Source organism: Physella acuta, unplaced genomic scaffold (genome assembly GCF_028476545.2).
Source record: "Physella acuta isolate Inbredline_101_S28 unplaced genomic scaffold, ASM2847654v3 ptg000180l, whole genome shotgun sequence".
Classification (NCBI taxonomy): Eukaryota; Metazoa; Mollusca; class Gastropoda; family Physidae; genus Physella; species Physella acuta.
The window spans coordinates 174401-318579 of NW_026731699.1; the positions used below are offsets into that span (position 1 = coordinate 174401).

At 38.7% G+C, this 144179-nt stretch overlaps 2 protein-coding genes across 4 annotated transcripts; one reads left to right on the plus strand and one right to left on the minus strand.

Annotated features, from left to right (window-relative positions):
* Positions 1 to 32958: 32958 nt before the first annotated feature.
* Positions 32959 to 112314, plus strand: LOC131936563 (BTB/POZ domain-containing protein KCTD12). Of its 3 annotated transcripts, none has more exons than XM_059293602.1 (4): positions 32959 to 33030; positions 47272 to 47915; positions 106718 to 106941; positions 109742 to 112314. In XM_059293602.1, the coding sequence occupies exons 3-4, from the start codon at positions 106733 to 106735 to the stop codon at positions 110445 to 110447; spliced, it is 915 nt and encodes a 304-aa protein (XP_059149585.1). In that variant the 5' UTR covers positions 32959 to 33030; positions 47272 to 47915; positions 106718 to 106732; the 3' UTR covers positions 110448 to 112314. The 3 variants fall into 3 exon arrangements, with proteins under 3 accessions (XP_059149585.1, XP_059149586.1, XP_059149587.1); XM_059293603.1 differs by having other exon boundaries at positions 106721 to 106941; XM_059293604.1 differs by lacking the exons at positions 32959 to 33030; positions 47272 to 47915 and adding an exon at positions 62506 to 62581.
* On the minus strand, positions 80983 to 81585 carry LOC131936548 (ficolin-1). Its single transcript, XM_059293580.1, has one exon. The coding sequence runs from the start codon at positions 81583 to 81585 to the stop codon at positions 80983 to 80985; it is 603 nt and encodes a 200-aa protein (XP_059149563.1).
* Positions 112315 to 144179: the final 31865 nt, after the last annotated feature.

Genomic DNA, 144179 nt, shown 5'->3' on the forward strand with positions numbered 1-144179 from the left:
CCCACCTCCCCACCCCCCTTAGAAAATTTTAATTGTTTCCCCTTCCCCCCCCCCCCTCCCGGGAGAATAAGTCTGGAGAAAAACCACTGAAAAAAAATCTTGTAGTGTTGGGCTCTCTGCATTCCTCCAAAAGGTGAGTTCCCAAACAGAACTTACCTGTCTTAAGCTTGACTGTCTTTAGTTATAATTGTTAAATATCTATATTGTGTGATTAGTTAACGATTTCTTTTTTTTGGTTTTTGAAAAATAAAAGGTTATAAATGGTATAGATTCCAACCTAGAATTGTTATATATGAATCCTTTAAGAGAGGGTGAAAAATATGCAAACACAATTAATTAGATGTTTAATTTACGACTAAGACTGTATCTATCTATCTATCTATATACTACTATGTATCTATCTCTCATATACTACTAAAACTCAAGTTTGTTTACATGTTTGTATATTTATTTGTTTTTTTTTTTTGTATTTTTGTTTGTCTGTTTGGTTACCAGAGAGAATCTGCACTCTGTGTAGAGCTGTACAAAACGTAATTAGGTAGAGAACAATGTTCTTTTTGACCAAACTTTTAATCACAAATTTATTTAAAGACGTTAATTAATTTATTGATATATTCATTGGTAGATTAACAACATTAATTATAAAATTTCAGAACAATGACTTATAGCGACGTCACGTGATTTATTTACTTTTTTAAACGATAAATAAATTGTTGTCTGAGAATTGGCGGGACACTGGGCAGGTGAAGTAGAGTTGGGTAGGTGTAGAGTTCACCTGTGACGTCAGCATATGAAGAGATAGTGTGGTCAGACCCATGCTCAGCGGAAATCGGTGTTTTTAAAAGACAAAAATGTCTGAGTTTTTTATGACCCCCGAAAGCCACAGTTATCCAAAGGATGACGGGTGGTCTAGTGTCTACTAACATTAAGTATTGCAATCTACAACGGCTACTGATGTATTTGTTTTTGCAACTTGATAAATGCTAAAAAAAAACCTACCAAACTATTTTCTTTAGAACTTAAGCTCTATATAATTTTTACAGTAGAAAATAACTTAAAGTTATATTTATACTAGAATACCCGTCATCCCTTGGATAACTGTGGGTTTCGGGGGTCATCCATCAAAAAACATCACGTCTGTCACTCAGAGGCATAGCGAGCCTTCCCGGCGCCCGGGGACAAACTTTTCGATTTTAACCCCCCCCCAAGATTTTGATTTTCAACCCCCCCCCCTCAAACTTTTGATGTGCACCCCCTCCCCCCCCCCCCCACTCAAACTTTCGATTTGAACCCCCCTCAACCTTTCAATTTATTTTTCCAAACCATTTTGGCGCCCCAACATACGTCCCCCCGCCCCCCCCCCCCCTTCACTCCCCCCCGCCTCCCCTCCCCCCCCGCCTCCCCTTTCCCCCCCCCCCCGCCTCCCCTTCCCCCCCCCCCCCCGCCTCCCCTTCCCCCCCCCCCCCCGCCTCCCCACCCGCCCCCCGCCCCCTCCTCGCTACGCTACTGCAGTGTCACTTATCGTCACAAAAACAGAGCACACATTCAAAAATATGTTTCTTATCTTTTAAAAACACCGAAAACACCGATTTCGGACTATCCCTTCATATACTGACGTCACATGTGACCTACTCAACTCTACTTCACCTGCCCAGTGTCCCGCCAAGTCTCAGACAACATGTTTTTATCGTTTAAAAAACGATTCCAGCCGAGCATGTCTCTGACCACACTATCCTTTCATATGGTTAGGACAAAGAAACAGATGAACTCTACTTCACCTGCCCTGTATCCTGCCAAGTTCAGATAGGCAACTTTATCATTAACATCTAAAAAAAAAAATTGAAAAAAAAAATCATTTTTTATCATTAACATCTAAAAAAAAAAAAATTGAAAAAAAATATCATTGACATATTGGTCTAGAACCTGTACCACTCGCATGAGAGCGGACAACGCTACAAACTTAGCTATTTACTCCTGACGTCACAAATGAATTTTTATACTATACTTTGATGCAACTTGATTTCGAGCGTCTAGTCTAGAAGTAGTAACTTTCAAATTAAATTTTATCTTAAATTAGCCAAACAAAGATTTATATAAAATAATTAAGGCCTGAAATAGATTCTAGATGTATTAAGGCCTGAAATAGATTCTAGATGTAGAATTTACATTAAGTCTAGATTTAGAATTTACATTGAGTTTAGTGATCTAGATCTAGGCTAGATTCATAAATTTCCTTCGACAGCTGATCTTTAGATCTAGAGAAATTTATTGTAAAACTAAATAAAAAAAGACAGTTGAAAATTGATATAAGTGTTGGAACGTAATAAATACAGCAAACGGACGTATTGTTTAAGTTATGACCGACAGAAAATTAGATTTAGAACGCGTTAAACTTTGGAATGGGAACACAATTTTCTTCGATAGACGCCGCCATTTTATTGTACTAAAGAGTCAACAAAAAACTCTGACGTCACTATCAAGGGACGTCACTATCCCCACAAAGTTTATTCAAAGTATTAACATTTTTTAAAAAATACGGTTAATTTAACGATGAATAAATCAATAAATTAATTAACGTCTTTAAATAAATTTGTGATTAACAGTCTGTCTGCATTAAAAAATTATTCTCTACCTACATACTATTTTACAGCTCTCCAGATAGAGCCGAACATATCAGGATACTTGATCAGGCAAACAAACAAACAAACAAAAAAACAAAAAAATAAATATTCAAACATGTAAACAAACTTGACTTTTAGTAGTATATAGATGTAATTTGTCAACCTAAGCCAGGGGTCGGCAACCTTTTGAGACGAAAGAGCCAAAAGTTACAATTTTGACCAGTGGCGGAACTAGAAAAAAAGGGCCACCCCGCAAAAAAATATTTTAGGCCCCCCTATATATATATATATATATATATATATATATATATATATATATATATATATATATATATATATATATATATCTAATATATAAAGCTCAGTTCTGTATGTAATGCATATGTTTGTCGTTGAAATTGTATGAATTTAAGTGTTAGAAAATTATCGTGCGCATTTGTCTAAATTTATGAGCTAAAAAATTACTACTGAAAGTGTTGGGAAATCATTTTCATTTTTCAAATTATAGTAATAATTGTCGGCATGTTCATTAAACACAAGTTTTAAAAAAATATCATCTTTTACAAAAATTCTAATTATGTCTTTATTTAGTCCTATAGCACTTACTTCCCTTTGATAAATTAGGAAAACACAATTACTTCCCTTTATAAAACCATTGCATTTTGTGGAAAAGTATTTACTTTTTAATTACTTTGTTTTGGTGTTGGGAAAAAAAAATAATTACATAATTAGCGGGGATTGATCAAGTGCAAATGTTGTAGGTATTTTACGGATAAGCTTGGAGTATTATAATTGTTCATCAAATTGAAACAGGCGCGTTCGTTTAAGTGAGTGCAAAAGACTATGAATAAGTTGGGGTACTATCGTCGTTCATTAAGCTAAAACAGGTGATTCCGCCCCGGGCGTTTATGTTCGCGTTAGTGTTTTCTTTGTGTTTAGGTGGGTTTGCGTTAGTGGTTGCGTTTTGATTTGGTTCGTTTTTGTTCTTTCTTTTTTCGTTTTTGTTTGTGTTTTTTTCTTTGGGTTTGTATTTGTGTTTTTGGTTGGTTTTGCGTTTGGATTTTAGTTTGTTTTCGTTTGCTTTTTCGTTTTTTTTGTTGGTATTGGTGTTTGTGGTTGGGTTTGTTGTTAGGTTTTTGTTTTCGTTTGCTTTTTTGTTTGTTTTTTCTTTGTGTTTGTATTGGTGTTTGTGGTTGTGGTTGGGTTTGTTGTTAGGTTTTTGTTTTCGTTTGTATTTGCAATTGTGTTAGCGTTATGTTTGCGTTTTGTTGTTTTGGTTGGTTGTGGTTTGGGTGGGCAATGCCGGGTTTATGATGATTACTAAACACACAGGTGATGGTCTTTAACAGAAAGGTTTTTCACAGAAGCCAGAGCAGGGCCTGGCCGGGACGGCTAGTATATATATATATATATATATATATATATATATATACATATATTAGATATATATATATATATATATATATATATATATATATATATATATATATATATATATATATATATATATATATATATATACATATATTATATATATATATATATATATATATATATATATATATATATATATATATATATATATATATATATATATATATATATATATATATATATATACAAACACAAAATTCGAACGTAGGATACTCATCACCGGCCTGTTCGGGCTTTGAAAAAAATAATGTTTTTTTTCAATTAAAACAAATTACTACATCATATCATGTCATGTGTGTAAGTCAGTGCATTTTTTTACTTTCTCGTATATACGAAGTATAGAGAAAGTCTTGTAATCGTGCAAAAAAAAATCGAGATTTTTACAAATCTCGACGTTTCACACCTCACTGATACGGAAAAACATAATTTTGCAATCTTGTCCGTATGTCTGTGTGTCTGTGTGTGTGTGTCTGTCTGTCTGTCCGTGTGTAAACACGATAACTTGAGTACCGTTACTGCTAGGTTGATGAAATTTCATATATAAGTATTTTATCAAAATCGTAGATCCGTATCAACTTTTGAGCGATTTCCGATAACCGGAAGTGGTACTTTTCCTACTTTGAATTTTTCAAAAGCCTATAACTTGAGTACTATTTCAGATAGATAAATGAAATTTCATACGTAAGTAAAAGATCTAATTCTCTACCTTCTATTGAATTTTGAGTAATTTCCGTTGACTGGAAGTAGTACTTTACGCTACTTCCGATTTCTCAAAAAACTAATGTAAATTTTAAAAGTACTAATAATATTGCGCACTATTATGCGCTTTTTTATTTGGCGTTCACTTGGTGTGCAATTAATTTGTCTACGAGATTTTATTCTATTTTTAAAACTTTAAGTATTTAAAATGGATTAAAAATCATGTCTATAGCCCGAGTTCCCATTCCCTGTTATTTTATATAAGAATATTCGAGAAAGTTTGGGGGAGATCACTCCCGGTTTATTTTAGTTAGTGCATTAGTGCGTTTTTTGAAAATTAATGTTATAACTGCTTTATCACCTATGAAAATCTAGTCGGCGAAAAGAATATAAAACATGAAAGCTTTGTAGAAGTAATTGTGTCTCGTGTTATGAATATTTTTTTTGTATTTATATTATTAATTTTAAATACATTTACTTTTTATACAATGTCATTCTTTAGTAATTATTTTATTTAAAAAAAATAATAATTAAGAGAAGTAATTGCTTTTTTATTTGTTTAGTACAAATCTATTAAAAGGAGCTTATGATGAGCACCCATACTTGACTATTTTAAAAAGGGAAATAAGTCATGGAAGCGGTTTGAACGTTTGCTTACCTTTTTAAGTTTAATTGTAGGAGAAAGAGAATTCGGCTTTCACAGTGGTTTAAAAACAAAGGGAATAGAATATACAAGAGGGAGGGGTGGTGTCTATAAAATAAAGATAATCCAACCGCAGCTACGCTAATCTTTTTACAAAACAACCATCAAGTCAAATATGCAAGATAATTATTTTTTTTATGGTCGGCTGTGGGCCCCTAAATGGCGTGGGCCACCCCGCATTGCGGGGTCTGGCGGCACTGTAGTTCCGCCCCTGATTTTGACAATTTCCCAGTTTTTAAAGAGCCACTGACATTTTAATTTCAATATTTTATTATTTGGTTAGGATTGGATAAACAAATTTGATTTGTTATTTAAAATAAATAGCTTTAAATATGAAATAATATTTATTCATATAAAAACATATACTTGTTTTGCCAGAATAATGAAATTAGTAATAAAAAAATAGAAATATAGGACTATCCCAATCCACTTTAGAAGCTGTTAATTTTTTTTTATAAACTTTTTTTTTTACGTTGTCTCCCATAGCCAGACAGGCCCAACACGGCAAACTCCGACTAACTGGCTTGGGTATCGGATTAATTACCGTGTATCAGTCACTTTTGTCATTCAGTTCACACCAGGCTTATCTTCCACCCCACTGAACACTGGGTAAACTCGTACCCCACCGTCCTGTACCCGGCTCAACAGTAGGAAGCTAATAATAACTACGTCACTCTCGTCAAATTAATGATTACTGACGGATAAGGAAATGCATTCTAAATTAACATTCTCCAATTAACGATATTCGAAAAAGTCAGCACTTGGGCAGTGGCAAGCATGGAATAGTTGTAAGGGCTGAGTGTTTTTATCCTGTTTAAACGTCTGTATCCTTACAGTATAATTTTTGTTAGGAGCTTTGAAAATGAAATTATATAACTATTAATATTTGTGCAAGGAGCTGGAGAGACGCATCGTGACACCAAAAGAGCCGCATGCGGCTCGCGAGCCGCAGGTTGCCGACCCCTGACCTAAGGTGCAGGAATTTGAAATGAATGTAACGTTAAGCAACGAATTATCTCCCATTTGAAAATTCAAATAACAAAATTTTATTCAAGGGAAATAACTTTCACAAAAATAGCTAAATTAACTAAGTTACTAAGACATGTTTGAAAAACACAATAAAACGCTCTAAATTTCATTATGTAATAATTATAAGAAATTTAATTTTTTTATATTAGCTATGTAACCTTATCAAAACAATATATTTTACTAATCGAATACGTAACTGTAGGTTTTGTTTGAAAGTCTATAAACGGTAGCTTTATTATAACACACTTCTATTCAATTTTGATGACATTCAGTTATCTGAAGTAACGAAATAATGACTTTTAAATGTTTTTCAAAAAATCAAACACGGGTAACTGCAAAAAAGGTAACTGTTAGAATTATTGATTAAACATAACAAAATTATGATATGAAAAAAAAAGTTTACGGTTAGTTATAAATTCCATCCTATTAAATATATATATTAATACTTTAATAGTGGCAATATAGATTCCTAAAAAAAAACTAAAGATTTTTAAACTAGAGAACGCCTATCTTTTTCTTTGTAGTGTTTTCCGTCCTGAATTGAGATCATCTAACTTACGATAAACTCGACTACTCAATGTACTCTACTACATTCACAATACATATCAAACTTCGATACCTAAACATAACTAGACTCGATGCTCCAGAACTACGACACTAACTGGCTTAACTTCACCAAGCTCTGCAAATGATACTCCCAACCAACAACGATTTCACTGGACCTACTATTACACTTTAACAGTGAATATAATTCTATACCTTAATAAAAAAATAATCAATTCTCCCGAACTCCAGAACTACGATTCTTCATCATCTGCATTCTTATTTCTCTACTACCAATCAGATTCCACTAGACCTTCGACTACAAAACAGCTGAATAAAAATTAAGACACTTTAACACTTCGATACTTTATACCCACGAAACCATACCAGCAACAGCCTTCCACCGTTACTCCCAAATGTAAACGATCCATCAAAACTTACCAAACAAGTACAATACGTTGAACACCCCATCATTACAAAACTCTGTACACAAGGACAGATTTCTAATTCAAAGTAAGAGAAAACGAGACTTACAAGCCCTATTAAGATTAGATAACCGTTTGAAATGTTCGAAATTTAAATTACGAACTTATTTAATCGTTTTCTACATCAATTATGTGAAACCAAATTAAAAAGGCAAAGTGACTGGTAAAAAGCGCCCCGACCTTTCCAAATTAGGGAGGTGGGATTGCATTTTCACCATCGCGAATAAATATAGGCCTAATTTTGGGGTCGGGGCGCAAAATTGATAGCTCTTCCTGGGTCCCGAAATAGATTGCTACTCCTTTAAGAAAGTTACTAATTTTATTAGGTACCTTTTGATAATAGCGATTAAAACTTTTGCGCCCCCCTAGGGATGGCGCCTTAGGCGACCGCCTAGTTCGCCTAATAGGTCGCGCCGGCCTTGGGTGTACTCTCCTTCACCTGCACCAAAGACCGTCAATTTTGAAAAGGTAGTTGACTGCTACTTAGAGTAATAGTTCTGGCTAGTTATGTAAAATGGAACTTAATTAGAAACAGCAGCCAATTACATAAGCGCAGTTTATCGTGCATCCGAGAAGAGTTTCTTTCAGGCACATCTTCGTTTATCTCCCCTCGGAATTACGCCCTCTCCCTACCACCTCTCCCGTCCAACCCCCGAATTTCAAAAAAATATATAATGTATATATAAAATAAATACTTTTACCAGTATCAGGCACCCTGATATGTAAGCACCCCCCCCCCCCCCCAAAAAAAAGTTTCAAATGCCCCACCCCCAACCCGGAGGGTGTCTGAAAGAAACACTGCATCCGCGACTAACTGCATTAACAATCATTTCTTCTCTGGAGATCAAATAAATTCTCAAGCATCAAACAGCCTCGCGGCGCATGCGCGGAGACGAGGGACAGATAAGCTTTTGTTTACTCGGTGCCCGTGAGGCGCGGGAGATTTATTTAAACATCGTCACAGTTTATGACGTCACGTGTCTATTTATAGACCGAATAACAAAGTAGCGAATGATTTTCTTTCTGCCGTCGATTACAATCATGCTTTGCACAGATTTAACAAAATAACATTAACAAAGATATCTTTTAAGATATTTCAGGGTTTCTGTAGATTGTATACGATTTGATTTGTAGAATGCCGACACTTGTTTCCTTAACCTTCCCCCGGTACTCAAAATTAAGACCGAAACAGTTGCATGATCAGGACAATTTTTCAACTTGATTGTATATGCGTGTTTAGTGCATCAAAAATTTTAAGTAAAGACTTATTTTTTTTAATCAGTAGCATTGTAGGTAAAAACGTGTTGACCAACGTATGTACTATTGCACGCACTGCGTCTGGGGATCAGTGTGGGTCTTGGGATTGGTGCGGGTCCTATGATTGGTGCGGGTCCTATATTGGTGCGGGTCCTAGGATTGGTGCGGGTCCTATGATTGGTGTGGTTCCTATATTGGTGCGGGTCCTATGATTGGTGCGGGTCCTTTATTGGTGCGGGTCCTATGATTGGTGCGGGTCCTATGATTGGTGCGGGTCCTATGATTGGTGCGGGCCCTATGATTGGTGCGGGTCCTATATTGGTGCGGGTCCTAGGATTGGTGCGGGTCCTATGATTGGTGTGGTTCCTATACTGGTGCGGGTCCTATGATTGGTGCGGGTCCTTTATTGGTGCGGGTCCTATGATTGGTGCGGGTCCTATATTGGTGCGAGTCCTAGGATTGGTGCGGGTCCTATGATTGGTGTGGTTCCTATACTGGTGCGGGTCCTATATTGGTGCGGGTCCTATATTGATGCGGGTCCTATATTGGAGTGGGTCCTATATTGATGCGGGTCTTGGGATTGGTGCGGATCCTGCGATTGGTGCGGGTCCTATATTGATGCGGGTCTTGGGATTGGTGCGGGTCCTATATTGGTGCGGGTCCTTGGATTGGTGTGGGTCCTTGGATTGGTGTGGGTCCTGGGATTGGTGCGGGTCCTATATTGGGGCGGGTCCTATATTAATGCGGGTCCTATATTAATGCGGGTCCTATATTGGTGCGGGTCCTATATTGGTGCGGGTCCTATGATTGGTGCGGGTCCTATATTGGTGCGTGTCCTATATTGGTGCGGGTCCTATATTTGTGCGGGTCCTATATTAATGCGGGTCCTATATTGGTGCGGGTCCTATGATTGGTGCGGGTCCTGGATTTGGTGCGGGTCCTGGATTTGGTGCGGGTCCTGGATTCGGTGCGGGTCCTGGATTTGGTGCGGGTCCTATATTGGTGCGGGTCTTGGGATTGGTGCGTGTCCTGGATTGATGCAGTTCTAAGCATTAATGTGAATCCTAGGTGACAATCATAGACAACAACCTAAACAAATGTTTGCTACCTACAATACCTGCACAGATCCCCCGTATCACATTAAAACACAAAACTCCAGGATATATTGACTGACATTTTCTGAATTATATTCCAACTATTTTCAAAGTTATTTACGTTTTATTTATTCAAACAGCGCAGTTCAGAAGAAAAACAAGCAGCTTTGTACGGTTTGTTTAAAATTACCACCACCCCCCCCCCCCTTCCCCCACACCAAGAAATAATGATGTGGATAAGAAGACCCTGGATAGTTCTAGAGCTTTAATGCATGCTGGGTAGATCCTGCTAGCACGTGCATCAGGGGAACGTGAGCGCACCTTGAGATAGCAGAGATATCAGGTGAACCCCCGCGGTAAACCCCATGTAAACCCCATGTAAACCCCGCCATCGTAATAAGCCAATCAGCGCGGTAATGATTGGATCATACCGCTGTAGGACGTTACATCTCTGGTGTATGACGTCTGCTTGCCATACCGCTGTAGGACGTTACATCTCTGCTGCCTGTCGTCTGCTTGCCGCTGGGAGCACCCTGGCCCTGGCGCGGGAAGAAAGCGGGGGACGCCGGGTAACAGGAAGTAGATGAACATGGAGATAAACAACAAACATGGCGGAGACTGAGACGCTAAAAATAGAAGAAAAAAAAAACACGACGAAATAACTGAAACACGTAGCACTGCATGACGTGGTCCCGGTGTAAAAAGGCAAATGCATGATAAAATCTGGTAATTATAGCAATCATGTTAATTTAGTGTAATTATGTTAATTAGTCTAACACATGCAGTCACGCGTGATGAAAAATGATAATGCGAGATCAAATTAACAGGAATTGTTTATAACTTGGGGAAAAATCTACGAATCAAATTTGGGAAAAAATTACAACAGAGCAGAGGGGAGGCTGAAATACTCCAAGGGAAAGTTGTTGATGTGTGTGTATGTTTATCGATCTGAATGTCGTAATCCCTCCCCCCCCCACACTCTACTCCACGCAAAAAACACACACACACACAACCACATACTTTTTCAATCTAGTCTCCCATCTTTACATATTTAAAGGGCTTGTCTTTCCACCAGCATTGGCTTTGAATGGACTAAAAAAAAAAGTTAAGGCTGTTACATACAAGTTAAAAAATAAGCATTCACGTGCATAATCACACACGCTCATACACAAGAAGAGATGAAAATGAGCGCGCATATAAATGCACATACACACGCACAAACACGCACCTGCCTGCGATCACAAACACCCAGACACAGACGCACACACATACACGCACACTCCCCCACACACATACACTTGCACCCTGTCACACACCCAAGCCCACCCACACGCCCTCACACAACACACACACACACAAGCTACGAGCGGATATGTTATGAAAAGCTCTCAAACTTCTTAGAGAACAAACACCACATTTTTGTAAGCATCCAGTGCACGGCTTTGAAGTTGGAAATCTCTGGTGTAAAATGGCAAAATGGCGTGCCATAGAAATCCAATACATCAGCATCGTGATATTCTAAAGAAGCTGAAACTCACTAACGATATAGCTTACAACTTGTTTTTTTTTCCAGCCAGCGAATCAAATACAAAAAATTGTAAGCAAGAAAAGCAAAATGAAAAAAAAAAAGGAATAAAAGAATAAATTTGAAAACAAATATTGAAGCGATGCAATAAATACGTTTCATATTTCTTTTGTACAACTACAAAGACGCGTTGATATTTTTGTCTTTTCTGATGGAACTTTCGCGAAAACCGATGCTTGAGATCGTTAAAAAGCAATATCTAGGCCGTCAGGAGATTGGCTTATCATGGGATCATGAAAATTCAGATAACACGAAAAATGCTTTTTTTTTTGTATTTTCTGAAATGAACTTCGTAGCACACGTAGAGCGCGCTAGACTTTGGGCTTGGAGAGTACGTCTACATATAAAAGTAATGCGTTTTTAATGAGCTACTCAAATTTATGAGAGTACTTATATCGTAGAGTCTAGTACGTTTTCTCCCAGTTGAGTTAGGCTGTCTGCTCTATTATGATGGATTTATATCTTTTTTTAAAATATTTGTATTTTTTTTCGTTTCGAGAAGTAAGGTACGGCGAACTAATTAATAATAAGTGAACGTTGATTAGTTTTATACAGGTAGGTCTCGAGAGGTCATATTGGAGTTAGTTTGGAGTTCTTTATTTAGGCGCTGGCCTGTAACTACATACAAATTAGACGTGACGAGCATTATAAAGTAAGTAACAACATACATAATTGATGTGATATTAATCATGACGTCAGCAACCACATGCATAATTGGTGTAATAATAACTACGTCTTTAGGAACCACGCAGAAAATAGATGTGATAATAACAATGACGTCAGTAAGCACACACGTAATGTATGTGCTATTTAAGACAACTCCAATGAAGACATAGAGAAGTTTATGATAGATCAGATGACGTCATTTATCCCTAATCGGCAGACGCGATAATTCAAATGACGTCACTCAGCGCCAACTCAGCAGACGCGATAGTTCAGATAACCCCAAACAACAACAGATATAACCACACTATCAGGGGCTGAGTGAACCATTCTCTTCCAGACCTCGCTGACACCTGGTGATAGTACTATCAACACGGGCCCCAGAGGTTCTCAAAATACTCGTCAAAAGAGCTTAACATTCAGTGAGGTTTTAAAGTCTTAATAATCTTTAAGTTTTGTAGGCTACAGTAATCAGTGAGGTTTGAAAGTCTTAATACTCTAAAGCAGGGGTTCCCAACCTTTTTTTTACTCTAGAGCACATTCTAAAATATCGGTAAGGTGGCGGGCACCACCTATTTTAAATCGAGAAACTCCTTCCATAACTTGTCATTTTCCCATAATTTATTTTCTTATTTTCTTATAGTCATAATGTATTAATAAATAATAAACAAAAAATGTTTCAAAATAATAAAATTATTTGGCATTTTTTATCAAATTGCATACACACAGAGAAATGTAGTTACAAAACGTAAAGAAAGGTTTTCTGCGTGTACAAGGTGTGATGTGCAAATGGCACTAGCCGTTCCAGGCTAGCGTAAAAAGTGCAGTCTGGTTCGCCGTTAGACAAGTTGGGACAAGTATCGAACATATTTAATAAACCTAGGCAGTCAAAAAAAAAAACTGTAACAAATAATTAAAAATAAATCATATTTTAAAATAATGTTTATGAAAAAAAAATCTGTCTCTGTCGAATAGTGAGAGGCGGGCACATACGAATCGTTCAGCGGGCGCCATGGCGCCCGCGGGCACAGGATTGGGAACCCCTGCTCTAAAGTTTTGTAGGCTACAGTTAAGAATCAAGATGAACCAACTTAATTTCAGTTTACTTTTTTATGATTAGAAGGCGTAGTATTTAATTATACCGTCTTTCGTTACGTTTGATATGGACGTTCACGATATCAACTGAAGTTAACTGTTTCGAAGAATAGACTGTCCGAAACAATCATAATCCTCTTCACGTTAAATCACGTTTATTGTATCAAGTTTTTTTTTAACCGAACAATTTGGATATCTTTTTTTTTCCTACTGAATTGTTTCGATGCATTGTTATTGCCTGCAATCAACAAAAAAGGGGGAGGGGGGAGCGGAATTCGCTTTTGTTTTGTATCAACGTCTGGTTTGAAAAGACAGAGAAACCTAGATTAGACATGCGGCTATTGACACAATAGAGAAATCTAGACACGCGGCTATTGAAAGAATAGAGAAGTCTCGATTAGACGTACGGCTATTGACACAATAGAGAAGTCTAGATTAGACCAGCGGCTATTGACACAATATGCGTTTGTTTAGTTTAAGCCAAGTTAAAAACTGTGTTAAGACACATTTAACAAAGCGACCCAGTCATTTGATTAAACTTTGTAGGAAATGGAATACACAAAACAACTTGGTGAGATTAGAAGAGTGGGTGGGGGTAAAGTTTTGATAAAGTTGAGGGATGGGGGCGATCAGGTAACTATGGTAGGGGGGGGGGGATGAAGTTGTAATGGAGGGAGGGGGGAGAGGGCGATAATGAGAAAAAGAGATAAAGAGGTAATAAGGAGGGAATAGATTGGGTGGAGAACGATGTAGATGTGTTGAGGTGAGGGTGTGGCGAAAAGATAGCAGCAATGCCAGAAAAAAAAAACAGTTTGAAAAACAAGATAAAAGTCTGGCACTGTCCTATCGCATTGTTAATAGGTGAGGTACAGGTAAACGGCTGTAAAGTCTGTGCACCTGCTCGATAAAAGGGAAGCCGCATTCAAACAGTTTTAACCACCCAGGTGTAACACGACTGTAGTTTTACTGTCTGACAACAACCTCGGTATTTTGATGCCAGTGTGTGCTTCTTTTCATTCTGGTTTGTTTTGTTTTAAAAATTGTGTTACTAGCTGTCACGGCCTTTTTGTACTGCCAACTTCATGGCACAAACTCAAGACAAATACCAACCGCATCACTGTTGTGTTATTGCATATTAAGGCCTGATGGATAACACCAAACAACTCTTGTCCTGGTAATTTACACAATTTTATTGATTCAAAGATACAACAGCTTCATTACCAAACAACGCCATCTTTTCTTCCCGCTTCCTCTCTACTTCCACTTTCTTTTGCGCATGCGCCCACCCACAATATACTTTAGATTTATATCGCCTTTTTACACCTCCACTCGAAACATACATTCACCCTACATTTGACAGTTACACTAGCCCCAAGCTCAATCATCATACTTTATCCTGACTTACGACAGGTAGATAATTGACCCCAACAGTGATCCCCCTTTCCTATCCTAAGTAGAATGTTCATCTGAAGAGGGCTTCAATAAATAACTTCTCGTTTTAAAAAAGATTTTTTAAAAATAAACTATCAATACGTCTGCTACACAAACCAAAACCTAATACACGTCATTGACCCACTAGCCTTGGTACAATTCAACTGCAACAGTTAAAACAGTTAAAAACATCGGTAGAATATTTATTGTTTGTTGTTTGTCTGTAGAATATTTATTTACTTTTGTTTGTCGGTAGAATATTTACTCCACGGGTAAAATATCCCAACGTGCATCTATCCATCTATCCCAACTTGAACCTAACTAGATATCCCAACATGTACTTAAATGAATATCCTGATAGGCACCTAACAAGACATCATCACAAAGGGCATCTACCTAGATATTTCAACATGCACATATCTAAATATCCCATGCACCTATTTAGAAATCTCAACATGCACTTATCAAGATATACCATGCACCTATATAGATATCCCAACATTTATCGATCTAAATATTCTAACATGCACATATCTAGATAACCCATGCACCTATGTAGATATTCAAACATGAAGTTATCTAGATATCCCTTACAACTATTTAGATATCCCAATATACACCTATCTAGATATCCCAACATGAAGTTATATAGATATCCCATGCACCTATCTAAATGTCCCATGCACCTAACTAGATATCCCAACATGCACCTAACTAGATATCCCAACATGCACCTAACTAGATATCCCAACATGCACATATCTAGAAATGAAACGGCCAAAATATCCCGACATGCCCCGACTGAATATGACCTTGACCCAACAGTTCCCACAAGTCCCCGGTGAACAAATATCAACTCCAGCAGACGTGACGTATGAATTTCAATACATCATTCAAACGGTTAAAGCCAACAGACAGAACTGGGAGACAGACTGAATTTCAATACATCATTCAAACGGTTAAAGCTAACAGACAGAACTGAGGGACAGACTGAATTTCAATACATCATTCAAACGGTTAAAGCCAACAGACAGAACTGAGGGACAGACTGAAAAAAAAGCTCATCAAAACACGCGCCGTGCCCGAGGTTACGAGATTCGATACCATTTATCAGAAGAGTATCGATTCGGTGTGTGAACAGCTGGTCTTATCCATTCATCAATTCACGCGTTAATCCACGTATACACTCATCCATCTATCCATTCAACCACCCGTCTTTTTCGTCAGTTGTATCCATTAGTTGATCGCGCGAATACCCCGTAAGTCAATCCATCTTTGGTTTTCATCCATCGATCTATCGTTTTGACTTTGGTGATAGTGTTAGCTCACGCAGTCAAATATTTGCTCCGGTAATGGGTCTTAGGCAAAGTTGATAAACTAAGACATATTATAGTAGCAGAGAGTAGATAGAGGGTCATAGATTAGGGTACGAATCGTGCGGTTAAAATTTTAAGAACGGTTTGCAAAGTTACGTCCCCTTTCCCCTTCCCACTGAAACATTGCAATATAAACCTATCAAAACGGAGTAACTTCCCTTGATGCATGACTTTATGAGTGGGGAAAAGTTTACTATATCTCTGCTTGCTTGCCTGACTCGGGTCGTAAGGTCCGTTGCTTAAGTTGAGGGCTAAAACTGGTTGGGCTGTTCATCAATGGTGAACATTTATACGTGGTAGCCCTAAATACCTACTGCCTTCTATGGTTCTAATTACACTCTGCCCATCTTAGCCCAAATTATTATTTGCCCATGTTAGCCTAAAATGCCATCTGCCCATGTTAGCCCAAAGTGCCATCTGCCCATGTTAGCCTAAAATGCCATCTGCCCATGTTAGCCCAAAGTGCCATCTGCCCATGTTAGCCCAAAGTGCCATCTGCCCATGTTAGCCTAAAATGCCATCTGCCCATGTTAGCCCAAAGTGCCATCTGCCCATGTTAGCCTAAAATGCCATCTGCCCATGTTAGCCCAAAGTGCCATCTGCCCATGTTAGCCTAAAATGCCATCTGCCCATGTTAGCCCAAAGTGCCATCTGCCCATGTTAGCCTAAAATGCCATCTGCCCATGTTAGCCCAAAGTGCCATCTTCCCATGTCAGCCCAAAGTGCCATCTTCCAATGTTAGCACAAAGTGCCGTCTGCCTATATTAGCCCAAAAATGCCGTCTGCCCATGTTAGCCCAAAGTGCCGTCTGCCCATGTTAGCCCAAAAATGCCGTCTGCCCATATTAGCCCAAAAATGCCGTCTGCCCATGTTAGCCCAAAGTGCCGTCTGCCCATGTTAGCCCAAAATGCCATCTGCCTATGTTAGCCCAAAATGCCATCTGCCTATGTTAGCTCAAATTACTACTAGCCCATGTTAGCCCAATGTGCCGTCTGCCCATATTAGCCCAAAGTACCTAATGCCCTGACCACAACATTTCCCCCCCCCCCTCGTCTACCGGCACTCAACTCCAGTAGTCTCCCCTTTCATGCTAGAACACACGCCCTTGTGAGCACTAGTCACAGACGTGCATGATCTCCATCTCTACATAATGCACTCACGCACCAGCTGTCGCGGTTATTTTTAAACATGCAGGAAACCTTTCAGAACTGCATAATCCGATTAGAAGTTACCTAAGATTTTAAACCCGCACCGGTAACGGGTAATTACTCGCGTTTATGAGAGGGTTTAGTTTAAGGGCTTGTTGGGTTGCCATGTTATATAGTTTCAAATCTCATCTTTCCGCATGATTAAATGGTTGTATATAACTAAATAAATTCTTAGAGAACTACAGCTGTATTGAGTAGTGTGTGTATCGTTAACGCTTGATGATTTTAAAAAGTTAATTTGAAGTTTAATTAAAATGTGGAACATGTATCTGTTTTAGAGTTCGGCTAGAGATAGTTTAGATTCCCTGGTAGAGTTAATGTATATGTAGTGGCAAGTCCCGAGTTCTTGTATAATTATCAATTACCAGCTGTCTGGTAATTGGTCGATCTCAAAGACATACACCATAGCACATACAGGCACATAGCAAAGTCACATATTTATCATCACACATACATACACACATAAACATATATTCTTACTCATACTCACCTACTTGTGCTACACTTTCACACATATTTACAATTTTCACACATATTTACAATTATACATAAATATATACTTATATAACGCCTCACATATATACACATATACACGCACATACAAAACAAACTTCGATTTAAAAAAATCAAGTGACACCTAGACCTACCGATAGGCCTGTCACTCACGCTCAAACTCACGTGCGTTTCGACTGCTCACGCTGTACAGAAGAGCGTGAGACAGGTGCCAGCTAACCCCGCCTGTCTACCTTATCTTGTCACCCTGAGTGCCGACAGTGTCAGGGTAGGTGATCAGGTGAAATACACACCAACAGGTGAGCTCATCAGACCAACATTCCAGTTGCATCTATACATACATACATATATATATATATATATATATATATATATATATATATATATATATATATATATATATATATATATATATATATATATATATATATATATATATATATATATATATGTGTGTATATATATATATATATATATATATATATATATATATATATGTATATATATATATATATATATATATATATATATGTATATATATATATATATATATGTATATATATATATATATATATATATATATGTATATATATATATATATATATGTATATATATATATATATATATATATATATATATATATATATATATATATATATATATATATATATATATATATATATATATATGTGTGTATATATATATATATATATATATATATATATATATATATATACATATATATATATATATATATACATATATATATATATATATATATATATATATACATATATATATATATATATATATATATATATCTAATATATAAAGCTCAGTTCTGTGTGTAATGCATTTGTATGTCGTTGGAATTGTACGAATTTAAGTGTTAGAAAATTATCGTGCGCATTTGTCTAAATTTATGAGCTAAAAAATTACCATTGAAAGTGTTGGGAAATCATTTTCATTTTTCAAATTACAGTAATAATTGTCGGCATGTTCATTAAACACAAGTTTAAAAAAATATCATCTTTTACAAAAATTCTAATTATGTCTTTATTTAGTCCTATAGCACTTACTTCCCTTTGATAAATTAGGAAAACAAAATTACTTCCCTTTATAAAACCATTGCATTAGTCGAAAATAATTTACTTTTTAATTACTTTGTTTTGGTGTTGGGAAAAAAAAATAATTACATAATTAGCGGGGATTGATCAAGTGCAAATGTTGTAGGTATTTTACGGATAAGCTTGGAGTATTAAAATTGTTCATCAAATTGAAACAGGCGCGTTCGTTTAAGTGAGTGCAAAAGACTATGAATAAGTTGGGGTACTATAGTCGTTCATTAAGCTAAAACAGGTGATTCCGCCCCGGGCGTTTATGTTCGCGTTAGTGTTTTCTTTGTGTTTAGGTGGGTTTGCGTTAGTGGTTGCGTTTTGATTTGGTTCGTTTTTGTTCTTTCTTTTTTCGTTTTTGTTTGTGTTTCTTTGTTTGGGTTTGTATTTGTGTTTTTGGTTGGTTTTGCGTTTGGATTTGGTTTGTTTTCGTTTGCTTTTTCGTTGTTTTTTTTTTTTTTTTTGTTGGTATTGGTGTTTGTGGTTGGGTTTGTTGTTAGGTTTTTGTTTTCGTTTGCTTTTTTGTTTGTTTTTTCTTTGTGTTTGTATTGGTGTTTGTGGTTGTGGTTGGGTTTGTTGTTAGGTTTTTTTTTTCGTTTGTATTTGTAATTGTGTTAGCGTTATGTTTGCGTTTTGTTGTTTTGGTTGGTTGTGGTTTGGGTGGGCAATGCCGGGTTTATGATGATTACTAAACACACAGGTAATGGTCTTTAATAGAAAGGTTTTTCACAGAAGCCAGAGCAGGGCCTGGCCGGGACGGCTAGTATATATATATATATATATATATATATATATATATATATATATATATATATATATATATATATATATGTAACGAGTCCCCGAGTCTATCCTGCCGACAACGCCAAATGTAACGAGTCTCTGGCTACCCTGCCGACAACGCCAAATGTGACCTTCCCGAGTCTAACCACTCATTCCACACAACATTGACCACAGCATACATACTCGAAGATGCAGGTTCATTATTGATCCTTTTATTACATGAATCAAAGAATGCTTCACAATAATATAATGAATCAAGAGAGATGTTTCACAATAATAGTCTGAATCAACGGACCCCCAACAGTCCTCACTAGGCTTCATCTAACTGAATACACATGTCTAACGTCCTTCTTAACACAATATAACCAACTTGCTACTGCCACACAGACTGACTGACTGATAGACCTTCTGAGACCTTCTGAGACCGACTTTCTGAGAGACTTTCTGAGAGACCTCGAGCTCAGCCGTCGCCTTCCTTATATCCCCTTCATAATCGTACTCATATTCGGTCCTATCATAATCGTAATTGTAATCGATTCTAATCGTTACATCAGACTGTTAATTACGCCGCTTCTGTCGTACAGTCCGATTTTAATAAGCCACCTGCATCCTGTCACATCAAAGTTGACAGACCGTCTTTCGTATCGCTTCCCGAGATATTACGCCTTGGCATCAGCCAACACCTGCACTGTGACGTCAGACTGTAACACGTTATGTCTCTTGGTAACTTCCCCTAGTTACATCCACCCCTGCCTTTTTTTGTGTGTTATCAACCACAAACAACGCTTGGCAGGTGCAGTCCTTCAAAGTCCATCGCACCACCGTAAAAAAAAATCCATTGTTCCACTCACTGTCAATGTCGTCACATTCGTATAAGATTGACAGTTATCCCTATTTCACATATCCAATGTGTCTACATCATCTTCCTCAGACACAAAACAGTTCTAGAATTCACATCCACCTTTTTTCGTTTGGTGCCTTCACCAGTTCACTTTTATGACTTTTTGAACAGTCTGTTTTCATACCAGCGCGACCATGAAAGAATTGATGGTTGCTGACAAAAAATTTCGTATTCTTTCTGTTTCTCAAACTTCTCCGCGGACCACTTATGTGATGGTCTACTGTCTCTCTGCTTTTGGAGGGACCGGGATCCTCCTTGTTGCCGGTATCCTCCCCTTGTGTGTCGCTGTTGTTCTGTTGATGGTGACATGGTTCCGGGATGGGTATGAGAATTTCCGTTATAGTTTCCGGTTCCCTAATTGTCTTGGGTTTCCTTGTGTGTAACTGCTCTCCTTGACTATGACAATATTTCTTTAATTGAGCAATATTCGCCCACCGATCCGGTTTGGTGTGATCGATGGGTCTTATCTTAAAGGGGCCACCTGCTACTTTAGGCATCTCCACGACTTGCCATATCTCCTGTCCCCAGAGATCGTGGATTTTGTTTCTGCCTAATGGGTGGCTACGCAGTAATACCCTGTCGTTCAGTTTGAGTGGCGGGTCCTTTGTCTGTACCGGCGGTTCCCTTCGCCGTGCTTCATGTTCTAGTCTTTCCTGTACTACCCTGTACATTTCTCTAATTCGTCTCATATGTTCATTCACATATTCCAGTGCAGTGTATGAGCCAGTCATACTCTCCTTTTTTCCTAGGAACAAGTCAAGGGGGAGTCGAGCCTCCCGTCCGAACAGCAACATGTATGGCGAAAAGCCGGTTGTGGCATGGGGTGTGCAGTTGTATAGATATACCAACTCTGGGAGAAAATCAGGCCAACGTTTTTTCTGTTCAGGTTCTAGAGTACGCAGCAAATCATGCATGCTGCGGTTGAACCGCTCGCACTGTCCGTTTCCTTTCGGATTAAATGTGGTTGTTCTAGATTTGTTGATCCCGTAGTGGCTGCACAGTTGGTTAATTACTTCTGACTCAAAGGCCCTTCCTTGGTCAGAGTGTAATTGTCTTGGTATGCCATATTTGATGAACCAATGTTCTATTAAGACCTTTGCCACTGTTTTGGCAGTCTGATCTCGTGTGGGCACCGCCACAGTCCATTTGGTGAAAACATCAGTCATTACCAACACATGTTCCGTCCCATCCGATGATTGCTCCAACGACGTAAAGTCCATAGCCACAATCTCTAGTGGTTTTGTCGCTACTAAGTGTCCCGATGGCTGTCTCATTTTGACAACTGGCATTTTCGCATGCTGACACCTCACACAAGCCTCACAATGGCGTTTGACCTCCATTTCCATATTGGGCCAGTAACACCTCCGTCGTAATATTTTGTGCGTCCTGTCCTGACCCTGGTGTCCTGCCCTGTCATGTGCCAACCTTAGCACTTCTTCTCGTAATTGTCCAGGCACCACCACCTGGTGTATTGTCCCATCAATTTGGTCATGAATTCTCCGCATGAGAACACCATCCTGTATACTGAGACGGTCCCACTGACTCAGTATTTTCTTTGTTTCTCGACCAAATTGTTCTCTTTCCCTTCTTCCTGGGAATTTTTGTTCCTGGACGTGTTTCAACAGCGGCTGTAAGCCACTATCCGTTCTCTGGGCATTTCTTATCTCTTTGTGATTAAGGCAACTAAAATCACCAATGTCCCTATGTCCGGGCTCTGTGGAAATGTGCTCCACCCCGGTCTGTCCGTTCTGCCTCACTTGCACCCCGTGAGGGATATCTGTTGACGCTCTGACCTCACATATTCCTGTCAGTGTTTCTTCCTCATCGCCCGGTCTCTCGTAGGGATTCCTTGATAAGGCGTCCGCATTGCCATTGGACCGCCCCGGGCGATATTTTATCTCTAGGTCAAAGAGTGCCAATTCTGCTGCCCATCGCTGTTCGATGGATCCCAACTTTGCTGTCTTTAGGTGACTCAAGGGGTTATTGTCAGTGTATACCACACATTTAGCACCTAATAGATAGTCCCTGAATTTTTCCGTCACAGCCCATTTTAATGTCAAAAGTTCTAGTTTCATGGCGCTGTAATTTGTCATGTTCTTCTCTGATTCCCTCAGAGCTCGACTGGCATAAGCAATAACCCTGAAGCCTTGCTTTTGTTGTTGTGATAGCACAGCTCCCAGACCTTTAGAGCTGGCGTCAATTTCTAGCCGAAATGGTTCGTCAAAGTCTGCGTATCCTAATATCGGCGCCTCTGTCAAAGCCTTTTTCAATAGCTTAAACGAGTTCAGGCATTCCTCAGTCCATAATTCACCTATCAGTTGTGTTTTACCCTTCTTTTTCTCCTTACTGTGTTTCTTTGTCATTTTGTTTACCAAGTCATGCAATGGTGCGGCAATTTTTGCAAAACCAGGCACAAATTTTCTATAATAGGAAGCAAAGCCCAAGAATGATCTGACCTCTACTGTAGTTGTTGGCTGTTTCCATTCTTTAACAGCTGCAATTTTATCTGGGTCAGTGGCGATGCCATCCGACGAAATCACGTAACCCAAAAAATGTACCGATTTCAGACCGAAGCAGCATTTGTCTGGGTTCAGGTTTACTCCTATCTCCCTAAGACGGAGAAACACTTGTTCTAATCTTTCTAGATGGTCCTCCCAAGTTTTTGAATAAACTAGTATATCATCCAAGTACACCAACATTATTTGAAATAGAAAGTCACTCATAGCACTCTGCATTACTCGCTGGAATGTAGCAGGTGCATTAGTTAGACCAAACGGCATACGGGTCCACTCGTACAGTCCCAGTGGAGAAATAAATGCAGTTTTATGTTGATCGTTGGGGTGCATGGCCACTTGGTGGTAGCCACTAGCCAAATCCAAGGTAGAAAAAAATCTTGCTCCCCCCAACGCATCAAGACATTCATCAATACGAGGCAAGGGGAATGCATCCCTTCTTGTGATATTGTTCAATTTCCGGTAATCACAACACAGTCTTATCTCCCCTGACTTCTTTTTTACCACTACTATCGGTGCCGCATACGGGCTAGTGCTGGTTGTAATAATTCCCTTTTTTAGTAGATCGTTCAGGTGTGCCTTCACCGCAGAGTAGTGACTTGGTGGTAATCTTCGATAAGGTTGCGCCACCGGCTTGTCTTGTAGTAAGGGTATCTGGTGTTTTATTACTTCCGTGTAACCCAAATCACCCTCGTACGAGGCAAATATATCCCTGTACTTATTCAACAATTCATTTAGTTTTGGGTCCTCAGTTTCCGGGAATGTATGTGATCGGCCATCCTCTTTCTTCACCTCGGCCGTCACATTGACCGACCTAACTGTTACTTCATTACTGCTGGTATTGCTCAGTTCGATGCACTGTGCCGACTTTTGTACCTCGACGTTCTGTGGTACTCCTACCAGAGTGTTAGGCGGTATAAAAATTTCCTCATCCAAAACATTTGCCACTAATCCTTGAACTAGTCCATTTTCCGCTGATGTGTATGTCCGCAATAACACGACGCCTGCCCTCAGTGCGGCGCCACATGGTTCTATCATCACATCACCATTCACACTTCTATCCCCAATTTGTAATGTGATTGCCTTGACCGTGTTTGCCGGGACTGATATCCTTCCTCTGGTCTTGGCAAACCTGGCCAACTTGGATCCCCGACCTGGTGTGGTCGATCCGACAATATTTGTAAGAAATTCTGGCAACTGGCCAAGAATATTCATGCCCAACAGGCAAGGTATATTTGACACATTTGTCTCTAGGTTGTGTTTCGTAACGAACACCCCAACCTGCTTCAACCTATGTCCCGCCACCACGACATCCGCCAGAAAATAACCACAGTAAGGAATGGTTAGTCCATTAGCTGCCGTCAGGCGCATGCATGTGTCAGACCTCAACCTATGGTCTTTTCCTTTCATCCATTTGGTGTAAAAATTTTCCGTGATTGTCGTCACCTGGGAGCCTGTATCCACAATTGCCTTCACCGCGATGTCCCCAATCGTAATCACCATTTCGGGACAGACTCCCATCATTTTGCTTCTTGGGCCATAACCTCGCCCCTCTGTAGCCTGGCCCTGCCTTACAGAGGACGACCGTTTCCCTGGCAGTACCGTGCCATATGTCCGGGTTGTGAACAGGACAAACAAATTGGTCGACCGTCAGCCGTCCACCGGAGTGATGGACCGGCGGGTCGCGGCCGTCCAACCTGTCTCTGTTTTGTCCCGTTCTTTTCCTGATTCTCAGCTGTTGACCTGCTTTCTAACCTCTCCAATCTTTGGTCAACCTTATCCAGGTGGGCCAACAGTTGAGCCATCATGGTTTCCACCGTGCCGGTCCCCGTGGGTGGGGATTGTTTCTGTTCCGGCACAGAGACTTTGTCCACCGAACAGTTCGATTGGTCCTCATCCTCGGACCTGCGGATCGCTGAGTTCCTGACCTGAAGGAAGGTCAACTGCGGGTCTTTGTGGACCTCCTCTTTCAACTCTCTCCTTAAGATCGGGGTTGCTAGCCCCTCGATGAACTGGTCCCTCAGTAGGCGTACATCAATGTCAGGTGTTTTGCCCTTTACCGAATCAAAGGCCCTGTTTATTCGGTGTGAATACTCCATCACACTCTCCGCCATTCTCTGCTTTAAGCCTACGAACCCCGATAGCAGTTGCGATCCCGACCGTCTCTCCCCAAAGGTCTCCATAATTAGATCCAACACCTTATCTGGATCTGATTGGACGGTTTTATCGTGGCATTTGACCTCTGCCCTAACCGTCTCTCCTATACTGCCCATCAGCAGTCTTAATCTTTCCTCTGGTGACATGTTTCTCGAGGCCCAGGCCGCTTTGACCTCCTCACTGAACCTGTTGGTTAAAGTTGGATCACCGTCCCCGTAAAATTTGTTAATGTGGGACTCTCTGGGCAGGACCACAATATGGGTCTGCTTCTCGTCCAGAGTAGACATTTTATTCCTTTAGTAAAAAAAAAGAGTTCTTTCTTACCGTGTGTGTATGAAAAAATTTTTCCTCGTTCCTCAATTTTCACTGTTCCTGAATGTCCGAATTCACACACACACTAAACACAGTTATGAACTAGGTTGACTATGGGTGCCTAGAGCGGCAAGTCTCGTTGAATTCATCCTGATCGCAGCGCCAAATGTAACGAGTCCCCGAGTCTATCCTGCCGACAACGCCAAATGTAACGAGTCTCTGGCTACCCTGCCGACAACGCCAAATGTGACCTTCCCGAGTCTAACCACTCATTCCACACAACATTGACCACAGCATAGATACTCGAAGATGCAGGTTCATTATTGATCCTTTTATTACATGAATCAAAGAATGCTTCACAATAATATAATGAATCAAGAGAGATGTTTCACAATAATAGTCTGAATCAACGGACCCCCAACAGTCCTCACTAGGCTTCATCTAACTGAATACACATGTCTAACGTCCTTCTTAACACAATATAACCAACTTGCTACTGCCACAGAGACTGACTGACTGATAGACCTTCTGAGACCTTCTGAGACCGACTTTCTGAGAGACTTTCTGAGAGACCTCGAGCTCAGCCGTCGCCTTCCTTATATCCCCTTCATAATCGTACTCATATTCGGTCCTATCATAATCGTAATTGTAATCGATTCTAATCGTTACATCAGACTGTTAATTACGCCGCTTCTGTCGTACAGTCCGATTTTAATAAGCCACCTGCATCCTGTCACATCAAAGTTGACAGACCGTCTTTCGTATCGCTTCCCGAGATATTACGCCTTGGCATCAGCCAACACCTGCACTGTGACGTCAGACTGTAACACGTTATGTCTCTTGGTAACTTCCCCTAGTTACATATATATATATAATATGTATACATATATATGTATACATATATATATATATATGTATATATATACACACACACACACATATATATATATGTTCTGATGATAACATAAAACACGTGAATCATACAAAAATTCAGCATAGGTTGAGATTTACTTTATAAAAACACGGCTAAAAATATTGCATTATAAAAAAAGTTGAAAGTAATACAGAATCTTAAAAGAATCACAATGAAAATAAAAATATAAACCTGTAGGCCAACTTTAAAATACTAAAGGATCTAAGTCAACGTTATCAGTAATTTATTTATAAATTAAAACATGAAAGAAGAGACCAAAGCAATGGTGTTGATTTGCTGCCTTTATACGTTGCCGTAAACATTGGCGTCTATCTACATAGGATATTCCAGACTCCGCAGGAATCCCCGTATAAACTACACAAATGCGTATTTTACTACAAGATTAGTGTTTAATCACTTTATGGGCACGCTATAAAACGATTATCTGTCAACAATATTTGTTACAAGCAAATGATACGGGCCCATAGAGCTCTCAAAAGGAAGATTAATTATCTTGAAGGTCATGTGCAGTGTTAATGAAATATGTGCACATTTTATAAGAAACTGGGTTTGGAATTTTTTTTTCAACAGAATATGCGTATTTGTTACTTGCGTAATTAAACAATTACTTGTCCAAAAAATATTTTCTTTCCTCATTGCCACAAGGTAATGTAAAGAAACTTGGCGTAACTTAATTAACTAGTTTATGGTAATGTTCCGTAGCAGAGATTACAGGCAGTTACGAATATATGCGTACATAATTGAGTATTGATTTTTGTTTTCAAACTATATAACAAAAATGTAGAGCGAGAATAGTTAAAGATTTCAATCGCTACTTAACACAATATTGTAATATCTTACAAAAGAGATACTTCATGTTGAAAAATCGATTTGGTTTAAATAAATAGAATTGCAGCTTATTTTATGATCGACGTATACAATTGTAATATAGAAATTTAGCTTATTTTAAGAGCGCCGTTAACCTCAGCTAACCCCCAGGTAACCACAGGTAACCAGAGAAAACCACAGGTAATTACAGGTAACCCCAGGTAACCCAAGATAACCACAGGTAACAACAGATAACTACAGGTAACAACAGATAGCCACAGGTAACCCCAGGTAAACGTAGGTAACCGCAGTCAACCCTAGGTAACCACTGGTAATTACAGGTAACCACAGGTAACCACAGTTAACCACAGGTAACTAAAGGTAACCACAGATAACCACAGGTAACCACAGTTAAGGTAAGTTACATGGCGGGGCTAGATTCTAGAACTCTGCTGTTCTGGAACATTCATGTGTACCCGCGTGTCTGTGGCATCGTGTGAAAGTGAGTACCTGCCAGGTGTGTTGGGAGCTCTACACGCGACAGGTGGGTGGTTTGTTGGTGGGGAACAGCGTGGGGAACAGCGTGGATACAAAACACGAACTGCGCGGTGTTATCAACATCTTCGGGAACATTCTCTCAACTTTTCAAATCGGTGGTTATAAACTGGTTCATTGAGTGGTTGGGTTCACAGTGTCAGCTGGTTTACTCGCTGAAGATCACAGTTCGGAGCTGAAAGTTCTTGAGATTTGGATTTTTCACAGGTAATTCTGTTTTGCCGTATATATCGAGGTCAAAAGTGATTTGTCAAGCGATCAGGCTAAATCTATTTTTCATTTTAATAATTAAGAAAAAGAAGATTCTATTTATCAAAATAATGGTTAAGGTTAGGGTTAAGCTCGGTCTGAGTCTATGTAACATTAAAATGGCTTTAAGTGTATTTTAAATTTTTCTAAAGATTTAAAATAATGAATGTAATTACATTATAATCAGCTGCACAGTATGGCAAACTAAACGATTAACCCTCCCCCCTCCCCCCCCCCCCCCAATCAGAAAAAAGAAGACACCAAAAAAAAAAATTATAAATATTATTCTAATTATTTAAAAAAATTTTTTTTTCCATTTTCTATTGAAAACAGTTTATCACGTGATGCATTTGTCTTTTATTTTCAAACATGTTCCTCAGATATTTGTCATTATGAACACAAGAGGGGTTGCAAGGGGGACGGGGCGCCTAAACTATAAGTATTGATCTATTAATTAAAGAATGTGTTGGTTGGGCCGTATAAGTAGCATCAAACATCATATGGACAGCCCTGTACTAATCATCACTAAAACAGCCCTGTTTGTAGTAGAGGCGTAGCTAGGGGAGGGTAGGTGTAGTAGTGAACATGACCAAGACAGCCCTGTTTGTAGTAGTGAACATGACCAAGACAGCCCTGTTTGTAGTAGTGAACATGACTAAAGTTTGTTATCAGACAAAAACCGAAGGTACCCCGCTAACACATCAGAGAGTCATCATTTGTGTCTCAGTAGGGAGTAGATGATGTTTTGTTCGGGCATAGAGCGGGAGTAAGACTAGCGTTCTTTCAGGTGATCAGAGGGTAATAGGGGTGGGGGGGAGGGGGAGGGAGGGTTTGGGGATCTAGCTGCCTCTATCACAATGTAACTAAGGTTCAGTGTGTGTGTGTGTATGTGGGAGTGGGTGTGTGAGTGCGTGTGTGAGTGAGAATGGGTGTGTGAGTGTGTGTGTGAGTGTGTGTGTGAGTGTGTGTGCGTGAGTGGGTGTTTGGTTGTCTGACTGCTTCTATTGAAATGTAGCTGATATTTTCATCGGGTTTTTTGAGATGAGTTTGGTCCAACTTTTGCCATCTTGAAACTTGGATTGAGTTGATGAATATTGTTAGAAACATATTGAGTGACACGTAACAACGTGTCAAGCGATATATATATATATATATATATATATATATATATATATATATATATATATATATATATATATATGTATATATATATATATACCACAGCTTGTGACGTCTCATAAAGACACGTTTTCCAATTTTAACAAAACCGGCATGTCTGCATCGTTGAATTTTTTTTTGTTGGACTCCCTCGTCCTACACGTGCGTACATCGACCAGATCTTACAACAACAATGTGTGAGCTGATTAAAGGAGAAGTTTGAGGGGACGAACGTGCAGGGCATGCCGGTGCTGGACTCTGGACGTGAGTACGTCATGCGTGTGTGCTCATGACGAGCATGCCAGGTTCCACGCACATAGCAGCTCTCAAAGATGGTAGAACCGGTCATTAGGTTTTAACTCTTCTTACATTTTGTCATGCTTTTATTTTATTACTTGTTTTACAAAATTTAAACAAAAATTGTAATTTTTTTTTTTTTTTTTTAATTTTTTTTTTTTTTTTAATTTTTTTTTTGTATCTTTGTTAAATGCTTAGGGCCTAAATTTATACAGTGGAGTAATTTAAAAAAATATATTTTTTTTTTTTTTTTTTTTTTTTTTTTTTTTTTTTGCCTCAGACATGTAATTTACAGCGTCAGTTGTGTGTGTTCGCTTTAGTATTACAATTTTCATCACCGGCTTGTGAGGACTGACACAGATTTACAATAGTAATATTTCTTTCTTACTGGTAGCCTACTTTCATTCATTTAAGATGGTTTACTTCAGAGTTTCTTCCAGGCATCTCTTCGGGGGGGGCAAAGCCCCCCCGAAAAATTTTTACCGCCCCCCCGAACGAAATGAAATTTATATAATTTATATGGAAAATATATACTTTTAACAGTGTCCGCCCCCCCGAAGAAAGTTTACCGCCCCCCCGAAGATTTCAAGTGCCCCCCCGGAGAAAAAAGTCTGGAAGAAACACTGGTTTACTTATACATAGATCTAATACAAAACGTCTAAATATAAAGAAAAAATAATAATTAAAAACCAACCTGAAACTGAAAATGCAAATGTGTAATTAAATGATGATTCAAGGGATTTTTTTTCCATCAGCGTGGTGGGCTGAGGGGACGAGAAGGGGGGGAGAGGGTTGAATTTGTTTTTTTTTTTTAAAGTAGAGCTGAAATGAATTTGGGATTACAGAGAATTAAAATGATACAAATTTTAAGCAATCGGAAAAGTTATGTTATTACAATAAGACACGTAAAAGCAAACACTCTTCCCTTTCAAACATCTATATCTATACAGTCCTCAATTAGTTTTTTTTTTTTCTTTTTTTTTCTTTATTATTATTAATTCAATTGTTTTAAACCTTTAAATCAGTAATAATAATTTATTTGATAGATTTTACACAGCATCAAAGACATGAACATCAATTGCATATATAATAATCAAATGGAGAAAGTACTTAACGCAAATTCCTACCATTTCGTATTGTTCTGTTGGAGCAGTTTTTCAAAACTTATATATGTAAGGTAATAAAGTCTTTTGTAAAGTTTTGATAATCCGTTTTAAATACGCAATAAAATATTTTTTTATGGTTTAAGATTTTAAAGCGACAGGTAAAGCATAAAGAAAATAAAACTATGTTTGTACATACAAAACTTTTTTTGTATTTTTTAAAGAGTTACCGGTCTTGAAATATTGACAACTGTGACAGTTATGGCCCCTGGTGTCCCGAAACGTCGCCACTTAGTGCGAAGTTGAAACCAACTTGACGTATGTTTGGTACAGATCCTAGCGTCCTTTAGCACCGCTGACACTAACAGCTCTGTGTCTGATTTACACCTCGTCACCCCTGCACACACAACGTTTGAAAAAACGTTTAAAAAAACACCTCAATAGACATTGTTTAGGTTCACAGACAAAACAACAACAAAATTTTTTTAAAAATGTTAACCTCCCCCTCCCCCACCGCCGTCCTACCCCGTGAATTCTTCTCGTGGTGAATAAATGCCAGAGTGCCAGACCCCTGTATGTGACGGTGTAACCGAGTGCCAGAGTTCCATTAACTTAGTCCAACGCTGCTCGAGTGGCCCCTAACTGCTGGCCCGGACAGCGCGTCCAACTTGGCCAACAAAGTGACACGTTGGCCCAGAGGCCGTCCCATCACGCTGGCCACCTAAATGACACCGTGGCCACTTCTATTCTGGCCGCAATGACACGATGGCCAGACGAGCTGTCACGTGATTTCACGGCAACTCTTCCAAGTCTGAAAGCATTTTCTCCACTGGTCTAATCACTCAATTTTCAACAAATAGAGGTGTTCGAAAAATAAAATACCGACTACCCCCCATTAATCTAGTTCTTTATATTTAAAATACTCCAGTTATACTGCATTTCCTGGTAGGGGCACCCAATGTCCAAATACCCCGAATATGAAAAAAGCAGGAAAAGAAACAAAAAAAAAAAAACAACCAAAGGTGATATATTTTTATAAAAATATTCGTGGATAGTTCATGCCAAAGCAATTGTATGGGTTCACTGCCTTTTTAAGTTGCCGTAAACATTGGCGTCTATCTACATAGGATATTCCAGACTCCGCAGGAATCCCCGTATAAACTACACAAACGCGTATTTTACTACAAGATTAGTGTTTAATCACTTTATGGGCACGCTATAAAACGATTATCTGTCAACAATATTTGTTACAAGCAAATGATACCGCCCCATAGAGCTCTCAAAAGGAAGATTAATTATCTTGAAGGTCCTGTGCAGTGTTAATGAAATATGTGCACATTTTATAAGAAACTGTGTTTGGAATGTTTTTTTTTTAAATTTATTTTCAACAGAATATGCGTATTTGTTACTTGTGTAATTAAACAATTACTTGTCCAAAAATATTTTCTTTCCTCATTGCCACAAGGTAATGTAAACAAACTTGGCGTAACTTAATTAACTAGGTTATGCTAGTGTTCCTTAGCAGAGATTATAGGGAGTTGCGAATATATGCGTACATAATTGAGTATTGATTTTTGTTTTTAAACTATACAACAAAAATGTAGAGCGAGAATAATTATAGATTTCAATCGCTACTGAACACAATATTTACAGGAGAATGGACCTACTACACAAAGATGATATTGACCTTTCTTAAATAATAGCCAATCAAAGCTTGTCTTAATAAAGAGATACTTCATGTTGAAAAATCGATTTGGTTTAAATAAATAGAATTGCAGCTTATTTTATGATCTACGTATACAATTGTAATATAGAAATTTAGCTTATTTTAAGAGCGCCCTTAACCTCAGCTAACCCCCAGGTAACCCCAGGTAACCAAAGGTAACCACAGGTAATTACAGGTAACCCTAGGTAACCCAAGATAACCACAGGTAACAACAGATAACTACAGGTAACAACAGATAGCCACAGGTAACCCCAGGTAAACGTAGGTAACCGCAGTCAACCCTAGGTAACCACTGGTAATTACAGGTAACCACAGTTAACCACAGGTAACCACAGGTAACCACAGTTAAGGTAAGTTACATGGCGGGGTTAGATTCTAGAACTCTGCTGTTCTGGAACATTCATGTGTACCCGCGTGTCTGTGGCATCGTGTGAAAGTGAGAACCTGTCAGGTGTGTTGGGAGCTCTACACGCGACAGGTGGGTGGTTTGTTGGTGGGGAACAGCGTGGATACAAAACACGAACTGCGCGGTGTTATCAACATCTTCGGGAACATTCTCTCAACTTTTCAAATCGGTGGTTATAAACTGGTTCATTGAGTGGTTGGGGTTAAAGTGTCAACTGGTTCAATCGCTGGAAATCACAGTTTGGAGCTGAAAGTTCTTGAGATTTGGATTTTTCACAGGTAATTCTGTTTTGCCGTATATATCGAGGTCAAAAGTGATTTGTCAAGCGATCAGGCTAATTCTATTTTTCTTTATAGTAATTAAGAAAAAGATTATTCTATTTATCAAAATAATGGTTAAGGTTAGGGTTATACTCGATCTGAGTCTATGTAACATTAAAACGGATTTAAGTGTATTTTAAATTTTTCTAAAGATTTAAAATAATGAATGTAATTAAATTATAATCAGCTGCGCAGTATGGCAAACTAAACGATTAACCCCCCCCCCCCCTCCCCCCCCCCCCCCAACCAGAAAAAAGAAGACACCAAAAAAAAAATAATTATAAATATTATAATTATTTAAAAAAAATATTTTCCATTTTCTATTGAAAACCGTTTATCACGTGATGCATTTGTCTTTTATTTTCAAACATGTTCCTTAGATATTTGTCATTATAAACACAAGAGGGGTTGCAAGGGGGAGTGTATTGATCTATTAATTAAAGAATGTGTTGGTTGGGCCGTATAAGTAGCACCAAACATCATATGGACAGCCCTGTACTAATCATCATTAAGACAGCCCTGTTTGTAGCAGCGGCGTAGCTAGGAGAGGGTAGGTGTAGTAGTGAACATGACCAAGACAGCCCAGTTTGTAGTAGTGAACATGACCAAGACAGCCCTGTTTGTAGTATTGAACATGACCAAGACAGCCCTGTTTGTAGTAGTGAACATGACCAAGACAGCCCTGTTTGTAGCAGAGGTATAGCTAGGGGAGGGTAGGTGTAGTAGTGAACATGACCAAGACAGCCCTGTTTGTAGTAGTGAACATGACCAAGACAGCCCTGTTTGTAGTAGTGAACATGACTAAAGTTTGTTATCAGACAAAAACCGAAGGTACCCCCGCTTACACATCAGAGAGTCATCATTTGTGTCTCAGTAGGGAGTAGATGATGTTTTGTTCGGGCATAGGGCGGGAGTAAGACTAGCGTTCTTTCAGATGATCAGATGGGGAGGGGGAGGGAGGGTTTGGTGGTCTGACTGCCTCTATCACAATGTAACTAAGGTTCAGAGTGTGTGTGTGTGTGAGTAGGTGAGTGAGTGGGTGAGTGAGTGGGTGTGTGAGTGTGTGTGTGTGTGTGTGAGTGTGTGTGTGTGAGTGTGTGTGAGAATGGGTGTGTGAGTGTGTGGGTGTGTGAGTGGGTGTGTGTGTTTGCGTGCTGTCGTGAGTGAGTGGGTATTTGGTTGTCTGACTACTTCTATTGAAATGTAGCCGTTATTTTCATCGGGTTTTATGAGATGAGTTTTGTCCAACTTTTGCCATCTTGAAACCGGATTAAGTTGATGAATATTGTTAGAAACATATTAAGTGACATCATACAGTGTTACGTAACAACGTGTCAAGCGATATATATATATATATATATATATATATATATATATATATATATATATATATATATATATATATATATATATATATATATATATATATATATATATATATATATATATACCAAAGCTTGTGACGTCCCATAAAGACAGGTTTTCCAATTTCAACAAAACCGGCATGTCTGCATCGTTGAATTTTTTTTTTGTTGGACTCCCTCGTCCTACACGTGCGTACATCGACCTTTTTTTGTTGGACTCCCTCGTCCTACACGTGCGTACATCGACCTTTTTTTGTTGGACTCCCTCGTCCTACACGTGCGTACATCGACCTTTTTTTGTTGGACTCCCTCGTCCTACACGTGCGTACATCGACCTTTTTTTGTTGGACTCCCTCATCCTACACGTGCGTACATCGACCTTTTTTTTGTTGGACTCCCTCGTCCTACACGTGCGTACATCGACCTTTTTTTGTTGGACTCCCTCATCCTACACGTGCGTACATCGACCTTTTTTTTGTTGGACTCCCTCGTCCTACACGTGCGTACATCGACCTTTTTTGTTGGACTCCCTCGTCCTACACGTGCGTACATCGACCTTTTTTGTTGGACTCCCTCGTCCTACACGTGCGTACATCGACCAGATCTTACAACAACAATGTGTGAGCTGATTAAAGGAGAAGTTTGAGGGGACGAACGTGCAGGGCATGCCGGGACTGGATTCTGGACGTGAGTACGTCATGCGTGTGTGCTCATGACGAGCGTGCCAGGCTCCACGCACATAGCAGCTCTCAAAGATGGTAGAACCGGTCATTAGGTTTTAACTCTTCTAAAATTAGGTAGTCCAAACTGGCGAAAAAGTGCGTTTTAGGGTCAGTTTTTGCGGTTTTCAAAAAATAAATTTCACTACTTCGAGTTGTCCTATAAGAATAAAAATTATATGTCAATAAAGTTTAAGTCTTTATCTGTCGTAATCTGGTATTTTTATATCTGTAACACATGTTTGAATGTGTTTTATATTTGTTTGAAAAGTATCAGTTACGTCAACAAATTTCACCGTTTTGCGAGTACCGATCGACCCCACACTGTTTCATTTAGTTGCGGCTTCGCGATGAAGCATCGTAGAAGCATAATCTTAATGTCATTTTAAAGAGCGAATTCTAGTCTATCGTTGGACGTATAAATTGAAAAAAATAACTTGCTTATTTCCTTTTTAAAAATCAGTTTTTAAAATTTAAATGACGATATATACACGAAAACAAACTAATTCTGTTTCAATTTTTACACCGATGTAAAGTTCGCTTTTATAACTACTTTGTGTTGTAAATTCAAGTATTTCTGATTTACTGTCGCAAAGCCGTGCCCTCATCAAACATATAACCCTTGAGTCAACTTTCAGCCCCGAATTAGTAGCTCGCCGAACGGTTTTAAAGGTTGACGACCGATGATGCCAAACGGATTTTAACCTTGCTAGAGCCTTCAAACAAGTTGTAAGTATAATTTTAAAGTTTCATTTCCATTTTAATAAATGAATTTTAAGTTTGAATGTCAGTTTGGTTTAATTAGTACACGTTATTAATGTAAATTTGAACTCTACTAGTCCACGGTTTCTAGCGTGTGAACTACGCTTGTACACAGGGTGTGTTTAGACGTGAAGCTATTTAAATCAGGACATTCTAGGGACTTAAAATATGGATGCACTTAACTATTAGATGCTAGTGTTTACTAATTCTTTAAAATCTATCTAATGGGATTAATGATAGGGTCGTATTACTACAGTTTATCTGGACTATCACGTCAAAATTATGAATCGACAAATTCAAAATGGCCACCAGACAATCCTGGTTACTATGTGGAATAACTCAATTATTTACAGGGAACGAAGGTTAAATACTTATAAAATATTAATGAAACACAAAAGAAATTTATAATTATAATAACTCTACATTTTTATTAATTTATTTAAAAACAAAAGACACTAATTTTTAAGGACTAATGTGATTAATTTTTTATTTTCTGTTGTGCACTCTGATTCTGATTCCCCTGCTGAATAATGTGAAATGGTCTGCGCCAGTCTCCTTAATAAAATGTACCAGATCAATTTTTAGATGGTAATTTATTAAGATTGTACATGTTGTGACTAAGTTTTAAATGTTATATTAGTTGTAAGTGTAAGTAGTAATAGTAGTATTTCTCATAATTTATTTATTTTATATGCATATAGTAACAATGAAGTACAGTTAAGTTGTCCTATAGGATGTTGAGAACCACAGTATGGCACCTTCATCATTGGATATCTCAATCATTGTGGCACAAACAACGAATATTTCATTCAATAGAATGAATATTAAAAATATACTATCAAGTATACATTACTTTTAACAAAAAGGTGTTTTCAGGCGTTTTCATATGTTTCCAGTTATAGTCATAGGACAAATAGTAGGCCTACACAATAGGCTAGAGGTAAATTTAAATATATTTTATTAATCCCTAAATAAATTATTTATTCCATAGCTGGAGACATTTATGGTGGCCTACCCAGAACTTTCCTTTAAAGGGAAGGGAAGAAGGCCAAGCCCCCCCCCTACAGTTCCCAAAACATATCACTTACTCTTGATGCTCCACAAGATCAAGGTTGAGGGAAACAAGACATACAAAGATGTGGAGTTGTGGTTTTAAAAACTGTTCCCCCAAAGCAGTTATCAACCCGATAGGTTTGAATGTAGCATCAACTGCTGCATCACTTGTAGGCATCACGTCTTTATTAGATTACATTATATTACTCCACTAAATTTTGATTCTGTTTCTCCTGCACTAGATAACTGTGGCATTTTTTTTTAAAAATATATTTTAACTCATGTGATTTTTTAAAATAATGAACACATTCTTCCTGTTAATGTTACCAACACAATAGTTTTAGAGTTATTCTATGTCCAAAGCAAAAAAAAAAAAAATTGAATTTTTTTTATGAAAATAAAAGTGACCAAAACGCATGTTTGTCACTTTCAATTATTTTTTTTACCTTAGAAAGACTCATTTTAGATGACTGAAAAAAATTGGGCATATATATTACAAACTTTGCAGTAACTTTACCAATTTCTACACTTCTATGTTATTTAGTTTAGAAAATATGGGTTCTCAAAAATGGCACTTTTTGAAAATCAGTTTTTTACCAAATTTTGCTTTTTTTAAAGTCGCATAACTTTTTTATTTATTGAGATATTTTTGTAAAATTTGCGGCATAGAGCTTACAATTAAAAGTTCTTTCATGACATACTCACTTCAGAAGTCTGCAATCAATAGTTAATTTCAGTTTAGACTACCGACTAAAATTATGCCAGGCTTTTATTTTATTGCTTGTTTTTCAATATTCCAAAAAAAACTGTATTTACTTTAATCACCAAAGACCTATTGAAGTAATGTACAAGACAGTACTTAACGCAAATTCCTACCATTTTGTATTGTTCTGTTGGAGCAGTTTTTTAAAACTTATATATGTAAGATAATAAAGTCTTTTGTAAAGTTTTGATTATAATTTTTAAATATGCAATAAACTAATTTTTCATGGTTAATGATTTTAAAGCGAAAGGTAAAGCAAGAAGAAAATAAAACTATGTTTGTACATACAAAACTATTTTTGTATTTTTTCAAAGAGTTACCGGTCTTGAAATATTGACAACTGTGACAGTTATGGCCCCTGGTGTCCCGAACAGTCGCCACTTTAGCGAAGTTGAAACCAACTTGACGTATGTTTGGTACAGATACTAGCGGCCTTTAGCACCGCTGACACTAACAGCCCTGTGTCTGATTTACACCTCGCCACCCCTGCACACACAACGTTTAAAAAACACCTCAATAGACATTGTTTAGGTTCACAGACAAAAACAAATATTTAAAAATTAGAATTTTTTTAACCTTCTCCTACCCCTACCCCGTGAATTCTTCTCGTGGCGAATAAATGCCAGAGTGCCAGACCCCTGTATGTGACGGTATAACCGAGTGCCAGAGTTCCATTAACTTAGTCCAACGCTGCTCGAGTGGCCCCTAACTGCTGGCCCTGACAGCACATCCAAATTGGCCCAGAAAGTGACACGTTGGGTTTTTAAGTAGAGCTGAAATGAACTTAGGATTACAGAGAATTAAAATGATACAAATTTTAAGCAATCGGAAAAGTTATGTTGTTACAATGAGACACGTAAAAGCAAACACTCTTCCCTTTCAAACAGTTTTTTTTAAATTAATTCAATTGTTTTAAACATTTTAATCAGTAATAATAATTTATTTGATAGATTTTACACTGCATCAAAGACATGAACATCAATTGCATATATAATAATCAAAGGGAGAAAATAAAATGGCATAAGAACTAGACTAAAATAAGGTGTGCAAACTAGGTTTCTCTTGACTGCTTAGTTTACTGTGCTCAGTCCTTAGCTGCGGTGTCAAAAGTACAATTGTAACCACCCATGGACAGGAATAGATACGAAAAGTTTTGTTGTTTATGTTTAGTCTGATTTTTTATAATAATTTTTTAATTTTTCGTTAAAAGAGTAAATCCAACTCAATAAGTAAAAAAGTACTTAACATAAACTATTAGCATTTCGTATTGTTTAGTTGGAGTACTTTTAAAAAAATTATATGTGTAAGATAATAAAGTTTGTTGTAAAGTTTAGACAAAAAATTTTAAATATACACTAAACTTACTTTTTATGGTTAAAGATTATAAAGCGAAAGATAAATCAAGAAAAAATTAAACTATGTTTGTACATACAAAACCATTTTTGTATTTTTTCAAAGAGTTACCGGTCTTGAAATATTGACAACTGTGACAGTTATGGCCCCTGGTGTCCCGAACAGTCGACACTTAGTGCGAAGTTGAAACCAACTTGACGCATGTTTGGTACAGATACTAGCGGCCTTTAGCACCGCTGACACTAACAGTACTGTGTCTGATTTACACCTCGCCACCCCTGCACACACAACGTTTAAAAAAAAAAAACACTTCAATAGACATTGTTTAGGTTCACAGAAAAAAAATATTTAAAAAATTGAATTTTTTTAACCTTCCCCTACCCTACCCCATGAATTTTTCTCATGGCGAATAAATGCCAGAGTGCCAGACCCCTCGTATGTGACGGTGTAACCGAGTGCCAGACCCCTCGTATGTGACGGTGTAACCGAGTGCCAGAGTTCCATTAACTTAGTCCAACGCTGCTCGAGTGGCCCCTAACTGCTGGCCCGGACAGCGCGTCCAACTTGGCCAACAAAGTGACACGTTGGCCCAGAGTCCGTCCCATCACGCTGGCCACCTAAATGACACCGTGGCCGCCTAAATGACACCGTGGCCACTTCTATCCTGGCCGCATTGACACGATGGCCAGACGAGCTGTCACGTGGTTTCACGGCAACTCTTCCAAGTCTAAAAGCATTTTCTCCCCTGGTCTAATCACTCAATTTTCAACAAATAGAGGTGTTCAAAAAATAAAACACCGACTGCCCCGCATTAATCTAGTTCTTTATATTTAAACTACTCCAGTTTTACTGCATTTCCTGGTAGGGGCACCCAATGTCCAAATACCACGAATATGACAAAAAGCAGGAAAAAAAAAATAACCAAATGTGATTTAAAAAAAAAAACAAATTCGACGATAGTTCATGCCCGAGACATTTTTAAAAAGAGCATCACACGCTAAACCTTACTCTTAACCTAAGCCTAACTAATCTCCAGGCCTGACCTCAAACCCATAACTTTGAATTAAAGTTTGATTTCTTCATTAACACTAGTCCTAACTATGACTAGAACGGCGATACCGGTAGAGTAAAAACAACACGAATACGATACTTTATTAAACCGTTTTAAAATATTGACAAATTTAACGATTTCGGTTAGTTGCAGACTCCACTAACCGGAGTGTACGGTGTGAAATATAACCCTAATGCAGAGAAAGTACATAGAGTTTCAGGATTCAAGTACTGGGATGGGTTGTCAAGGGGGACAATTATATTAAAAATATAAAAAATGCAAAACCTGTTATCTTTAGTTAGATTAGGTCTTTTACATCTAGTTGCCGTATATTCTCAAGCCAGTACAGCTGTCAACATAACCTCTTGACCTGTGGCCTTCAGCCCACCATTTGTTTGACTGTGGCCATCACCCCACCATTTGTTTGACTGTGGCCATCAGCCCACCATTTGTTGGACTGTGGCCATCAGCCCACCATTTGTTGGACTGTGGCCATCAGCCCACCATTTGTTGGACTGTGATCAGCCCACCATTTGTTGGACTGTGGCCATCAGCCCACCATTTGTTGGACTGTGGCCATCAGCCCACCATTTGTTGGACTGTGATCAGCCCACCATTTGTTGGACTGTGATCAGCCCACCATTTGTTGGACTGTGGCCATCAGCCCACCATTTGTTGGACTGTGGCCATCAGCCCACCATTTGTTGGACTGTGGCCATCAGCCCACCATTTGTTGGACTGTGATCAGCCCACCATTTGTTGGACTGTGGCCATCAGCCCACCATTTGTTGGACTGTGATCAGCCCACCATTTGTTGGACTGTGATCAGCCCACCATTTGTTGGACTGTGGCCATCAGCCCACCGTTTGTTGGACTGTGGCCATCAGCCCACCATTTGTTGGACTGTGGCCATCAGCCCACCATTTGTTGGACTGTGGCCATCAGCCCACCATTTGTTGGACTGTGGCCATCAGCCCACCATTTGTTGGACTGTGACCATCAGCCCACCATTTGTTGGACTGTGGCCTTCAGCCCACCATTTGTTGGACTTTGGCCATCAGCCCACCATTTGTTGGACTGTGGCCATCAGCCCACCATTTGTTGGACTGTGGCCATCAGCCCACCATTTGTTGGACTGTGGCCATCAGCCCACCATTTGTTGGACTGTGATCAGCCCACCGTTTGTTGGACTGTGGCCATCAGCCCACCAATTGTTGGACTGTGGCCATCAGCCCACCGTTTGTTGGACTGTGGCCATCAGCCCACCATTTGTTGGACTGTGGCCTTCAGCCCACCATTTGTTGGACTTTGGCCATCAGCCCACCATTTGTTGGACTGTGGCCATCAGCCCACCAATTGTTGGACTGTGGCCATCAGCCCACCAATTGTTGGACTGTGGCCATCAGCCCACCATTTGTTGGACTGTGGCCATCAGCCCACCAATTGTTGGACTGTGGCCATCAGCCCACCATTTGTTGGACTGTGGCCATCAGCCCACCATTTGTTGGACTGTGGCCATCAGCCCACCATTTGTTGGACTGTGGCCATCAGCCCACCATTTGTTGGACTGTGGCCATCAGCCCACCATTTGATGGACTGTGACCATCAGCCCACCATTTGTTGGACTGTGGCCATCAGCCCACCATTTGTTGGACTGTGGCCATCAGCCCACCATTTGTTGGACTGTGGCCATCAGCCCACCATTTGTTGGACTGTGATCAGCCCACCATTTGTTGGACTGTGGCCATCAGCCCACCATTTGTTGGACTGTGATCAGCCCACCATTTGTTGGACTGTGATCAGCCCACCATTTGTTGGACTGTGGCCATCAGCCCACCATTTGTTGGACTGTGATCAGCCCACCATTTGTTGGACTGTGGCCATCAGCCCACCATTTGTTGGACTGTGATCAGCCCACCATTTGTTGGACTGTGGCCATCAGCCCACCATTTGTTGGACTGTGGCCATCAGCCCACCATTTGTTGGACTGTGGCCATCAGCCCACCATTTGTTGGACTGTGGCCATCAGCCCACCATTTGTTGGACTGTGGCCATCAGCCCACCATTTGTTGGACTGTGGCCATCAGCCCACCATTTGTTGGACTGTGACCATCAGCCCACCATTTGTTGGACTGTGGCCATCAGCCCAAAATTTGTTGGACTGTGGCCATCAGCCCACCATTTGTTGGACTGTGGCCATCAGCCCACCATTTGTTGGACTGTGGCCATCAGCCCACCATTTGTTGGACTGTGACCATCAGCCCACCATTTGTTGGACTGTGACCATCAGCCCACCAATTGTTGGACTGTGGCCATCAGCCCACCATTTGTTGGACTGTGGCCATCAGCCCACCATTTGTTGGACTGTGGCCATCAGCCCACCATTTGTTGGACTGTGGCCATCAGCCCACCATTTGTTGGACTGTGGCCATCAGCCCACCATTTGTTGGACTGTGGCCATCAGCCCACCATTTGTTGACTGTGGCCATCAGCCCACCATTTGTTGTGACGCTAGTGGTAAGGGGTTTACAGTCGTCAAGGAAAATAAAGTACTGCATCTAATTTCTAAGCCCCCCCCCCCCCTTCATCCCCAAATACGTTAGGTTATTGTCATTCCTAAAGTCTTGTCCCCATATGTTTTACTGTTAATATCCCTAAAGTCTTGTCCCCATATGTTTTACTGTAAATATCCCTTAAGTCTTATCCCCGTATGTTTTACTGTAATTATCCCTAAAGCCTTGTCCCCGTATGTTTTACAATGGACAACTCTAAACAAAAAAATTCCCCCATATGTTTTTTATGTAGATAAAATGATCTTGAATGTGAACCATCTGTCCCCCATAATGAGTTATGTGCCCGGTACAGTGCAGAAAACGTTTTTGAATAGCTTTTTAATACATTTGTTGGCTCTAAACTGCCTATTTGGCGCGCGTTAGACCTGTGTGACCTTGGATTACGTCACATCCAGGCCAAAAATAAACACTGGCTACCTGTGCGTGGTGCTAAAGTTGCAGGCTGAAACAAAAAATTCCTCGCAAAAACTTTAAAAAACATAAACCAGACAGTTAATATCAGCAGCAAGACCAATTTTTTAAACGAAAAACAAAATCATCTATATGACACGTAACACACTTCTATAGACCATGATATAGACGTATATGTTTTTATTTTAAAACCTTTCAGCACTGAGATCGTCAACAATAAATAGCATAAATAGGCGGACCTGCCTATATGTTGCATAAAAAACAGCGCTTTGCCAGAAAATAACCTGATTATTTTAATAATATAGATAGGAAAGACAGCTTGTAATAGTTTAAACTAGAATAATATTTACAAAAGCAAACTAAAACTCGTACTGAAAAAGCAAACACTATCCGATTACTCAACTTTAAAAATAAGATAACAGAGGACTATATTTTTAAGTCAAGCTGCAATTCCCCCCCCCCTCCCCCCCCCCCCCCCCCCCCAACGCCCCAGCCTCGAGAAGCTCCATCCATCTCCACCCTACGTCATTAAGCTCATCACTACCCATGTCTGTCATTAGCCATCAAGCTGGAGCTTCATATAAGCTCCGGGCCAGAGGAGGATGTGCGCCCTCGTGCGCCCTCGTGAAATTATTATCATCCGTCCCGGTCCCCCCCCCCCCCACCCTCACCCCCCCCCCCCCACCCTCCCACCCTCACCCCTCCCCCGACGGGAGAAATATTGACGGGATATTTCTGGTCCATTGATCGGCAATAAGAAAAATCACGGACGATAACTGGTGGTGTGGTGTAGGGTGTGGGGGTGTGTTGTAGGTTGTGGGGGTGTAGTGTAGGTTGTGGGGGTGTAGTGTAGGTTGTGGTGGTGTGGTGTAGGTTGTGGTGGTGTGGTGTAGGTTGTGGGGGTGTAGTGTAGGTTGTGGGGGTGTAGTGTAGGTTGTGGGGGTGTGGTGTAGGTTGTGGTGGTGTGGTGTAGGTTGTGGGGGTGTGGTGTGGTGTAGGGTGTGTGGGTGTGTTGTGTGGGAGATGGGGCAGGTGTTGATGTTGTTGTGTGAGAGTTGTGTGATAAAGGAGTGGGGGTAGAATGGGTTTATACGGATCGTGATGCTAAACGACTGTTTGGTGTTTGTATATTAAGGTTGTGTAATCAAGCCGTGTTTAGTGTGTGGTGTGGGGGATGTGTGAGCAGCTACTGCTGTGGGGTAGGGGGGTGACAGGTGCAAGAATGCGCGCGCAGCTAGCTGCTAAGATTTCGCCAGACAGTAATGTACGGTTGAATGAAACATTGATTTTTACTAAAACATTTTTAAAAAGACATACACCTTAATATCGATTTTCTAAAGTGTTTTTTCTATACACCTTTGGTCTTTTAACAGTGCTTGTCTAATTATACTAATTGCATGGTTCTCATTAGCACTTTAAGGGATCGATCCTCAGCCCTACATATTTTATTGAATATAGAAGGCTTGCAGGAAAAAATAATATCGATACACCTATTCTTTATAAAAGTGCTGTCTTTACCTTACAAAAATCTTCCTCTGTTTTAATGACATTCAGCAAATTACCTGATAACAAAAGAAAATATATCTGGTAAAAATATCTACCGCTGTTTTGTTTTTTTAAGTAGTTAAAAAAAATCTAAGTCTTACCATAGAAAAAAATATTTATAGAGCATAGGAAGTTTTTCAGTGCATTAAAAAGTACTGCTCTATAAACGCCACCATTCTTTTTAATAGTGTCTATAAAAATGTCTACAAAATGTCTATAAACCGAATTTAATACCAGCGATAATTGAAATATTACTTGAACTGTATAGCTACTTGACTGTAACGTAAACCATCAATTGCAGACGTCACAATCTAAATAGTTTACCAGAGGCGTGCGCAGCAAGGGAGCAGAGGGAGCGACCCCTCCCCCAGAGAACTTTATTTGGTAAAGCTGCGCTCTTTTCATGTATTTATTAGCTACAAATGAAAACCACGTTGCAATTAAAAGAAACATTGGTCTACAGTTTATTATAAGTAACTGAAATGTTAACGCCGTTTTTAACACTCCTGTCTTCCCTATCCTCTAAAACCTGGCTACATTCTTGAGTTTATCAATATATGAAACCTTGTTTTACCGACTATTTTCTTATTTAAAGCTTACTTATATTGATGCATCCTATTATTAACACAAACATTTCAAATACAAAAGCTGACCTGCATCTTATGCATTTATATATTAACATTCTGTCTGTAAATTGTGCACACGAATCGCCCATATCCTTATGTTAACATTCAATCAGAAAAATAATTTTTTACTTCATTGTCCAGAGTCTGAAAACTTTTTTACCTGACGTCATAGCTTAAATTTTCAATCAAAAGTAAAAAAAAAAATCTCAGAGGCGGTAAAAATAGCTGATGAATATTTATAATTGTAGCCAACGTGAGAGCGGCTGTTGCAAGCGGAGGCAGATTTCGTCCGCTGTTGGGGTGATTTAACCCCTGCTATTGATTTAAGGAACCCTATTATTTTTATGATGACCCCCGCTATTGTAATGACGACCCTTGTTTTTTGATGATGACCCCCTGCTATTTTTATTTTGACCCCTGCTATTGTAATGATGACCCTTGTTTTTTTTATGATGACCCCTGCTATTGTAATTTTGACCCCTGCTATTGTAATGATGGCCCCTGCTATTGTAATGATAACCCCTGTTATTGTAATGATAACCCCTGCTATTGTAATGATGGCCCCTGCTATTGTAATGATGACCCCTGTTTTAATGATGACCCCTGTCTGTTTTTAATTATGACTCCCTGCTTTTGTAATGATGACCCCTGCTATTGTAATGATGACCCCTGCTACTGTTATAACGACCTCTAAGACTGTTACCTTTGGGGGTAACTTCCTTCTCTATTTTAACCTTTTAAACAAATGTAATTAGATTAACTTACATAATGTATTAATAAACATATAATTATCCTTGGATTTAAAAATAAATACATTTAATTAGCCGACTTTAATTTTATTCTTTCGTGAAAGCTAACTCCCTGTACATTCGAGAAACATGCAATCGCTCTATACATCACTGGTAACTGGTGGATATGAAATCTCAAACATCGATTGTTTCATACTGCCCGCCCTTCGTGTCAGGCTACCCACAAACAGACTCATAAATACTTTTGAAATCAGTCGGGCGTTTGTGAATTATTAAACGCAGTGCGGTTTGGGAATGCCCGTTAATTACGCACCTTTTGTGGCGTGGTCCCGAGAGCCAAGCCGCACAATCCGCACCGGGAGGGGCGCTGGGGACTGCTGCGAAAATGTTATCAGATGGCCTTGGTGGGGCCAACATAACAGCTGATGGCCGTGTAAGGGCCAACAAGGTATCAGGTGGCCATGTAAGGGCCAACACAATATCAGGTGGCTATGGTGTGGTCAGTGAGACGGCGTGGTCAAGTGCTAACCTGAAAGTCTTGACTTCAAATCCCGAGTACCCAGCTCTGATGGGTACCGGACTCACGTTAGGGAAAGTATAGACAACTGGGCATAGTGCATACTACACTGTTCGTTCATATACCGCGGTCACTGTAACTGGCGCACCATGGTTTGATCAGATGGCTGATACACACCTTAGAACCATTATTCAACAGGCACATATAAATACAAACAGTAAACTGAACTCCACACACAAAACACACGAGCCTAAATAGATTACGCAGTCACAAACCCACACAACCAGACAAACCCACACAAACTGACCCTGCCCACACAAACTGACCCTGCCCACACAACCTGACCCTGCCCACACAACCTGACAAACCCACACAATCTGACAAACCCACACAAACTGACCCTGCCCACACAACTTGACCCTGCCCACACAACCTGACCCGGCCCACACAACCTGAAAAACCCACACAACCTGACAAACCCACACAAACTGACCCTGCCCACACAACCTGACAAACCCCACACAACCTGACAAACCCACACAACCTGACAAACCCACACAACCTGACAATCCCACACAACCTGACCCTGCCCACACAACCTGACCCTGCCCTCACAAAAAACAACCGAGTCCAAAGTTGCTATTGTTTTCTTATTTTTCTCACGTTTTCCCGTCCGCATTTTTAATTCACCCATTTCTTATCTCCCTCACCAGAAGCAGCAGGCGCGGGCTAGCAGACGGCGCGGACTCGCGAGCTTGTCGTCCTGCCGTGCCGCCTTCATCGATACCCTGCCCCCCACCCCCGGGCCGGGGATGATCAAAGCCGTACGCCGCACGCATTGAGCCACATTCGTACGGATGAGGAGGGAGATGTGAGCACCTAGCACTGGAGTGAGTGTAAGCACTTAGCACCGAGTGAGAGGGAGCCACGGAGAGGGACCTCTCCAGCGATCTTGTGGGTTCTGGTTTAATTAACAGACCGCTCCGTTCTGTGACGGCACCAATGCTCGGTTGGCATCGCGATACGGATACACTTCTGCGGAGTCCGGTGCCACCTGCGTGGGACGGTGGAGTCTTCTGAGTCACTCAAGCGTCAGCAGACACGTGAGAAATTACGTCATTCAATTGTCTTAGGATCAGACAAGAAAAAAAAAGTGTGACACCGTGAAAACAAAAGGAGGAGTTATCGGTCTTGTAAGGGAGACAACTTGTGTAAACATTGCTGTCAAATTCATGCTGGGATACTTACGTGTTGCTAAACGGGTTATCGGCCTTAGTTTGTCGTAAAAAAAAACAGTTGAAATAAGAGTGAGCATTTCCAAACACGTGCTGACAGCGAGCTTGGTTAAATTCTCAAGGTGAGTACTTCAAACGTGTGTTATCGTGTTCTTTAAGGGTTTTTTAACAGCTCACAATGAATATTTTCCGATGTACATTTTTCTTATTTTCGTTTTAAACGGTATGGCTTTTATAAACGATGTTTCACTCTTTTCTCGTATCTAATGGATTTGTTTAACTAATTGTTTAACGAACTGCTTAACAAATAGTTAAACAACTAAAACTATGTTTTGAGTCGTTTTTCAACAAGCCCATATTTAAATACGATTGATTATTGCAACAAGCCCACTAGAACACATGATTGGGTATTGCAACAAGCCCACAGATACATGATGGAGTATTACAACAAGCCCACCAGAAAACATAATTGAATAATTCTTCTTTGAGCCGCCTCATCCATCACAAACCACTTATTCAGCTACACACATACCCGATAGAAATAAACCCCAAACACTGAAAAGCTAGCGTTGGGTTTACCGTTAGGTTTTGTATTAGCGGAGTTTTAGATTTAAGGCTAGGGTAAGTGAGTGCACAGCTAGGGTTATGTTTGGGTTAGGTATAATTATCAGAATGGACTGGCCAAATCCCGATGGTGTATTTAGCCTGAAGATACCAAGCCTGATACATCATTAAACAGTTTCAAACGCTTTTAGCATTATTACCTTCCATTTGCTACTTCGATCTATACCAAAACGGAAAAATTACTTATCTATTTTTAAATTCTTACTACTCGTGAGTAAAGTAGGTCACGACGCTTTTAAACTAACTGAACTTTTTCTTAACAACTTGTGCAATATGCGCTCAACACAGTCCGAATCACGTGCGTCTGGTGCGTCGATGCACGATGATGTAGTTAAGGGGTAGTTCACGTATCGTGTAACACGAAAGGGGATAGAGCTAGATTACCATGTTTTTTTTTACTATGTGTTAAATGAGGTGGGTGGTTGGTGTAATGAACTAATGTCGCTACAGCAGCTTTTGATAGCCTTGGTTGTCACAGCTGATGAAAAATAAATGTAAACACAAAATAAGGATTAACATTTTTTTTAGTAATATGACAATGGAAGAGGTTTGCCTAATTGTGTTGTTTAAAATTATGTCATGTGTTTATTCGGGAGTAGGGGGTGCTAGAAATGTTGTATTGTATGAGGGGTGGGGTTTATTAAAACATTATAAGACTGTATTTGAGGGAGGGAGTGAATGCTAATTGTAACTTTTGTTTTGTTGAATTATATTATCACAATCTCATAAAATATTGTAACAATTATGTTGCAAACAATTATTTGCCATTACTGACAACATTTTCTCATTTTTTAAAACATCGAGCGCTTTATAGAAGTTAACGAAATAAACCATCCAATCCAATATAAAGTGTATACAGGGGTTCGAATGAAATATTTTGAAATATTTTTCCGTTAAAAAACAACACCGCTGAATGATAGCTCGAGCTGATTCAATTATTCCGCCTGCTCGACTCCCGTCTGCTCAGGAGTCTGTTCACAGCAGGGGCACACAATCATCACAAACCGTAACTTCAGATAATACAACACATAAAAAAGTTGACTTTTAGATCATTTTTTCTCTTCAACCTCACAACGCGATGTCTAGTTATACGACTTAGAAATCCACACACAGCGAATAAATTAAATAGTTGTATACACTGTGATGGATAGGCTAGAGAGTGTTTTTGGTATTGGAAAAAGCTAGCTTATGTACATATATATATATATATACATATATATATATATATATATATATATATATATATATATATATATATATATATATATATATATATATATATATATATATATATATATATATATATATATATACAATATAAATATATATGTATATAGTGTATGTCTGTGTTTGTGTGTGTTTAGGATGGGGGGAGGGCCGCCTTTTGCCTCAAATAGACTATGGACGTACGCCCAGAGATTAAGATGTTGTCATTTTGTTTGTTGGCACAGGCTCTGTTGTGGCTGATCCTGCCAATTCTGGAGTGGCAATCTGCGTCACTGCCCATCATTGCTGTTGCTACCATTAGTGCAGGTTTTATCATCCTCTCTAATTACTACACATCATTGCTGTTGCTACAATTAGTGCAGGTTTTATCCTGCTCTCTAACTACTGCACATCATTGCTGTTACTACCATTAGTGCAAGATTTATCCTCTCTAATTACTACACATCATTGCTGTTGCTACAATTTTAGTACACGTTTTATCCTCTCTAATTACTGCACATCATTGCTGTTGCTACAATTTTAGTACACGTTTTATCCTCTCTAATTACTGCACATCATTGCTGTTGCTACAATTTTAGTACACGTTTTATCCTCTCTAATTACTGCACATCATTGCTGTTGCTACAATTAGTGCAGGTTTTTACCTTCCTCTACAGTCTAATTACACCCCGAGCAGCTGCTCTTATAAAAACCCTGTGTTTTGAAGTTTGACTAACTTTTTGAACTAACTAGCCGTATCGCACAATTTTTTACAACGAATGATCCGGTCTTAACTGCTGAGTTCTTGAAACGTAAAGCACACCTAGCCATCAAACACGCTTTGATCAGACAATAATAAAAAAAACACCAGCTATCATCTATCTTTACCTTTGTTCCAGCCGGGTAGCTACCATGGATTTTTCTTTAGATAACGATAGTAAAAAGTAGCTGATAATTTTTATTTTGCTTTTTGTCTTTTTAACAAAGGAAACCACAGTAGATAATGCTGTAATGGTGCATATATTTCTTTTTTTTAATTGTATGTAGTGCCTTAGTATAATCTATATGCTGATTTGTAATACGAATATGTAAGTTAACTAGTTGCGATTACATACTTAACTTTTCTTAACAGCTCTAATTTAGTCGTCAGAAATATTTTGAGTTTAAACTAAATTACAAAATTTTAACGTACCGTAATGATAATTATTTAATAGAAACGGTTAATACTTTCGTAAAGGATTTATATCTACTTTCATTACAAACTTATCAATTCAGTTCTCAAATCTTCTATAATTTTACTGCGGATTTTTCCCATATATTCAAAGAACGAAAAAATACGAATACATAATCATTGTTCTTATATATTCGATTTACAAATATGTACGAAAACAGTATTCAAAACAAATACTTTGTTGACGATTACTCTTGTTCATGCGATTAACCATCTGAAGAAATCAATGTGACATTTTTATCACATTGATCTGTTATTGCAAATCAAAATTCTAGACTATCTCTCGTCTTTGTATGCATCAGCTTTGTTCCTTTAAGGGTGGATTAGCTGGAAGGATGTTTGCAAACTCGGAGCTACGGTGAGCACGTGATTGTGTGTGTGAGGGGGGGGGGAAGGGGGGAGCTGGGATAAACTGATGACTACTGACCGTTAATTTATGGTCAGCATTGACACGCTAGTCATGATAAGTCATGTCCGGCCAGCCATAATAAGTCATGTCCGGCCAGCAATAAGTCATGTCCGGCCAGCCATAAGTCATGTCCGGCCAGTCATTATAAGTCATGTCCGGCCAGCCATAAGTCATGTCCGGCCAGTCATTATAAGTCATGTCCGGCCATAAATGATAAGTCATGTCCGGCCAGCCATAAGTCTGTTCGGCCAATCATAATAAGTCATGTCCGGCCAGAAATGACAAATCATGTACGGCCAGCCATAAGTCATGTCCGGCCTGCCATTATAAGTCATGTCCGGCCAGCCATCATAAGTCATGTCCGGAAAATTTAGCCCAAAGAGCCATGTCGGGCCGGAACCTGGGGTCAAATTAAACCCCCCGGTCTCAGCTTAATGAAAACGCCGGAAAGGGGTCAGGGGCGGGGGTCGTCAAGGAGAATGAGGGCTTAACATGACCCTTATTTGCATTTCTTTCCACACTTTCATTATGGCTTTCCACTTCCGCTTCCGGCTTCTCCCTACTTATTGCGAGCCGGTCTTTGATCCGTATGTTCACCTCGAGGTACTAAAGTAATCAATGGTGCCCCACCCCCACCTCATCCCCCACCCCCTCCAATCACTCACCCTAGCCGCTAAGTTCTATGAATAAATAATGTGTTGAAATCACAGCTATATTAGGTTGGCCGCGAGGTCAATAGCGTCATAAAAAAAGCCCCCAAATGACGTCAACACCACATAAAGGTCAAGGGTAAATTAACACTCTCTAAATAAATATTAACTTTCGCTAAACGCTGTCTAAATTACAGTAAAACTAAAGCATTTATTTTTTTAAAAATTGATTTTACTTTCCCTAACATGAGTCAGGTATCCATTAGAGCTGGGTAGACTCAGCGACGTTTACAAACTTGAACTCGGTTTCGAACTCGAGGCTTTCGGGTTAGCAGTCGTATGCTCTACCAAAGAAATAAGATAATTATTTCTCAGAAAGCTGAAGACAGTACTAACTACACCATCCCTTCATATTCCGAGGTCACAGAAACAGGTAAACTCTACTTCACTTGGCCCATAGACCGCCAGGTTCAATACGGAGCTATACTTAAAAAAAAAAAAAAAAAAAAAAAAAAAAAAAAAACAAGCTACTTACGTATTCTGTCAGAGACTTGTACAAATGTAAACGTTCCACGTCGCTATTTCAATCGTCAATAATACATGTAAGTCTTTCGGGATCATAGCCACCCTAGCGTGACCCGCTGAATTCGTCTTTCCTTTCCATATTTTATAGTGCCGTCCATCTTGGGTAGGATTCGATTGAATGTTTTAGCCGGTGCTGCACATTGGTGCGTCTGGTAGTGCGTCGGTGAGTGCGTGCGTTATTGTCTTCATTGTGGACGATTATTCGTGCGTCTGTAATTAAGTTAGTCGGTGCTGTCGTTGTTTACTTTCAGATGTTCTGTTCACTTTATGCTTGTAGATGGACACTCACGTTAAGAGGGGTGGGTGTGGTGTGTGTGTGGGGGGGGGGGGGGAAATAGAATAGTGTTCCATAGCCGAAGTGGTCATGTATTTATAAAAACCTTACTCTAGTTGATTTTTGAAGACAGTTCATCGTTACGCTATACACGAATGTACTGTGGTGAACATTTATTATTGATACCGCACTACGATGAACTTCTTACTTGATACTACACAACATGACAACCCGCTTAATTCATCCTACATTCTATATCATTAACTTATAATTTCATGCTACACACTATGACCAACTATCTTTCTACTTCATGCTACACACACATGATAGCCCTTCTACTTCATACTACACACTATTACAACCATCCTTGTACACATACAGTGACGAGCTCACAACAACAAAAAACAGCCAGCGAACCTCTAGACAAAAGTGTCAGGCATTACACCATACATAGGTTTAGCACATAATAAGCTTACCACCACCATACATAGATTTAGCATACATTAAGCTTAGTAGAACGCCCTCTATCATATTTAAAATGACTATATATTTACAACCATAACCTACCCTAATACAAACTCTAATCCTAACCCTTAATCAAATCTTTAACCAAACTAAAATAGTTTAAAATATTCCAAGATCTGGTGTGTTATTTAAAAATCCATCAATGTTTCCTTTTTAAAATCCTGTTTATAAAGGCTTAAAAGAAAACGTATCCAGATTCATAAATCATGCATTAGTTTTTCAAGGGAGAAAACTAGCACAGACTTTCACCTTTAAAAAAAAAAACGCTGCCAAAGTTTTTTTAAGCAGAGCACATGACGTATTTAAACATAAGCGTTTCTGGAGAAAGATCGTTTTACAGTAATATTTTTACGAAGTAGCTTACAACGTGTTGGGGGAATGGACGGAGAGACAGAGAGGCGAGGGGGTGGGGTGGGGGAGCAGATGGAGAGATCACTAGCAAGAGAATCCTGGTATTGATTAGATTGTGAATTTGATAGCGTTACGCTTTCCTCACATTGATACAAGTTGTGTCCCCTGGTTGTTGGGAAGGCAATAGACAAATGTGTTGTGTTGATGGCGTCTGTGTGTTGGTTTTAAAGCGTGTACACGCAGAGTGAAGGGTGTGGGTGTGTACGGTGGAAGTGTGTACATGTCTGGTGAATCTGTAACGTTATGGTCGGTTGATGTGTACTAACATTATAAGGGCTTGGTAGTGTGTACTCAAATTACATGTACACATAACATTAGTTTCCATGTACGTGTATTCTTCTGTAATGTAGGTTCTATAATATAAATGCCAGGGTCTAGGCACATATAATTAACAAATGGTATATATGTTAGGAGCTAAGGACATATAACTAAAATATTGTATGTATATTTGGAACTAAAGACGTATAAATAACATATGATACAGATGTTAGGTGCTAGGGATATAATTTATGTCTTAATAGATATTATGAGATAAAGACAAATAACTAACATATTGTACACATATTTGTAAGTAACATATGATATAAATATTTGAAACTAAGGACATATAAGTAACATACTGTATATATGTTACGAGCTGGGGAGGATATATAAGTAAAATATGGAACAGATGTTAGGGACATATAATTGATTACATGAACTTAATGGGCTCACTAAATTTTAAAATTGTGTTTATGTTTCTGTATTACTGGTCGCGTAAAGACATCTACGTTTCAAATATTCACTTCCTGTTTTTTGTCCAGAGGCGTAGCGAACCTTCCCGGCGCCCGGGGACAAACTTTTCGATTTGCACCCCCCCCCCCCTCAAGATTTCGATTTGCACCCCCCTTCAAACTTTCAATTTGCACCCCCCCCCCCCCTCGAGATTTCCATTTGCACCCCCCCTCAAACTTTCGATTTCCACCCCCTCAACCTTTCAATTTATTTTTCCAACCCATTTTTGCGCCCCCTAAGGTCGGCGCCAGGGGACATATGTCCCCCCGCCCCCCCCCCCCCTCCCTCGCTACGCTACTGTTTTTGTCAAAATGGCTACATTGGCAGGCACCTCTGCGACTGGCTACATTCCTGACTAGCTACCTGTTTGTATTGCTAACTCTTTAAATGGCTGCCTATTATACCTGCTACCTCGTTACTGTTCTTCTGTTTCGTTACTTCTTTAATTGGCTGCTTACTTAAGCGGCTACCTCTATTTAAAAACCTTTGTTTACATTACTTTTTACCTCAGCCAAGAGAGTTATCTCAAGTCACGTGTTCAACTACTTCCGGCTTCAGTCTCGACATTCATCCTAAGACCACATACAATTTGGATAAAGTTTACATAAAGTTTACACGAGGTGCGCATAATGATTATATGAAGACGCCATTTTGAAAACCTAACGAGAAATAGCCCAAGGCGTGACGTCATCGAAACAAGGAGATAATCTATTGATAGAAGGCAACATATTTGCATGATTTCAAGATTTCCTAGATAATGAGGCTTTTATAAATACACACCCCGGGCTTGTGGGGGTGGGGCTGGGCTTGTCGGGGAAGGTAATCCATGGTAATAATTACAAGAAACCTTTGGGAGCCCATCTGTTTTGTACAAACTCCATCTGTTTAGAATGGAAGAAACAAACACGATTGTATAGGGGGAAGGGTGGTGCATTTTAAAATAAACACACCTTAAGCACTGTTCTATATTTGTGGGATACGTGTAAGATGGTGTTCGCTCGAGAGGCATGTTGGTAGCGAGGTATGGTGTTCGCTATAGAGGCATGGTGTTCGCTATAGAGGCGTGCCGTAGTGAGGTATAGTGTTCGCTTTAGAGGCATGTCGGTAATTAGTGACGTATGATGTTCGCTATAGAGCAGGGGTCTCCAAACTACGGCCCTCGGGCCTCATGCGGCCCGCGATGTCCTCTCATCCGGCCCTCGGAAATCTTTTCGTCCACGGAAAAGAACATTTGTTGGTGATGAGAAACTTTGCCCAGAAACATCACGACATGCCTGAAAGAACCTGACCCCCGAACTAAAATTTGATAGTTAATGCGGCCCATACCTGCTATAGAGGTATGGTGATCGCTATAGAGGCGTGTTGATTTTTAGTCGGGCTATAGAGGTATGGTGTTCGGTATAGAGGCATGTTCGTAGTTAGTGAGGTATAGTGTTCGCTATAGAGGTATAGTGTTCACTTTATGGGCATGTCATAGTGAGGTATGGTTTTCGCTATAGGCATTCTGGTTTGTTATGATACATTGATTGCAGGATTTTTAAAAATGTCCATGTCTGATTAAACAAAAAAATTCCAGAACAAATAAATAAATAATGTCTTCAATGACGCGACTCTAGGGATTTGTCTAGATAATGTCGTGTTTTGTATGCATTTATTTTCAAAATAGATCATTCTATTGCAAGCAGATGATTTATTTAATATGAGAGATAACCTTGAGATAAGTTAACATTTTCGGTCAAGCTGTTTTTGTTTTTGCTATAAGTGATATAATATGGGAGATAAATATGCATTACATATTTCAATGCGAGTAGTTTAACTAAGAGGTCTGAGGCAAGGTCAAAGGTTGTTTGTTCTTTTATAAAAGTTCTTCAGTACTTTTAAACATTTCAATTGGTCTCCCGGCATTCACTGCTCCCTAAAGAAAATAGTTTGTGTACTATGGGACGCAACTCATTAAAACAGGAAGAAAGGAAATAACCCACGGAGAAACCACAAGACATCACATTACAAATTGTTCTTAAGCTCCCAGCTGAGTCCAAGCCATCAGTTTTACCAGACTAAATTTAGCTTTCTTGTCTAATGTCTTTCTGTTTTTAGACCAAAGCAAATCCAGTAAAAGACGATAGTTTTACAGTACGTAAACCACCGTAAGCCGTAGTATATACTAGGGGTCTCCAAACTTTTCAGCCCGAGGACCGCATTAACTATCAAATAGAAGTTCGGGGGCCAGAGTTTCTTCCAGGCATCTCATTGGGGTGGCATTTTTCCGCAGCCACCTACAACGAACATTTTTTTCCGTGGACAAAAAGATCTCCGAGGGCCGGATGAGAGGACCTCGCGGGTCGCATCCGGCCCGCGGGCCGTAGTTTGGAGACCCCTGGTATATACGATAGACTACGTAAGGAAAAAAGTGTGTTAAGAATTACAAAATTTGGTTTCTACTCTGTAAACTAGGTGATGGAGGTGATAGTGTCTTCATCGCCTAAAATCTCAAATATCACTTACATATTATTATAAACTATGTTGATATATTGTTGTTTAAACTATATATTAGAGAGCGTCATTTATTTATCGAACGACGCCCTCACACCTCACGACTTTGTCTAAATCGACGCCCTACACCTCACGACTTTATCTAGAACGACGTTCCCCCCCCCCCCCCCCCCCACACACACACCTCACGAATTTGTCTAGAACGACGCCTCCCCCCCCCCCCCACATTTAACGACTTTGTCTAGGGTGACGCCCCTCACCTGACCACCTTAAAACAGATCGAGAACGGATGTTGCTTTCCCACTTTGAAGAGCTCTACTCTTATTCTCGCGTTCGGACCCATGCAATCCAAAAAACAACCGAAAAACTTCCTTGAATCTTGGAAACTGTTCGAAACCAGGAACAAGTGCCGGTAATTTTTCTCCAAGTTTTGTGTAGCACTCGCATGAGCACTTTGATTGGTGGAGGGTGTGGGGGGGGGGGGGGGGGGAAGGGGAGGGGTGATTGCCCCACACCCCAGGGCGCGTGAGGTGTAGCAACTTGACGGAGATCTCACAAAAGTTTCGAGGGTTCTAGAAAGCTGATTGGTTGATCGACCACGTGACAGGCACGTGACTCGATTAAAAATTTCTTTAAAATTTTAATTCCAAGAAATCGTGATCAGGTATTTTTGTGTGTGCTTTAAACCCGTCACCCCAGTCACGTGCCTCCCGTATGGAACCTATTCTGGTCTCCGTTGAAGAATTGCGTCACAGACCCCCCTCCCTCACCACCCCATACCCCCGAGTTAGCTACAGATTAATTCAAACTTCTTGTCTGATCAATCAAATCAAATTTTCCTTTAATCAATCACCCTCTCTGTTGCCTGTTCGCCATAGTGGATACAAGAAATTACAATCTTCTTCAGTACCAGGTGCGGCTCCAGAGACACCTCCCACCACGCTCCCAACCCACCCGCTTGTTCGAGAGCCTGTGCTTTGTTTTATACACGATACAAAGCTTAAAAACTAAACTTATTTTCTAACGTTAACAGCTATTTATTCTTCTACCATCCAGCTTTATACCATCTCAACTTTCTACCATCCAGCTTTATCCAATCTCACTTTATACCATCTCACTTTATACCATCTCACTTTATACCATCGCCTTTAGTACTGTCTCCAACCATTCTCCATTGTATGTGTCAGTAGCCCATAACCTTCAACATAATAAAATAAAATTTATTTTTTATTAAGATTTTATTCTTAATCTACAACCTTTGTCTTAAGACCATACAAACTAATTCCCGACAACCTAATACATACCAACTTTAAACCCTACATTCAAAAAAATCACCCACCAACCTAAAACTCACCAATCTATAGCCAACCAACTTAAAACCCTCTATCTAAAGCCCACCAATCCTAAACTTATCAAACTAAAAACCCACCAAATAAAAACCATCTTTCAAAAAAAAAAACCACTTAACAAAAACCATCCTATCGTAAACTTACCAAACTATAACCGACCAACCCAATAACAGTAATCCCACTAACATAAAAAAAAACAAAAAAAAAAAAAACAAACTAAAACCACACATCTGAAACAGTTTAAAACTACCAAACGACCGCTGTTAATCCCCTCCCTCCACCTTCCCCTCCCCACATACACCAGCCCAAGCACAACCGAATACCCCTCATTGTTCAGAGCTAAGCGATACCTCATTAATTAAGCAACGACCGGATAGATTTAATCAGTTCTGGTAATTCTTCCATTCTCATTTCAGCCGTGGAGCCGAGTGATTGTTGCGGGAACTGAATTGACAATCTCAAATGGAGCAAGCTTATGTTCGTGTGCATGCGTGTGTATGTTGTTTATATTACGTCACTAGTAAATACCACATACAAGTCGTACGTATAGGTTCTGAATGATAGTAATAAAACATCATCGTGTTTAGTTTTCAAATGACAAGCAGGTTTGTTCAACGATAGAACTCCTTCTAACGGCGCTCCCTGTACAATTGTGTTAGCTTGTGTTTTTTTTAATAACAATATATTACAAAACTTGAGTTTAGGTGTGTCTTTCTACTCACTCAAGTCACGTGACTTGTGTTAACTGGAGTTTCCTTCTCGCATGAACTCCCATGACTCTGTTAGCTGGAGTTTGCTACTAACATTAAGTCACATGACTTTGTTAGCTGGAGTTTTCTACAAACATTAAGTCATATGGCTTTGTTAGATGTAGTTTTCTACTAACATTTAGTCATATGACTTCAATCTAAAAAACAAGGTCTACACTACCCTCTTCACAGCTCTCTGGATCGTTTATTTAAAAAAATGTCTCCATTATTTGCGCTACGAATGCTTTGGATATAAATTGTTTAACCAAAATTCCCTTGAAAAATCATGTCATCTCATGTTGCTAAACTAAAAATCCTCTTGAAAAATCATGGGATGTTATATTGTTAAACTAAAATCCCCCTGAAAAATCATGGGATGTTATATTGTTAAACTAAAATCCACCTGAAAAAATCATCCATCTCCAGTTGATTCCAACCCTTCCACTGGCAATCCACCGGGTTTAATCCACAGATCCGTTATTTAATCCACATATCCGTTATTCTAGGGCTGACCAGTGTGTCGATTAAAGCCTGTGGCTCGGGGAGTAATCTCCCATTGTAGCACATTACTGGAGAAACTACTCCATGTTTTCATGGCTGTCAGATTCAACAACGGTAACAATCACGGCCGGAAAATGCCGGCAAAAATACGGCATTGAAAACAAGCGAGTGTAACAGATTTAAAATACAACATCATCGGCTTTAAAATCGATCCCATAAATACTCGGAAAAAAAAATACCTGACTATTCAGTTTAGGAAAAATAACGGTATTAAACAAACGGAATAAAAAACCGTTCTAAACTGAGCTTCTTTCATGCAAATATTGGGTGGGGAGGGGGGGTGGGGGGGGGCGCTGTGCCCCACACCATAACGCACACCTTTCACCACACTTCCCCGAATGAAATCTAAAAAAAATATATAATTTCTATAGGAAATATATAATTTTACTAAAGTCTATCCCCCCCCCCCCCCCCCCGAAAGTTGACCCCCCCCCCCCCCTGCCCCCCACTCCCTACCCCAACCTGAAAGAAAAACATCTGGAAATAAAAAATGATTCCAAATCCCCCATATACCACATTAAAAATAACGTTTTAAATACCACATTAAAAATAACGTTCTAAATACCAAATTAAAAATAACGTTCTAAATACTACAATAAAAATAACGGTCTAAATACCACATTAAAAAATAACAGTTCTAAATACCGGAAAGACATTGTCTACCTGAAGTAACCAGAAGAGAATCGCAGTACATTCCCTTTAACTCCATGCCTAAGGTACCGAACATCACAAACAGCTTTCAAAAACCGGAAGTACATTAGCCTGATAAAACCACTGTAAGAAAACCGGACTAAAAATGCCGGCCTGTAAATACCGGAAAAGTCTAGAAGAGTGCGAGCTTATTATCCTTTTAAAATTACGCCAGTCGGGGATGGAAGCTTCTAGAATAAAATGCTATGACAATCCAATGTTGGGTAGGGGAGGGAGCGATCCCTAGGGGAGGGAGCGGTCCCCGTGGGAGGTAGACACAGTAAAAGGTTTTGGGGTCGGGTGAAGTAGTTGGACAATTTCTGACACGTCGTAATGCGACTCATCAACGCTGGTTGAAATTACGACAAGTTAGTATAATAGACATTTTTGTCAACGCGACAAACTGACTATGTAGGGGGTGACCTGTATTTTTCTCAATGACACACGTATGAATTGTGCTAGAGAATTGTTAAACAAACGAATTCAAAATAAACTCTCAACATTCTTCTATCTTAATTGAATTTATGTTACAGGATTTAAACAACAAGTCCAACTTTGTGGACGAACTGGACTCTGTTCTCCAGATCTACGAGAGTTTCATATATTTTTTCCTTAAGTAGGGTGTATAGGGGCCAGTGTTTGGATCGCGCCTGATTGTACATGGGATAGTTCTCATGGACATGCTCTGTATTCTCCGGGGCAATGCCACATGTTTCACCAAGACCAACCTTTAATATTTAAAAAACAATTGTGTTGTTTCAGTCTGTTGCGGCCTGCTCTGAGTCTTAAAATAATTTCTTCTTTTCGTGTTAATGTGTCCTGACCGTCTCAATATTATAAAACTAACAAACACAAAACCAGCGCAGTTGAGCTGATCTTACGAAGCTAACAAGCACACTCTGACCTGCGTGGCAGTCCTGTTGATACCCTGGGGAGCTAACGTGAGGGACGGGCTGCTCACCCCGCACCCACAGCCCTTACTTGATTTAACATCCTTCTCGATGAATGTCTAGCCCTGTCCTCCTGTGATTTTCATATCAACACTTGCTTAGTTATGTTTCCATTAAGAGCAAATAACAAAAATATTCTTACAAAAAAAAAAAACCAGATCAACGAACTTAAACAACAGCAGCTAAAAATAGATATTTGCTGTTACTTCTAACTCGACTAAAATCTACACGAAGGAAGATTTGCGGACCGCACCGGGTGACACCATTTAGGGGGGTGACACCCAGGCAAAAAATAGCAAAATATAAAGAGAAAAATCTGAGGGGGGGGGGGGTGCAAATCGAAAGTTTGAGGGGGGGGGTGCAAATCGAAAACTTGAAAGTTTGTCCCCGGGAAGGGTCGCTACGCCTCTGCGGGGTGACACCATTAAGTACCGCACCGGGTGACACCCGACCTCGCTACGCCACTGAATATTATCTACCATTCTAATTAGCGTAATTGCACAGCATAATAATGTTGATTATCTTTTTCTTATTTTACAATTAGCATTTATAATTTCTTTTAATGAGAACCCGTTTGGAAGATTTGGTTCATTTTTAAAACTAGATTGTCCGACTTTTGTGACGAATGAGTGATCGTTTCTACTTCCTCAATGTCAAGGTCAGGTCAGACATGAAGCATGGTCTCATGTTAATAATGAATCGCTTTTATTTTAATGCTGTTGCTTTTTATTTTATTTTATACGTGTAGCTAAAGTATTAAAAAACATCTCTATCAATGGATGTGTGATATATTTTTACATTTACAAATAGAATGAAAACAAAATCAGTTAGCAACGGTAAGGGAATTCCCGATTCTTTTTTTTTCCCACTGCAAAGTAAATATAGCAATAGGCGGGTTCAAACCAAGCTTCCGTCCACGTGATCGTGACGCAATAAGCTGATTACGACGCGCGAGCTTGTGCAAAGATCTCGACTTCCGGCAGATCGTGGATGCTCCGTTTCGAATTATTTTTACAGTTTAACGATTTTATTTCATCCCGGATCTGACGTAGTTCCGGTTGTTTATAGACATGCGCAGCGCACTACCGTGACCGTTTATGTTTCTCGCGTGACCGTCACGTGAACTCGCGGAAACAAAAAAAAGGGCAGATAACCGAACGATCGCGAACTTCAGAAGTGTTTTCTACTTCATCGGCAGATAATCGATTCGCGGTGGCCGCTGAGCCAATGGGATATGTTTCAGTTTTTTATCAAACATTTTCAAAAGTTACAGTCTAATTATTCAAGGATCAGTTGTTGCTTTTAAGGTAGGAGTTTTGAAATATAAACATAAATCATTAAATAGTATTTAAAAAATCAATGAAACAAAACCATTTTTTTTGTATAAATAAATAAAACAATATATATAATAATATGCTAATTAGCTGATACTGATACCTTTATAAATGTATACAACTTTGTATTTAATAATTCTATTTACAAATCATATATAAAAATAAAGCCTAGTAATCATATAATTTACAAATCATAAATAATCATAAAGTCGAGTACTCAATCATATGATTTATAAATCATTTTCAACATAAAAGTTTTGTGTTTAAATTGGCATGTTCTCATTCTTTAATTCACATAACCTATCACAAAAATTATAGTATCAGATGTTACGATTGTCATTTGGTTCTTAATAAAGTAAAGCATGCATCGTATCAGCAGTAGATTTCAAACAAACAGTGCATGAAGCAAAGTGTAGTTCCCTATTTTCAAGTGTGGCTCCTGTGTTTCAACGCTGATTTGTGTTTAGCAATCGACAGGGATTAGCTGTATTAATGAGCGCTGTTATATTAAAGAAGTGGCTCTCAACCTGGGTTCGAACCTGAGGGGTCCGGCGGAGGCCAAAACACGCACCCGACTCATAAGATTCACGGTCGGATTTAGTCCGTGTTTACGATAGAACTATTGAGAAAGGATCGACTGATGCGCATACGAAACTGGCGGGGTTCGGTACCTTCAAAAAGGTTAAGAACCCCTGTATTAGAGGGTTTAAGGTTATATTAGAGGGTTCACTTGCTTTAGAAGCTTTGGACACAGAGGGTTTATCGATGAAAGAGAATTTAAGTCTAGTAAAAATAGTGGGAGATTATGGCTACATTGAATATTTTTGATGATTTTATTTGATATGTGTATATATATATATATATATATATATATATATATATATATATATATATATATATATATATATTGTAATATGAATTGGTTCCGGGTTCATCTATGGTACGTCTAGTCTAGGATTCAGTTTATGTTACTGTTATACTTGAGTTAGTTTTATGTGATACAGTTGAGATAAAATAAAATTGGGATACAGACCAATATCACACCAAACAATGGCTTCTTCTCTTCTAGCTTGAAGTGAACGAATTGGTTAAGTGTTTCTAGGATAAAAGATGAATATAACCGGAAGTAAGACGGGCTGAACTCCGCTGATAATACCAGGAAATAGAATCCGTCATTTGTGTGTTGCTCTCAGAAGTGACATTGACTTGTGATTGTCATGTTTAGCTTGTGTCATCTTTTTAACTTACTGCTTTGGCTGAGTTTGACTTCCGCTTTAAGTACAAACTCTTAAAAAACTTCAAGTACAAACTAACCGATAAAGGTCACAGTGCAGGGCTTCAAACTTGAAGTACTAACTAACCGAAAATTGACGGGCCTCACCACTTCATGTATAAACTAACCGATATGGCTTTGAAATAGGTGTCATTAAATATTTGAACTGGCATAAAAGCTAGTCGAGAAATTCTAGTGATGCAATGCCAGTCAAGAAATGTCAGTCGAGAATCCCAGTTAAGAAATTCCAGTCAAGAAATGCCGTAGATATACCTGTGGAGAAATACCAGTCAGGAAATGCCAGTCAGGAAATGCCAGTCAGAAATGCCAGTCAAGAAATGCCAGTGAAGAAATGCCGTTGAAGAAATGCCAGTCAGGAAATGCCAGACATCGATTGAGGAAGAAATGATGTGTGCATGTCCTGAGTTGAGATGACGTAATCACGAGAAACTGTCAAACTGGTGGTAGTCGATCATCGGGCTCAGGCGAGGGGAGGGTGGGTCAGAGAGTGCGTATGGTTAAATCCATTGGTGTGGTTCGATGTGTGGGTGTATGGGGGGGGGGGGATACTTGCATTGGTGGTTATTTATGTGGGATATGTTTTGGTTGGTTTGGATTTTTCAATGGGGAATTCGTTTTCTATTATTTATTTTTTTGGATTATTAGAATATAACAATCGGTAACTTAAGATAATGGGGGATGGGGGATTGTAATGATTTTGTTTTAACTTTGTTTTAAAATAATGCAAGTATTATTGTACTGTGAGTCATCAGAGAACAGATAACTAGAGGTTATTCATTATCATAAATAAGAAAATTAGAGCTAGTATTAAGCCCAGAGGCGTAGCGAGGGGGGGGGGGGGGGCGGAGGGTGCGGCAAAAAAATAGCAAAATATATAGAGAAAAACTTGAGAGGGGGGTGCAAATCGAAAGTTTGAAGGGGGGTGCAAATCGAAAATTTGATAGTTTGTCCCCGGGAAGGGTCGCCACGCCTCTGGGGGTGACACCATTAAGTTCCGCACCGGGTGACACCCGACCTCGCTATACCACTGATTAAACTTAGTAGGTTCATACAAGTCCTCGTTACTTTAACAAAAATGTTATTTTATATCAGTAATCTGTCAATTGGATTATTCACATACTTAAGTATATTCTCATGCCTAAAAACATTTAGATGGTTACGTAACACTGACAAGCATAAAGAGCATTCTGTCGTAGTTAATGACCGATGCTTTTATTACGTCATCCATTTTTTTTTTCAAATAAAAATCTCCAAGCCCCATTGGCTGTTTTATAACTTAGGCTTGTGGGACAGGAAATGACGTGGTATATTGGCAGCAACGGAGGAATGAGCCGCGTCCGTTACGGCCAATTAGATACGTCCGGGATAATCTTTGCTAAGATACCCGTCTAGTATCTTAATCCCTCAAAATTTTATCTAGCTTTTTTTAAGTGTCAGAAAAAAAATTTTAAAAAATGTGAAATTTTTTTTTAATGTGTATCCTACAATTAACTAAACAAAATATATGCTTATATAATAACCTTCATTTTCTAATTTATTTTTAACATGATAGCAGTAACGAAATAAAACACAATTTCAACGCATTCTTTTTGTTTCATTTTGACATAAGCCACTTTACAATATGATCCTAATAGCCTTGTTTTGTTTTTTAAACTCATCTTGTTAAATGTATTAAAAAACATGAGTGTCTGAAATAAATATAGAAATGGTCAAATAAGTCTTCGTTCGTCTCCAAACCCGAATGTCTAGAGTTCGAATCACCCCCCCCCCCCTCCCCCCACCGCCCACCAGCTGTGAGGTACCTGGATCAAGTTGAGGAAAGTAAAGACGGTTGGGCATAGAAGTACCACACTACCCCTTCGTGTATATCCTAACGCTGTAACTTTTCTGCCCTGATAAAAGCTTCTGTCTGTGTCAAATTTTCAAGACACAGCGAACACCACTTGGAGCTTTTAAATTTTTAACCAGTTGACTTAATGGACGTCCGCGTCGTTCGCTCCTTGCACGCCATTCAAACCTTCATCCTTTTCTCACTTCTCCTGATCAGAAATCCATTTGGCGTTTTCCCCACCCTAAAGTTATGGTCCAACGTTTCTGTTTGCTAAAGATGGCCACGGTTATGTCCCCTGATTTAAACGGAAATGAGCTAAGAAAATAATGGAAGAGGAGGGGAGGGAACTAGTTTTCATCTTATTTCGTCTTTCTTTAACGTACAAGCAATCCTATTTCCGTTCCATTTACACGGCCAGGGGAGTTAGAAGGGGAGCAGGGGGTGGGGGGGGGGGGGGAGTCAGACGATTGGGGGCACTAACTCTGAAGTTATGATCGGTTTGGGCCTGTGTTAGAAATGTAGGCGGATTATAACTCAGTGTCTTACACTGGCCCCACTGTTGATGCTAAGCTAACCTTTACCCGTGTGTTTGTTAGGACTGTAGGTTTCAATCTACGACTCCGGCCGGCAGAGGTTTAACAGCTTGGTTTTATTAACATCGTAAGCCAATCTCCACTACCCTCCGACTAAGTACGGGACGTCATGTATGGGACGTCATGCACGGGACGTCATGTACGTGACGTCATGTGCGGGACGTCATGTACGGGACGTCATGTACGGGACGTCATGTACGGGACGTCATGTATGGGACGTCATGTACGGGACGTCATGTACGGGACGTCATGTACGGGACGTCATGTATGGGACGTCATGTACGGGACGTCATGTACGGGACGTCATGTACGGGACGTCATGTACGGGACGTCATGTACGGGACGTCATGTACGGGACGTCATGTATGGGACGTCATGTACGGGACGTCATGTACGGGACGTCATGTACGGGACGTCATGTATGGGACGTCATGTACGGGAGACATGTACGGGACGTTGTACGAGACGTCGTGTGCGGGACGTCATGTGCGGGACGTCATGTACGGGACGTCATGTACGGGAATTCATGTACGGGACGTCATGTGCGGGACTTTGTACGGGACGTCATGTACGGGACGTCATGTACGGGACGTTATGTACGTCATGTACGGGACGTTATGTACGTCATGTACGGGACGTCATGTACCGGACGTTGTACGTGACGTCACGTACGGGACGTTGTACGGGACGTTATGTACGTCATGTACGGGACGTCATGCACTGGACGTCATGCGTGGGACGTCATGTACGGAACGTCATGTACCGGACGTTGTACGTGACGTCACGTACGGGACGTCATGTACGGGTATACGGAATCACATCAAGCACGTGTCTATAATGTGACGCAACAATCTATCTTTGAATTTAACGAACTAGACGAGACTTCCCGACGCCAGACAAAGACACAATATCACCTATGGACTCCTATTTCAGACTGCTTTTATTTTTTAATTATTTCCATAGCCTTTGTCCAATCAAGAACAAACTACAAGTCACCAGTTGTTATTCTTATTCTTCTTCGTTCTTAATTTAAGTGTTGGAAAGGATCCCCCTCCAACACAATTAAGAGGCCATTGACTCCGATTTCAGCCTGCTTTTCTTTTTGGAAAAAAAGCTTTGTCCAACCAAGAACAAAATACAAGACAGAATTTGTTCGAACTCGAGACTTTTCGGTTTAGCAGCCATGAGCTTTACCGACTCGACCACGCCGACCCCTACCAGTTGTTTGATTTTGGAGTTTCCGAGATGAGTTGCTGTCCCAACCATCAAGCCGTATCTGCCCGGGGGTTAGAGCTCGGGGAAAGTCTCGGTTTAGCAACAATGAGTTTTACCGACCTGACCACGCCGAACTATTATTTATTTATTTACTTAAATTATACTTCAACACAAATGTGCTACAATCACGCCCTAACCCGGGGCACACCCCCCATCTCAGATGTCGGACGCCCTTCCCCCAAAGTATTTCACTCTCCCACCCCACTATTGAAGGCCCTCCAGCCATATTGTTTGACGCCCTTGTATTTATAAAGCATCGCATCCTCACACACAAACAGCCAACCAGCCCACCATAACCTAACCCCCCCCCCCCCCCCCATCTCCCAACCAGACACATTCACGATGTTTTGCGTGCATCTCTCCCTCTTTGTAAATCCTAAACGAAATGAACATTTCTAAAACAAATTACCAAATTAATTAAAGCAACGCGTTAATTACCGCATGTGGCATAACACAATTAACATAACGAGCTCCATATTTGCCAGAGAAAATAAAACATTTTTTTTACCACCCATCAATTGTTCTCTGAAGTTTAAATACTTTTTTTTCTTATCTCCCATCAGTTATCATTCCCTTTGTTTCTTACGTCCCTTGAATTGTTGTTCTGTATTATACAACAAGCGCATAATGAACACAAATAAAAATATACATGGCTCAGCTAGCATTCTAATTGTTCCTGTTTGCTTTAGTTTCATTTTTAAGTTTATAAATTAATGCAGCAAGTTGGTGTTTTTTTCTTAATGTAATCCCTGGACAAAAGGCTAGGATTGTTTTTTTAGTGTTGGAATAGAGTTATGATGTGTTCCATATCGAAAGCTTTTCTGTGATGAGTCAGGGCCGGTTACTCTAAGAGGTTATGTCTCATATAGAGTCGTGATATGGAACAGCATACTTCAGTCCAAATGTACAACTGTACAACTGTACTTCTCCCCCCCCCCCACAGCCACACACACCAATGTACCATCCACAAACAAGACTGTAATCCCTCACACCACCCCCCCCTGCGCCCCACACACCCACACCAATGTACCATCCTACACATCACTATGTCTTTCTCCCACACCAACGTACAACCCCTCACAAGACAGTTACATCCACCTCACATGATAATACCATCCCCCACACGACGGCACTGCTTCCCCACACCAGTGCACCATTCCCTTACATGATAGTACCACCCCCTCAGGACAGTACTCCCATCCCCCACAAGACAGTATCCCCTCCCCCACAAGACAGTATCCCTTCCCCCACAAGACAGTACGCCCACCCTCACAAGACAGTACCCCCCTCCCCCACAAGACAGTACTCCCTCCCCCACAAGACAGTACCCCCTCCCCCACAAGACAGTACTCCCTCCCCCACAAGACAGTACCCCCTCCCCCACAAGACAGTATCCCATCCCCCACAAGACAGTATCCCCTCCCCCACAAGACAGTATCCCCTCCCCCACGAGACAGTATCCCCTCCCCCACAAGACAGTATCCCCTCCCCCACAAGACAGTACCGGTCACCCACAGCGCAGTACCAGTCTTCACATCTTTATAAAAATTCTATAACCACATCCACATCAACCTCCCCCCTCCCCACCCACCGACTTCCGTAACCCACCCCACCCCCTCCTACCACAATTCACCAGACTTCAATAAACAAACCACAATAATTCGACTAGATTTCTCTCCCCCTTGCTGATACAGAACGCAATTACCTCACCCTTAGACGCGACTCATTTATTATGTACACATCTTTAATTCCCGATACTCACTCCCGACAGCGTGCCCGGCCGTGCACTCAACTTGCCGGGAATGTCCAACAACCCCTCTCAACATCCACAGGTGTTTGTGAAGGAGAGGGGGGGGGGGGGGTGTGGGGGTGGAGTGGGGTGAGGATGGAGCGATTATCTTCCTCCAACGGCACGACACCGGTTTTAATTACCCACAACCCATCTGATACCGAGTTCCCGGCTAATCAGTTTTCTCGGCTTACTGCAGGTCACGTGCTTTTCCCGATACCCGCCTACGTCATCAACAGCTGTGCGTGTATGTGTGTATGTATGTATGTATGGTGGGTTGTGTAAGCCCGCACTGTGCAGAGCGTGGAGACCAACTCATTCATAATGAATCGAATAAGAACCCCGGGTACAAGAATAGAATCATTGCGCTTGAATTAAGGTTTAGATTGGTCGAAAAAAAAACCCACCGGAATCGATTTCCGACCCAACAATGTGCGGAGGTTGGTCGAGAAAGAACAATTTTCTCGGCGTTTCCTACCACTGGCATTGATCTGTTCTACACTGCTGTGGGCTGTTACGTCTTCCAATAGCTCGATTTATTATTGTCGCGACTGGTTATTGTTAGAGTGCAAATCGAATTAAGGCCACGAGGGTTTTAGCGATGCAGTGCCAGGATATTAAAGACAGGTATAGCCGTGTCAGGATAGAAAACATAGCCGGTGTATCAATACATGTGTAGGGGGCGGCGTGGTCGGGTGGGTTGGAGAGCGAATGATTGCCAACTCCAAAAGCCGGAGTTCAGAACCATGGGCAGATGAGGCTCGTTAGCTGGGGACGGTAACCAAACTAGAAGGGACACCTCCAAAATAAAACAACTGCTGTTTTGTAGCTTGTTCTTGAATAGACAATGGCTATAGAAGCATAATCAGAAAGCAATGCAAGCTTTTAAAGTCGGAAGAAACTACCTATATGGCGCTTAACATATTGAACCGTAATACTTTATTGTTTTGGAAGCAATTCTTTTAAATATAACATGAAAACAATATATATATATATATATATATATATATATATATATATATATATATATATATATATATATATATAGATATATATAGACATAACCCTAGAGGGCACAATTTTTGTGTGATCACAAATCCCATAACAATCACAATTAAATATTTATCGAGGCTTTCGTAATTTTCAAAATTTTCATGAAAATATAATTTTGAACGTATCAGCTATGCTGGCTTTGATATTTTTAAAAGGTCCCTTTTTTTTGTAGGGTTTACATAAAATTCAAATCGCCCTCGAATGGTGCCCAGGCAGGAATTTGACTCACGGTGATTCGAAGATGGGTGAACGTTCTTCGTTGGACGTGCGTATTTGATTGAAGCTGTACACGTTTTGTTTTCTAAATAAATATTAAAAAATCAAGACAATCAATTTTCGATGTGGTACAAGAGTTATTTTACCATACATAATATTCATATTGATTTGTCAATACTTTTTTATAATAATTAGCCAGCGATTGTGTTAACTTAAAAAACCGATAACTTCCAAAATGTGAAGACTTTTTCGTATAATTAGCACGTTTTATTTTTTACAGAAAATAATTACAGTTTTACAGTTAAAATAGGAGATTCGATTTATTTTAACGAGGTAGGCACACCTTTTGTTCTTGGGGCTTGCAGAACAAACTTTTGCCCCTGTGAGTTTCGATGAAAAAATTTTGCTCGTGAATTTAGGTGAATTATTATACCGCTCGATAAAAGATACATTTACTGCATGTAATTGTGAAAAAAAAAATTCTGCCCTGTGCGTGTAACAGGCACAACATCTGCCCTGTGAGTGGCATTTAATAGCTCTGCCCTCCCTGGCATGTAGTCTATCACAATTATCGAACTCCCCCCCCCCCCCACATTTTTAAGACAATACTTGAACCCTATTGCATTTCCGGAGATTTCCGATAAGATGTAATTTCCAATGACGTAAGCATCGTTAAAAAAAACTTGATTATTATTGCAAAAAATGTAAAAAGAAAAAAAATCGAAACATAATATGTTTTAGCGTCATAGGACTGTTTTTCCCAATAACTCGTTCTTGTTTTTATAACCGTCTTGACATATTTTGGGAGAAAGAAAAATAAAACATGTCCAATTGCTGAATAATGGCTATTTATTTTAAAAGCTTTTATTTTTACCAGTCAGGAATTGTGTTTCCTGTCCTAACAAAGTATGCACCGGATTCACCTCCAAAGTTTGGACGTAATAAAAAAATCCTAATTGTATTAAAGTATTACGCTACGATAAGGTGATTTGACGCAAAGGACAAGTTACATTAATTTCTTTAATTTCTGCTTAATTATGTTTCATGTCTTTAAAATTACGATATAATTAGAAATGTCAAGTTGAGAGAAATTTATTTTTTAGTGAAATTTCCTAATTTTAGTGAATTTTTATATTTGCTAAAGCATCAACTGGAAGTAATTAATTACTTTTTAATTTGCTTTTCGTTGATAAAATTATCAAATATCCATGACCAGACTTGCCGAGGCCCAGGTGTCGAGAAATTAATTCCCCCATATCTTAGACGCGGGTGCTAAATTTTTAATTCCCTACACCCCGCCAAACTTGACTGTAGACTTTAATGTATTCATCCCTCTATGTCTAGCCAGACTAGCGGTACATAATTAATTTGATGTCGCGTCTCAAACACAGGTGTGTAATTAACTCGCCCTTAACTTAATTAATCAACACGAGAAAAAGATTACCTAACCTTTTTTATGCTTACACAATTCCAATTAATTCCCGACTTGCTTCCAATATTCGGCCTCCTCCTGTCCTTAAAGCGTGGTCACGTGATGGGGCAATATCTTGAACAACACCCCCTACCCCAACACCACCCTACCTCAAAATACCCACATAACCCCCAACACCCCCCTACCTCATAAAACCCACATAACCCCCAACACCTTTCTACCTCAAAATACCCACATAACCCCCCCCCCCCCCAACACCCCCTACCTCAAAAAACCCACATAACCCCCAAAACCCCTTTACCTCATATAACCACATAACCTCCAAAACCCCTTTACTTCATAAAACCACACAACCCACATAACCCCCACCACCTCACGCCCCTAACCTGCTGACATGACCTTGACCTTGGCGCCGAAACGTCTCCGCTTAACTCGTCCTCACGGCAGACTTAAGAAAACACCAACTCTATATCTGTCTCCCGTACAACCCCCACGGCGCATGCGTCAATGTTAATTGTATTTATATTTAAGTTATTGAGCCGTCTTATGATGTAGGGTGCGGGAATAATCTCTGGGAATATCCGATAGTGCGCAGCGCTTGGGTATTTATCAAGCCATCTCTAGGCAAGAAATAGATTTGTCCATGTTTCGAACTGCACTCGCGTGTATGAGAGATAGCGCTTTGGATGCTGGAGGGTTGTTTAGAGAATTATGTTGGCGCAAGCAGGGATGGCTTCGTTTAGATTAGGTTTATTTCTTCCACATAATTGGGCAGTTGGGAGTCGTACATTATGATACACTGACCTTTGAGGTCAAGATCAAGTTTAGGATTCGGAATAACTTATATTACTATAGAAATTATATTAGCGCGTGTATACATACATATATATATATATATATATATATATATATATATATATATATATATATATATATATATAATATACGTGTGTATATATATATATAATATACTTATATATTATAATATATATATATATAATATACGTGTATATATATATATATATATATATATATATATATATATATATATATATATATATATATATATATATATATATATATATATATATATATATATATACGTATATATTCGTAGTTTTATAAATGTGGAAAAGAATGTTTTTACTACGAATAGCTTAAGACTAGTGGTAGAAGAAGTCAAGTAAACCTGGGCGTCTAGGTCTACATCTGAGAGTTGGGGTGGGGTGGTACTATCATGTAGGGAAATGGTGCACTGGTGTGGAGAAGCAGTAATTACTTCAAAAAACGGAAGTGCTGTAACGAAGTGTGGTTCTCATGACATTACGTGCTCTACATATTTAAAATTCACCACATGTGATATCTCAAATGAAGAGTTCTCTTTTCGACTTTTGTGACACGTGTTAAGCGATGTGTTACTCGGATGAGGTTTAGAAAAATTACATCAAAGAAACAAGAACAATGTACAGGTAATTCTATAAGCACTTGCTTTCAAATAATCGTTATTTTTTTCTCGCGACAGATGGCAGGGTTTTTGTTTTGATAGAGTACATGCAATTTGCTGGTTTAATTGAAATTAGATGAGTATATAATATTTGGAGGATTGCATAAATTCCTATGTGCATGTGTGATTTAAAAATCAGCGCCAAACATCACGTAGTTGTAAAAAGAACTTTCAATCCGTCAACGTACACATTAATTTAGTTTAGCTTACACCAACGTTATGGTATTACTTTCTAAGTAAGAAATCACTTACATATTGAACATAATAATATATTATTAAACAGATAATTAATATCTAGTTTCTGCTTTTTAATAAATTACATTTTTACTGTCACAAGTACATACAGAAACTTCTAGATACTAAAAAGAAAATGTTTACATTCAATATTTGAAACAACATTGTGAAAAAAAATTGTAGAGAAACGAAAATAATCGGAAAAAATTAAAGGGAGATAAATATTGTCCACTAGCTTGTCAACATCGATTAAGGCCCTTATTCATCCTAAAGTCATCTTTGTCCTTAATTTTTCCATGTATTACCGTTCACGCAAGAATTTAGAAAAATATTTACAGGTAATTTGTTGCTGAAATGTCGAAACTCAATTGGGAGGATTAGGTAATTAATCTTTTATGATAATGTTATTAGTTTTTTAAAATAATGTGTTTAATTTTATGATAATGTTATTAGTTTTTAAAAATAATGTGTTTAGCAAACCTTGTTGACCGTAAATGTGTGTAACATGTTATGTTAAAAGTCAATTTGTTTAACATGTTATGTTGGCAGTCAATTTGTTTAACATGTTATGTTGGCAGTCAATTTGTTTCACATGTAATGTTGGCAGTCAATTTGTTTCACATGTTATGTTGCTGTAAATTTGAGTAACATGTTATGGTGACTAAATTTCTGTAACATGTTCTGTTGTTGGTATGCGCAGCAAAGGGGGGAGGGGGGGGGGGGAGTCGCAAAGTGGCGGGTGATGTTCTATATCTGTAAAGGTTTTCTATAGGTAATATTGGAGATCTACGTGCAATTTTTAGTTTATTCATTTTAGTTTCATTTTATCTGGTATGTTTGTAGTTATTTATGTGAGGGAGGTGGGTGAGTCTACTTTGATAAATGTAAACTTGGGAATTATTCTTAAACCATGGGACGCATATCACATTAGCGATTTATTCCCACGTATTGAACGAAATGCTTGACCATCAGAATCCACAAAACTAAAATTTCTCGCCAATCTGGTATCCAATACCTGAGGACTTGGTGAACTCTGATCCGGACTGGCGAAAACATGATCTCACAAACAACAACACTGGAAGAATCATTTGCAGGTAAAGCTAGTCAAAACAAAACACAAACACGAATTATCTCCCTGTAACAGATATGATAGTGATGAAGCCAAGCAACATAACTCTGTTTTCACACTAACTCTTCTTCCACTTAGCCTCGAACTAGCGGTGTAAAAAGAGTTCACGTTCGATGCTACGAATTGAGGGCTATATTCAGAAACGTTTAGCAACGTTTAAATCAAGGTACACTTAGACCTGAATTTCACCTGATTTTTTTTTGGCTAAGTTAAGACGAGGTAGTCTGGTCAGCATCATGTCCACCCATCCCATACTCCGCTAGACGCCGGGGGGGGGGGCAGCTTGTCCCAAGGGCCCACTCAAGCACTGGAACTCAAGGCTTTACGGTCATAACTCGTGTGCTCCCTCGCTCAACCACGTCGTTCCCCTGTTTCTTTTAACAGCTGGATTAAACAACAGAATTAAAATTTTAAATTCATTTTTTTTAAAATACACGAATGAACAAAAATGTCAGTGGTATGCTGTCATGTGGAAGATTTTGATGCCAACTTGGGTTGGTTTAAATTTAAATTAGCCAGACATGATAGAAATATTTATTAATGAACGAATCCAAAACAAATCAATAACCAAGCCGTATCGTTTAATTAATTCCTTCATTATACAAACTCAAAGCTATTTTCGTAATATTAATTGGACAGAGCTTTTTGACCGAAGTTAATTAATCACATTCATTCGCTACATGTTGATGCAGGTAAACACATTAAGGCGGAGGTGGGCGAGGGTTCTGTTGGTATAAAATTTTACGTCTTAATTTAATTTCAATCAGATGGTGAGAAATAGCCGGGGCTTGTCCAATTAACTAATTGCAGCACAGTAAAATACAATTATTTTAACCATGGCGCATTAGTTCCCGTGCTAATGTTAACACTTTAGACCAACTAGCGAGCCTTTTACCAGCATGTGTTTTACTTCAGATGCGCGGGGAGAATTTAATTAATTAAGAAAAAAAAATATTTTAAATCTCAGGCGTTCCCCGCCGGCCGTGAAAAGAAATCTCCTAATTAGATGTCTGCTAATTAATCAGTGTTTTCTCACTCGTTAAGGAGAAATGCGATTAGTTCGACGATGTGGGATTAATTACGTGGTGTTTGCGGATTTAAAATTAACAACAGTTCAGCTTCGAATTACCCGATTAATTTTTAAGGGGGAATTTTTCGTTATTCAGTACATATTTCTAAAACCTCAGCGGGTAGGGGGGTGCTATGTAATTAGGTTTATAGTTCTACCTGCTTCAAGTATAGTCCTATTTGCGTCATATATTGATCTATACACTTCACTTATAGTCTTTCACGTGTATTACTTGTGTTCTTTATATCTGTTGTCAGTTTTATAAAAATCATATATATGTCACACCATGAACTGTGATATGGAGTCATATATGTCATATATGTCACTTACACCATGAACTGTGATATGGAGTCATATATGTCATATATGTCAATTACACCATGAACTGTGATATGGACTCATATATGCCATATATTATGTCAGCTATACTCTGAACTCGTGATCTGGAGTCATATATGTCATATGTCAGCAATACTCTGAACTCTTAATCTGGAGTCATATATGTCATATGTCAGCAATACTCTGAACTCGTGATCTGTAGTCACTAATACTCTGAGTCATGTAGTTAAACATATTTTTCATAGTTCAGTTAGTGTCGGCCAATAATGTCCTTTGTATTTTTTATTTTGTCCTCTATATTTAAACAATTATTGTCCTCCCTTATTAAGTTACTTTCCTATATGTCCTATTAGGCTTAGCTATTGTCCTTCATGGTTATTCAAATGTCCTCAATACTTCAGCTACTGTCCTCTGTCCTACTAGGTTTAACAACTGTCCTTCATGGTTAATATCCTCATTATTTCAGCTAACCTCCTATGTCCTACTAGATTTAGCAATTTCTTATTCTGATAGCTTCATGAAACCTATGTAAAAATGGTGAAAGCTAAAAGCGCTCCCGTCAGGCTCTGTGCAGAAGGTCTAGGGGCGGGGGGGGGGGGAGGACCCAGACGAAATAAAACCATCAGGTGGATTCAAATTACCGTGAACACCTGTAATTAAGAGAAAGGTAAAAATGTAATTAAATGTACCTTGGATTACACTAGAAGGGCGCACCAAATTGTGAGAGATCGGGCGAGTAATTGCATCTGCTCATTTTAAATGGTGCGTTTATTTGCGCTTTTAAAAAAATTAAAATTGCGTTCGGTTAAATCGGATTAAAAAGGGACTGCATGGTCAAATGTAGGGCTACTCTTGAGGTTTAAAGGTCATTCGTTGAAGGTCATGACCTTGTGTTGAAGGTCATGTCAATGACATGCAGGTGCTATATTTCACAATGTTTACTTGTGCTCACAATTTGTGCTATCATTCAATTTAAAGACACATTGCACTAATGTTTTCAATTTTACAAGGTGAACTATCATTCTCTATTATATTTATTTATTTATAAAAATGGCTGTTAACTTTCTAGACTCTTAGGCAAAACATGAAACAATTTAATAATAAATAGCAGCTCGTTCTATCAAAACATCTAATTAAAATCTATTTTCGTTTTCTCTGTATTCATAAACTATAATACATCAAGGTATTCAATATTGCATTTGAAATATTTCTAACATTTGATTCTAACATGCTTGCTAAGACAAGGAAATTCAGAAAACTAAATCCGCAAAAATAATTGGTTTGGCGTCGATTCTAAATAATGCCAATTGGCTTAATGATATTAACATTGGGTCATTCCTAAAAATAAAAAATAAAATTTAAATTTAAAAAAAAAATAACTCGTAAATATCAATAACTGTATTAGTACTGAACATTTACTGTATTAATATTATTGATATATATCTGTATGAACTCTAAACTATCGCTTACAATAAGAAATAACATTGATATATCTCTATATTAGCAATCATTTACAGTAAGAAACAATATGGATGCCTTTATGTTTTAACTCTAGACAAGCATTGACTTTTCGTAAGAAACCGCAGCAATGCTCACTGATATGTTTGTCGTTTCAATGAAATGCGATCATCCCAGTTCTAGGCATCGCTGTAAATAATTGATGGCTGTAAGATGATACCAAGGCTTCAAGCTAATCCGCTTCGTGGCTTTGGGTTACCAAGATTTCAATTTAGAAATTCTACCCCGGGGGTCAGGACGTGGAGTGGGGCTCACACGTAGAGTAGATGGTTGGGAGTTATAAACAAGTATATATATATATATATATATATATATATATATATATATATATATATATATATATATATATATATATATATATATATATATGTATATATATATATATATATACATATATATATATATACATATATATATATATATATACACACACATATATATATATATATATATATATATATATATATATATATATATATATATATATATATGTATATATATATATATATATATATATATATATATATATATATATATATATATATATATATATATTACTCCCTCCCTCAGCCTGATACTTTTTATCTATCCAACTCGCCCCCCCCCACACCCCCACCACCCCCGTTTAAATCACCTCTCTCAATTAATTCCATCATTTGTCCACATCTTCATTATCTTACATCCAACGTTTAAAATACCTGCCATTAAAATTCTCAATATGGCCAACACATTGAACCATTAAGTCCATTAAATATCTCAATATAAACCACACACACAAAACCCACATACATATGCAATGTAATGTAAAGTCTACGAATCATTAAGAAAATAATTCCCATTAAAATGTGTACTCCACTAATGGAACCCACAGACCAAAAACACACTAACATGTTTTCTGCCATTAAGTCTCCAATCTAAATTCGTCTTTATAATTTACTTGCAGCGTATTTTTTTTCTAACTCTATCCTATCAAAACATACTCGTGTTTATCCCTTTAAAAAGTTTTGAACCTAATCAATTGATTTTAATCACGTCTTTTTCTACTTCCCGTTTTAAAATTATTTTTTTTTATACAGAGTTTGATTTTCTTGTGAATAATGTATCGCCTTGGGCTTAACGTGGTGGGCAGGGTAGGGGGGTGGGGGCTGCGGGCTTCATCAGTTGCCTAATGATCCGTGGCTAACCGATTTTAAACTGCTCTGACTAGCACTAGACCGGAGCTGACTTGGTAATACAGCACAGACTGTAGATTGCTCGACTGTAACACGGCGGGGAATGATTTGAAGAATGTAACAATGTTACTGCTTATAAATTAACTGAAACGTTTGTCTAATATAGGCGGCAACCTATAGACACAGGCACACACACACACACACACACACACACACACATATATATATATATATATATATATATATATATATATATATATATATATATATATATATATATATGTATATATATATATATTTATTTATTTATTTATATATATAATATATTTATATATATTGTGTGTGTGAGTTTTGTATGTTGTGTTCTGACTTCTCTTAAAGGACTTTGACGTCAGTAAAAAAAAAAATTGTCGAATAATGTTTATTATATACGTTTTCCTGTGAAATTATTATTTAATGCTAATGGGAAATATTTTCTATTAAAATAAAAAATTCTATTACCGTTTATGTTTGCTTTGATAGTTTTGTCTGATAGATAAATGTTGATGACGAGTTTCGTCACCACTTCGAGGGCTATTAATGCACTTAAATCGATTTAGTCAACTCGATTTAAGGCTAGTTGCTTTACGTCATTACATCCTGCGTTTCTTCCAGGGATCTCTTCGGGGGGGGGGGGGTGCTTAGCGCCCCCCCCCCCCCCCGAAAAAATTCTACCACCCCCCGAACGAAATGAAATTGATATAATTTATATATAAAATATATACTTTTAACAGTGTCCACCCCCCCCCCCCCCCGTAGAAAGTCTACCGCACCCCCCCCCCCCCCCGAAAATTTCAAGTGCCCCCCGGAGAAAAAAGTCTGGAAGAAACACTTATTACATCCCAGTTATAGAAATTGGACAGTTTACTAATACATTTGTGACTCCCAGTATTTTTATTATTTTTATTGTAGTGACTGTGGTACAAAAATATTGGACTATATCATTGGGAATTAGTCTCATCTTTTTGTACTTGTTCTGTTCGAATTTTGGTAACTTTGTGTGGCGTCTATCTTGTGAGGACTTTCATTGTGTTTTGGGGAAACTTTCTTTCATCTCCTTCCTTCGAACTTCTTTAGTCGTGTGCAGTAGCGTAGCGAGGGGCGGGTGGGGGGGAGGGGAACATATGTCCCCGGGCGCCGACCTTAGGTGGCGCCAAAATGGGTTGGAAAAATAAATTGAAAGCTTGAGGGGGGGTGTAAATCGAAAAGTTTGTCCCCGGGAGCCGGGAAGGGTCGCTACGCCCCTGTTCGTGTGTAGTACACACGTTGTTTTGTTGGCTTCTCGGCATATGAAGGGATAATGAAGGGATGATTTGATCAGCACGTTCTCTATCAGGAATCAGGTGTCCATCAAAGTTGGATTTTAGGATTTTAAAAGCACATTTATAACATTGAAATGTAGATATTCAATAGTGTGTATTCCTTGATCTCTATAGAAGTTACATCATTTGGCTTGAGCCTCGTAGAAGCTACAACATTTGTCTATTTTTCTAGTAAAATCTGAATAATTGGTCTATTGTCTCGTAGAAACTACATGATTTGGATATTTTAGAACCTACATAATTTGTCTATTGTATCGTAGAACCTACATCATTTGTCTGTTGTGTCGTAAAAACTACATCATTTGTCCATTGTCTCGTAGAAAATACATCATTTGTCTATTATAGAATGTACAACATTCGAAACTGTATCGTAGAACCTCCATCATTTGTCAATTGTCTTGTAGAACCAACATCATCTGTCTATTGTATCGTAGAAAATACATCATTTGTCTATTGTAGAATGTACAACATTTGACTATTGTATCGTAGAACCTACATGATTTGTCAATTGTCTTGTAGAACCAACATCATTCGTCTATTATATCGTAGAACCTACATCATTTGTCTATCGTCTGGGTCTTATTTTCATCTCCGTGAAGGTAGCCGACTCACGATAACCCGTTGTCGGACACCACGTGATGCCCTTGCCGAACTCCTTACTCCCCCAGACACCGTTCAGGTTGGAGTCCTGACATTTGCCGTACCACCAGGCTCCACGGTAGATTCTGGCGCAGCTGTCGCCGTCTAGGGCGTCGTTGTCCCTGTCGAACGTGCTGAACATTTCATTGTCATGTTGCATTTTCAGAGCATTCCCAGCATTCCCAGAGTAACCTTTGACCTTTAGCCTATAACCATCCGACTCTGAGGACAATTTAAACGAGGCGTATTTCGCAAAGTAGTCAGTGCCGTTATATTTGAAATCGACCCTAAGTTCGTGAGGCGTGGACATGACCAACTCGTGAATTTTCTCGTTGCCCAAATAGAACTCCCCGTTTTCGAAATCTCCAAAGCCGTGTTTGTATTGCTCCCAGCCCCGGTAAAAATGCAAGTGTCCGTTAAATCTTCTCTGGATCAGCGTCCAGCCTCCCCCGTCGGTCTTAGTGTCACACATCACCTGAAATCCGTGTGACAAAATGACCACAGGCCTTGATGTCGAACTCAGCTGCATCTTACATGTTGTAGTCTCAAACGTATCAATGTACAGAGCCCTTCTGATTCTTGCCCTACCTAAAGAGTTGTTTGAATACATATATATAAATATATATATATATATATATATATATATATATATATATATATATATATATATATATATATATATATATATATATATATATATATATATATATATACATATACATATATATATATATATATATAAATAAATAAATAAATAAATAAATAAATAAATAAATAAATAAATAAATATATACATATATATATATATATATATATATATATATATATATATATATATATATATATATATATATATATATATATATATATATATATATATATATAAAGTTTAAACATTTCAGGACAAATGATCTCAGTGCAAAAAAGTATAATTCTGAAAAAATATCACCTTAGAAAATGTACTAACTTTATATCACAACGCAATGTAAAACAGATAGACTAAAAGAAGTTACAGAAAGTTAATTTCCTTAAGAGATCATTCAAACTATACGCACCTACGAAATTATCAACCTCTTCCATTTCAACCAATTAGCCAATCATAAACACATGTATAATCATCGGCCTTCAACATTTTAAACACTAAACAAATTATACGCACCTGTATAATCCTCGGCCTTCAACATTTTAAGCAATAGGCAAACTATATGCTCCGGTATAATTATCGGCGTTCAACATTTGAAACATTAGCCATATTATACGCACCTATCGAATCATCGGCCTTGACCATTGAAAACACTAAGACTAGGCAGAAAACGACGGACATTGTGAGTAGCATCTCCTTAATGAGCGGTGGTGACTTCCCTTTTGTTTTTTTTTATTAAACGAGGGCATGATAATACAGTGGCGTACCATTTCATAACATTCACTCTTTAGGGCAAACTTGTACCCCAAAGCAAATGTTAACTAACGTTGTCTGATGGAAATAATGTATACTTAAATAAAAATTATTAGGATAAAATGATGTAAAATTTTCTATCAAATTCCAGTCAACTTATTTAAAAATTTAAATGTGATTTGTATGTCGGTGACTTTTGTTTATACAAAAATCACATCAAACTCGTCCATCAGTGACAATGTATATACTTTACAAAGTGGAGGTCTGACGACATTCACCTAATTATCTGAACTGTGATTATTCATGAAGAAATAAAGTGTTAGAATATTGAACCTGCGGACAGAGTGTGCTTCTTTAAATCAGGTGGGTTGATTGGCGCCAAATAAGGTGTCCGCGGTCTAGAGGCGGGAATTCCTAAGTCGAGGGTGAATACCTGCAGACAGGTGGTTGTACACGCCTCTGTCGCATTTGGGTGCCGTGAGGAAGAGGTCGCACAAGACCTAACAAAGAAGGTCACATATGCTGCTGATACTTGGTCCCACACACACACACACACACACACACACACACACACACACACACACACACACACACACACACACACACACACACAAACACACACACACATACATATATATATATATATATATATATATATATATATATATATATATATATATATATATATATATATATATATAGGCCTATATATATATATATATATATATATATATATATATATATATATATATATATATATATATATATATATATATATATATATAGGAGCCGCCCTCGTATTTAGGGAGCAAACTACTCAAAATAACACAGTAATAATTACACCATCTGTTGTAAACTAACACTAAAACAGCCCACGTATTTGTAAACTTGACAACCTCGGCAGCAGTGATAAATTGATCCGTTATGATAGAGATGTCAAATTTTAAAACGATTTAATCACCAAGTACTACCCAGTCTGTTCGATGACTTTTATTTCTTTTTTAAAAATGTCATCAGTTAGGCTTTGCTCTTTTATTACTTTTTTCTTGCTCCTAGTGGCGCTTGAGTTAATTTAGTTGCGAAAAATACGAATGAATATATATATATATATATATATATATATATATATATATATATATATATATATATATATATATATATATATATATATGTATGTATGTATATATTTATGTATATAGTTATGTAAACATTTATAAATATTTCTATGTATGTATATATATATATATATATATATATATATATATATATATATATATATATATATATATATATATATATATATATATATACATATATTTCTGTGTATAAATATATACAGCTATTACACTGCCTAGGTTTATAGAGCTGTGCACAGGGACACTACGTTCAATATGAACATCATACAATCCAGATTGAATAGACGGCTAAAGTTCTGTACCGTGCGTCATGTTTTCTTCATGAGAAGTCGTTAGCTTTATCCATCTTCATCACCCTCAACACCCTCCAATGCGGCACCACCCGCGTCCAACAACACGCCCCAACCGCGCATTAATCCCGCTATATTTCCAGTTTATGTTGGTTTCGTGGGGGTCCGCACTACCCCACACAACACCTTGTGGACGAGTTTTAATGCCACACAGGACCAGACCAGGCGCGGGTCGAACTCTCCAGAAAACCGGACAATTGTTACCCCCGCTCGACCTGTGAGACATAAATAGACGGCACGGTGGTTTTATCGTCTGCAATCTCCATAAACAAGACGCAGACAGAGTGTGATTGGCGCCGGTCGCCGGATGTGAAAATATCCTTCGCTGATCAATTCTAATTTTGGCCAAATATTTTCTTCGATGACCGTTAAGAACAGTTGATGGTCAATAAATTTCAATAAAACTTTGTGATTTATATCGAAAGACGGGGTTACCCTTATGTCTGTTGACTTCAGCTATCTAACACGGCGGCGTAGTTTCAGGAGGTCGAAAAATGAGTGTCTCGTAAATTTAGTTTCCTAAGGCGGCTTTATCAGGTGTTTCATACCGTCGTGGTGATGGAGTTTAATGTCACGAGGTTTGGTCTCAACTCGTGGAACATTAATTCTGTCAGAATTATGGGTCATTCAGTCGGGTCGGGTCAGATAGTTGTGGGTCATCCAGATGGGACCTGTCAGAATTATGGGTCATCCAGATATTTTATAAGGAATTTGATTTTTTTAATGGAAGAAAATAAAGACGTCGCAAAACGAATAATATATTTTAAGCTTAATAATTAACACACAGCTTCATAATGAAGTATTTTACTAAATCATGTTTACACTCATCAGTAGATGTAATACAGAAGTGTTTTTAAAATTTAAGACATTTCAGGCAAAAAAAATACGACTCTAACAAACTGAAACCTAGGAATTAGGAATACTTTATCCCACATGAAACAATACAATTTAAGACACACAATGATATAATAAACAACATTAAAGATCTTACCAATACAACTTGTTATTCTTGTTTTACATGTAACAGTATGCAAATACATTTTAACCGTACCCAAATTGGAAAAATTACCATAAAAATAACATACTAGACTATTGTAAACACGAGTCAAAACAATGTTTGACACAAGTTTGACACAAATACGTATCTTCTTAACATGGTGCAACTCATTTATAATTCTCCAATAAACAGCAAACGGTTTCAATCTTTCTCTAAATAATATCATATACAGATACTTCACCATTAGACAATAACACACAACAATAACACTTGCTGTAAATAACATTATCCAGAGGACACCCAGTACTAAACAATAACACAGAACCCAGTTCTCGTCATTAGCATAGACCGTTCTACTCTCTACCCTACAGGGACATAACCACTCAATAAACGATTTCACGGGAGATAACTATTCTGCTTGTGTCAGGGGACAAAACTCAGCCGGGACAAAATTATCCAGAGATCGAAGACAATTGATTTGGGCAATAATTTCACAAGCAACAATAGTGTAGAAATGAGACTGTCTGAAACCGCATGCGATAACTAAGTAATAATAAAACTACTTGGTCTTTGAGACAAACATAAACATTGAGCCATCTTAAAATGACTGGATTAAGTTTCCTGTAATAAAGTTGAGGCTGTAACTTAAAGAAATTATAAGCTCAAAACACCCTAAGCTTGAGCTAAAGTTTGACTCTGTCTAATTCAGGAGCTAAAAAGTCGTGAAAATAACGTCTTGTTAAAAGTTAAAATAGAATCGATATGGTCGGGTAGTTTTTGGTGATTAGATTTTCAATCACCCCAGATGCTAATTCCATTATAACATTGCATGTTGACCCCATCAGAAATTTTCTTGTTTCTGTTAAAAAACAAAATGCAAATGAGATTTTAGTTTAGTCATCTGCTCATCTGTCCACATCCGTCAACACTGGTCCACATGATCCACATTGGTCCACATCCTCCACATTGGTCCACATAATCCACATTGGTCCACATCATCCATATTGGTCCACATAATCCACATTGGTCCACATAATCCACATTGGTCCACATCATCCATATTGGTCCACATAATCCACATTGGTCCACATCATCCACATTGGTCCACATCCTCCACATTTATTCCGCCCTTAAACACATTCGCATCACACTTTTAGACCACTTACCCACTATTTTCCAATTTCTACAACAAAGTATAAATATACATTTTACTAAATTGAATTTTACAACTTCTTATCTACAAATTAACAATTAAATAATTTTGCAAAAATCTAAGCAATTGTATCTGAACATTCTCAGCTTCTAAAAATAGCAGGGGCTAAAAGTTCTAAATATAGACGGTATAATGGAACCAGTGTGTTGAAATACCTTATAGATTAACACGGCTTATTATCTCGCAGCGATTAAATATTAATGCAAAAATGTGCTGCGGTGTTAACTTCGGTTAAAGCTGGCGTCGTGAGTGTTGGTTTTATTGAGCGTCGGATGTTGATTCTTATTTCAACAGCATATCAAATTTCGCTGGATGTTGATATTTTTTATATTTATTTCACTAGTATTAAAACCTTAGGTTTACACATGTTTCATGTGATAATGTTTACATTTGTTTTAGTATTGTCCTGTTAAATGTGTGTATGTGTTGTTTTGACATTTGATTAGTCAGTAATGTAAATAATATATTAGGTGTATGCTAAGTTTGTTTATGGACTTGACTTATTCCTCTGTGACCCCTCGGGAGCAAAGAGCTGCAATCACACCTCTCATGGGTAGTAAAGGACCGCAATCACACCTCTCCTGGGGAGCAAAGGACCGCAATCACACCTCTCATGGGTAGTAAAGGACCGCAATCACACCTCTCATGGGTAGTAAAGGATCGCAATCACACCTCTCCTGGGGAGCAAAGGACCGCAATCACACCTCTCCTGTGGAGCAAAGGGCTGCGATCACACCTCTCATGGGTAGTAAAGGGCTGCAATCACACCTCTCATGGGTAGTAAAGGACAGCAATCACACCTCTCCTGGGGAGCAAAGGACCGCAACCACACCTCTCCACCGTACTTGGTTTTGGGCGGCTCCCTTTACCTGTGCCCACGTGAGCCCAGCGGTCTTTGCCTCTTCTTTGACTATTCTTCTCCATGGTTTTCTAGGCCAACATTATTTATTCATTGTGAATTTTGAATTTTCTTGAATTTAAAAAGTCCAGATGGCTAATTTTAGAGTATCACACCCTAACCCATTACCATTGCTATTATCTTAAATTGGCCCTTTTTTCTAACTTTAACAGAAACTGGTATACCCAAAAAAAACTAAAATCCCTACTTTACTGTCCTGCTGGGTATCGTAATCGAACCTCCACTTGTTTACAGCACGAAGCAGTCGATTACGACACTATAATGCCATTATATCAAAGCACTGTTTAATCGACTCCAACTCTAGTGTTATCGAGATTAAAAAAAAACACCCCGAGTATTGCCGGAGTATTTGTGTTTAATTACATCGCCTATTATTTTCTCTTCTGTGCAGCGTTAGTTTCGTATAATTTATCATTAACTCTGTCGTTTATCTTTAGTTTCGTAAACATTTCTCTCTTTTTGTTGGCTGTCTCTAGTTGAGTGAACTCAGCTCTTTCTTTTAACTGGACAACGTGCGTCAATCATGGCGGGGCTGTCTCCGGTTAGCGTCAATCATTGCTGGACAACAATAACAACCCAGTCACAAGTCAAGCGGTTATTATATCAATCCAAATGTTTTTGTTGGTTAACTAACAGGCTGTGGTGAGATTGTGTACTTTTGCTGCAAGTAAACTATTACTATAAATTTGTTTTCAGACTACTTAGTTGAATAATAATTGGGTTTGTTGATCCCTGGCATTTTACATCATGCATCCCCCCCAACCCTCTTCCCAATGTTAAAATAATGGCTGACGTAGTCAGTACGGACGATACAACTATTATGAAGAGTTCGGGAAATGCGCTGATAAAACTTGTGGGGGGGGGGGGGGGGGTGAAAACCAATGATCTCGATCAAACAACAACTTTTTAAAAACTTAATTAGGTTAAATTTATTCCAATAAATAAGAGTACAGAAAAGGTTCAGGATTTAAATTAACTGTTTGTGGAAATCATTAATAAAATTAAGGATAAAAAAAATACGATTGCCTCTTGCATTGACCTTTGCGTAAAATAAAAACATTAACCTGTTAAAAATGCAGATAACACATCGATTTAAAAGGACGATCCGAAATTGGTTTGCATCTTATTGATTTTTAACTAACCCGATGACGATTTTCAGAAGTCAATGTTGACCCTTATAACAGGAATTTGTCTTAGACATACAAGAGATAACTAACACACACAATGACAAACAAGATCCACGCAAATTTTAAAGTCTTTGACGCTCTTTTAACACGTGCTGGGAACTCCGATACTTGGGTCGAACATACGACCTTAAGATACTACGAAGAAGTTTAGGGAGACGTAGCTACACATTCACAAGTTAATATAGGACTGGAAATTAAGACACTAAACCTTAAGGCTGGTATTTAAGACACTGAACCTTCAGACTTGAAGTTAAGACACTAAATCTTAAGACTGATACTTAAGACACTGAACCTTCGGACTGGAAGTTAAGACACTAAATCTTAAGACTGATACTTAAGACACTGAACCTTAACATTCAGACTTGAAGTTAAGACAATGAACCTTCAGACTTGAAGTTAAGACACTGAAACATCAGACTTGAAGTTAAGACACTGAACCTCAACCTTCAGATTTGAAGTTAAGACACTGAACCTTAAGCTTAAGACTTGATGTTAAGATACTGAACCTTCAGACTTGAAGTTAAGACACTGAACCTCAACCTTAAGACGTGTCGACAATCCAGGCCAGCTAGAAGGAATCCATTACTTGTGATTGATGGGATATTGAACAGTTTCACCAGCGTCAGTAAAGGTCAAGGCTACGCTAGCTGCTCACTGTGCTAGCTAGACCTTTCTATTTTTAGACACGTCAGGCTAGCTAGACTTTTCTAGGGCCATCTACCACCCGTCTGGTGTTGGGCCATCTACGATTCTTCTAGTCGTTGGGCCATCTACGATTCTTCTAGTCGTTGGGCCATCTACGATTCATCTAGTCGTTGGGCCATCTACGATTCTTCTAGTCGTTGGGCCATCTACGATTCTTCTTGTCGTTGGGCCATCTACGATTCTTCTAGTCATTGGGCCATCTACGATTCTTCTAGTCGTTGGGCCATCAACGATTCTTCTAGTCGTTGTGCCATCCATGACCCGTCAGGTCGTTTGACCCGTCTATTCACTGGGCCATCATCTATCCAACTGTACGATGGCCAAAAAATGACCTATGTATTAGTTGGGCCATCTTTGACCTATATTTAAGTTTGGCCATCTTTAACCTATATATTAGTATGGCCTTTTATATATCTTCTCAATACTTTACTTCACCGTGATAAAGAAGAACAAAAACTGCTAATTTGATCATTGTATCGCCCTTTATATTTGCCGTATGCTAGTCCACAAAGGTGCCTCTTGAAGTTCAAAAGTTGATTTATCCTCTGCCAATGTAATAAATCTATTTTCAAAGGATAGTAAATATCGTTATTTTGCTTTCAACAACAGTTGTAGATTGGTTGAAAATCTTCGTAATGAATTTCACAGATAGTTGCTGATTTGTTGCAATTAAAATTTGACCGCAATTAAGTTTTTTGAAATTTGAAGATATAGCAAGAACACAACCAGAGCTGAAAGTAAAGTGATCATTTAGTCTACCATCTGCGTGAACTTTTACTAACTCATGCAATTGAACCAAAAGGCAAACATGAGCTAGAAGGCTGCTTCAAATCGTAATATCAGGATCGCTTTCAGTAAACCATCTTTAAAAAAAAACATTTTAAAAAAAAGTTCTGTGGGCGAATTTTCAACATTTTCTCAAAAACCTGTCTCGTCCCATACATTGTGTGATACATTGTGTGATACATTGTGTGATGCATTGTGTGATACATTGTGTGATACAAAGCTCTTAAAATGGGGAAGAACTCTAAATGTTAAAAATAAAACTACGTACCTCTAAGCCTCCTATTTACCCCCACCCTCCCCCACCCACTCCGAGGTGTGAACTATCAAGAATTGATGGATGGATCTGAATCTCTCCTAATGTATAATCAGTTGAATGCACTCTGCATTCCTCGCCGTGGCTTTGTGTAAAAATATACATGGAAGGGAAAAAAAGGGGGAAAACAAAAGAAAGATTTTAATGGAAGTAGAACATTCTAGATCAGAAGACATGAGCTTTACAATGGGGGGGGGGGGGTGGGGGGGGTAAATCAGGGCAAAATGGAATCGGTGGAAAAATTTTAAACAGCATGGTGGTGGTGGAAGATTTGAACAAAATAAATGGAGTGGTGGAATTGGACAGAGTAAAAGTAGAGGAAGATTTGTGCAGATCAGATGGGTGAAAGATTTCGGCAGAAGTTAGGAAGATTTGAGGTCGGTGTGGTCGGGTCGGTCAAGCTGATGGTTGCTGAACCGAGAAGACCCGAGTTCGAAGAGAGAAAATTCTAAAAATCAACTGCTGCCTTGTAGTTTGTTCTTGGTTGGACAAAGGCTATAGAAGAAAATCCAGAAAAAAAGCTGGCTGAAATCGGAGTCAACGACACATAATAAGTTGACACGTAATACTTAATTGTTTTGAAGAGAATCTCTTCTAACATTAGAATTAAGTTAATAGCAAAGAAGAAGAAAAGAAAGATTTGGGCAACTGAGAAATGGGGGAAGATTTGGGCAGAAGGTAAGTGGTAGGATAAAACATGATTCGTCCATAACAACGTGACGACATCTCGGCCCCCCCCCCCCCGCCCGCCTCTCCCATTGTCACACATTGTGACACAAGTGAGACCTACCCGAAAATGACGTCATAATTTAGCTAAGTCGGTGGACAGAGGCCAAAATTTAACTTGTGAGTTTGGGAAAATAAGGGACTTGCCGTGTTAAAATAGTTAATGACATAGACGCGAGAAGCTGAGGACTGAGAGGTTTGCAAAGATTAAGGAATTTTTCTTTTAAGTTTGAGGATTGATGTAGCTACACAGGATTGGAGAGTTTAAGGATTAAACGATTCGATACTACAGTATTTAGGGCATTCTTGCTGTAAACATAAATAGGCCTATGGAAAATTGGATTTTAAAATGTTTTTATAAAAAAAAGTTCTATTAACTCTGAATTTTTAAGGTGTAATTAATTTTAGAAAACAAGATTAAAAATAAAAATAAAATAATTAAAAACCTTCAGAAAATTCGAGAAATTTCTTCTGGGACGTAATTCCCTGTAAGTAATTGCCATAAAATGGCATGAGAATGACATTGTAATCCACGGATATCCTTAGTTTGAGCCCATAAGAATCCAATATATAATCCAGGGATATACATGGATGAACTGCAAAAGGAAACCCCTCTCTAGAAAGTACAAGCCTACAATCAAAATATTACCCGTGATTATTTTCGTGGAGGTGACGTCGGTAAGACGGGCACTTACAAACACCTTCGACAAATTATCTTGAATTTAAAAACCTGTTTTTGTGAAATGGCGCATGCGCGGGGGGAGCTGAGTCCGCTAAAGTCGAGCAGACGATGATAGATTAGGTCTGATGGGACATGGGTAATGGGAGACGTTTAGATGTCTTGAATTTTTTTTCTGGGAGCTATGGATACAGGCCAGTGGAGATGCTAGAGTTACAGAGTTCCACAGCTATTATAGCTGGGGAACCATATCTGACGGGTGCTACAAGTATTATAGCTGGGACGGATGCTACAGCTATTTTAGCTGAGACCTCTCAGATTTCGATCGCTAAAGCTCTTATATCTGAGACCTCACAGGTTTTTTTTGTATTGCTACAGCTATAATAGCTGGGAGGCCAAATTTGTCAAGTGCTACCGTTGTTATAACTGGGAACTCACAGCTTTCGATTGCGACAGCTATTATAGCTGGGAAACCACATATGGACAGAGCCACATCTATTTTAGCTGGCACTTCACAATTGGCGAGTGTTACAACCATTATAGCTTGAACTTCACATTGGCCAATTACTACAGCTATTATAGCTAGAGCTCGTCTCGCGCATGCGCAAACGGTTTCGAATGACCCAAGTTTGGTTTCCAACGAGGCCATTTCGGTGACTGACCAAAAAAGTGTAAATTTGGAGACAGCAAAATGACACTTGGAGTGGCTCCCGGAGTAGGAGGGGGGTGGGGGGAGGGGGACGGGACAAGGAAGAGACAACTTGTCGTTTGAATTACATTGGGTTTAGCTGGATCGATAACGACAATTTAACGACAATTGGGTTCATGTCCCCGAGATCTGTCTGAAAGGTTTCCAGAAATGTCGCGTCGGACGGCGGGGGGGGGGGGGCAATTCTACCCCGGCTCTGACGTCACAGGCCGCTCTGGCACGTGATCGAGTTGCGCGAGACAAGCTAAATATTTGCCATTATAAATCCCATGATTGATGCCTGGCAAACTTGGTTAGGGTAAATTCAATCACTCGGCCGGCTCACACAATTAAGTTTACTTTTTTTTATACTTTTATGTTATAGCCGGTATAAAAATAATATATTTCTGACTCGTATCTTATTACTTAGTTTATTTTTAGCCAATATAGCTAATCTGACCTAAAAAATTGCTATAGTCATAAACATAATCCTGACTTTGTCAAGATTCTTGTCGCATTACTTTGAAGAACATGTAAACTTTAACGTTATCATCAAATGTGCAATTTGTTCCATAGTTACACAACCATCATATGAGCTACTTTTTTTCTATTACAAGATTTATAATAGTAAGGTTACCTTTTCAAACGTTACTGTTCATGGGACAAGTAGAGTGTACTTGTTTCTATGACCTCGGCATATAAAAGGATACTTTACTATGCGATAATCATAACTTCAAAACATTTTCAAGTCTTATTTTTGCTAATTAAGCTACCATTTCCAAACCCTGGTCAAGAATATAAGCCTAATTCTTACCCAATTTCCTGACTAAATCATAACCCTGATCCTATTGTGAACAGCAGTACGGGCGGACGACAAACATTGAGAAGAAACTATACTTTATTGCAGCGTTTGTACAAGAACCACAATGTACAAACAAACTCCAAATTTTTAGAAAAAAAACATCCCAATAAACCAGACAATCTACTCGACAGAGACTAATGGCCGTCATTAGTAAATGGTGGCACTAAGACCTGGACTGACACCATTGTATCAGTAAATCTCCCCCCCACCCGTCCGACCCCACCCCTCAGCCGACAGTGGCCATCGGTGAGGTTATCGATTACTTCACACTTATCTTAATTAAAGTTCATCTTGGTAAGGATCGATCGTTGGAAAAAGTAAACTAGTTATTGAACTTTGTCGTCATCAATTTGTCTCCCTTGAGCCAAAGCCGAGATTAGTGGGTTCGTTTTTTTTTTTTTTTTAGAAATTTCGAGATTTCAGATTAGCAGATTAGGGGAAGTAATTTCATTGGTCAGTTCAAGTAGCGGCTCGGCGTGTGGGGATGACAGATTTGTGGGGAGGTGGCGGAGCAGGGGTGGAGATTGTCTTCCTGTGAGGGGTGGGGGCTGGGTGACTGAGAGGTGTGAGGTCGGTTAGTTCGGGTGGGTGGGGATGGCTGACTAGCAGGGGTAGGGCTGCTCGTGCTGGTGGGCTTGGCTGGTGGCGGTGGGGGGGGGGGGGGGGGGGCTTAGTTTTAGAGGTGGAGGTGGCTATCTTGTAGAAGTGGAGATGGCTAAGTTGTTGGTTGGGGGGGGGGCTATCTTGTAGGGTGGGGGTGGCTAAGTTGTAGTGATGGGTTGGCTAATTTGTAGGGGGTGGCTAAGTTTTTGGGTGGCTAAGTTGTAGGAGTGGGTTGGCTATTGTGTAGGTGGGTGGCTAAGTTTTTGGGTTCGGCTGGCAAAGTCGTAGGGGTGGGGTGGCTATGTTTATGGATGGATGTGGCTAAGTTATAGGGATGGGTTGGCTATTTTATAGGGGTGACTACGTTTTCGGCTGGGGTGGCTAAAGTTTTGACTGGGGTGGCTAAGTTTTTGGGTGGGGTGGCTAAAGTTTTGGCTAACTGGAAGATTTACTGGCATTGTTTGAAAGCGTGGGGCAAGGGGTAAAAATACACGAACACGCGAGGTGAGAAATTTGCCTTCGGTAATGAGGTAATTGAGCTGAGGTAATTGAGCTGAGGTAATTGGGCGGAGGTAATTGGTAACGTGTGTTATTAGCGTGGTGTTTTAGTTAGAAAAGAATGTGGTAGTGGTGCTACTCATGTGGGATGGTACGTGAAGATGGTAGGTGATGATAGTACGTGATGATGGTACGTGATGACGGTACTTGATGATGGTGGGGGATGATGGTACTTGATGATGGTACGTGATTATGGTATGTGATGATGGTAGGTGATGACGGTATGTAATGGTACGTGATGATGGTACGTGAGTTGGTACGTGATGATGGTACGTGATGATGGTACGTAATGATGGTACGTGATGATGGTATGTGATGATGGTACTGATAAAGATGGTACGGGATGATGGTACTTGATGATGGTACGTGATGATGGTACGTGATGATGGTACGTGATGATGCTACTGATAAAGATGGTACGTGATGATGGTACGTGATGATGGTACGTGATGATGGTACGTGATGATGGTAAGTGATGATGTTACGTGATGATGGTACGTGATGATGGTACGTGATGATGGTACTGATCAAGATGGTACGCGATGATGGTACGTGATGATGGTACTGATCAAGATGGTACGCGATGATGGTACGTGATGATGGTACGTGATGATGGTACTGATCAAGATGGTACTTTTTAATGCCACATCTGTTTGTGATTAAGATAAAATTGACGTGTATATACTGCTAAAGTTGTGTTCTTTTAGTGAGGATAATATTGATGGTGAGATTGTCTCGATCACTGTTGTTGATGTTGTGTGCTACGGTATGTGCTGTGGTGTTGGTGTAGAAGATGTGGTAGTAATGATGATGGCAGTGATGATGGTGCAACGAATACAGTTGTGTTGTGTGGCGTGAAAAATCGCTCGTTTCAATTTGGTTTTTGATATTATTTTTTTTAATTCAAGGGTGATTTTAGCAGCTAAGCTAAACATGTTAACATCTTGTCTAAGTGTTACAATCAAGGATGCATAGCTCAAGTAAATATTTTGATTAAAAGCCCAAGTTATGTAACATCAAATGTCACGAGAGTTGATGATACAAACTTGCTGCACTGATGTTCCACATCCTTGCACCTGTTTATCGTGTTCTAATGTGCGGCCCACGGTGCGCTTATTTCCCTTTATCGTCTGCCTTTATCTCTCCTGATAGACGCCGGTTTCAAAACGAGGTTAGGTAACATGATAAAAGTGTTTCTTGAAATTTATCCGAATGGCAAACATCCTGAGAAAATAATGAACTTTTTTTTTTACTTAGTTAAACGACTGTTTTTTTGTCGAGTTATTTTTCGTCTTAATTTGCAACTTTTCAGCATCACAATATTTAAATTAATTGACAACAACGTCAATCAAATGTTTAGATAATTAGAAATCATTTATTTAATCCTGAATTTAATAAAGTGATAATAAATGTGTCGAATATGCAAATATTACACGATGCACAGAAAAAACAAATAACATCGCGACACATAATGATCTCTGAAGACGAAACATCTTCACGCGTTCACTGTTTCGATAACAACATTCTATGTATTTATTTGGAAAATTGAGCAAACGCCGCCGCCGGGCTTGTCACGCCCTTCCACCCCCATCACTTACGCCATTAACTAGTCAACTAAAGCTTCGCTGAATTTGCAAATATTTCTATTTTAATAACATTGTACATGATTTTTTAAACATTTAATTGGCATTTAAGCCTATTTCGAGACTATTCTCGTTGGCGTCAATTAGACCTATATTGTTGCGACAACAACAAAGTCTATGTTTACTTTGATCTCATTTAAATACAAATACTTTTTAAACAGCAAATGTTTTTCTTTAAAATGAGATCATGTTTTGATATTTTTAAAAGAAAAAAGCTAAAATTTCAGTGACAAAGAAAGTTAATTTCAGCCAATTAATTCGTTATTTGTTTTGTGCGAAATAAGTATTTTAAAAATGTATTTGTTATTTCCCTTTAAGGCTTTTTGGAAATATAAATGTTTCTAGGTCTATGCTAAAGCAATATCTGCTTGCACATTTGGGAGCTCAGAATGTTTATAAAATAAGCTACTTTAAAACAAGCACACGATTTATTTTAAATATATATATATATATATATATATATATATATATATATATATATATATATATATATATATATATATATATATATATATATATATATATATATATATATATATATATATATATATATATATATATATACAACTTAAAAAGACAGTTTTGTCTTAACGTTCGCCACAAAAAGTTCGCGTTTTACCCTCATCATCTTCATCATCGTCATCATCTTTCCTGCGGACCACTTGTGGAGCATAGGGACACAACCACATCTCTCCATCGTACTCGGTTCTGGACTATTCCTCCAAGTTGGGCCCACGACATTCCGGCTGCTTCTGTTTCACTGACAACTGATCTTGTCCATGATTGGTTGGCTTCATTTTTCTTGCTGATTCAGATCTAGTGCCAGTCAAGAGATGTTGTTGCTTGGTTTACACAAGGTGTGTCCAATCCATCCCTATTTCTTTGTGTTTCTTTACCAATAGGGTCTTCTCCAATTTTTCTCCTCATTTCGGCATGTTCGCATTTTTTTTCACACCACCTGATGTACAATATGCAGACATCTGTTAATAAAATTCTCAACTCAAGATGCCAGCCAAAGATTTACCTAGGCAAAGTTTTACCTTGTTATTTTGAAATTCTATTATCATTTGCATTCTTTCAACTCGAAAGCCTAAAAAATGGAGTGGACCTAGACTAAATAATTGCCCACTCCACCTGGTGTTGATGCTAATTTCCTCTGGTGTTTTTTATAAGCCTGCTATCAAATGTGAAATGTAATCTCGTGAGCCAGATAATGATGTTGGTTTTACACCTTTACATGTGGACATATTTTTAAAAAGAATGAAGTTTACCCACTTAATTTTCTAATATCTTTTAGATGTTTATATACAACAACTTCTTTGATCAGAAATAGCATTAGCTTTTGCTATAAATTAAAGAGATATTTTACGTGCGTGTAGTTGGAAAACCTGAAGGTGTGCATTTAATTAGAAGATATACTACACCTTTGCAGTGTGCGGTTGTTAAGTAAGTGTACATACCTTAAAGTGTGCATTGTGCAGTTGTTAAATAGGTATAAAATCCTTTAAGGTGTGCAGTTGTTCAATAGTTATACATACCTTTAAGTTGTGCATATCTATAGATGTGTATTTTTTTGGTACACATGCCCTCAACATTTTTCACCGTTTTGGGGTATTCCAAGTAAAACAGGCAGTAGGCCCACATCTACTTTGTAAAGTCAGACACTAAAGAGGCCGATTAATGTAAATCGATCTTAATTAAGATTTTAAATATTTGAGGGTTTTTGTGTTGTCCTGGGTTTAATTTTTTTCTTAGCGCTGGCTGTCTTAAGTCATCTGTCTTAGCTCAGGGTCTCTTAGCTCACACTTATCTTAGCTAAAGTAATCCGGATTAGCTCAGGACATCTTACTTCAGTACCATAAACATGTTGCTTTGAAAAAAACTCCTATTTTTTTCTGTACAAAGAATCCGGCATTGAATGGAGGCGCCTTCTGTACACATGTCCGACATGTTTGTACACAAACTTTGACAGCTCTGGTAACCATTGGAGACGGCCGAATGAAAACATCTCGCACGAAGTGTACCCTAGCGCACGACGTGTGTGTAAACACGCGCTAACAAAACACAGGGACTCAATTGATGGCGTTTAGAACGCAAGTTTTTCAGCCGGGGTGTCTAAGAAAACATTGTGTTTGCTTAGCGCCTCAACTGATCAAGTAATGAGACAAACCTGAAATAGAGAAAGATTTATCTAACCCTCAAGTAGTTTAAAATGTTCACAAGGGGGGTGGGGAGGTAGATTTTTTATTTTCAAGGCACGCGTACAAATTTAAATAAAATCAATACGCCTATTTGTTGTAGATCTTCCGACTATTTTATTTCTCGAAAGTTTACCCGAGTGCGTTCATTCTTTTTCGAAAATAAACACTCTATATTAAAAGGGATTATGTTATGAGATTATTTTTTTAGAGATGTAGTAATTATAATGTTTTCATCAGATGCAACCAAGCTCATTTGCTTAAACAGCCATCTTGTTTAATTTGTTTTTGGCAAAATTATAGTTAGAGATTCAAAGGAAACCCCTCTAACTTAAAGATGGCAGCTGTTTATATAGCAAATCTTGCTAGCAAACACTGCTGTTTAAAGTTAATTTCTGGCCTATATTGATATATTTAGCCATTGAGTTTGGTTTATTATTTATTTATCTATAATATTTGACATAAATATATCACAATATACTTCTATTAAAGCCTTAACAATGAGGCAACATTTTTCGCACATTACTAGCCTCTGCAGCTTTTTCGCACCTAAAATGATAAATTACCAAAAAAGTATCCCCCCCCCCCCCCCACACACACACGCACATACACATAACCATTTGAAAATTCCTGACACTCTGGCAGAGTTTCTTCCAGGCATCTCTTCGGGGCTTAGCCCCCCCGAAAAAATTTTACCGCCCCCCCGAACGAAATGAAATTTATATAATTTATATAGAAAATATATACTTTTAACAGTGTCCGCCCCCCCCCCCCCCGAAGAAAGTTTACCGCCCCCTCGAAAATTTCAAGTGCCCCCCCCCCCCCGGAGAAAAAAGTCTGGAAGAAACACTGCACTCTGGGTGTGTGGTTAACGTTGTGTGCGGCCACCAGACAACCATCGTCTGCTCTGATTTACAGTTGTCAAGTTGACGAAAACAACTTGACAGTTTTATCCATGGACATCGTCTGGTGTTAAATCTAAAGGCCTAATCCTAATCATGTTGATAAATCAGAGAAAGCTGTCTTGTCGCTTGTCACTTTACTTGATGTGTGCATACTTGTCAATCACGATTTAAAATCACACTCTCTCTCACTCTCATATAAACACACCCACACACACACACACAGACACACACAAAGTTTGATGTTTTTACATTGTCACTTATAATACACAATCATACATAGATTTTTTAGGATATTGCCTTTTGTCAATTCACAAGCCTAGACATGATGTTTGTAATGTTGACCTGTGTCAATAAACAAACCTAGACATAATGTTGATGATGTTGATCACTGTCAATAAACACACCTAGAAATGACGCTTGACGCATTGACATACCGAATACAATATTGCAACAATGTTACATCTGTAGCGCAAGATTAGCGTGTTGCGTGGATACTTCTAACTCTTGGCCTTTCCAAACACGCACGTTTTAATTTAAATTTGCATATATTTACATATGACCTTGACTGTAAGCTCGCATATATTTACATATGACCTTGACTTTAACCTCGCATATATTTACATATGACCTTGACTATAAACTCGTAGCTATTTACATATGACCTTGACTGTAAATTCGTCCAGGACTGGGGAAATTTAGTGGAACCAGCGAGGAAAAAAAAAACGACATGTAGAACATGAAAACAGATTTATAAATCACGAGATTACTCATTGCCCGGGGACGGGACGCTGAGGTAAGCACATTAGGTGGATCATGGTGGGTGGGGTGGGATAATAGTGGTAGGGTGGGGTGGGTGGGATAATAGTGGTAGGGTGGGGTGGGTAGGATCATGGTGGTAGGCTGGGGTGGAGTGGGTAGGATCATGGTTGTAGTGGTGGAGTGGTGTGGGTAGGATCATGGGGTGGGGTGGGTAGGACCGTGGTGTTAGTGGCGGGGTGGGGTAGGTTGGATCATTGTGGTAGGGCGTGTTGGTAGGGAGAATCATGGTGGTAGGGTGGGGGTGGGGTGTGTAGGACCGTGGTGATAGTGGCGTGGTAGGGTGGGTATGATCATGGTAGTAGTGTCGGGGTGGGGTGGGAGTTGTTTTCTGGACAGAATATAAATGATTGAGATTGATAAAACGAGATCGGAGGGAGGGTGTTGTCAAGAGAAAAAAAATTTAAAATGTGTTCGGGTTGTCTGTTAATAAAAGACTTGTCAAAAGACTAGTATGGATTACTTAAGGACAAGGATGTCGATGTAAAATGTGTTGAAGAATTGTGGGTGTAGTTTAACTGGCGTGGGAAAATGTGTGGAGGATGATCACGAGTTCAACTTACCAGTCAAACTACATCCACAATTCTTCAGCGCATGTTACATCACCAGTTCAACTTACCATAAGGATATTTTTTTGGCTGATAAAAGAATAGAGAAACATATATTCTCAAAAAGCATCAGTTGCATACTGCTAACTCACATACGCTGTAGGTAGATATGTAGTTAATCTTACGGTGTTTTACATTCAGCATGTTTTAAACTGCTTGTGTTAGCTACTTCCTTTAACATTTCCCTTCTGCTTTCTACATTTTAGGTAATTTAACAATGGACGCCTGAATGGGAGGGGGTGTAATGTTACAAATGATGGTGGATGTATTTATTACTGATGGTGAATAGATTTAATTGATGATGTTAGTCTGTTTTCTGTGCCACCATCATGTTATATTAGACAACATTAATCCAACACGGGTCCCATGTTGGACCAAGATCGTATGATGCTGTACTGCTACACGTCGCTGGTTATCTTTTGTTAGACGGCATATTGCGAGGTTTTCACATAATGTTGGTCAAACAAAGCTGAGGGTTTTTTTTTATGTTGGACATGTCCAACTATTGCAGTATCCTATGATACATTCGCCCCCCCCCCCCCCATGATGCACGTTCCCACAATATACTGTGATGCTACCCTGCACCCATGATGCCCCACTGCCACACGATGCCCCACTGCCCCCACGATGCCCCACTGCTCATATAATGCCCCCCTGCTGCCCTCTCATGGACTGCCGTGTAAACGCTAACGACCATTAACAAACAATAAACTCGAGTTCACTTGTCTACCACACGATACCCTGGCCTCTAGCGGTATCGTGTTTCACGCGTGCATGTTTTTGTTAGAGCCAGAATGAATAATCGATTCCAGTGGTATTGATCTTACCGCATGCATAGTTATGCGGACTTTTTTTTTCAACTGACTGCGAATTCGGGTCTTGATCAATGCAGCATAAACAATCAACAATGTATTAATTACTTACGCTTAGTACTAAAAATAACTCTTACAAGCTGCATATAGTGCTAACGTAAGGATGACTCTTATATTTGTTGTTCATGAACACTTAATTCAATATCTTAGATTTAATTTCCATTCCGATAGCTAGAAATATTAATGGATGCTGTAAACATTACCCCCCACCCCCACCCGGTCAATTATTCTAATCATTCCACGCTAACATTACCTTAGGTCTAGCCCCTCCCTATGTATATTATCACCTTCCAAAGAACTGGAATAGGACATTACTACCCTATCCAGACCCCCCCCCCTCGGGGGATTGTTATCGCTGCCATTCCCTACCCACCACTAGAAGTAAACTATATTTGTTGTCTAAAGTGAAAACCTAGCACGTACATAGGACTGTACTATTGGCGTGCTGGTGTTTGAAGGCGTGGATGTTATAGGTGTACTGGTGTTTGAAGGCGTGGATGTTATAGGTGTAGTGGTGTTTTGAAGGCGTGGATGTTATAGGTGTACTTGTGTACTGGTGTTTGAAGGCGTGGATGTTATAGGTGTAGTGGTGTTTTGAAGGCGTGGATGTTATAGGTGTACTGGTGTTTTGAAGGCGTGGATGTTATAGGTGTACTGGTGTTTGAAGGCGTGGATTTTATAGGTGTACTTGTGTACTGGTGTTTGAAGGCGTGGATGTTATAGGTGTACTGGTGTTTTGAAGGCGTGGATGTTATAGGTGTACTGGTGTTTTGAAGGCGTGGATGTTATAGGTGTACTGGTGTTTGAAGGCGTGGATGTTATAGGTGTACTGTAATGTTGGTGTACTGGTGTTTGAAGGCGTGGATTTTATAGGTGTACTTGTGTACTGGTGTTTGAAGGCGTGGATGTTATAGGTGTACTGGTGTTTTGAAGGCGTGGATGTTATAGGTGTACTGGTGTTTTGAAGGCGTGGATGTTATAGGTGTACTGGTGTTTGAAGGCGTGGATGTTATAGGTGTACTGTAATGTTGGTGTACTGGTGTTTGAAGGCGTGGATGTTATAGGTGTACTTGTGTACTGGTGTTTGAAGGCGTCGATGTTATAGGTGTACTGGTGTTTGAAGGCGTGGATGTTATAGGTGTACTGGTGTTTTGAAGGCGTGGATGTTATAGGTGTACTGGTGTTTGAAGGCGAGGATGTTATAGGTGTAATGGTGTACTGGTGTTTGAAGGCGTGGATGTTAAAGGTGTACTGGTGTTTGAAGGCGAGGATGTTATAGGTGTACTGGTGTTTGAAGGCGAGGATGTTATAAGTGTACTGGTGTACTGGTGTTTGAAGGCGTGGATGTTATAGGTGTACTGGTGTTTGAAGGCGTGGATGTTATAGGTATACTGGTGTTTGAAGTCGTGGATGTTATAGGTGTACTGGTGTTTGAAGGCGTGGATGTTATAGGTATACTGGTGTTTGAAGGCGAGGATGTTATAAGTGTACTGGTGTACTGGTGTTTGAAGGCGTGGATGTTATAGGTATACTGGTGTTTGAAGGCGTGGATGTTATAGGTGTACCGATGTTTGAAGGCGTGGATGTTATAGGTATACTGGTGTTTGAAGGCGTGGATGTTATAGGTGTACTGATGTTTGAAGGCGTGGATGTTATAGGTGTACTGATGTTTGAAGGCGTGGATGTTATATGTGTACTGGTGTTTGAATGTGTGGATGTTATATGTGTACTGGTGTTTGAATGCGTGTATGTTATATGTGTACTGGTGTTTGAATGCGTGTATGTTATAGGTGTACTGTAATGTTGGTGTACTGGTGTGAAGACATGGATGTTATAGGTGTACTGGTGTACTGGTGTTTGAAGGCGTGGATGTTATAGGTGTACTGGTGTACTGGTGTTTGAAGGCGTGGATGTTATAGGTGTACTGGTGTACTGGTGTTTGAAGGCGTGGATTTTATAGGTATACTGGTGTTTTGAAGGCGTGGATGTTATATGTGTACTGGTGTTTTGAAGGCGTGGATTTTATAGTTGTACTGGTGTACTGGTGTTTTGAAGGCGTGGATGTTATATGTGTTCTGGTGTTTTAAAGGCGTGTATGTTATATGTGTACTGGTGTACTGGTATTTGAAGGCGTGGATGTTATAGGTGTACTGGTGTTTTGAAGGCGTGGATTTTATAGGTGTACTGGTGTTTGAAGGCGTGTATGTTGTTCTCAAATTAGGTGAAACATCTTACATTGTGGATATGTTGCAGCTGTTTGTGTGGCTTGTTTAGAATGCGCGGTCTGTTTGTTTTGAAGCACATATTGTAATGTTTAAAGGCACGTGTGAATCAGTGGGTTTAACCAGTGGTGAATGAGTGGGTTTAACAAGTAGTTAATGAATGGGTTTAACCATCAGTGAATGAGTGGGTTTAACAAGTGGTTAATGAATGGGTTTAACCATTAGTGAATGAGTGGGTTTAACAAGTAGTTAATGAATGGGTTTAACCATCAGTGAATGAGTGGGTTTAACAAGTGGTTAATGAATGGGTTTAACCATCAGTAAATGAGTGGGTTTAACAAGTGGTTAATGAATGGGTTTAACCATCAGTGAATGAGTGAGTTTAACAAGTGGTTAATGAATGGGTTTAACCATCAGTGAATGAGTGGGTTTAACAAGTGGTTAATGAATGGGTTTAACCATCAGTGAATGAGTGAGTTTAACAAGTGGTTAATGAATGGGTTTAACCATCAGTGAATGAGTGAGTTCAACAAGTAGTTAATGAATGGGTTTAACCATCAGTGAATTAGTGAGTTTAACAAGTGGTTAATGAATGGGTTTAACCATCAGTGAATGAGTGAGTTTAACAAGTAGTTAATGAATGGGTTTAACCATCAGTGAATTAGTGAGTTTAACCAACGTCGAATGAAGTCAAATTTCTTACACCCTTATTTTGGTGCCGTTGTGCCGTTTCTATGGCGCTTGTTTTTCATCTCCTTTTGTTTTTGTTTTGTTTTTGTTTTGTTTTGTTTTGTTTTTTTAAGTACACAATTATCTGTCATGATTGTCAGAGGAAATCATCCAAGTGATTTTGTTTCCTCGCTAAGTGGTTTTGTAGCTATGAGTTTGTGTCGCTGTGTTTTTGTCGCTCAGTATTTTTGTCGCTATGTGTTTTTGTGGTTGTTTTTTTTTTTTCTCTATGTGTTATTGGCTGTGTTTGTGTCGCTGTATTTTTGTCGCTCTCTGTTTTTCTGGTTATGCTTTTGTCGCAATTGTTTTTTGTCGCTCTATGTTATAGTTCCTCTATGTTTTATCGCTTTGTGTTTTTGTCATTATGTGTTTTTGTCGCTTCGTGTTCCTAGTGGACCTGGAGCCATGTAGAGACATTTTCTCTAGTCACATCCTGGTCTGGCATAACTGAATGCCTGGTTACGGTCTGGTGTAGAAGTACAGCATCTAGATCTATATGCTACGGTTAGAAATATAAGCCATCGGCACAAATCACTTTAAGCTTCCAACTAGGCTAAAACGTATTCACATTTTTTTCAATTTTTATATTTTGTTGAACTATACATTGTTTTGTTCATTTTTAGCGCAATTTCCATACGGACAATTGCGATTATTAACTCGTCTTTTCTGGATGGATGTGTGTCCCCAGCTTTAAGTCGTATCTCCTCCTCAACGAAGCAAACTCGAGGACTAGTTCCAAAAGCAAATATGTTAAGCAAGTTCCGATGATGGTTGTGGGCCAAAAAAATTTCCGGAATTCCTTCCTGGATTTCCCGGAAAAGCCAAAAAACCTCAAAAAAAAACAGTTTTTGGTCCATATCTCGGCAACCAGACCACTTAGCGACATGAAACATTTACCAATCGATTCCTGCCATAATTTAGAACAATATTGCCGAAAAAAGTTTTTTAAAAATATCTTTACGTTCGGTCACAAAAAATTAATTAAGAACATTTAAACTGAGCATCGTGTAGGCCTAGGATGATATTTACTACTTTTTTAAACTGAGCATCGTGTAGGCCTACTCGTTAAAATAAAACTATTTCCGTTGATATAGGTTAATATAGTTGTCTTTTTTTTTTTAGCGCTAAAAAATATCCTTTAGTTCGGTCACAAAAAATTAAAAATTGTTATGGATAACATAAGGAAATTGCGCTTAAATTGTCACTAGACTTTTTATCAACTTGTTTATTTATGTATGCTTGCAAATTTATTTTTTGTTGCATATAATATGCGAGGGGGGGGGGGGGGGGTAAATACTATGAGGGTTCAGTTACGGGTGGGTTGGGTGGGGGGAGGTAACGACCAAGAGGGGAATCACTATCTGGGTTACCTTCCAAGATCCCATTAAGATAGTGTTGATTTTATAATTCCGTTTTCATTGATTTATAAACCGGTAACGTTTTTCTCTTCCTCTGCAACATATAACAAATGGCTTGCTGCGTAACTAGATACCTTTTTAATCTCGTGTTGTATCATACTCTCGTCTACAATTTCATTTTTTGTTCGCTGATCTTCTCCAAATCAACATTTAATCTTCCTGTTTAACCCGGGCCACGTAGCTTATATTCCATCCTTATCCAAGTCTTGACGTCTGTTACATCTTGATATCGATCTAAAACCAGGCTACTGTCTATTTCAATTCTTTCAAACAAAACGTAATGACATTACTCAAAATAAACTCATTAATGGAAGAAAAATAATGATAAATCTAGAAATAAACGAAAGATAAAACCTTCTTTTAAAAAAATTAAATTTTCATTAAAGAAATTGAAAAGGGAAAAAAAACACTAACACAAAAAGCAAGAAACAATCAAAGACAACGTCGAAAAACAAACACAATTAATAGAGAATCGACGCTGTTGGCGTCTCCAGTAGCGGTGTTTAACTAAACACGGCAGAGGCTTTTAGACAGAAAAAAATAAACACAAAATTATTTCTATACAACGCGGCAAAATAGCTTAAAAATTGTCAATACACAAAAAATTATTTTCCTTTTGTGTATAAAAAAAATAAATTGAAACAAAATTGTTAAAAATATTTTCAACCATTTTGTTGCGTTTATGTAATGTTTTTTATATTCTTGTATTTAAATATTCTTAACAGCTTTGCTATGTGAATTAAAATAGCGAGGGATATTTTCGTGTGTTTCCACACAGTGTGTGAGAGATGGATGGTATCTTGTGTGGCTGGAAAGTTTAGTTTGGTGATCGTTGATTTGAAAACCTGTATAAAGAGTGTCGGTGATGTAGCTAAAGTTTTGGCCAGAGAGGTCAAAGTTCATGTATCATTTTTTACTGGGCAAGCATGTAGATTCAATGACGTTTTAAAGTTACATAAAAAGTTGGTTTACATTTTAAATTTCGTATGTCCTATAGCTTAAACATTTAAGTCAGGCGGTACTTCCAACATTCATATAATCACCAGACCTTCATTATGATGAATTACCTAACTTGTACAGATCCAATACAATTATACAAAATTGCGTGACTCAGGTTTTATCTGGTACCCAGCAGGTTGTCCGGGAGATGTCCGATAAAGTGTCGACGACAAACATCATGACGGACGGCATCGTAGAGTTGAACGTGGGCGGCGTGTTCTACAGTACTAGTCTGGAGACGCTGCGGAAGGAGCAGGACAGTTACCTGGCCAGGTTGTTCTCTGACGCCAACAAGAGCAAGGCACTCAGGGACGCTAAGGGCAAGTACTTCATTGACAGGGACGGTGTGCTCTTCAGGTGAGTCCAGGTGTCACGGTCCAGTGGGTGTCACGGTCTAGTGGTAGAGGTGGGTGTCACGGTCCAGTAGTAGAGGTGGGTGTCACGGTCTAGTAGTAGAGGTGGGTGTCACGGTCCAGTGGGTGTCACGGTCTAGTGGGTGTCACCTTCTAGTGGTAGAGGTGGGTGTCACGGTCCAGTAGTAGAGGTGGGTGTCACGGTCCAGTGGTAGAGGTGGGTGTCACGGTCCAGTGGGTGTCACGGTCTAGTGGGTGTCACCTTCTAGTGGTAGAGGTGGGTGTCACGGTCCAGTAGTAGAGGTGGGTGTCACGGTCTAGTAGTAGAGGTGGGTGTCACGGTCCAGTAGTAGAGGTGGGTGTCACGGTCCAGTGGTAGAGGTGGGTGTCACGGTCCAGTGGGTGTCACGGTCTAGTGGGTGTCACCTTCTAGTGGTAGAGGTGGGTGTCACGGTCTAGTGGTAGAGGTGGGTGTCACGGTCCAGTGGGTGTCACGGTCTAGTGGTAGAGGTGGGTGTCACGGTCTAGTGGTAGAGGTGGGTGTCACGGTCTAGTGGTAGAGGTGGGTGTCACGGTCCAGTGGGTGTCACGGTCTAGTGGGTGTCACCTTCTAGTGGTAGAGGTGGGTGTCACGGTCCAGTAGTAGAGGTGGGTGTCACGGTCCAGTAGTAGAGGTGGGTGTCACGGTCTAGTGGTAGAGGTGGGTGTCACGGTCCAGTGGGTGTCACGGTCCAGTGGTAGAGGTGGGTGTCACGGTCTAGTAGTAGAGGTGGTTGTCACGGTCCAGTAGTAGAGGTGGGTGTCACGGTCTAGTAGTAGAGGTGGGTGTCACGGTCTAGTGGTAGAGGTGGGTGTCACGGTCTAGTGGTAGAGGTGGGTGTCACGGTCTAGTGGTAGAGGTGGGTGTCACGGTCCAGTGGGTGTCACGGTCCAGTGGTAGAGGTGGGTGTCACGGTCCAGTGGTAGAGGTGGGATATTGTCACGGTCCAGTGGTAGAGGTGGGTGTCACGGTCCAGTGGTAGAGGTGGGATATTGTCACGGTCCAGTGGTAGAGGTGGGTGTCATGGTCCAGTGGTAGAGGTGGGATATTGTCACGGTCCAGTGGTAGAGGTGGGTGTCACGTCTAGTGGATGAAGTGGGAAATTGTGTGGTCATAGTTTAGTTCTCCGGCTCAAAGTTTCAGGTGGTAAATATCAAAACTCATTTGTTAAGGTAGATAAAAGTTCAGTGGTTTATGCTAGTAATACCATGGTGTTAATTGGTGGTTTATTAGTTGAATATCATGAGGATTCATTTAACAGTTTTGTATTTTGGTCGACGAATAATTTGTCTCAACCATAGTCTAGCTAGGGCAAGAAATCTCATCTCAACTCACTGTTTACAAAATCAATTGGTCTCCGATGAAAATATTAGTTTAAATATCAAGTAATAAAATATATTAAATATATACTGCAACAAAACATAATTAATTAGATTAAAATTTTGTCGAATATTTTATAGGAAAAAAATTGCATAAAATACACGTTTTACTTGTGAGACAATGTTAGACAACTGATGATACTCATTATGTGTGGATTACATCCCCTTAATCGTGAGTTTAGTGAAACAATCTGGGTTGGGTGTAAACCTCACATTTCATTATCACGTTCGTTCTTATCGTGTCGATCATTCGCAGCTAAATGTATTTTGTAATCACCAATATCTGAGATAATTGAAAACCTAAAATAAATTTAGGGAATTAAAAATAATTGAAAGCTTAAAATAGGCTTACCAATTAAAACTAAAAACGTCCATTTTTTTTTAGATAACGCATTATAATTTTACACCCGCTTATAATTTAAAATGCTGTTTTTACGCCAAACTAATTAACTCTTTCATTAGCCGTTGGTATTTTTATACGCCCTAATTGATCATTTTTCTAGCACGTAGTTCCTCGTCATGCATGTTTGATGCGCGCCTTAATTTCGCCCAGGTAATTAAATTTCTAATCAACCCACACGATAAGTACATCCAATTGAGTAACTCCCCCCCCCCCCCCCCCACCGTTATCTCAGCTCTCCTTACTCACCATCTTGAACTGGAGATTTTTTTATAAGTCCCATCTAGGTCAAGGTCAAAGCTTATTTTTGATCGATAAAATATCAGCGTCTGGCTAATGTCTATATAAATAAATGTGCCTTAGTCAACAATAAGATTAGTTTAATGAGATTGGTAAAGATTCAAAGCTGTAGATAGCGTATGGTAGGTAAAACATTGTTGTAACATTAGCTAAAATACATTTTTTTTCTAAATGTACACTTCTGAGTTAAAAAAAATAAATATCAGTGAAGTTATTTCAAGGGAGTAGGCGTTTGTTTATCATTTCGACCGTTGTAATACATCAACAGCTGTCGCAACTTAAGAGTTGGATCAGTTGTTGCACTGTTGTATGTATTTACAATTTTATACTCTAGTGTTAAACGTGTCTTAGATTAATCGCGAGTTTATAAGTGCTGTTTCATGATGTTGATGCAGAAATGGAAATGTTGTTTTGAAGTTAGACAATAAAATCTTGGTGAAATCATGTTGTCCAAATGTCAATTTTTTTGTTCTGTTTTTAACTGTAAGTAGTTTTATTTTAATTGTGTGTGTTTAAGCATTCAAACGAACATTATCATGACGCAATTTCTAAGATAGTTATCAAACAAAAATTATTTGATGGTGTTATCTCTTTTAGATTCGTCAATGTATAGTTATTAATAAGAAAACATACGTTTCGCTTGTAAAACCAGTCATTAACTTGCAAATGACCTGTATCTCCCCAGGTATGTCCTCGACTATCTCCGCAACCTGAAGCTTGTGTTACCTGAGAACTTCCACGAGAAGGAACGTCTCAGGCAGGAGGCCGAGCACTTCCAGCTTCCCAACCTGGTCAAGATCGTCAACGCCTACCCGTCAATCAAGGCACATCACGTGACGCCCCTGCCCGCCCTGGGACAGATCAAAGACCCCGCCCCCGTCAACCAGCACCTGTCCCCACAGAGCACCTACCCCCAGAGACCCCCGGCGTCACCCCCCGCCACCAACGACTCCGCGTCACCCACGGGGGACAACATGGTCAACAACGCCAACTCCTCCCCGTCCCCCATCAACGAACGCAGCAACGGGTTCATCACCGTCGGCTACCGGGGCACGTTCGCCTTCGGGCGGGACGGGCTAGCAGACGTCAAGTTCCGGAAGTTGAGCCGTATCATCGTCTGCGGGAAGGTCTCGCTGTGCCGGGAGGTGTTCAAGGACACGCTCAACGAAAGCCGAGACCCGGACCGCGGGGAGTTCGACCGTTACACCAGCCGCTTCTTCCTGAAGCATTCCTTCCTGGAGCAGGCCTTTGACATGCTGCAGGAGGAGGGGTTCACGCTGGTGGGCAGCTGTGGGTCAGGCACCAACAGCGCCGGGGAGGTCAAGCCCGGTCTGGACACGGAAGAGGCCAAATGGCAACATTATAACGAGTTTATTTTCGAGCGGCGCTGATGGACTGTTGGGGGATTTCAAGAATCGGTGGGTGCAAGCCTTAAATTTACGGTATTGATACCTTCTTTATCGCGTGCGTCAAGATCGAATCTGCACCGTTTGCATGTTGGGCTGGAAACTTGTGCTGCAGAGCCATTCAAGCTGATTTTTTTAATGTTTTTATTTTATTTTGAAACAAACAATGAAACAATTCACAATGTAAACATTTCAAATGTGCACTAGTTCCCCAGGACACCTTTGCATCCATTACCCTAATTTTTTCTCGCATCATAAACTTCACAAAATAAAAAATTTACTTCATTACTTGAAGCCATTTGATCCGGCAAATAGATTTTACAAAATCACCTTTATAAAAATTTCTAGGCCTGCGTAGTGTATTTTTTTTAATGATGTATATTGTAGCTTTTTATAGACAAATATATTGTATAGAGCCGCTCATTAAAGAATTTAGAAAATTGAGCCCAGTATTAGAGAAAACAGGTACAACTAGTTGTGCATATATAAAGCACCTGTATATCGATTACCTGATGTCCAAGGTTTAAAATCTTGACCACTGTCTACTTTGTTATTTTGTCTTTAACTTTAACGTAGTATTTAGTCAATAGTTGTAAAAGAGTTGCTTCCCCTTAAGTTAAAAAAAGAAAACCTATCCAACTATAGCTCCCCCCTCCCCACATACACACCCACTCTAAGCAAATCCTGTCCACCTAATGAAATACGTGTTCTCTGTGTCCAGGCTGGTAAGACTTTTCAGCTAGGGCAGATGGGACGTTAGGGCAGATGGGACGTTAGGGCAGATGGGATGTTAGGGAAGATGGGATGTTAGGGCAGATGGGATGTTAGGGCAGATGGGATGTTAGGGCAGATGGGACGTTAGGGCAGATGGGATGTTAGGGCAGATGGGACGTTAGGGCAGATGGGACGTTAGGGCAGATGGGACGTTAGGGCAGATGGGATGTTAGGGCAGATGGGATGTTAGGGCAGATGGGACGTTAGGGCAGATGGGACGTTAGGGCAGATGGGATGTTAGGGCAGATAGCATAATCGGCTGTTGGGGTAAATAAAATAAAAATAGGATACTAAGAAAACGTTTTGTGACCATTACTTGGGTTATCTTTCATTTATGCACCATTGATTGTATGAATATATCGTATAAACATGAACGTACTGTATGATCATGTTATAAAATATATTATACTCACAACACATATGATTTTGACATGAAAATGTAATATGAACATATTGTATGAATATGTTATATGAATATATTGAATGAATATTTACATATTATGTTACATAAACGTGCCGAGTGAGAAAATTGTATGAGGATGCCGTCTGAACATGTATGGGCATAACATATGACAATATATGAACATATCGGAATGAACGCATCACAGGAAAATGTCGAATTAAGATGTCGAATGAACAAATCGTATGAGCATATTGCATAAATATGTATGGTCATATTAAATATGTCGAATGAACAAATCCTATGAGATGTACATAAACATGTATCATCATTTTGAATATGTCTAATGAACAAATCGCATGAACATGCCGTACTGACATGAGGTTTGATAGACAATAATGTTGGCCCAGTACTGCAAACAGTGTTTTGTCACGCATGGTTGAACTTCAGTGTATATCTTTTTGGTTATCATTTCAGCTGTTTAGTTATAGTTGACGTCACACGTATGTAGTTAACGACACGGAATATGTTTCTTTATGTTCGTTGTTTCTGTCTGTCTGTCTGTCGTCAGTGGTCATTGGCCGTCCATTTGTACCGGTCAGTGGTCATCGGTATTTCTGACGGTTAATGGCCGTCCATTTTTGTGACGGTCAACGGCCGTCCATTTTTTGACGGTCAACGGCCGTCCATTTTTCTGACGGTCACGGCCGTCCATTTCTTCTGATGGTCAACGACCGTCCATTTTTCGACGGTCAACGGCCGTCCATTTCTTCTGACGGTCAACGACCGTCCAGTTTTGGACGGTCAACGGCCGTCCATTTTTGTGACGGTCAACGGCCGTCCATTTTTCTGACTGTCAGAGGCCGTCTATTTGAATAAAGATTAAGAAACAGCGAAACATTACATTGCACTGATGAAGTATTCAAATAACAAAAACATTTTCTCACTAACGTGTTTAACTAACATATGTTGAACCATTAAATGCGCATGGCTGCTGAGTACTCGTATTATGTACATTGTAACAAATGTGGCGCTTGTAATAGTAACATATGTAACACTTCAGTATAACATTTTCGTCCCACACATCGGTACAACATCTATGTTAATTTAAAGTTAGTACAATGTAACTATGCGATGGGTCACTAAATTGTAGAGTATCGGAATTTTGTACTGTAAAGTAGTGCCCTGTTGTAGAGTATCGGAATTGTGTACTGTAAATTAGTGCCCTGTTGTAGAGTATCGGAATTGTGTACTGTAAATTAGTGCCCTGTTGTAGAGTATCGGAATTGTGTACTGTAAATTAGTGCCCTGTTGTAGAGTATCGGAATTGTGTACTGTAAATTAGTGCCCTGTTGTAGAGTATCGGAATTGTGTACTGTAAAGTGGTAATCTATCACACAACCGACGCTAAATTCTTTTCTATACAAAATTAAAGTAGTCTTAGCTCTGAAACAAACCAAATTACCAACTCAATCTCAAATCTAATTTATGGCCTTTTTGTTTAGTAATTAATGTAATTAATGTCGTCATCAACAGATCCCAATAATTTATTCATAGTTAACCAATCTAGCCTGCCTCGTTTTGAATGAAAAATATTTTTTCATAAAAGAATGAATTTTTTAAATACTTGTACTTGGAAACTCAATTTTAAATAGTCGTCTGAAATAAAACAAACTTTGTTTACTAAACCCAATAAGGATCGTTAGTTCTCTACATATCGTGTTGCTTAATTTTAGCCAATTTAGCCCCACTTGACCCCTCTGTAGCCATATGTTTCAAAGGTCGTAAGCGAACTTCTGAGCTAAATTCCCAGCCGCTACACCTCCACCTCATATAACGTAGCTTAACGTAAATAAGGACCTTAAAAATTCAAAATGTAAGTCACACTCACCCCTCCCCCCCCCCCCCCTTCACAGTCCACCCATCCAACCACCTCGCTGCACATCAGTCTGTGACGTCATATAGGTACTGCCTCTGAAAGTAAATTTGGAGAGCAGGGCAAAAATGTAGTGTACCTTGACAGGTTACCTTGGCGTGTGGTAGATATGGAGCACATACATGCCATAGAAGGTCAACATATCCAGAGTCACCACATATAGGACGTACAGAGTCAGGATGTACAGTCGACACATACAGGCCACACATACAGTCAGCACATACAGGCACAACAGACGAGCGACTAAACAAAAGATGAGTGTTGTCAGTCTCGCACTACAACATTAATATATGAGATAAGGGCCTGTCATCAACGTCATATGTCATATGTCACATCAGATTCCAGTGTGATGTCATTTCCCATGCCAGACATCGTATGTCAGATGTGTTGCGTCACACACGTCAGATGTCATCCCAGGTCAGTCTGACTTCACTAGGTCGGTTTGAGCAAGGCCATGCTGTGGCTAGTCGGCTTACAGCTTGCATCACGTGATGTATTCATGTCCAACGCGATTGGTTGATATGTCAAGACTAAGGGATTGTGCGCTTCAAAAGTCGTCGCTCTTTACGCCAGATGTTAGTGAATGAAGATATGAACTCGCTTCAAATGATTGTGTTAATTACTAGAAATGCGAATAAATTGGTTCTTGTTATATATTTATATATATATATATATATATATATATATATATATATATATATATATATATATATATATATATATATATATATATATATATATATATTGTGAAAGTGCTTTGAGAACTATTCCAAGACCCACACAGCTTGGTAAATGAGGTGGATGTTGATTTGCTACAAGCTTCTGTGTGTACGCCAGCAGCATACGATCCTACTAATTATCTAGAGATTACTCGTCACGTGATACCCGCGTCTCTATGCCCTGTGTACACTGCTGGTCAGTCTTGACCATTGAAACCGCGGCGCGGTATTGACGCCGTCGTGGCCGGTGTTTGTGCGGTATTGGTCGGGTACCCTCCAAGGGGAAGTAATTAACGTCTGCGCTTGAAGAGTCAACATGGACGTTACATGGGCCCCAATAAGCCGGGTGTACCATCCGGCAACCGGGGAAACGCACGCAATCAATCCTGGCCACTTCCTGTCGAGATAAAACTAGCTCTGTTGCAACTTCCTAATCAGTTCTTCAAATGACATCTGGTTATAAATGAAATGCACGGTGTTTTATTAAAGTTTTTAAATATCGATACATTTATGAATAAGTTCAGAAAAAATATGTTAAACAAATTATATCCAATATGCCTATCAAATTATTGATCATTTGATTCGAATTCGTTACGCTGTTTCTTGTTTCAAATGAGAAACGTTAATTATTATTTTTTTGTTTGAACACATGTAGTATAGATAAATGTGATACAGAAGTATTTTATTCAGTTTTAAATGTATAATTTGACGATGTTTTACAAAATGTAATGCTTATGCATGTTTAAAATTTAATTTCTTGGTGATGTTGCGCCCTTAAGTTTGTATAATACACTCATTGATGTACGATAATAAACATTTCATGGAGTTATGTTTTGGTTAAGTTTGTGTCATTTGGCCATTCTACAGTCTGGAGTTATACTTGACTTACTGAGACGAGAATTCGACGTATAATTCACATCAAATACAATTAAGGATTAAGATTAGATTATCGTATCCACGGGACCAACAAATTAGGGTTAGGGCAGTGGCGTAGCGAGGTCGGGTATGGCACTTAATGGTGTCACCCCCCAGAGGCGTAGCTACCCTTCCCGGGGACAAACTTTCAAGTTTTCGTTCGATTTGCACCCCCCTCAAACTTTTGATTTGCACCCCCCCCCCTCAAGTTTTCGATTTGCACCCCCCCCCCCCCTCAAACTTTCGATTTGCACCCCCCCCCCTCAAGTTTTTCTCTATATATTTTGCTATTTTTTGCCTTGGTGTCACCCCATCCCCCCTAAATGGTGTCACCCGGTTGCGGTCAGTACCCCCAGCCCCCCACCCCCCTTGCTTCGCCTCTGGGTTAGAGTTTGATGTTAATCATAGCTATCGGAACACCAGACGGTTTACAAAACACCTCAAGCAGTAGACAACTGATAGGTGTGTTCATGTTTTTATGATACGGTTCACGCAGGTGTGGAAGAATGACGTACTGCCTAACAGTAACCAGTGTATTAAATCTGGATTTGGTTAATACAAGCTGTAGACCCCCCCCCCCCCCCTTTTTTTTTATTTTCCTGACCTTCTAGGTAAGAATTAATGAAGTTTTAATTATATTGACGTCATTTAAGGAGAATGGGCAAATAATAATAATAATGTGGATGGATGTGTCAGAGGGAACAGTGATTTCTGACGTCAATTCAACACGTAAGGGTGATATCAACGAAGGACGTGTGACTGTATTAAAGTCATGATGAACGTCCAGTGACTTTTGTTCCTGTACACAGGAAAAGACGTCCGTTCAGACGTCACCACGTCATTGTTATCTGACGTCCCGTTATCTTTAGGAAACACTAGACTAACTTACAGGAGTTTACAGAACGATTGTTGATTTATATGTATTTTTTGCTTAATTTTACTACGATTTTTAGAGCTCAAACTGAGTTTCGGTGGTGGAATTAACACTTCCGAGTGTGGAAATTCTGGGTCAGGCCAAGACATATAACAACCAGGCTACTAGCTGGACAAAGTTCTTGAATCTAAATTACATCGATACAAAGTTCTTGAATCTAAATTACATCGATAGTATGATAAAACTGTCATACATTAAATAACCCCGATACCACATTCTTATATAAAAGTTGTAATATAAGTTACAATCTTGCATTCGAAGTAGAGTTTGCTGGGTGCATATGGTATGTACAAACACCTTGACTTTGTCCCATCATGACTCAAGTATCCGTCAAGTACTCACGGGCACATTCAGGACTGCCGGTTGGGAACCGAACTTCGACCATCGGAGTAGCTATTATATTCTCGCCTACTCAACCACGCCGTCCGGGTCGTCTGTAGTAAAAAATATCTACAAACCTTATCAAGCCCTAAAACTAACCCGCAGTGCAGTCACCTCACTAATCAAAAGTGCGGCCACCTCACTATTCCAAAGTGCGGTCACCTCACTAATCCAAAGTGCGGCCACCTCACTAATCCAAAGTGTGGCCACCTCACTAATCCAAAGTGGACCACCTCACTAATCCAAAGTGTGGCCACCTCACTAATGCAAACTGCGGCCACCTCACTAATCTAAAGTGTGGCCGCCTCGCTAATCCAAAGAGCGGCCACCTCACTAATCCAAGGTGTGGCCACCTCACTAATCCAAGCATTTTGCTGTTCACTAGACGAGCAGTTGTGAGGGGTTTATTTACTAACGGGTATTTCCGCTAACGGGCAAAAGATAACATTGGATGTTTACTTAACGTCTGTGTGAGCTTTGTCTAAGGGCGATAATAGCACAATGGATGCGGCCAAGGGATTATCGCCCGCGATCCTTCCATCCTTATCCATCATCTGAACTAATCTGGGGGTTGCCGGGTGCACTGGCTATGGCCCATCACTGAAGACACAAGCATTCGGGTTTTTAGATCTTGCTGGAGTAATAATAACATGCAGCCAGGGGAAACAAAAAACCTCGCACGCAATAATCTCCCTTTTGACCTCTGCTGGAGTTGTCTTTCGTGATATTTTTTTTCTGTGTAAGGGCTTTACGATACACACCACTCAGCTCAAATAAACGGTTTCAGTGGCCATACGCATCGTCCAGGTTATGCCCAGACGTAAAGTTTTGTAAAAAGGGGAAAACATTTGGGCACTTACCTGAAAATAACTGCATCAGGTTTGATAAAAAAGGTTCAGCATTGAACACAATAACGGACCCATCAAGTTATACAGGCAGAGATATCTGAATCAGTAAAACTTAGACCTACTGAAATATAGGATAGATTTAGATATAAGAAACGCTAAGATATGTGACCCAATATATATATATATATATATATATATATATATATATATATATATATATATATATATATATATATATATATATATATATATAACCCACTTAGGTTTACGATCCACTCAGATTAAAGATGAAAATTTACAATTTTATTTTTTTATTTCATTTGACGCAAGATCCACCCAAATATATTCATCAAGCTTTTAATCTTCCTGTACTCGACATAACCTCTTTTAATATTAATTTTTTTAAATGTGCATCCAGCAACAATCACACAGGTAGTTTGTACAAATTTATTCTCTTTAGATAAATCAAATAAACCCTAGTGTTTCTGTGTTATACTTCACCAGCAAAGGTGAGATCATAAATTCTCAAACTGCATAGTCATTTTTTGTTGTTTAACTTTTACTCGTAAAATCGAAATTAGCTTTAAAAACGTAAACAAATTGTAAACGCCATACTGCTAGAATACTTCCATTTCTTTTAATTTTCTAAAACAGAAATTGAAAACCATTTAAAGCGTTAGCCAAAAAAAGCACTTATTTTAAAAGCAAATTTATGTTTTTGTTTAACAATTTTTTTTCGGCGAATACAACGGGGCAACGAGATTGAAAATTCCTTAAGATAAAATAAATGTCTTCAAACTTTACAGCCTACAAGTTTTTTCCCCGGAGATTCTATCATCATTTGTCCAAATCTCTATCTGCATAATAAAATGTATTCATTCTTTCCGTAGGAATAAATTCTCTATGAAAACCCGCGGGAAAAAAAACGGAGAAGAAAGACGTTGGCGCCATCCTATCGTCTGATGTGAAGGCCCAAACAAAAGCAAACATTGGTCTCATCAAAACCTGAAAGAAACCCCGCGTCCAATCGTTGAGTATTTGGATATAACAACCCGCGATCTAATGCATTTATCGCATTCTAGTTTTATTTCAAAGCCTGTCAAAGATTAGCCGTCCATAAAATCTAGGTCATGCCTACCCCGAACGATGAGTGCAGAGAAGTAAGAAATTTTCGCGAGGGGAAATCATTTTTTGCCCAGTCGAAGGCAGATTAATGCAGGTTTGTTGTCCGGGGGAATTCCTCACCTATTCAGACCTGGGCAGTTGGTGTTAAGAGCGTCCTGAGATCGTTCGCGTGTCAGACACGTCATCAAAACCAGGCAAAAAGCTAACGAGACACCGAGCGACCGTATCCGGGGTCCGAGCGTCGCTCTCAGAAAAACTCGACCGTTTTGTGACGTCGCTTCCGTTAATAAATCAAGCGACGTTAATTGGGTTATGGCGGACGGCGACTAGAATTAGCGATTTCTTGAAAGACATTGTGGCAAGACTTTACAACCAGGCGAACTGGCGGTGGTGTTATTTCAAGGTCAGAGGCTTCGTTGCTATGACGACCGTATTTATGGGTCTAGATTACGACATCGACTGGTCAATAATGGACATTACAGTATACGAGTAGGACATCTACTAGTCCAGTTTAGGACATAACTAGTCTAAATAAGGTCACCTACTGGTCAAAATTCGGACTTATCTAAATTACGAAATCAAAGTTTAAGATATTTCTGATCATCCCGCCTAAAGGCGATAGCTGGTACAGTTTAAGATCTCTACAGTCAGCCTAAAACACTCGCCGGTCAAGACATTACTTGGCTGTAAGAGTCTTGTCCACTCATTGCACAAGTGTCCACTTAATAATAATATCTTATTTCTCTTGTGTCCACTTAATAATAATATCTTATTTCTCTAGTGTCCACTTAATGAGATCATATTTCCCTAGTGTCCACTTAATGAGATCTTATTTCCCTAGTGTCCACTTAATAATGAGATATTATTTCCCAAGTGTCCACTTAATGAGATTTTATTTCCCAAGTGTCCACTTAATGAGATTTTATTTCCCAAGTGTCCACTTAATGAGATTTTATTTCCCAAGTGTCCACTTAATGAGATTTTATTTCCCAAGTGTCCACTTAATGAGATTTTATTTCCCAAGTGTCCACTTAATGATATTATAATGCCCTAGTGTCCACTTAATGAGATTTTATTTTCCTAGTGTCCACTTAATGAGACTTTATTTCCCTAGTGTCCACTTATTGATATCATAATGCCCTAGTGTCCACTTAATGAGATCATATTTCCCTAGTGTCCACTTATTATTTCCCTAGTGTCCACTTAATAATGAGATATTATTTCCCCAACATAATTGTCCTCTTAATATTGAAATTTCGTTTCTCCTACAAATCCTACACTAACTAAGGAGTTCATATTACCCCTACTAAAGTGTCCACTTAATCGTGAGATCTTATTTCACCAAAACATTTTACACTCATTCAAGAGTTCATGTTCCCCTAAAAGATTTAAATTTGGCAAATCCTGTTTCCCGTCTGTTAACCTGTTTGTTTCCCGTCTGTTCACCTGTTTGTGCCCCATCTGTTCATCTGTTTGTTTACCATCTGTTCATCTGTTTGTTTACCATCTGTTCATCTGTTTGTTTACCATCTGTTCATCTGTTTGTTTACCATCTGTTCATCTGATGTTTACCATCTGTTCATCTGTTTTTTTCCCGTCTGTTCATCTGTTTGTTTACCATCAGTTCACCTGTTTGTTTACCATCTGTTCACCTGTTTGTTTCCCGTCTGTTCACCTGTTTGTTTACCATCTGTTCACCTGTTTGTTTACCATCTGTTCACCTGTTTGTTTCTCATCTGTTCACCTGTTTGTTTCCCGTCTGTTCATCTGTTTGTTTACCATCTGTTCATCTGTTTGTTTACCATCTGTTCATCTGTTTGTTTACCATCTGTTCATCTGTTTGTTTCCCGTCTGTTCATCTGTTTGTTTCCCGTCTGTTCACCTGTTTGTTTACCATCTGTTCACCTGTTTGTTTCCCATCAGTTCACCTGTTTGTTTACCATCTGTTCACCTTTTTGTTTGCCCTCTGTTCATCTGTTTGTTTACCATCTGTTGATCTGTTTGTTTTCCGTCTGTTCATCTGTTTGTTTCCCGTCTGTCCATCTGTTTGTTTACCATCTGTTCATCTGTTTGTTTACCATCTGTTCATTGGTTTGTTTACCATCAGTTCATCTGTTTGTTTACCATCTGTTCATCTGTTTGTTTCCCGTCTGTTCACCTGTTTGTTTCCCATCTGTTTATCTGTTTGTTTCCCATTCAACATTCATCTTATAGGTAGGACAGAGGTCGGCAACCTTTTGAGACGGAAGAGCCAAAAGTTACAATTTTCAAAATGACCCAGTTTTTAAGAGCCACAAACATTTTTATATCAATAGTTTGATCTTTGTTAAAGATATATATATATATATATATATATATATATATATATATATATATATATATGTATATATATATATATATATAATTTTAAATAGATAACTTTAAATGTATGAAATATTCTCATTTGTTTCTGTGTTGAAAGGGTCTACTATAAACGTCAGAGTGCTTGAATTTGTTTTAGAATTACTCAAATCTCTCAGTGAAAACACCCTTCATTTTGTTTATAGTAATACTGAAGTGATTCATGTTTGGTTTCATCGCGATATTTTTTTTTCTTCAGATTTTTTTTGTAATTAAGTAATTTACCGCTCTCCATGTCTTTAACAAAAAATATTTTTTTTTCGAAACAAACCACTTCTTCAAGCAAGGCATATGCTGGGTTTTCCTTTTAGTTTTACCTTTAGCTCTTTTAGTTTCTTTATGATCTCCATGAAGTTGAATGTTGCAATTTGGGATAGACAAGTTAACAGGAAGTACATTGAAATATGGCGTAACTAAATATTCTAATAGAATAGCGAGTGTTTATTGTTTATGTTTATTATTTTATCGTTCATTACCGAGTGTTGCAGAACAATATTTTTATGAGTTTTAAAAATAAAATAAAATAATTTTAAATATTTGAGCATAAAGCTGAAGAGCCGCAACTTGACATCAAAAGAGCCGCATGCGGCTCGCGAGCCGCAGGTTGCCGACCCCTGAGGTAGGATATACAGGGCAAAGTGATTTAAGAATACGTTAATAAAAAAAAAACCTACAGAAATTTGCTATTAAAAGGACCAATTTGGAGCCTTCAATTTTATCCTTTAATGGCCGTCAAGAGCCTAATAAGCTAGCATAGCGTCCGCTATTTAAATGCCGAGTATTTAAATAGAAGAAGAAAAAAAAATTAAATATAATAAATGACAAATATTTTCTGTTGATTCAATTGTTGAATAAAAATCTATTAACAGAATTAAATTAGGAAAAGTAAAATAAAGAAAGAAAAAAAAAGCTTTTTAAAATTGAAACTCTACACCCCCCCCTCCATTTAATTAGATAAACAAAAAAGAACATCAAATTTCAGTGAAACATAAGATATTTTTAGATGCGTTTTTTTCTATCGTTTTTGCTAATTGATTTTCCCATACTCGGCCCAGCATAACTCACTCTTACAAAATAAACAGTTTGCCGTTGCTAGTGGTGACGACGGGCCATAATAATTATTTCACAATCCATAACTAATTAATTTAATTAGGTAATGTTGAATTAAGTACCAAGATAAAACGAGGCTGTTTGTACTGATTTTAACCAAATAAATGAGCACATAACGGGCTCGCGTGCTTTTGTACTGCTAACACTGGGTGGACCGCACGATCAGGAAATATTTTATTCTAGAATATTTGCGAGGATTCAGCGGTATGTTTTCATAAACAGGAGTATACTACGACGGTGTAGTGAATGAGGAAAAAAATATAATAAGGAAAAAAATATAGTTCTAAGAAAGAACGAACTGAATGAGAGAAAAAAAAATAGTTCTAAGAAAGAACGAACTGAATAAGAGAAAAAAATATAGCTCTAAGAAATTATGTTCACGTGATTATAAAAGAAAATGTTGAATTGAGAAGTGGTTTCCATGGCGATCTGACCAGAGACGCGTACGAGACACACTCACACTCATATACACATATACTTCCTCCCTTAACACATTTGCTACACCCACCCCCCTCCCTCCCCCTCCCCTACTGTTAAAACATTTCTTGTGTCGTCTGCCAGAGAACTTCACCTTCAGTTACTCAAGACTATAATTCCAGACGTAATTCAATTCCGGCTCGACTTGTTTGAAATCAAGTTTCAGAATCCTTAAAACGGCGAGAACATGAGCTACAGTTCTAGAGGGGAGAGGGGGAGGGGGTGGTGTTAAGCAGAGACAGTAACTATTCAGGAATTCTGTACACTTGCATGGTCGCCCACAGCACCGGAAACTGGGGGCCGTGTCCCTCCCACCTCCCCACCGCCCCCTCCCCCCTCTGATCCTCACCCTCACCCTGTGGCATTATTTCTTCTCCTTTTATGGTATAAAGCTTTTAAAATTTAGATCAGATCTACTGGAGGTTTCTAGAAGATTGCTGAAGCCGCTCTTAGACTCTATGATTTGTATTGGGTTATTTGACAGAGTTTATATGTGTGTGTGTCCTAGGTCATATATGTGTGTCTTAGATTATATAGTAGATGTGTCCTAGTTCATATAAGTGTGTCTTAGTTTATATCGGTGTGTCTTAGTTTATAGTTGTGTCTTTTAGTGTCTGTGCTTGTGGTCTGTGCATGCGCATATATATATATATATATATATATATATATATATATATATATATATATATATATATATATAAAAATATATATATATATATATATATATTTATATATATATATATATATATATATATATATATATATATATATATATATATATATATATATAAACAAATAAATATATATATATATATTTATATATATATATATATATATATATATATATATATATATATATATATATATATATATATATATATATATATATATATATATATATATATATATATATATATATAAACAAATAAATATATATATATATATTTATATATATATATATATATATATATATATATATATATATATATATATATATATATATATATATATATATATATATATATATATATATATATATATATATATATATATATATATATATATATATATATATATATATATATATATATATGTGTGTCTGTGTGTGTGTTTGTGTGTGTGTCGTTATATGGTTATGTAGATGTGTTTGTTTATGTGTGTGTATGTGTATGTGCTTTTGTGTATGTGCGCGTATTTCTATGGGGCATGGGATGACGGAAGTCGAAAGAAAGGACACTTGCAGTGACTTTTATTTTGTAATGTTTTGTTGTAGTATAATGTCTTTTATCACATTTTATTACTTTAAAACAAACTCTATGCTACCTGAAAAGTAAACAGACTTTTAATAATAATTCTTGGTTTTTTTTATAGTGCTTGTGAAATTTTAGGGGGTAGGCTTTGGAATAAAAAACAAATTATAATTTAACCATACTAATTTTTGAGAGTTCAACAAAAGTACTTCTAGGGTGTTTTCGGTTACTAACCAACTGAATCTATTAGAGTTAGTAAAAGAAGGATCAATAATTATATACTTAGAAGATAAGACCTCCATAAAAGTTTTTTTCAAGATGGCCGCCGTTGCCATGGTTAATACACTTTCAGAAAAGTCCATGATGCTTGCTAATATTTTCCTTACAGTACCCTAGGATTGACACACACAGATAAATACATAAATAAGGTTAACTAATTAAGAAGTTGTTTTCCTGAGTGTAACCCCAAATGAAAGAAGGGAAACAACTTATTTTAAGTCTTTTTTTTGTTTATATTTAACTGTAACTTCCCTTTAAATAAATACAACTCAATTTTTTGCACCAAAGGTTTTATTTTCTAGTTGGGAGAATAAATTTAAAATAAAAGGTCAATGAACTTAAAGTCACAATCCTGCAATGAATTTTGATTGAACATAGCATTGTTCTCGATTTAAATGAATCATCATCCTGCTAATTAAAATGGTGCATACGTTAGCTTGCGGCCTTGTTAACAGAGCCCTCAGATTGTGGCCCAGTCAACAGTCAACAGAGCCCTCAGATTGTGGCCTGGTCAACAGAGCCCTCAGATTGTGGCCCAGTCAACAGAGCCCTCAGATTGTGGCCCAGTCAACAGAGTCCTCAGATTGTGGCCCAGTCAACAGAGCCCTCAGATTGTGGCCCAGTCAACAGTTAACATGGCCCTCAGATTGTGGCCCAGTCAACATGTTGCTCAGATTGTGGTCCAGTCAACAGAGCCCTCAGATTGTGGCCCAGTCAACAGAGCCCTCAGATTGTGGCCCAGTCAACAGAGCCCTCAGATTGTGGCCCAGTCAACAGTTAACATGGCCCTCAGATTGTGGCCCAGTCAACAGTTAACATGGCCCTCAGATTGTGGCCCAGTCAGCATGGCCCTCAGATTGTGGTCTTGTCAACAGAGCCCTCAGATTGTGGCCCAGTCAACAGAGCCCTCAGATTGTGGCCCAGTCAACAGAGCCGTCAGATTGTGGCCCAATCAACATGGCCCTCAGTTTGTGGCCCAGTCAACATGTTGCTCAGATTGTGGTCCAGTCAACAGAGCCGTCAAATTGTGACCCAGTCAACAGAGCCGTCAGATTGTGGCCCAGTCAACAGAGCCCTCAGATTGTGACCCAGTCAACCTTTGGCCAGTTTATCGTTATCTGATTTCATTAAGACACAGCCCAATCTATTTTAAAATTGATCCCACATTAAAAAAAACCATTGGCCTTAAGAAATCGTATACCTTAGATTAAAATACAATCTTATAATCCTCATATTTAATTGGACATTTCATAAACACTTGCTTTATTTAGCCCATAGTAAACAACTTACAGAATTGAAAACCTGAAACGACTAGAAATCCTTCTCAATTTATATAATCGCAAAGATTTTGAAGATTAATGCGTCGTGGGCCTGGATTAACCTGTCTGCTTGTTAATCCCCTTTGTCTGTTAAGTTCTGCGGATTAACTTGTGTGATTTGCTTTATCTCCAGCAAGTGATTACGATTTATTTTTGTTAACTGTCACAGCGACATGTGTGAACGCATGTGTGTTTGTGTGTTTATAGATGGGGATGTTTGTACATTACAGACACCTTAAGGATGATAAAAGGATTGAAGATGAGTGTGTGTGTGTGTGTTTCTGTGTGTGTGTGTGTGTGTGTCTGTGTCTGTGTGTGTGTGTCTGTGTGTGTGTCTGTGTGTGTCTGTGTCTGTGTCTGTGTGTCTGTCTGTGTCTGTGTGTCTGTGTGTGTGTCTGTGTCTGTGTGTGTGTCTGTGTGTGTCTGTGTGTGTCTGTGTGTCTGTGCGTGTGTCTGTGTCTGTGTGTGTGTTATTGTGTGTTATTGTGTGTGTCCTGTGTGTGTCTGTGTGTGTCTGTGTGTGTGTGTGTCTGTGTCTGTGTGTGTGTTATTGTGTGTGTCTGTGTGTGTGTTATTTTGTGTTATTGTGTGTGTGTCTGTGTGATTATGCGTGTAATTTAGTTAAACCACAAGGCAACTAAAATTTTAAAGTCCCGAGTTTGTTAGCCAGGGGAATGAACCCGTCTAAAGAAAAAACTCCGGAATCAAACAGGAGTGGGGGCCCTGTGGTTTCATATCAAACAGGAGTGGGGGCCCTGTAATTACCTAAAAGGAGTGGGGGGTCCTGTCGTTACCTATCAAACAGGAGTGGGGGCACTGTAGTTTCCTATCAAACAGAAGTGGGGCCCTGTGGTTTCCTATCAAACAGAAGTGGGGGCCCTGTAGTTTCCTATCAAACAGAAGTGGGGCCCTGTGGTTTCCTATCAAACAGAAGTGGGGGCCCTGTAGTTTCCTATCAAACAGGAGTGGGGGCACTGTAGTTTCCTATCAAACAGAAGTGGGGCCCTGTGGTTTCCTATCAAACAGAAGTGGGGGCCCTGTAGTTTCCTATCAAACAGGAGTGGGGGCACTGTAGTTTCCTATCAAACAGGAGTGGGGGCACTGTAGTTTCCTATCAAACAGAAGTGGGGCCCCGTGGTTTCCTATCAAACAGAAGTGGGGGCCCTGTAGTTTCCTATCAAACAGAAGTGGGGCCCTGTGGTTTCCTATCAAACAGAAGTGGGACCCTGTAGTTTCCTATCAAACAGGAGTGGGGGCCCTGTTGTTTCCTATCAAACAGGAGTGGGGGCCCTGTAGTTTCCTATCAAACAGGAGTGGGGGCCCTGTGGTTTCCTATCAAACAGGAGTGGGGGCCCTGTATTTACCTAAAAGGAGTGGGGGGCCTGTCGTTACCTATCAAACAGAAGTGGGGGCCCTGTGGTTTCCTATCAAACAGAAGTGGGGGCCCTGTGGTTTCCTATCAAACAGAAGTGGGGGCCCTGTGGTTTCCTATCAAACAGGAGTGGGGGCCCTGTAGTTTCCTATCAAACAGAAGTGGGGCCCTGTAGTTTCCTATCAAACAGAAGTGGGGCCCTGTAGTTTCCTATCAAACAGAAGTGGGGGCCCCGAAGTTTCCGTTTGGCAGTTCCTGTGACACTACTGGTGTCATGTTGTTCAGGTAACGCCATGTCCGTTGGGTCCATCAGCTGTGTGGAGAGGGAGTTGGGGGGCTGGAGGGGGGGGGGGGCTGGTACATGGGCAACATCTTGCTGTTCTCAACGTAAGGCCAAGGTTAGGTAACTAGGTGAAATTATTGAAACGTTTATCAGGTTATTGAGCCAATCATATGATTACATGCGTCTGTGAGTGTGTGTGTGTGTGCATATGCGTGTATGTTTGTTACCGTTTGTGTGTGTGTGAATGTATGCATACGTCTGTAACTACAAAGGAGATAGATGAATTTAACTTCGCTTGAAGCTCATCTGTGTTATCTCTCTCTCTTTCTCTCTCTCTATCTCTGTGTATGTGTGTGTGTGTGTGTGTGTGTGTTTGTTTGTGTTTACGAGTGTAAAATTGATACATTAATTACTCAACAGAATATTACAAAAAAGGTTAGCTTTTCCACATTTATGTTTTTATTTTAGTTTGACATTGAAAACATTGAAAGGTATCACGCTGTTTCTTTAGAGGACACCATCGGCTATGATGGGTGTCAATACGTAGGGCACCATCAACTATACTTATTGTAAATACGTAGGACACCATCGGCTATGATGCGTGTCTCTACGTAGGTCACCATCAACTATACTCATTGTAAATACGTAGGACACCATCGGCTATGATGCGTGTCGATACGTAGGTCACCATCAACTATACTCATTGTAAATACGCAGGACACCAACGGCTATGATGCGTGTCAATACGTAGGTCACCATCAACTATACTCATTGTAAATACGCAGGACACCAACGGCTATGATGGGTGTCAATACGTAGGTCACCATCAACTATACTCATTGTAAATACGCAGGACAACAACGGCTATGATGCCAGCACCAGCACCTCCCCCAGGGATCCATTCTTTCCTTGTGCTCGTACGTCCTGCCGTCCATATCTGTGCAGACTCCGTCTGGAAGATGTTTGACAAACTTAAAATGGATCAAACGCTATCAAGGCTAACCCTCCTCTTCCCCAGCCCTTGCAAGCCAACAATCTCAATGTTTAGGCCGAGAATAGGTGAGAGACATTCATGATTGGCTTTAATGAAGAACTCCGGAAAGTTCATGATTAAACGCAGATCAGGAACATTTATTGGACAAACGCAGAATACGGGAAATATTTGGACAAACGCAGAATACGGGAAATATTTGGACAAACGCAGAATACGGGAAATATTTGGACAAACGCAGAATAAGGGAAATATTTGGACAAACGCGGGATACGGGAAATATTTGGACAAACTCAAATCACGGGAAATCTTTGGACAAACTCAAATCACGAGAAATATTTGGACAAACTCAAATCACGGGAAATACTTGGACAAACTCAAATCACGGGAAATATTTGGACAAACTCAAATCACGGGAAATACTTTTTCCAAATTCAAACCTAGCTTAAAAGTTGGCCAAATCCAAACCTAGTTTAACAAGTTAGCCAAACTATTAATAAGGCTATAAATAATGCATTAAGATACAACATATATTTAACAGACCAGCTTGGTAAGTTTAAATCATAATTTTAACAAAACAAAATCACAGTAATTTTTACTTCTCTTTTGTATAGTAATTGGCGCTTAGTAGAACCCAGTCGGTAAAAAGCTTTTGTTTCAGTTTTCGGTGTTGTGAAATATATTTACAAAAAAATTTAACAACACAATAAATTAACACTCGCTTTAAAAAAAAACTGCAAAAGGTAATGGCAAAAATATGTATGTAGTAAAATTGTATTTGAATTTATAAAGTTTATGTAAATCTGAAAAGGTTAAAATTCTTCAGACTCACCAACACCTTTCAACAGACAACATGAAGCCAGTAGAAACCACACAGCGATGATATGAAACAGCTTCATCCTGTCTAGATCTCTTTCGTCAGAGTTTGTTTTGTTATAGGTCTGTGTGGGCTCTTGGGGTGACACAACGACCAGTAATAGATGAGCTTTTATAGCAGCACATAAAAAAATCAATTGCTATTAGCATGGGTGTCTTCTGTCATGTGCATATCTTTTTGTAGTTGTCACTTTGTGTGGGCGTATCTCCTTGTGGCCGTGTCTTGTTGTGGGCGTATCTTGTTGCGGGCCACTTGTGGGCGTGTCTTGTTGTGGGCCACTTGTGGGCGTGTCTTGTTGTGGGCGTATCTTGTTGTGGGCGTGTCTTGTTGTGGGCCAATTGTGGGCGTGTCTTGTTGTTGGCGTATCTTGTTGCGGGCCACTTGTGGGCTTATCTTGTTGTGAGCCACTTGTGGGCGTGTCTTGTTGTGGGTGTATCTTGTTGCGAGCCACTTACTGTGGACGTGTCTTGGTGTGTGCCACTTGCCGTGGGCGTGTCTTGTTGTGGGCGTTTTTTGTTGTGGGCCACTTGTGGGCGTGTATTGTTGTGGGCGTATCTTGTTGCGGGCCACTTACTGTGGGCGCGTCTTGTTGTGGGCCACTTGCCGTGGGCGTGTCTTGTTGTGGGCCACTTGCCGTGGGCGTGTCTTGGACATTTGGTTTGGTCTTTTACTGTGAGATCTCAAGTGAATCAAGTTGATGATATGCCTCGCATTAAAATATGGCCGATGCTAGCCGGAATAAGATACGCATGCGCAATGGAGAGAAACTACGACTTGCCATCGCGTCGATGTTTACGATGGTACTGCGCATGCGTGTGTTTACAACTGCAGAACCCTAACATCAATCCTAATCCTATCCCTAACCCTATCCCTAACCCTATCCCTATCCCTAACCCTATCCCTAACCCTAACCCTAACCCTATCCCTAATCTTATCCCTAATCCTATCCCGAACCCTTGCCCTAATCCTATCCCTAATCCTAACCCTAGCCCTAACCCTATCCCTAACCCTAATTCTAGCCATAGGTTACTGCGCATGCTCAGAGCTATCTTTTGCCGACTACGTGGAGACGTTGGGGAGTAAATTCTTCTTCCGAGTAGTCACTTCGTTAAAATATTGCTGTTAATTATCCAGCTGATTATAATTCATCCCGAAGTATGTCGTTGCCATTAAGTCAAGCAGGTGAAATTTTCTGACAATATATACGTGTAGGCCTAGGTGACAAAATGACAAGTATTGACAAAACTAGAGGTATACATTTTCTGTTGACTTCCGTATATGAAGATATAGGGTGGTGAGCATTATGTCCAGCCGTCTCTTCTTTTCATTGCCTGTATTCTTAGACGTGTAACACTGTATTCTAACACTGATTTATTTCTTGGATCATATTTGTCAGGGCATGGGTTTGCTTAGAATTATATTGAAACCTTTTTCGGGCAAAAGGCATTCGGCATCTGTTGCATTTGGGTAAATTTCCATTCGGGCAAACGGCATTCGGCCAATTGTCCATTCGGGCGTTTGTCGCATTAGGACAAATGTCCATTCGGGCGTTTGTCGCATTCGGGCAAGTGTCCATTCGGGCGTTTGTCACATTAGGGCAAGTGGCCATTCGGGCGTTTTTCGCATTCGGGCAAGTGTCTTTCGGGAAAAATTCCGGCTCCTCACGCACACACATCTCACACTCACACACGCACACACACACAATGTGTGATAAATATTGACCAGCTCTCTTGATACTGGCAGATCCCATTGACAGAAGTGGCCATGCAGATCTGCCCCTTCCTGACGCCGGATGTGATGTACCAGTGCCGACGTCTGCCGTTTGGTGAAAAGAACTCACCAAGTCCCTTCCATTGCATGATGAATAGAATCACCCGGACGATGGAAAGCTGCGTCTGCTATATTGATGATGTTGTATCTTCTTCCACTTAATCACCTAAATCGTTTACCGAATTAAGTCTAACTAGCTTCATTAATAATTTAAGCTAAGGTGCATCCTTGCCATAATACAGGTAACGACCTGTGTCAGCCATCGTTAAAGCCATTGACCATCCGTCCCTTCCAACAAACGTGAGGAAGTTAAAAAGGTTCCAATGTATGTTAGGTTTCTACCGCGGATTTTGTGCAAACTTCTTTAATGTCGCTGCCCCCCCCCCCCCTTACCGCTCTTCTTAAACGCAATGCTGTTTGAACTGGATACCCTAAGCCAAGCGGCTTTTGAGAACATCAAAGCCATGTTAGCATCTAATCCCGTTCTAAAAGCTCCTAATTTTAGTGAACCTGTGGATGGCTATTTAAGTTATTTATATTTGTATTAATTGTATGACAGATATTTTATCGCCCTACCATTATAAAAATAATTTGGTGATGCTTACTAGACATGAGCTTTTATAATGTTACTTCATTATTTAGGGCTAATTTTCATCGGGTTTGTCAGTTCATTATAACTTAGCCACCATGTTAAGGGTTTTTGGTTCAAAACTTTATTTGTACATTATTTTAGTTAGCTGTGGGGATGTGGTGAAGAAGTGAAGTGGAAGCTGGGTTATTGTTTTATGTACGCCGTGAGCTGTCTCCTCTATTCACCCCTCGGGCCGTGAGCTGTCTCTTCACCCCTCGGGCCGTGAGCTGTCTCTTCACCCCTCGGGCCGTGAGCTGTCTCGTCTGTTCACCCCTCGGGCTGTAAGCTATGACGTCACGTTTTCCCCGTCCGTCGTGTTCTTGTTTTTGTACGGGTATATTAGGTGTGTAACAGTGTGGTTCGGGGCTCCCAGTCCAGGAACTTCATGCTACAAGGTTCGTGTACTTTAGTGTAATGTGCCACAATTAGTAGTAGAAGCCATTGTATTCTAGATGTTGTGTTTTTTTTGTGCTACATAATTTTAAAAAAAAATGTGTCTTTCAGTGTGTAGACAGCTTATTAAATTATTATTATTGTTGTTACTAGCCTTTGTATTATCTTGTCCAGTGTTTCGCAACTTTTTTGTGTTTTATTTTGTCTATTTTGTCTATCTACATTGCGCCACGCATTTCTTGACACGTAAAGGTGTATCAATGTGTGCACAAAACACGTACACACAGAAATGTACACACTCATTAATATATACCCATATACACACTCTTTTACACACATAATATTCAGGTAATAGAGTGGTGTGTTCTAGTGTGTATAAAAATATTATCTAATGTTTATGAATTTCGAGATTTGGTTAATTAATTAATTTATATATATATATATATATATATATATATATATATATATATATATATATATATATATATATATATATATATATATTAAGATATATATATATATATATATAAATATATATATTAAGATATATATATATATATATATATATATCTTATATATATCTAAATATATATATATATATCTTATATCTCTTATATATATATATGTATATATATATATATATCCACAATTTTTTAGTCTTTGCTGCAATTTGAATGAAAATTCTCTATTCTATGAAATTAACAAGGAATGGATTTTTGTCTTTGCATTGTCTGTATCGTAGTTGTTCCCAGTACACTGAGTGTGTATTTGTCTCTGTGTGCGTGAATGAGTGTGTAAATGTGTGTGAGAAAGTGTATGTGATATATGAGTGTGAATGTGTGGGTGATGTGTGAGTGATATATGTGTGTAAATGTGTGTATAATATGTGTATGTGTGAATTTGTGTGAATGTTTGTGAATGTTTTATATGTTTGAATGTGTGTGATATATGTGTGTGTGTGTGTGAACAACACTGAAAACAGAAAACCGAAACGAGAAAGCTGATGATCATGCTAACCATACGACCTTTGTCTCAGTGTAGAATCAAGACGCTTTATTGAAAATCAGCAAACCGTTTCAAAACAAACATCTAGACAATTCATACTTTTTAACAACAGACACTCCAATCCATCTTTTTCCACGGGCTTCGATTTTTGTATCACCCCCTAATCTACAAGTTCAGCACACCATATTCTCGAGTGCCAACAAATACAGTTATGGCTCATCTGTTCCATGTGTTGGTAGATCCTGCCTGGCCCTCTGCATATTCCATCTGGAAGTTTTAAATAAAATAGGACGTAAATCAGTTTTATCTTTAGGCGCTACGGGAATAGGATATAAACATGATCGGTTCTCATGCTGACTCGGAGAATACTTGACTAAAAGCAAACTACGTTGAATAATTGGACATAATCACCACAGAGAACACTTGGCCAAAACTTACGAGGCCATTAATATTTCTTTAAGATACAAGGTATTGGGGGGGGGGGGCAGGGGCGTAGCGAGGGGGGGGCGGGGGTGCGGACCGCACCGGGTGACACCATTTTGGGGGGGTGACACCAAGGCAAAAAATAGCAAAATATATAGAGAAAAACTTGAGGGGGGGGTGCAAATTGAAAGTTTGAGGGGGGGATGCAAATCGAATACTTGAGGGGTGGGGGTGCAAATCGAAAATTTGTCCCCGGGAAGGGTCGCTACGCCTCCGGGGGGGGGGGGATGACACTATTAAGTGCCGCACCGGGTGACACCCGACCTCGCTACGCCACTGGGGGGGGAAGTAAAGCTTAGCGTTCAAATCAGCATTTTACAAAACATCACAATATTTTTGGTTTTACGTAAACCCAAACCCTTCATCCTATCTAGATCTCGTTCGTCAGAGTTTGTTTTGTTAAAGGTATGTGTGGGCTCTTGTCTAGATCAATTACAAGTGTTAGCTAGGATGTAGAATTAAACAAAACATTACTCTACAATATTTTTGGTTTTACGTTTATCTAAGCCAACCCATTAGGAGTAAAACTAAAACGACAAAATGGCTGCAGTCATGACTCAAGTCATCCTAAATGCTATAAATATTTTGTCTGAGATATTTTGTCTAAGATATTTTGTCTAAGATATTGTGTCTGAGATGTTTTGTCTGAGATATTTTGTCTAAGATATTTTGTCTGAGATGTTTTGTCTGAGATATTTTGTCTAAGATATTTTGTCTGAGATGTTTTGTCTGAGATATTTTGTCTGAGATATTTTGCCGTGAGATATTTCGTATGAGATATTTTGTCTGAGATATTTTGTCTGAGATATTTTGTCTGAGATATTTTGTCTAAGATATTTTGTCTGAGATATTTTGTCTGAGATATTTTGTCTGAGATATTTTGTCTGAGATATTTTGTCTGAGATATTTTGCCTGAGATATTTTGTCTGAGATATTTTGCCGTGAGATATTTCGTATGAGATAATTTGTCCATGATATCATTTGTCCGGATACACTTTGTCCTGACATCTTTGGCCCACCCCTTAAACCAGTAGCTGTAGAATATATCAACCAGAAGTCTAGATTGCCTGATAATACCATCACGAAAACAAAAAGTCACGATACAGTCTTGTTTTGACCCAAAACCTCCCCTTATCCCACCCCCACCCCCGAGCATTTCAGTAGTGCGCCACTGTTTATGTCGCTTTCAAGGCCATAAAATATATTTGACCTAAAACAACAATCTTAATTCCCATTGATAAACTCTCTTTTCACAAATTAGATTATGAATAATTATTTTTTTCACATATCATGTTTAAATTAAGTAAACTTGTATTTGAATCAATGTACTTTATGTAAACCTGAAAAGGCTAAACTTCAAATCAGACTCACCAACACCTTTCAACAGACAACACAATGACAGCAGAAACCACACAGCGATGATATGAAACAGCTTCATCCTATCTAGATCTCGTTCGTCAGAGTTTGTGTTATAGGTCTGTGCGGGCTCTTGCCTAGATCAATTACCAGTGTTAGCTAGGATGTAATAGAAATATTTTAACCCAGGCGATAAAAGATCGATTGCTGTATGCATGGACATCTCCTGATGCAGCGATTTACAAATAATGTGGTCTCCGAAGACATCGTAAAAATATCTAATATTTTTAATTCATTTAGATAATAAAGGAGTCATCGATAAGTAATTTTAAAATTTTTAAATACAGTAATTAATAAAACAAATATAAAAATTAAATATCTTACCTTTTTTTAGCAACCAAAGCTTTTATTAAAGAAAGCATGTTAGTTTTATTTTAATTTTCAGTGCATTTAAAACTTGTACTGTAAAGTTTTTTATATGTGTTTTTAATTTTCCACTTTTTAGTCATTCGTTCGAGAGGAAGTTGACACTACATAGGCTACGACTAAAAATACTTCCGTCAAATCCTGGCCAGTAGCTTGTGATCTCTAGAATAGAGTTATCTGTCCCTACTTAGTTCGTGGACAACTCTCAATCGAGAAATCAGCCAATAGGGCTCGTAAGTAGGTCACCAACCAGTTCTTTGTCTCATGCAGGTTTTATTGAGCCGTAGAACTGGTTGGTGACCCACTTACCAGCCTTATTGTGACAAACCGTTCACCCTCGACTTTCAGCTGATTGAGTTATCGCCAGTATTTAATCTTGTTATCTCTCCTTAGTTTCGAAACTATTTAATTAATCATTATATATCTAACATTAAATTTTAAAAATTTATATTCTTGCATTGTCATAAAAAAGAAAGTTATCTGACAAGTTTGAACGAAATCGCTGCATTAGAATTGGGTCAAAATTTTGTTTTAGATGCACTGATAATATTTAAAAAAAAAACACTTGTTTTAAAAAGCTACTCTCGTAAAATGTCTTACACAGTTTAGAGACCAATACTTTAACTAAAGGGAGCAAATTTCTTTTATTCTCTTAATTTCAACTTGTTGTAATATAGTTTTAGTCTTTGTTTAATCTAAAATAAACAGTGCTTTTAATTAAAAATAATATAACGCAACATAACATACCATAACATAACACACAATACATAAATCTTCAACGATATTTCAACAACTATTCCTGAAGGACGTGTTTGCATTCTCATTTAGTCAGTTTTTGTTCAGATTTTTGTATTTTCCAATTGGTGAATTGTGGGTAAAATTTTTAATATTTCTACATTTTTTATCTGTTGGTCTCATGTTAACTAGTTCTACAATTATATAATTGTGATCCCTTGGTCAATTGTTAAATACTTTTACAGTGGTGATGTTAGTAAAATGTTAAATACTTTATACTGAATCCCTGTTGGTAAAATCTTAAATACATTCATACTGGATATGTTAGTAAAATCTTAAATACATTTATACTGGATATCTGTTAGTAAAATCTTAAATACATGTATACTGGATATCTGTTAGTAAAATCTTAAATACATTTATACTGGATATCTGTTAGTAAAATCTTAAATACATTTATACTGGATATCTGTTAGTAAAATCTTAAATACATTTATACTGGATCCCTGTTAGTAAAATCTTAAATACTTTTATAGTGAAGATCTGTTAGTTAAATGTTAAATACTTCTTAAGCGGTGATTTGTTGGTTGAAGGTTAAATACTTTTATATTGACGATGTTTTCGTCAAACCTCAGCCTATCCTGCTGCGTGCATTATTTCGTTAAATATGACAGAAAAGATTTTAATATTGTTGTGTATTAGAAAAATAATGTATATAATAAATATAAACTATGAAATACACAACAATGTTTAGTAAATATTGTTTAGCTAACGTTTAATATCCAACGGTCTATAACGAATAGTACAACGTTATAAGTGCTTAGTATAGTCAATACTTTGAGATGGCCATGTTTTCGTGTTTCGATTAGAACGTGTTGACGATAAATACAGCATAGACCAGGATAAAGCTATTTACTTGTCAATCACCTACATCTGAAAGGATTCCCAGCTAAATGTAAGTGGTTTTTTTTAAACTTCTTCACCTGATGAAAATCTTTTGTTGTTTGAGCGATTGCCGGTAATGGAAGAGGGGCTGCTTTAATCTGTTTTCATATACACGCACACACACACACACACACACATATATATATATATATATATATATATATATATATATATATATATATATATATATATATATATATATATAGGCCTATATATATATATATATATATATATGTGTGTGTGTGTGTGTGTGTGTATGTGTTCGTGTGCAATAGCTGGCCTCAATTTAGCTTGAAGATGATTGTTTGTGTGTATGTTCGTGTATGTAGACGTTTCATTGATTAATTCACAAAACGTTTCAAAACACACAATCAAATATTTTTAGTTTCCAAAACAGACAAATAAGTATTTCACATTTATTCAAAACAGACAATGAGCTTGTTGGCGAGTGCTTTATGTTATTTTAATGAGAGCGTTTGTGTTAGGACACCATCTGCGACCATCCCAACACCAGCAACGTTTTGTCATCATCTCCCCTTGTTTGTAGGCTTTGCCGTTGTTCCCTATGCAGGATGTACCTGCAAGTTTCAAACAAACTTTTTTAAAAATCAACGTGTGGCTTGACTGTCCAGGTTCTGGAATCATTATATTAACTCAGCTCTAATGTACTCCGATATACACTGTGAACAGGACAGTAGCGTAGCGAGGGGGGGGGGCGGGGGGACATATGTCCCCGGGCGCCGACCTTAGGGTGCGCCAAAATGGGTTGGAAAAATAAATTGAAAGGTTGAGGGGGGTATAAATTGAAAGTTTGAGGGGGGGGGTGCAAATCGAAAAGTTTGTCCCCGGGCGCCGGAAAGGGTCGCTACGCCTCTGGAACAGGATCTTTCTTCTGCTTTGTTCTTAATTGGAAAGTTGGAGGGCATTCCCTCCAACACAATTAAGTATTTCGTGTCAACTGCGTATGCGCCTTATAGGCCGTTGAAGCCGATTTCCGCCTGCTTTTCTTTTTGGATTTGTTTCCATTGCAATTGCCCAACCAAGAACAAACCACAAGGCAGCAGTTGTTTGATTTCGGTGGTGTCTTTCCTAGATGGGTTGATGTCTCCAGCTATCAAGCATTATCTGCCAGGGTGTCCGAACTCTGGACTTTTCGCTTTAGCAACCATAAGCTTTACCAACCCGACCAGGATGATCATCGAATCAGGATCAAAGGCATTTTTTTTCTACCGAAAAATACTTAGCCAATATATATATACAACGAAATAGCAGTAGCGCTCTTCCTAATACATACAAGTAGTAGACTAGCAAACGACTGGCATTATGTTTAAATATTTTTTTAACAAAACAATGCTACCAACCTATAAAATCTAACAATTATCTCAGCGACTATCACAGCTAAAACTTGAGTTATTCTTAAAAGACACTTATGCAACTTGCGCGTATGCATTTTTTTTTAATGTCGTAAAATTTCAATTCTTTCAATGTAAAATTTTACACAAGAAACAAAAAAACAAGCTATGCACTCATTCAAGAACACGTGATTTAATTTTTTTAAAGATGAACTTAATAGAAATATAATGAAAATTGTAATTAGAACGCTATATAAATCTGAAAGTAGTTGAATATCCCTCGAACTTACCAAAAGGATTAGACTTGCAACCCAAAGCCAATAGGAAACACGCGGTGATGATATGAAGCAGCTTCATCCTGTACCGTAGGCCTTCGTTGGGTTAATGACCAGTTTTTAAAAAAATGAGATTTTGTAGCAGCCCATTACATACCAAATGCTATTAGCATGGGCGTCTCTTTTTATGGGCGGCCCCTGGTATGGGCGTCTCTTCGTAAGGGCGTCTTGTATTTGGCGTCATCTTATATGGGCGACTGTTGTTGTGGGCGTTTCTTTGTATGAGAGTCACCTAGTATGGGCATCCATAGTTGAGGGCGTCTCTTGTTGTGGGCGTCTCTTGTTAAGGGCGTCTCTTGTTAAGGGCGTCTCTTGGTGTTAGCGTCTCTTGATATGGGTGTCTCTTGTTAAGGGCTTCTCATGTGTGGGCGTCTCTTGGGTGGGCGTCTCTTGTTAAGGGCGTCTGATACTGTGGGTGTATCTTGTCTTCACGAGCAAGTCTCAAGTAAGCCACTTTGATATTTTCTTGCATATTGTTTTATTCCTCCCAAATATCTGATGATGTCTCTAAACCAAGTCGGTGATATTTTCTGACAAAGAATTCATGTATATAATATTTTCTGACAAAGAATTCATGTATATAATATTTTCTGACAAAGAATTCATGTATATAATATTTTCTGACAAAAAAATCATGCATATAATATTTTCTGACAAAGAATTCATGCTCATAATATTTTCTGACAAAGAATTCATGTATATAATATTTTCTGACAAAGAATTCATGTATATAATATTTTCTGACAAAGAATTCATGTATATAATATTTTCTGACAAAAAAATCATGCATATAATATTTTCTGACAAAGAATTCATGCATATAATATTTTCTGACAAAGAATTCATGCATATAATATTTTCTGACAAAGAATTCATGTATATAATATTTTCTGACAAATAATTCATGTATATAATATTTTCTGACAAAGAATTCATGCGTATAATATTTTCTGACAAAGAATTCATGCATATAATATTTTCTGACAAAGAATTCATGTATATAATATTTTCTGACAAAGAATTCATGTATATAATATTTTCTGACAAAGAATTCATGTATATAATATTTTCTGACAAAGAATTCATGTATATAATATTTTCTGACAAAGAATTCATGTATATAATATTTTCTGACAAAGAATTCATGTATATAATATTTTCTGACAAAGAATTCATGCTCATAATATTTTCTGACAAAGAATTCATGCTCATAATATTTTCTGACAAAGAATTCATGTATATAATATTTTCTGACAAAGAATTCATGTATATAATATTTTCTGACAAAGAATTCATGCTCATAATATTTTCTGACAAAGAATTCATGTATATAATATTTTCTGACAAAGAATTCATGTATATAATATTTTCTGACAAAGAATTCATGCTCATAATATTTTCTGACAAAGAATTCATGTATATAATATTTTCTGACAAAGAATTCATGTATATAATATTTTCTGACAAAGAATTCATGCTCATAATATTTTCTGACAAAGAATTCATGTATATAATATTTTCTGACAAAGAATTCATGCTCATAATATTTTCTGACAAAGAATTCATGTATATAATATTTTCTGACAAAGAATTCATGTATATAATATTTTCTGACAAAGAATTCATGCTCATAATATTTTCTGACAAAGAATTCATGTATATAATATTTTCTGACAAAGAATTCATGTATATAATATTTTCTGACAAAGAATTCATGCTCATAATATTTTCTGACAAAGAATTCATGTATATAATATTTTCTGACAAAGAATTCATGTATATAATATTTTCTGACAAAGAATTCATGCTCATAATATTTTCTGACAAAGAATTCATGTATATAATATTTTCTGACAAAGAATTCATGTATATAATATTTTCCGACAAATAATTCATGCATATAATATTTTCTGACAAAGAATTCATGCATATAATATTTTCTGACAAAGAATTCATGCTCATAATATTTTCTGACAAAGAATTCATGTATATAATATTTTCTGACAAAGAATTCATGTATATAATATTTTCTGACAAAGAATTCATGCTCATAATATTTTCTGACAAAGAATTCATGTATATAATATTTTCTGACAAAGAATTCATGTATATAATATTTTCTGACAAAGAATTCATGTATATAATATTTTCTGACAAAGAATTCATGTATATAATATTTTCTGACAAAGAATTCATGTATATAATATTTTCTGACAAAGAATTCATGCTCATAATATTTTCTGACAAAGAATTCATGTATATAATATTTTCTGACAAAGAATTCATGTATATAATATTTTCTGACAAAGAATTCATGCTCATAATATTTTCTGACAAAGAATTCATGTATATAATATTTTCTGACAAAGAATTCATGTATATAATATTTTCTGACAAAGAATTCATGCTCATAATATTTTCTGACAAAGAATTCATGCACCTTTTGTATCGTAATATAATTAGCTGGTAAAACTTGATGAAATGTACCAAGAAATCAGTGCATTTTCCACTGCATTTATTGAGTGACTTTTGATTATACTTATTACTTAGTTCACAAATTTCTTTTGGCTGTCTGTTTGTGCCAAACATTGTAACACAATTTTGACCCACTTTCAGTACAGTGATTTGTTCCAGATTGATTCGACTCCGAAGACAACCCAAGAAAATCTAACGTTTACTCTTATAAATATTAAATTAAAAAAGGCAAAGTTCCAGTTATGTTCGTTTCTTGACCTCGGAAAATGTAGGGATGGCGTGGCCAGCACTATACCCAGCTGACTGTACTTTCCCAAACCTGAGCCAGACACCCATCAGAGCTGGGTGGACTCAGGGACGTCCTGCAAATTCAAGTCCTGCCCGAGATTCAAACCCTAGACTATCGGGTTAGCAGTAAATTGTGATACACAAAGACGATAATGAGCTCCTAATCAAGATATTAGGATCAAAAGTGAATACAGATTTAGCAATCGTGCCGTTAAACCAGTAGCTTAGCGAGGGGGGCGGGGGGGGGGACATATGTCCCCGGGCGCCGACCTTAGGGGGGGCGCCAAATTGAAAGTTTGAGGGGTGGGGGTGCAAATGAAAAGTTCGAGGGGGGGTGCAAATCGAAAATTTGCTCCCAAGGGGGCGCGAAATTGAAAGTATGTCCCCGGGCGCCGGGAAGGGTCGCTACGCTTCTGCGTTAAACCACTTCACCACGCCGTCCGTTTGATGTTAAAGAAATCATTCGAAATTAATTAACAGATTTAAAAATTCAACAACAGATGGAGAGATAACAAGATTAAGTCCTACCAATGGCTCAATCAGCTAGCTGATGGGAGATTGTTGTTCACGTGTTAGGTCAGGAAAAAAACCAAACAGCTGATGGAGGATTGTTGTTCACGTGTTAGGTCAAGGCCAACCAAACAGCTGATGGAGGATTGTTGTTCACGTGTTAGGTCAAGGCCAACCAAACAGCTGATGGAGGATTGTTGTTCACGTGTTAGGTCAAGGCCAACCAAACAGCTGATGGAGGATTGTTGTTCACGTGTTAGTTCAGGGCCAACCAAACAGCTGATGGAGGATTGTTGTTCACGTGTTAGTTCAGGGCCAACCGAACAGCTGATGGAGGATTGTTGTTCACGTGTTAGGTCAAGGCCAACCAAACAGCTGATGGAGGATTGTTGTTCACGTGTTAGGTCACGGCCAACCAAACAGCTGATGGAGGATTGTTGTTCACGTGTTAGGTCAGGGCCAACCAAACAGCTGATGGAGGATTGTTGTTCACGTGTTAGGTCACGGCCAACCAAACAGCTGATGGAGGATTGTTGTTCACGTGTTAGGTCAGGGCCAACCAAACAGCTGATGGAGGATTGTTGTTCACGTGTTAGGTCACGGCCAACGAAAACAGCTGATGGAGGATTGTTGTTCACGTGTTAGGTCAGGGCCAACCAAACAGCTGATGGAGGATTGTTGTTCACGTGTTAGGTCACGGCCAACCAAACAGCTGATGGAGGATTGTTGTTCACGTGTTAGGTCACGGCCAACCAAACAGCTGATGGAGGATTGTTGTTCACGTGTTAGGTCACGGCCAACCAAACAGCTGATGGAGGATTGTTGTTCACGTGTTAGGTCACGGCCAACCAAACAGCTGATGGAGGATTGTTGTTCACGTGTTAGGTCACGGCCAACCAAACAGCTGATGGAGGATTGTTGTTCACGTGTTAGGTCACGGCCAACCAAACAGCTGATGGAGGATTGTTGTTCACGTGTTAGGTCACGGCCAACCAAACAGCTGATGGAGGATTGTTGTTCACGTGTTAGGTCACGGCCAACCAAACAGCTGATGGAGGATTGTTGTTCACGTGTTAGGTCAAGGCCAACCAAACAGCTGATGGAGGATTGTTGTTCACGTGTTAGGTCACGGCCAACCAAACAGCTGATGGAGGATTGTTGTTCACGTGTTAGGTCACGGCCAACCAAACAGCTCATGGTTGCCTAATGGATAATGCCGGTCTGTCAAGGAATGTGAAGTGAGAAATTCACCTGGATAACGTGAGCGGTACCATCGATCAGCTGGTAGCCTAACACGTGTCAACCAAAATACTAGGGTTGGATTAGTGGCTAGAGAGCATTAGATAAGTACAAGAAAGATTGCCTGGTTAAATGTGGTGCTGTATTTAACATACACTTTAAATAATAAACTGGGATTGATCTTCCCTAAACTTACTCGAATATTCTAATAAAACACAACTTTACTGGGGATGGCAACTCAGGATATAGACATGATTTTTTATCTATTTAATTACTTAATTAAGCATTTTAAAAATAGAATAGAATCTCGTAGAAGAAAAGAATTGCGCATCAAGTGAACGACAAACAATATGTGTATATTAGTGCGGAATATATTATTAGTACATTATAAATTTATATGCGTTGTTTTTTTTTTTTTGAGAAATCGGAAATAGCGTAAATTACTACTTCTTTTAAATACATATGAAATTTCATTTACCTATCTGAAACAGTACTGAAGTTATAGGCTTTTGAAAAACTAAAAGTAGAATAAGCCATCTTCCGGTTATCGGAAATCGCTGAGAAGTTGATACAGAACTACAAATTTAATATGATATTAATATATACAATTTCATCAACGTAGCTTTAACGGTACTTAAGGTATCGTGTTCACAGACACACATACATACACACACACATACACACATACAGACATACAGACAAAATTGCAAACCATTTGTTTTTCCGACTCAATGAATTGTAAAACGTCGAGATTTGTAAAAATCTCGATTTTTTTTATTTTGCACGATTACAATACTTTCTCTTTACTTCGTATACGAGAAAGTAATAATTAAATTTATAAATTAAATTTATAAATTAATAAAATTTGTAAAAATCTCGATTTTTTTTATTTTGCACGATTACAATACTTTCTCTTTACTTCGTATACGAGAAAGTAATAATTAAATTTAAATAGTTTTTAATATCAAAATTTTGACATTTTGGTGACATTTTAACTTTGGTAACGACCACTATATTGTATTATATTATCTACCATATATATATATATATATAAATATATATATATATATATATATATATATATATATATATATATATATATATATATATATATATATATATGTATATAGTAGCCAGTAAAATGAGTGTAGGCCTATATGTTTTTTTTTTGTGCCTGTGTGTAATATGTCTGTGTGAATGGGTGGGGTGTGTGTGACTGTGTTTGTAATGTGTGTGAATGTGTGTGAATATGCGTATGCGTATACTTGTGTGTGCCATATGTGTGAATATGTGTGTATGTGTGTAATATGTTTGTATGCGTGTATGTGTGTAATATGTGTGTGTGTGTGTGTGAATATGTGCGTATGTGTGTAATCTATGTGTA

Excerpts from the sequence above, each read along its gene's own strand:
- LOC131936548 (XM_059293580.1), bottom strand. The coding sequence starts at position 81,585 with ATGCAGCTGAGTTCGACATCAAGGCCTGTGGTCATTTTGTCACACGGA.
- LOC131936563 (XM_059293602.1), top strand. The coding sequence starts at position 106,733 with ATGTCCGATAAAGTGTCGACGACAAACATCATGACGGACGGCATCGTA. Across the intron at positions 106,942-109,741 it reads AGGGACGGTGTGCTCTTCAG|GTATGTCCTCGACTATCTCC; the intron begins GTGAGTCCAGGT and ends GTATCTCCCCAG.